The sequence below is a fragment of the Loxodonta africana genome, chromosome 4 (genome assembly GCF_030014295.1).
Source record: "Loxodonta africana isolate mLoxAfr1 chromosome 4, mLoxAfr1.hap2, whole genome shotgun sequence".
Classification (NCBI taxonomy): domain Eukaryota; kingdom Metazoa; phylum Chordata; class Mammalia; order Proboscidea; family Elephantidae; genus Loxodonta; species Loxodonta africana.
In genome coordinates this window covers 103,361,904-103,506,082 of record NC_087345.1, presented here as the reverse complement: position 1 = coordinate 103,506,082, position 144,179 = coordinate 103,361,904, and the positions used below count along the sequence as shown (strand labels likewise).

Sequence of the window (144,179 nt, the reverse complement as noted above, 5' to 3'; positions counted from 1 at the left end):
CCAGTCACCAATTCCTGTCGGTTCTTTTTCCTTAACCAAAAATACCCAAGCCGCTTGTCATCTAGTAGATTCCAACTTATAGTGACCCTGTAGAACTGACCCATCTAGTTTCCAAGGAGTGCCTGGTGGATTCGAACTGCCACCCTTTTGGTTAGCAGCTGTAGCACTTAACCATTATGTCTCCAGGGTTTCCTCTTTTTCCTTAAGTTCTCTCAAATCTCTTCACTTCTCTCCCACCCATTACCCCTTCCCTTGTTGTTGTTATTGTTGTCAGGTGCCGTCAAGTCAGTTTTGACTCATAGCAAACCTATGTACAACAGAATGTAACACTGCCCAGTCCTACACCATCCTCATGATCCTTGTTATGCTTGAACACATTGTTACAGCCACTGTGTTAATCCATGTTCTTGAGGGTCTTGCTCTTTTTTGCTGACCCTCCACTTTACTAAACATCATGTCCTTCTCCAGGGAGTGGTCCCTCCTGATAACATGTCCAAAGTATGTGAGACGAAGCCTCGTCATCCTTGCTTCTAAAGAGCATTCTGGCTGTACTTCTTCCAAGACAGATTTATTCCTTCTTTTGGCAGTCTGTGGTATGTTCAGTATCCTTCTGTAACACCACAACTCAAAGGTGTCAATTCTTCTTTGGCCTTCTTTATTTGTTGTGCAGCTTTCACATGCATATGAGGCGATTGAAAACACCATGGCTTGGGTTAGAGACACTTTAGTCCTCAAAGTGAGGACTTCACTTTTTAACACTTTACAGAGATCTTTTACTTGACTGCTGCTTTCATGGGTGTTGATTGTGGGCCCAAGTAAAATGAAATCCTTGACGACTTCAATCTTTTCTCCATTTATCATGATGTTGCTTATTGGTACAGTTGTGAGGATTTTTGCTTTCTTTTTTTTTTTATGTTGAGGTGTAATCCATACCGAAGGCTGTAGTCTTTGATCTTCATCAGTAAGTGCTTCAAGTCTTCTTCACTTTCAGCAAGCAAGGTCGTGTCATCTGCATAATGCAGGTTGTAAGTCTTCCTCCAAACCTGATGCCACATTCTTCTTCACATAGTCCAGCTTCTTGGATTATTTGCTCAGCATGCAGATTGAATAAATATGATGAAGGGATACAACCCTGATGCACACCTTTCCTGACTTTAAACCATTCAGTATCCCATTGTTCTGTTCGAACGACTGCCTCTTGATCTATGTACAGGTTCCTCATGAGCACAACTAAGTGCCACTGCCATAGGTTAGGCAATTGTCTTCTATAAGCTGGACACTGCGACCTCTGACTCATCTAACTCATCTCCTGACTCTAGTCTTGCTCCTAAAATCATTTCTCAATTCTGCAGCCAGTGTGAGCAAGACTGATCACTTCACTCCTCTTCTTACGACTATTTTCTTTTCATAAGTCCAAATTCCTTATTGTGGCACAGCATAGTATAGTATTACACTGCATGCAAGGCAGTTCATGAATTGGCCCCTTCTTCCATCTGTGGCTTCATCTGGCCTCCCTTTCCTCCTGTCTCATTAGCCTTTCTCTTTTTTCTCTTGTAGCAAATTGATTTCCTGGAGCAGTAGCTCTCTACCTGGACTACACATTAGAATCACCTGGAGAGTTTTAAAATAATCTTGTTCCCCAGCTCCTTCCCATCATGAAAATTAAATCAGATCCTCTGGGGCTAGGACCCAGACATTAATATGTTTTAAAGTTTACCAGATTATTCCAATGTATAGTCAAGTTTGTGAGCCTTTACAAATCTTTGCATATGGGCTAATTTTCTTGGATTAATGTCCATCTCCCTCCAAATTTATTTATTCTTGTACTTCCTCAACCTCAAGCTGGCTAGGTCCAACTAGTCCCACAGATCTTACCTTGCAACCCACTTGCTCTGGGAAGCCTTTATTGGCCACAGAGGATATATTATGTGAATAGATAGTTTTGAATAATGAAACTCTCACAGATCTTTGAATTCATATCTATACATTATCCTTCGAACCATTTGTTATCTTATGTAATAGATACCTGAAGACTCAATTGTGTTCGTTAAGCAAATAAAATAATTATATTCATTATTTGAGTTAACGGTCACTGTCAGGGTTTCTGAGCCCTGGTGGTATAGTGGTTAAGCACTCAGCAGCTTAACTGAAAGGCTGGCAGTTCAGACTCACTAGGTGCTCCTCAGGAGAAAGATTTGGCAGTCTGCTTCTGTAAAGACTTAAAGCTTTGGAACCCCTATGGAGCAGTTCTACTTTGTCCTATAGGGTCACTATGAGGTGCTTTATCTACACCTTCATTTAATCCTTTGAATAGTCTTCAAGAGATATTCAAATCTCATTTTACAGTTGAGAAAACCAAAGTTTAATAAACTTCGCCCAAATACATAAAGGTAAAGCATAGGTACTTTTATGGGTTGAATTGTGCCCCCCCCCAAAAAAAAAATATGTTGTATATCCTAACCTCTATGCCTGTAGTAGAAACCCTGATGGTGTAGTGGCTGAGCTATGGCTGCTAACCAAAAAGGTTGACAGTTCACCAGGTGCTCTTTGGAAACTCAATGGGGCAGTTCTACTCTGTCCTATAGGGTTGCTATGAGTCAGAATCAATTCAAGGGCAACAGGTTTGGTTTTTGGTTTGGTATGCCTGTAGTTATAATCGCATTTGGGAATGGTTGTCTTTGTTATGTTAATGAGGCAGGATTAGTATAGGGTGTGTTTTGAGCCAATCACTTTTGAGCTATAAAAGAGATTAAACAAGTAACTGAGCAAGCAGAGATGGGGAAGATTGAAGCCAAGCTACCTGGAGATCTCCAAGGAACCAGAAAACAGAAAATGAAAAGAGACGGACCTTCCCCCAGAGGCGACAGAGAGAGAAAGCCTTCCCCTAGAGCCAGCCCCCTGAATTCAGACTTCTAGCTTCCTAAACTGTGAGAAAATAAATTCCTGTTTGTTAAATTCCACTTGTAGTATTTCTGTTATAGCAGCACTGGATAACTAAGACAGTACCAGTATGAATTATTTTAAAAAATAGAATACAAAATACACACCCAGGTTTTAAAATTCAAAATACTGTAAATGAAAACCAAGAAACTTTTTTGAAATGTATTTTTAAAATTTCTGATGTTTATGGAAAAAACTGCCCAGCAGCATAGCAGGAGAATAATAAATAAAAATGTTGGAAATAACAACTAAGATTTTTTTGATATACATCAATGTTTTTGATAAGCACATAATGATTCAGATAAGACAAACTGCAAATTAGCTTATTTTGTTTTAAATTGGAAATTAGTTCCCTTACTATCCTAATGTTAAATTAAGGGGTGGATTTCAAAAGCAATAATTAGAAACAAAACCTTAAACAGAATTTCTAGAAGTTTTTAATGCTACAATGATTTCAATATCTATGACATGTTTACAGACATTAAGGTTTTAGGATCAGAATATACACCACACCCCTTTTATTCACTACCCTTCCTCTCTCCAGCCCTCCCCTTTGGTTCCCTAAACTCTCATAATCTCTTTCTATTTTTCCAGCTTGCAGTGTGTGTTCAACTTCTATTGAATTACCATAAATAATCAGCAAGATAGGACCTGTGTGGTACAGATGCCACACCTCAGTTGTGAACAACCGCTTAAACTAGTGGCAACCTAAACATTTACACACTTCTTGCCAAAATGTCCTCTGAGTATTTCATAACAGGTAACTCTCTAAAAGTACAGCAGGTGAAATATCTGAATGTTTTTCCATGGTTAATACTTGACCCAAAAGTCACCTTACTCTAAAACAAATTACAGGCTATCATTTGGAGCATTGACTGGCCCAAACGCTTGATTCTGCATGCCTGGAATGGGTGTTGACTGCAGCTTAGAATGAGTTCTTCAAATTAAAAACAAAAAACAATTGTTCTGCCCTTTGAGAACTAAGCAGGAGAAAGCAAAAAGCTTTGTTCAGCTGTGAACCATGTAAAAGCAGAGGTATGGTACCTGCTTCTGCCAAAGCTAAAGTAAAGCAAATCAGCAAGATGGCTTCAGGAGACACAAGATCCTGGAAAAATAACATTCTGGTACTTTCTTGAGCCCAATACTGGTGTGGAAGGAAAAAAAAATAGTAATAATAACCAGAGAGATTTCCAATAAATATTAAAAAAAAAAAAAAACAACCAAACCTGTTGAGTGACTCATAGCAATCCTGTAGGACACAGTAGAACTCCCATGTAGGATTTCCAAGGAGCAGCTGGGGGGTTTGAACTGCTGACCTTTTGGTTAGCAGCACAGCTCTCAGCCACTTGGCCACTAAGGCTCCAATAAATGATAAGGTAGGTGGGAAAAGCCTCCATTTAGGGCTTGTTTGGCTCATTCACTGTCTTTGCTGCACTCAAGCCTCTGTAAGCATTAATCCTCCTTCTCCTTGGCACTCTGTGAGTCTTCTTAGCTATAAGACAATTTTCCATCCCCATTCTTCACAAAGAAAATGTGAGATTATTCAGCATGCAGTAATGAGTTCCTTGTTTAGAGAGTTGCCAAACTGTTTTATTTCTCAACTACTAACACTCCCCCTCATACACACACATGGCCCCAAGATGGGCAAAACAACCAAATTATACCATTCTATGGGGCTATATAAAGCAGTCAGATCCCATAATTTAAAAGTAAAGAAATTGAGGATCAGAAAGAAAATTGGCTTGCTCAAATTCACACTAGCTTTGGCAAATCAAGAATAGGATGGCTCCCAGGATCTTATGAGTTCAAGTTAAGTATATTTTTCTTTAGAGATAATTACTTGTTTTAGTAAATTAATCATGTTTGAGATAGCTGGAGGCATCTAATTTGGTTATCACAAAATTGGGGGTGATGTCACTGCCAAAGAGAAGCATAAAAATTTAATCAACTTGAAAAAATTCAATTTTCTACTGTGTTTTATAAGCCTCACTGATACCAGATTTTTTTTTTTTTTTTAAATATATATCTGGATTGTGGCAGCACGATCTCTACTGGGTAATCTATTGCTTGTCATAGTTTTGCAATGCAATTTCAACTGTTGCATTTTCCTTTGATTTATCACTGTCATCCTTTCCAGTACGACTAACCATTGCACCCTGTATTTTCAAACAAGATGGTACAGCTTTTCTGGAGGAGCTACTGAGAAACTTAAGAAGTAAGATTACCTGCTTACCTAAGATAGTTGTCTCTTAAGTCTCTCAGCTCTTGGCCCAGGTAGTAGCTTCTGGAATAAATCAAATTGGGCCAAAAGTATTCTGATAACCTTCCTGAAAAGATCTTATATAGATTATACCAAAAAAAAAAAAAAACCAAACCCAGTGCCGTCAAGTCGATTCTGACTCATAGCGACCCTGTTGTTAGGTGCCACTGAGTCAGTTTCCACTCGTAGATATCCTGTGTACAACAGAATGAAACACTGCCTGATCCTGCATCATCCTCACAATCATTGCTATGTTTGAGCCCATTATTGTAGCCACTGTGTCCATCCATCTTGTTGATGGTCTTCCTCTCTTTTGCTGATCTTCCACTTTACAAAGCATGATGTCCTTCTCTAGGGACTGATCCTTTCTGATAATATGCCCACAGTACAGGAGATGAAATCTTGCCATCCTCGCTTCTAAGGAGAATTCTGGCTGTACTTCTTCCAAGACAAATTTGTTCATTTTTCTGGCAGTCCATGGTATATTCAATATTCTTCACCAACACCATAATTCAAAGGCATCAATTCTGTGATCTTCCTAATTCATTGTCTTAGCTTTTGTGTGCATATGAGGAGATTGAAAATACCCTGGCCTGGGTTAGACGTACCTTAGTCATCAAAGTGACATTTTAGCTTTTCCATACCTTAAAGAGGTCTTTTGCAGCAAATTTGCCTAATGCAGTGTTTGATTTCTTGACTGCTGCTTCCGTGGGCATTGATTGTGGATCCAACTAAAATGAAATCCTTGACAACCTCAGTATTTTCTCCATTTATCATGATGTTGCTTATTCGTCCAGTTGTGAGCATTTTCGTTTTCATTATGTTGGTGTAATCCATACTGAAGGCTGTAGTCTTTGATCTTCATCAGTAAGTGCTTCAAGTCCTCTTCACTTTCAGCAAGCAAGGTTGTATCATCTGCATATTGCAGGTTGTTAGGTTCTTTGTCCAAGCCTGATGCCACATTCTTCTTTGTGTAATCCAGATTCTTGAATTATTGGTCCAGCATACATATTGAGTAGGTATGGTGAAAGGATACAACTTTGACGCACACCTTTTCTGATTTTAAACCCCTCAGTATCCCGTTGTTCTGTTCAAAAGACTGCCTCTTTGTCGGTATACAGGTATTGCATGAGCACAATGATGTGTTCTGGAATTCACATTTGCCAACTGCCAACTGCCAAAATGGCATGGAAGTGGTGTCTGACCTCCTCTAACTTCACAAGGGGGAGGAGAATCAAGACCAACAGCCCAAGGCTGATTCTTACGAGGTAGAGGTCAGACATGCCTTGGTAAATTGGTAAAGAGGACTCTCTGCCATCTTTACCAATTCAGACATAAACCGTCCCTTCCATGGCACTCTCTACTTCTCTGCTGGGTTCAATAATTCATTGCAATGGTCACACAGAACTCACAGACAATACTCACAATAATGGAGTTTACTGGGGAAGTAACAGGTTACAATTTAGGTTCAGGAACACTCAAGATACAGTTCTTCCATCAAGACAGCCATAGACATGCCTCTCTCTGGCCTCTTGGCCTCTGCCCTGCTGGGGCAAGTGTTAAAAAACTCTTTTAGCTCTGCTGATAACTAGCCAAAGGCACCTTACTTTACTAGTAAGGATCCTGCCAAAGGAACTCCGTTTTCTTGCTCACTGATCCGGGAAGCCCACCATGCCTTCTCCTGCTGCCAGTCTATGCTGTTGACATTTCTCTGCCACCACTTCTCACCATCTTCAGTGCTACCACTCTCTCTTGATCTCCTGGTTCCAGGAGCTTCTCAGCACAAGGATCCCAGGTCCAAAGGACATGCTCTGCTCTTGGCTGTTCCCTCTTGATGGTCTTGGGATGCTCTCTCCTCTCCTCCTCTGGCATAGTTCATTTCAAGTCCAGCATGACAGCAAAACTGATCAATCCCTTGGTGAGCCACAATTACACTATCACACAGTCCTGCCCAATCACTTGGGTAGGAGTTACAAAACTGTGTCTAGAAAGGCCACACAAAAGTAATCCATTGCACCACACCATTTGTCCCAATGTTATCCATAGTTTGTTACGATCCACACCGCTGAGTACCTTTGCCTAGTCAATAAAACACAGGGAAACATCTTTCTGGTGTTCTCTGCTTTTAGCCAAGATTCATTTGACAACAGCGATGATATCCCATGTTTTACATCTTCTTCTGAATCTGGCTTGAATTTCGGGGAGTTCCCTGTTGATATGCTGCTGCAACTGTTTTTGAATAATCTTCAGCAAAATTTCATTTGTGTGTGATACTAATGATATTGATAGATAATTTCTGTGTTGTGTTGGCTCATCTTTCTTTGGAGTGGACGTGAACAATGATCCCTTCTAGTCAGTTGGCCAAGTAGCTGTCTTCCAAATTTCTTGGCATATATGAGTGAGCACTTCCAGTGCTGCATCCATTGTTGAAATAGCTCTACTGGTATTCATTTGTCAAACATCAAATAAATTTCCTTTTCTCCTCTTGTTTGGATGCTCCAATGACCAAATGATTTAGACAGTAAACTTCATGGTGTCAAGGGATAAATGTGCTCCCACTTGGCACAATAACATATCCATGACATACCATTAAGTGCTAACTCTGTAGGCACATATGATGAGTATATTTCAAATGCAATTTCACAATCTCTTGTGTCCAAGGCAGCCAACAAGCCTCCCAGGTACCATAAGGTGTTACTTAGCTTGGACTGTCATTTGGCCAAGGATGTTACTTCTTCAATCCCAATTTGAGGTTTATATTTCAAAGTACCCCACTTAGAAACCATATCTACCATTTCCCCACTTCTAACTTTAGATATAACTAGAAATATTGTATACCCATTTTTCAGCCTGCGAGTTCCTTTAGGTCTATTGAAAGAGATCCTTTCAATGACTATGAAATATTTAACTTTGACTTCCCAGTGAATAATGGCCTGATTCTTTATGGCTAATAAATAAATGTTGAGTCAATAAAAGAATAAATAAATACTTAAGAAATGAATGAACGTGACACAAATTGCTCCCATACAAAGACAAATGCTGTTGACACTATAATTAAGCCCACATTTTTCTCTTCTGTAATAATTGTTTTCTTACCCTTTCCCCAACTGCAGCTCCCTTTACTCATCTCTGTTCCACAAGAAACCATGCCTTTACTGCTGTGTTCCAGCATTATAGAAAATCGCAAAGTTTGTGGAAGACGCCGGTTTCATGTATGAAAGTAACAGAGCACCTAGTGGGCATGCGCCGATTAATTATTAGACATTTATCTGGGACAATGATTGGAATTTCAACTTGCAAGCAAAGATGAAAGTTGACACAGTCCATTTGAGAGATTACCAGAGATCTGAATTGAAAGGGGACATACTATTTCAGAGTTGGGGAGGTTAGAACAGAATTCAGTGAGGCAATGAGCTAGAAGAAGCATAAAACCAGTTACTGTCCAGTCAGTTCTAACTCATGGCAACTCCACATGTGCAGAGCAGAGCTGCACTCCTTAGAGTTTTCAAGGCTGTGAGCTTCTGAAAGCAGATCACCAGGTCTTTCTTCTAGGGCACATCAGGCAGGGTTTGAACCACCAGCCTTTATGGTTAACAGTTGAGTGCTTAACCATTTGTGCCACCCAGGGATGGAAGAAGAATACCCAAAACCCAGATGCTAAAACTGACGTGAGCTTCTAAATGCAACCACAGAGGCAGCTCTAGTTTTCTCACACTCCCTCCCGAACCCAGGCAAGGAGCACCGGATTGTTGATGGTTGCTCAGCAACACACTCTCTTGCACAAATCCATCTCAGTTGTTTGTCAAGGGTTTGTGACTTCTCACTGTCTTTTATCCTTTGGAGCTACCTTTGGTATTCATTTATTAATGACATTTTGAATGTCAGCAAATTTTGAAATCTGTCCTGAAATCTGAAACCTACTCAAGATGTTCAGCTGCTAAGGAGAGTTTTGTGTCACTGACTCCACAGACTCAATCATAACAGCTAAGGTAGAATATTTTATATATGTAGCTCCTTCACACACACACACCTACCCAGTTCTGCTTCTGGGATTTTAATCCAAAGAAATATTTAGAAACATGCCAATATTGATCCTTTCATTATTGATAATAGCAAAAAACCTGGAAACCTTAAAGTTATACACTAGGGATTGGTTAGGTAAATGATACATCCATATAGTGGACTAACCTCAAATGGAAATTAGGTTGTGGTGGAACATTACCATTATTATTATTACCATGGAGATATGCTTCTAATACAGTCTTTAAAAATGCATGCTGTTTAAGCTATTTTTTATTACACATGTAAATATTTGCGTAAGAGAAAAACTAGCAGAATAAAACAACAAAATATTAACAGTGGTTATCTTTGGGTAGTCAGATTACAAGTAAATTTTGTTTCTTAACTTTGTAGTTTGTGAATATTTTTCTAAATTTTTTATTTAAAAATATATTACTTTTGTAATTGAAAGTATTAATAAAAAATAGAAGAGGTGAAGAAGGTTCCCCCCCCCACAAAAAAAACAAATTTGCTGGGAATTTGGGATCAGTAAAATGTCTATCCTGCCCTCAAAAATATCATTGCAGTGAGCTGGTTGATGCCTAAAATTTCACAATTACAGATGTGTTTTTGTGATATAAGTCTTTATCTTTTGTTAAAATGAAAAATACCTAAAATAGAACATATTACTTTTACTAAGCATTTATACCGTAGGGCAGTAATTTCCAAAGTACAAGTTGTGAAATCAGTTTAGTGGGTGTTGGCTTGAATACAAAATAAATGAATTAGAATAGAATGGAAAATATCCAAGTTCAACCCTCCTAGTAAGGGAAGGTATTATTTCATGTTGTATTTCAGTCATATATGTACATACTGGGACATGAGATGAAATGTATTCTTTCAGAAGGTCGTGGTTAAAACCTGGTTTAAAAAGTCGATACCGTAGCAGCACATAGATTAGATCTTCTCCTGAAATGTATTTTTTATTGAGGTGGAGATATTTGTGGAAGGGCACGGATGTTTGAGATGGATAAAAGGAAAATTTCTGGAATTTTTTTTTAAATGATTTTCATTGCACTTTAAGTGAAAGTTTACAAATCAAGTCAGTCTCTCACACAAAAACCCATATACACCTTGCTACCCACCCAAACCCAGTGCCACTGAGTCGATTCCGACTCATAGCGACCCTATAGGACAGAGTAGAACACCTTGCTACACACTCCCAATTACTCTCCCCCTAGTTTTTTCTTTTTTTTTAATGAGACAGCCTGCTCCCTCCCTCCACTCTCTCTTTTCGTGTCCATTTCACCAGCTTCTAACCCCTTCCACCCTCTCATCTTCCCTCCAGGCAGGAGATGCCAACATAGTGAAAATTTCTGGAATTTAAGGATTCAGAAACAAGGAAGATAGCATCAAAGGGCCCACTTTTTTCGTGTGGTTATCCTTGACTCTCCTGGTTCTCCTAGGGAAACTAAACTGTTGCACAGAACCCCATTTAGGGTTCCCAAGAAAAATTTCTATCCCCTCCAACTGGGATAGTAGCAGAGTCTCCATTTTTCTTGGGAACCCTAAATAGGGTTCTGTGTAACAGTTCATCTCATGTCCCAGTATATACATATATGCCTGAAATATAACATGAAATAATACCTTCCCTTAATAGGAGGGTTGGCTTTAACAAAGAGAAATTTATTCTCTCACAGTCTAGGAGGCTAGAAGTCTGAATTCAGGGTGCCAGCTCCAGGGGAAGGCTTTCTCTCTCTGTTGGCTCCGGAGGAAGGTCCTTTCTATCAATCTTCTCCTGGTCTCGGAGCTTCTCAGTGCAGGTACCCCAGCTCCAAAGGATGTGCTAAGTGCCTGACAATTCTTTCTTGGTGGTATGAGGTCCCTCTCCTCTCTACTCATTTCTCCTTTTATATCTCAGAAAAAAATTGACTCAAGGTACGACCTAATCATATAGATTTGAGTCCTGCCTCATTAGCATAACTGCCTCTAATCCTGCCTGATTAACATCATAGAGATTAGGATTTACAACACATAGGATAATCACATTAGATCACAAATGGAAGACAACCACACAGTACTGGGAATCATGGCCTAGACAAGTTGACACACATTTTGTGGGGACACAATTCAATCCATAACAGTTACATACAAATCTGATTCTCTGACCATCATTGAGATTTTGTGCCCTTTCTAATATGTGTTAATAGATTTCTTTTCTGTTTAAATTAGAAAAAAATCTTTTGTTTGTGACTAAGAACCTCTATTAATACTTAATCTTTCCTTCTTCAAATCATACAGTGCAGATAAAAGTGGGCAGACTATGGGGCAATCATCTAGTAATAATGTCAGAGAGTTCTTGCTTATGTGTAATCAAATGCCTGCCTAGGTATATATTTTCTTTTCAAGAAACCCAGAAATCATCTGATGAAAATTTATTATTCAATTTTTTAGTTACTTGAATAAATGATACTTAGTTTGAAGTCTTACAGGTGAAAATATTTAAGACTAGGATGGAGGCCTGGACATGTAACACCCTTCTTTTGCCATCTGCTGAAATGACTACTTTTTTCACCCTTTGTTCTATCAAGCTGAGATTTTATTATGGATTTGCACTAATTAATGAATTCAGTTCCTGTATACAAGAATAGTGTGAGACAGTTATAAAGTAGATAAATAGGTAGAAAAATTAAAACATGACATCCCTTTATGCTTTAGCTATAGTCTAACATTAAAAGCAAAATAAAAATTACAAACTTAAGAGTTCTCTTTTTATTGACCTACTTTGTTTAATAAATAATACAAAAGCAGGATTTAATGCAACACTTGGCACACAGAGATCAATAAATACTTTTTAACTAAATGAATAAATGGCTTAGTAAGGAGAGCTCAGGGTCATGAAAGCCAGAATGGAAAGAATGTCTTCCTGACTAGAAAAAATTTTAATTGACTGAATGGGTCTTGCTATCTCAGCAGTCAAACTTGCTGCGTCATTGTTTCAAGAATTCTGTCGAACTCATATATTGGAGAAGCCACAATGAGAAACAAACATTCCAGTCATTAAAACCATACACAGCAAAAACAATTTTTAAGTTTTCATTCCATGTGCACTAGTATGTGTGTGATTATGTGTATTTCCTTATTTTAAAAGCTGAAGCCAGTATTTTAACTTTTAATTCTGAAAGGTGAAGTAAAAAAATTTAAGAATTATCATATTATCTTTTGCTCATAATATCATTTATTAAGTGGAGAGTTTTTAAGATAGCTTAAACTTTCCAAAGCCCAATACAGCAGATTTGTAAATATCCATAATTAACATTTGGACATTTATCATGATCATAAGAGTTTAACAAAAGTTTTTATTAGCCATTTTTGCTATAACCCCCACTAAAAAAAATCTGCGCCTTAGTGCCGCTTACGTACAAAAATGTTTTATTTTGGTTCAACATCACAACACACAGAATGAAATCATTATGTGTGTCATGAGACTTTCTAGATATATGTTGGATTAGTGCAATAATTATTTAAAAACAGAAAAATGGGAATAAAAAATGCATAGACAACTCTGACTTGGAATGGGCTAACAATAAAAATAAAGAAATAAGTAAAATAAATCTTGTCAACATGTCAGTGTTTTCAAGGTTTGGTGAACAGCTTTATGGGGCAGAGGGCATTTTTGAAATTGCTTTCAATGAATTTTTTTTTAACTGTTTGCAAACTGTTTTCAAAAGCTAAGCTAGTGTTTCCAAAGAACGGACCTGGAAGAAAAAGAAGAGGCTGCCGAAATAAAAGCTTTTGTACAGAGTACAGTAGGCGTAAAGTCAAGTGGCGTTAAAGAGCGAGAGCTCTGGAGTCAGATCAAGTTTTGGATCTTTTCTCCACTGTTTGGTTGATTTGTTATTTATTTAATGTCTTTATTCCTCGGTTTCCTCATTGTCAAATAGATAAAATATCTACCCTTAAGGATTTTAAGTATAGTACAAACAGCGTTTTGCATAGTGCATGGCATATTATAACCATTCAGTAAGTGGTAGCAATGATGATGGTCGTGGTGGTAATGATGAAAATGGTGATGTGAGCCTTTTGAGGAGAGGATAGAAGGAGTAGGGCAGTGTTTCTAAAACTGGCTTATCAGTTCCTAGCTACAATCTAGACCTACTAAAGCAGAACTCCATGGCATGGAACATAAACCAAACCCAACCCACTTGAATCGATTCCTACTGACAGTAACCCTATAGGACAGAGTAGAGAACTGCCCCACAGGGTTTTCAAGGCTGGAATCTTTTACAGAAGCAGACTACCACATTTGCCTCCCAAGGAGTAGCTGGTGTGTTCCAAACGCCAGCCTTCCAGTTAGTAGCCAAGTGCTTTAACCACTATGCCACCAGGGCTTTTCTGGGATGAAACATAGAAACATATATTTTTTTAAATCCCTGGGTAAGTGTGTTAATACACTCATTTTGAGAACCACTGGAATTTAGCAAAGGTTGCTGGCATCTTACTGACTTTTGTGTTGTGAAGGCAAAGCACAACCTCCTAGGGTCTGAAAATAACCAAGCAATGAGCTGTGAGTGAATCACTAAGTTAGCTTGCATCCTTATTTATACTTGTGTGAAGATCTAGAGTTGATGTGGGGCTACCCTCCAGATACATGCAAAAGGCAGTGTGCTTAGTTTGAATAATCTCTTCAATTAAAAAATAAAATAAGCAAACAGATATTAGGATTCTCTGTAAAACTGACCAAACCAAAACCCAGTGCCATCGAGTCAATTCCGACTCATAACTGACAAGCATACGTAAAAAGCAATAGCTAAGCCTGTGTTGATCCATAAATAATGTCTGTAACTTCTGGAGACATTACCAAGCTGTGGACTAATTGGGACTCATGAGAGACATGAGACAAAGCTTTCAAACCCACTTGCTTTCATGTTCCCATTAGTGGTCCTCTAATCCTATTCTGGTGCCTAGGGGGCGAAAGTGGTTTGCTCTCAGCTACTAGCCTAAAGGCTGTTGGCTTGAACACACCCAGCGGTGCCTCAGAAGAAAGGCCTGGTGACTTCCTAAATATTTCCATTGCCATTGAGTTGATTCTGACTCATAGTGACCCTATAAGGACAAAGTAAATCTGCCCCCAGTGCGATTGGTTTGGTTTTAGTTTTCCAAATGCTATCTTACATTCTGAGTTTTGAGAAATTTTTATTTCATGTAGTGTGATTTCTATAATAAAAAATAAAAAAGAGCAGCACTAAGGAATTACTTGCTTAAACATACACAGGCAGTAACTGTTTGAGTTGGATCCCTAGTTCCAATGCACCATCCGCTAAATGATGTTTATGATTTCAGGACTAGCATTTTCACTGCAAAAAATGAATTTGATCACAATTTACATGTAGTAAAGAAATATTCAAATCCTCAGCAGCTTTACAGGAGAAAGACTAGGTGATCTCCTCCCATAAAAATTACAGCCTAGAAACTCCCTATGGGGCAGCTCTACTCTGTCACATGGGATCGTTATGAGTTGAAATCAACTTGATGGCAGCCAACAACAACAAAGAAATATTAGTTCATTGCCATCTTTAGTGTTGATTCTAAAAATAAGTGTGATAGTTCTTTTACAGAAGGTATTACTGAATTGAATGAAGGAGGTAATTGATGGAGGCCCCAAGAAGGAAAGGAATCCTATCACAGAGCTCAGTGTTTCAGCAATCCTTTCCTCAATAGGTTGTTACAAAATGAAAATGACCATATTTAACATGTACACAGAGACCACATTGCAGTTTCTTTCATGAGGAATAAGGAAGTGGGAAGCTTTATGCAAAATCTTCAGCCATAATTAAAGGGTGATATTAAAATTCTCACTGAGTTACATAAGTTGAGACTCAGGTCCAATAATAATTACATAGTGTGCTTTAATATCACTCTACAATCACTAATTAGATAGTCCAAACATCTTGCCTATAAGGTTTGTAATGTTTGTTAGGTGCTGTCGAGTTGGTTCCAACTCATGGAGACCCTATATACAACAGAAAAAAACACTGCCTGGTCCTGCACTGTCCTCAAAATCGTTGTTATCCTTGAGCCCATTGTTGCAGCCACTGTGTCAATCTATCTCATTGAGGGTCTTCCTCTTTTTTGCTGACCCTCTACTTTACCAAGCACAATATCCTTCTCCAGGGACTGGTCCCTCCTGATAGCATTTCCAAAGCAAGTGAGACAAAGTTTCACTATCCTCACTTCTAAGGAGCTTCTGGCTGCACTTCTTTCAAGACAGATTTGTTTGGTCTTCTGGCAGTCCATGGTATATTCAATATTCTTCACCAACACCATAATTCAAATGCATTAATTCTCTTGATAAATCAAATGTGTCAATTCTTCCTCAGGCTTCCTTATTCATTGTCCAGCCTTCACATGCATATGAGATGATTGAAAACACCATGGCTTCTCTCAGGTGCACCTTAGTCTTCAAGGTGACATCTTTGTTTTTTTTAACACTTTAGGTCTTTTGCAGTAAATTGGCTCAATGCAATGCATCCTTTGATTTCTTGACTGCGGCTTCCATGAGTGTTGATTGCGGGTCCAAGTAAAATGAAATTGTTGACAACTTCAATCTTTTCTCTGTTTATCATGATGTTGCTTTATTGGTCCAGTTGTGAGGATTTTTGTTTTCTTTATGTTGAGGTATAATCCATATTGAAGGCTGTAGTCTTTGATCTTCATCAATAAGCGCTTCAAGTCCTCTTCACTTTCAGCAAGCAAGGTTGTGTCATCTGCATATTGCAGGTTTTTAATGAGTCTTCCTCCAATTCTGATGCTGTGTTCTTCTCTACATAATACAGTTTCTCGGATTATTTGCTCAGCATACAGATTGAATAAGTACGGTGAAAGGATACAACCCCAAGGTACACCTTTCTTGAATTTAAGCCACTCAGTATTTCCTTGTTTTGTTCAAATGACTGCCTCTTGGTCTATATGTAGGTTTCTCAGGAGCACAATGAAGTGTTACTGGAATTTCCATTCTTCACAATGTTACCTGTAATTTGTTATGACCCACACAGTTGAATGCCTTTGCATAGTCAATAAAACATAGTATTATTGGCATTCTCTGCTTTCAGCCAAGATCCATCTGACATCAGCAATGACATCCCTTATTCCACGTCCTTTTCTGAATTTGGCTTGAATTTTTGGGAGTTCCCTGTTGATGTACTACTGCAACCATTTTTTAATTATCTTCAGCAAAATTTTACTTGCATGTGATATTAACAATACTGTTTGATAATTTCTGCATTCTGTTGGCTCACCTTTCTTTGGAATGGGCAGGAATATGGATCTCTCCCAGTCGGTTGACCAGATATCTACCTTCCAAATTCTTATCATAGACGAGTGAGTGTGACCTTCTGAAATGGTTGAGCATCAACAAATTGTTTTTGATACAGTGGCTCTGTGTGTTCCTCCTATTTTCTTTTGATGCATCCTTCATTATTCAATTTTCTGCCCATAGAATCCTTCAATATTCTCCTATGGGGTAGGGTTTTTTTTTTTTTGCCTATGAGGAAATAAAAATGTACAGTGGTTTCAAAACTTACTCGAATTCATACAGGTGAGTGAGTCATGGTAGAGCTGAGATTAGAACCCACAGCTCTGATTTCTGTTATTCCTAGAACTTCCTGTTGTTTTTCCGCAGTTTTTCTCTAAAAACTTGTTCCTATGGTTCACAAATGTTATCATTTTTGATTAAATGTGTTTATTAAAATCAAGGCATCACATTGCATTTATGCTTGATTTCTTCCGGCTAATTTAAGAAACTTGGTAGACATTCACTAGACAGTCTGCCATTCATCTGTGGCCCTATGTCCGTCTTCCAGAAGGTATGTAGGGGAATAAAGGCAATGACAGGAGAGTCCTAAAGAAAATAATGAGATTTATGTTCTAGGATATGCATACATATACAAATATGTGTATGTGTGTGTGTACTTCTATCCTAGATTGTGAACACATACATAAATACACACGTAAACACGCGCATACTCTGAATTACCTATAAAGTCTCTCAGAATATACTAATGACCATAATTTTAAATTAAAATTTTGGGAGGCTGAAACAGAGGCACCCATAAATATTTGTGGAAATAAACTAGAGAGGTGCTAGCAGCTACCTCATCCTGAACTAGATACAACAGAAAAGCAATTTTCACTTGGGTTTCATTGCTGGCACACTCCTTTAGTCTCAGCAATTTTTCTGATAATGGGACCAACCAAAGAAGGCAGCACTGTTTATTTCAAGAGCATGCTTTCATAGTCAAAAGGGCTCGTATTTAAAGCCCAGCTCCTCCATGTAACCTTGGGGAAGCTCCTTAACCATTCATTTTCCTCAGGTGTAAAATTAAGTGGGCTGGGAGCACCAACAAGATCTGTCCAGTTAAAAGTCTTCACAGAGGATTTGTACTGATATGTAACCCATATGTTTGGCACCTGGGACCTCTACTGAACCCTGAGCCTATCCATTTATGCAACTCCCCCAATCCTTCATCGACCCAGCACCTACCCTGCTTACCTCAGCAGGTTATGTGAGAGTCAAATAGGATAAAGCGCAAGAATTCTTTATAACCTAAATGTGTGTGTGTGTGTGTGTGTGTGTGTAGGGGATGGGGTGGGGTAATTTTTTGTTGTTACCAAAAGTGAAAGAAAAAATGTAAAATCATGCCCATAATAGTTGAATAGAAACCAGGATGCAATTGCTGCAACTCCCAAAGCTTCTAAGGTGGAGCTTGAATGTATTAAACTTGAATGTAAATTACTTGGAATATTCACTGAGTCACAAGTAGAAATGTTTATCTTCTAGATGCAAGACACAAACAATTTTTCTTAATTTTTACAATCTCGTTATCCAAACCAAAACCCACTGCCGTCGAGTCAATTCTGACTCATAGTGACCCTATAGGACAGAGTAGAACTGCTCCATAGAGTTTCCAAGGAGCACCGGGCGGATTAGAACGGCTGATCTTTTGGATAGCAGCCATAGCACTTAACCATTACGCCACCAGGGTTTCCAATCTCATTATACCTTGTTTAAAATCAATGCAAAATAGACTTTTGAGTTCCTCATCAGTGGGAAACCCTGGTGGCGTAGTGGTTAAGATCTACAGCTGCTAGCCAAATGGTGGGCAGTTCAAATCCACCAGGTGCTCGCTGGAAACATTATGGGGCAGTTCTACTCTGTCCCCTAGTGTTGCTATGAGTCAGAGTCAACTTGATTTTTTTTTGTTCTTCAATGGGTACAAAATTTCCTTCTGGAGATTTTAACTTCTATCTTCAATTATGAGAGTGAGTAGAGAAAATTCATATTATATAGCATTTCCTTTCTTAATATTTCTTAAGTCATGAGAGATTTTGAACTTATAGGAAGTAATAATAATAGCAAATACTCATACCAATGGTAGTGTGCCACTTTTTTTTAAAGCATTTTAAATAGATTGAGTTATTAGATTTTCACAGTAGTCCTTTGAGATAAATATACCTATTTTCTCCATTATACTTGGTGAGGAAAATGAGGCCCAAGGTTACACACCTAACAAGTGACAGAACTGGATTTGAATGCAGGTGTTTGGCACCAGAGTCTGAGCTCTTAACCTCTTTGCTATCACTTAGCTTTGTACCAAGAGAACAAAACCCCACAAATGTGCAAATATTAATATTTTACTGTATTTTCTCCAGTTTCCTTTTTTCTTTGGTTGGTGGTGGGGAAAAGATAAACAGAGAAGAGAGAACTGAACCTCATTCTATTCCCTTTCTTGAGGTCACTCCTTTCCACAGGAAATTTCCAAAAGTTTTTCTAATGAGAGTTTACAATAATCTCAGGAAACTTTTAGTTTCTTCATCTGTGGCACAGCATGTCTTTGAGAATTCATGTTTGAAAATGCCAAAATTATATTAGAAAATCTTGTTTTAAAAAGTTTAACTCTTGGACAGATACTAAAAATCATATAGTTACAAGCAAATTTTGGAGGACAATTTATTCTTCACCAGAGATGTTCACCTTCAATTGCAGGAGAAAAAAGTAGAAAGCTTTGTATGAGAATTCAGAACTAATTCAGCTTAATTTTATCACAATCCATGTCATTATAATAAACTTTTTGATTTAATCATCTTCTTTTCAGGGTGTGCATTCTCTTATGGACTTTGCAGCAGTACTCAACAGCAAGAATATTGTTGTCAGTGTTTTATAATTTAGATTGTAGGTTTAAGAGTTAAGACTAGCAATGTTGGTTTCAGGAGTGGCTCACACTTCTGTATAGCACTCTTTTCCTGCATTAGAGAAAAATCCACATTTTTCTTATTATCCATTTCCTCCTTTAGAATAGGATTTTCATGATTTATTGATTTGAAGTCCTTAATTTTCCATCTTCTCTTAATTCTTTTAAAAAAGTCTGTTCACCCACTGGACTAATGGCCCACATGAACCACAGCCTCCTCTAACCTAAAAGCAGAAGAACTAGATGGTGCCCGGCTATCACTACTGACCGCTCTGACCAGGGACACAATAGAAGGTCCTGGTTAGAATGGGAGAAAAACATAGAACAGAGCCCAAATTCATAAAAAAGACCACACTTACTTGACTGATAGAGAGAGGAACCTCCAAGACTATTGCCCTAAGACATTCTTTTAACCTGGAACTAAATCCACTCCCAGAGGTCACCTTTCAGCCAAAAAATAGATTGGCTTATAAAATAAGCAATAACATCCATGAGGAGTGTAAGCCTTAGAACAGTCAACTATATGAGACCAAACAGGCAACATTTGCCAGAAAGCAAAGATGAGAAGGCAAAGAGAGGCAGGGACCCTGGACAATGGAAACCAGGAAGGCATGGTGGAAATGGCGAAAGTGCTGATGTATTGCGGGCATAGCAACCAATCTTACAGAACAATTTGTATATGAGTTGTTGAATAAGAAACTACTTTGCTGTGTAAACTTTCACCTAAAACACAATTAGACATTAAAAAAAAAAAAATCTGTTCAAAGTATTGTTAGCCCTGCGAAGAGCTGAAGCCGTTTTATTGAGCTGTTTAGCGGTCAGCTCACCATCTACAATTCAGTGCCTTCTGAATGTGAGCTGAAGACTTTCTTTTGCAATAGATATATTTAAGCAGCCATTTAAAACACATATATCATTAAATCATATTATTTAATATTAATAATTTAATATTAAATTAAATTAATTTGATAATATTTATCAAGTCCCAGTTCCAGGCACTGTTCCGGATATAGGGATATTGCTGAACAAAAACTCCTGCCCTTTTGGAGCTTATATTTTAGTGGGAGGAGGGGTTGTATTTTACTGGATTTCTATATATCGGGAGAGTCATCAGCTCTGTCTTAGATGCCCAAGAAAAGTGGGTTACTTTCGTATATTAAAATATATATAATATAGTGTTATTTACACATGTATTGAGAAGTATCAAAGAGTGTGACTTTCAAAATAGCCTTTTAGCTATTTTTGTGTTATATTAGCCAGATCTTCAAAGCCAAAGTTATGTGAAAAGTGAGAAATACTTTTGTGTTCAACTGAAAAGCCAAATAACCAAGTCATTCAGATATGGTGTTTTACCTTCATTATCCAGAAAGTTGCTCTACTCTTTACTGACAGACTCACATTTATATGCGCTAAGTTAGTTTCGTATTTTAAAAAAATACTGGCATGAGTCAATAATTAAATTAATATCTGGAACGTTTTACTCATCGGCTGAAACAAAAGATTTAGTGTAACTGCGTCAGGTCACAAACACCCTCATAAAAGCTGCCCAGTAGCGCAATAGTTTAAGACAACTTACATGCTCAATTTTATAATAAATGGTGCTTCAAATCATGGCTTATATTAATATTCTTTGTGTTAACATGCATAAAGTTTAGTACAAAATAACCAGATTTACTCATTTCATTGTTATAGTCTTATATGTCAACTTAGCTAGGCTGTATAACCAGTTTCTTAAGCAACCTAATCTATGTGCTGCTGTGAAGGTATTTTGTAGATGTGGCTAATATCTGCAATCAGTTGCCTTTAAGTAAAGGAGATTACCCATCATAATGTGGGCAGAACTCATCCAATCAGTTGAAGGCTTTAAGAGCAAAACCTGAGGCTTCCTAGAGAACAAGAAATTTTGCCTCAAGACTGTAAAATAGAAATCCTGCCTGAGTTTCTAAATATATATGCATAGATATATTTACACAGGATATGTTTCATATGTATGTAAATATATAAAATAAACAAATGTGTATATATATATTACATATATATAAAATCTATTCTGTTTCTCTGGAGAACCCTAACTGATACACTGACATTGTTACAAAAGTATGTGTTGTGGCTAGAATAGTATACCTATTTTTTAAGGTCCCTGTATTTGGCCACACACTTGATATAATATACTAATTTGGTAACAATAGTTATACAAGAACCTTTCCAGAAAAGATTTTAAGTATTCTAAGACCTCATCCAAGGGCTAAATAATCAGAAGGCCTTGTGTTTTGTTTTTTATTTCACAACAAAATGTACAGAGAATAAATTGCTTTTTAACTTAACTTTAAACAGGACTTCTGTTTCGAAACATAAAAGACCTAAATTGGGGCTTTGATTATTTTGGTTGGTAAATGTATCTGACCTTGCTGCTTTTTGTTGAATCTCTAAATGAAGCAGTTAGTTTCCATTAGAGGAAAACTGATTCTTAACAACAGATTAGTTACGAGAGTACTAATAAGAGAGTACTAGTAGACAGTGCATCTTTCTGAACATCGAAATCTTCCACATTTAAATTCTCCTGTTCTTTTCCTTGTCAAAAAGCATGGCTGGAGAAAAATGAACACCCCCCCGCCACCAAAAAAAAATTAATGACTATTTTAAAAAGAAACTCCTTCCCATGATTCTTCATCCTAAAAACTATTTTAGCTTTTGACTTTTTTCTTTTTGATTACATCTATACATCTTAAACAAAATTTTTTATTTCTAACTACAAAATTTTTTATTTCTTCATGGCAAATAACCTTTTTTCAGTAACATAAGCAGCGACTCTACATGCATACCTTGCCAGTTGGAATACACAGGAATCAAATCAACTACATCTGTGGAGATGATGAGAAAGCTCAATATCATCAGTCAGAACAAGACCAGAACAACTGCTCATATGTAAGTTCAAGTTGAAGGTGAAGAAAATTAGAACAAGTACAGAAAAGCTAAAGTATGACCTTGAATATGTCCCATCTGAATTTAGAGACCATCTCAAGAACAGATTTGACGCATTGAACACTAATGACAGGAGACCAGACGAGTTGTGGGATGAAATCAAGGACATCATACGTGAAGAAAGCAAGAGGTCATTAAAGAGACAGGAAAGAAAGAAAAGATCAAAATGGTTGTTAGAAGAGACTCTGAAACTTGCTCTTGAACATCCAATAGCTAAAGCAAATGGAAGAAAGGATGAAGTAAAGGAGTTGAACAGAAGATCTCAAAGGGCCACTCCAGAAGACAAAGTATTATGACATGTGGGAAGACCTGGAGTTAGAAAACCAAAAGGGAAGAACATGCTTGGCATTTCTCAAGCAGAAAGAACTGAAGGAAAAAATTCAATCTTCGAGTTGCAATATTGAAGAATTCTATGGGCAAAATACTGAACAATGAAGGAAGTGTAAAAAAAGAAGATGGAAGGAATACACAGAGACACTGTACCAAAAAGAATTTGGTTGACATTCAACTATTTCAGGAGGTAGCATATGATCAAGAAACAATGGTACTGAAGGAGGAAGTTCAAGCTGCACTGAAGACATTGGCGAAAAACAAAGCTCAAGGAATTGACGGAATATCTACTGAGATGTTTCAACAAATAGGTGCAGTGCTGGAAGTGCTCACTTGTCTGTGACAAGAAATTTGGAAGATAGCTACCTGGCCAACAGACTGGAAGAATCCATATTTATCCCTATTCCAAAGAAAGGTGATCCAACAGAATGTGGAAATTATCAAACAATATCATTAATATCACACACAAGTAAAATTTTGCTAAAGATCATTCAAAAGCAGCTGCAGCACTACAGGAACAGAGAACTGCCAGAAATTCAAGCCAGATTCAGAAATAGACACAGAACTAGGGATATCATTGCTGATGTCAGATGGATCCTGGCTGAAAGCAGAGAATACCAGAAAGATGTTTACCTGTGTTTTCTTGACAATGCAAAGGCATTCATCTGTGTGGATCATAACAAATCATGGATGACATTGCAAAGAATGGTAATTTTCAGAACACTTCACTGTGCTCATGAGGAACCTGTACATAGACCAAGAGGCAATTATTTGAACAGGACAATGGTATATTTCACGGTTTAAAGTAAGGAAAGTTGTACATCAGGGTTGTATCTTTTCACCATACTTATTCAATCTGTATGCTGAGCAAATAATCTGTGAAGCTGGACTGTATGAAGAAGAACGCTGCATAGGGATTGAGAGGATGACTCATTAACAACCTGCGTTATGCAGATGATACAAACTTGCTTGCTGTAAGGTAAGAGGACTTGAAGCATTTGCTGATGAACATCAAAGACTATAGCCTTCAGTATGGATTAACCTCAACATAAAGAAAACAAAAATCCTCACAACTGGACAAATAAGCAACATGATGAGAAACAGAGAAAAGATTGGAGTTGTTAAGGATTTCATTTTACTTGGATCCACAGTCAATACCCATGGAAGCAGCAGTGAATAAATCAAAAGATGCATTGCATTGGGCAAATCTGCTGCAAAAGACCTCTTTAAAGTGTTAAAAAGCAAAGATGTCACTTTAAGGACTAAGGTGCACTTGCTCCAAGCCATAGTGTTTTCAATCTCCTCATATGCATGTGAAAGCTAGGCAATGATTAAAGAAGACCAAAGAGGAACTGGCGCCTTTGAATTATGGTGTTGGCAAAGAATATTGACTATACCACAGACTGCCAAAAGAACGAACAAATCTGTCTTGGAAGATGTATAGCCAGGATGTTCCTTAGAAGAAAGGATGGCGAAACTTCATCTCACATACTTTGAATGTGTTATCAGCAGGGATCGGTCCCTGGAGAAGGACATCAAGCTCAGTAAAGTAGAAGGTCAGTGAAAAAGAGGAAGACCCTTAACAAGATGAATTGACATGGTGGCTGCAACGATGGGTTCAAGCATAAAAATGATTGTGAAGATGGCACAGCACCAGGCAAGTGTATCATTCTGTTGTACACAGGGTCGCTATGAGTTGGAACTGACTTTATCGCACCTAATGATGACAACCATTTATTGAGACACTAAGGAAAATCCAAAGATGAATTTGCTGTGCGTCCATAACTCCAAGGAGTTGATCACATGGTGGCTGAATTTATGCAAAAATAAGCAGTTTTTGGTTAGTAACTGTTTCATCTGGAAAAACAATGGTGAATAAGATAGACATGGTTCCCTTCTGGACTTCACAGTCTACTGAAGCGCTGATGCAGTGAATATGCATATAATAAAGAAAAGAGTTACAAAAAAAAAAAAAAATTTTTTTTTTTTGCTTATGATAATTGCTGAAGAGGAAATGAATAGGGTGCTGTAAAAGAAATAGAGGGGTTATGTTTTAGAAGATATAGTCAAGGCACAGTGCTCAGTCCTAGGGGATATAGACCCAAAGATGAGAAAAAGGAGCCCCTTATCTCCAGGAGTTTATTATCTAGTAAAAGGCATAAGACCCATACAAGTAATTACATATGACAGGATCAAATAAAAACCATAAAAGAGATAAAAGCCATATGATATAGAAATGAATAAGTGACTAATTCTAATTGGAGTTATTCAGGAAGTTTATGGACAAAGTAATCCTTAAGTTGGGTCTTGAAGGATACACACACTTTTGCTAAATAGTGAGTTAATAATATGACAGAACAGTGAGTAATAATATGACAGAATAACATGACACAAGGCACAGAAGGGTAAAATGACACTCCTAATCCAGGAAATGGTGAATTATTCATATGTACATTGAGAAGACTCTGGATGATGACAGACTTGAGATGAAGAAGAAATTGTGTTTGATAATGGAGCTTAAAAAAGGGAAACTCGACCTTTGATATTGGAAATGACATTCAACATTAATAGTAGGAAAATACAAATTAAAAAATAATCCAATACTATTTTTTATCAATCAGTTTAGCAAACATTAAAAATAAATACTCTTCAATATTAGGGACTCAGTAGTGATACACTCTTATACATCCCTATAGGGAATGCTACCATCTTCTTGGAAAGTACTCAGGCAATATCTATTAATTCTTCCATCCCACTTTTGAGAAGATATTCTGTGGAAACCAAAATAACGGTATGGAAGGCCATATGCATAAGACTATTTATTGTAGTCTTGTTAGTAGTGTTAAAAAACTGGAAACAATTAAAATGTCTACCAGTAGAAGAACAGTGCATCCACCGTATGGAATGATATACCCTACTAAGAGGAACAAGTATGAAATAAATGTTTTCAGTGCAAATGTCTGTTATAATACATTAAGTAAATTTTTTAAATTACCGAAGTATATGTGGAATATACAATAAGAAGGAAATAAATCTTATATACATTGGAATGAAAATAGAGAAAGGTATGGAAGGATACCATCATGGGTTGAATTTTTTTACCCCCAAAAGATCTGTCAACTTAGCTGGGCCATGATTCTCAGTATTGTGTGATTGTCCACCATTTTATGTGATTTTCCTATATGCTGTAAATACCATCACTATGTTGTAATAAAATGGATTAATGGCAGTTATATTGATGAAGTCTACAAGATTAGGTAGTGTCTTAAGCCAAATATAAAAGAGAAGTGAGCAGAGAGACTTGGGGACCTCATACCACCAAGAAAGCAGTGTCAGGAGCAGAGAGCGTAATTTGGACCTGAGTTTCCTGTGCGGAGATGCTCCCAGACTAAGGGATGACTGATGACAAGGACCTTCCTCCAGAGTTGACAGAGAGAGAAAGCCTTCTCCGGAGCTGGTGCCCTGTATTCAGACTTTCAGCCTACTGGACTGTGAGAGAATAAACTTCTCTTTGTTAAAGCCATCCTCTTGGGGTATTTCTGTTATAGCAGCACTAGATTACTAGGACAAATAGTAACCAAGCAGTTACATGGGGTAGGATCAAAGGAGAGTTTCTGAATGGGGGACAAATGGTAAACACTCTCAGCTGCTCATTGAAAGGTTGGAGGTTTGAGCATATCCAAAGGCACCGCAAAAGAAAGGCCTGGTGATCTATATACGAGAAATTAGGCATTGAAAATCCTTCGGGGCACAGTTCTACTCTGACATACATAGAGTTGCTGTGAATTGGAACTGACTTGACAGCAACTGGTATAGTACAGTACAGCATTAAAGGGTCGAGAGAGAGATTTTGAAAGCTTTCCTTATTCACTTTTTTTTTTCCTAAACTTAGTTTTAAGTATGATTTATTTTTACCATTAAAAACAAAACTACAATGAAGAGGAAAGCAAGCTACTTCCTCAAAAGAAATTACAATCTTATACAGGGAAAAGAGAAATACACAAATACTGTCAAGAGACAGAACAATTGATAGGCCTTAAAAGAGATCATAATAAATAATATATTAAGTACATAGTCTAAGGAACGAACTCCCAAAATTTTTTTCATACCTAAAGATATTTCTTAAAGAAAAATACCAACCTTTTCAATTTTTAAATTCAGATGTTCATGTAGAGGTTTTACTGTAGTCAGATCTACCTTACAGGGAATTTGTGCTAGAGTTTCATTCAAAAAAATTTTTTTTAATTTCTTTGAAAAGTAGTCATTTTTAGTTTTGTAACAATTAACAAACAGTATTTGGAATTTAACAGGCATTTCCTTGCATATGTCTTATTACATGAAAAGTATCCTTAAAACAATTCAGTGTCTCTAGATATTGCCTGGAACCAGTGTGGTGTTTTACCAAACACAGCCCATCCCTAGCCTTTGGCTATAGATACAGTATTACATGTCATGAAAATAGATAAAGAAAACTAAGAAGCAGCAGGCATATGTGAAGAATTAAGGTGATTAATTCCCTTAACCCAAGTTGATGAAGAATGCTGCATGTGGGGGTGCTCTGCAGAACCTGGGATATAGAAACCACTTCTTTAGACCAAATTTTTTTTTTTTGCTGTGTTTCTTTTCTCCACACATTTGACTTAATGCATCATGGCAGCAGCTATGAACCAGGGAGTCATCAGGCAACTCCACCCCTTACTTCCAGTTACACAAGAACGAGAAGTAGGTGGATAGGTGTGCAGTAGGGTGGTGGCTCTGTCACATCCATCATGCCCAAGCTAGTCCAGTTGTTAGAGCCAACAAGAGGTTGCAACCCTATACAGAATAAAGGACAACTTCCACCCAACCTATTTATCTTCAATGTTCCCAACTTCACTAGTTACACGATATTGTAAGGGCGTGGGCTTTGGAATCAAATCCCAGCTCTATAGTTTCTAATTGTATGATTTAGGCATGTTATTAAATCTTTTGAGACTCAGCTCCTTTGTTTGTACAATAGGGATTGTTCTCTCTTCATAGATTATTTGTGAAGATTAAGTGAGAAAGTATATGAAAAGTGCCTAGTAAAATGTCTGCTCAGAAAACATCGACCCCTTACCTCCTTCTCATTTATCTATTTCATGTTACCTAGCACTGACCTCTCATTTAATTCCCCCCCTCCCTCCCCACTGTCTAGTTCACTTGCTGTCTTTCCTGGTCCTTATTTTTTTACTGTACTTTAAGTGAAAGTTTACTGTACACATGAGTTTCTCATGCAAAAACTTATACATACATGGTTATGTGACCCTAGTTGCTCTCCCTACAATGTTACAGCACACTCCTCCTCTCCACCCCGTATTTCCCATGTCCATTCAGACAGCTCCTGTCCCCCTCTACCTTCTCATCTTGCCTCCGGACATGAGTTGCCTACTTAGTCTCATGTGTCTACTTGAGTTAAGAAGCACACTCCTCACGAATATCAGTTTATGTCTTATACACATGGACCTCGCCAGATGGAATGCACAGAAATCAAATTGACTACATCTGTGGAAAGAGACGATGGAAAAGCTCAATACCATCAGCCAGAACAAGGCCAGGGGCCGACTGTGGAACAGACCATCAATTGCTCATATGCAAGTTCAAGCTGAAACTGAAGAAAATCAGAGTAAGTCCACGAGAGCCAAAATATGACCTTGAGTATATTCCACCTGAATTTAGAGACCATCTGAAGAATAGATTTGATGCATTGAACACTAGTGACCAAAGACCAGACGAGTTGTGGAATGACATCAAGGACATCATCCATGAAGAAAGCAAGAGGTCATTGAAAAGACAGGAAAGAAAGAAAAGACCAAGGTGGATGTCAGAGGAGACTCTGAAACTTGCTCTCAAATGTCGAGCAGCTAAAGCAAAAGGAAGAATTGATGAAGTAAAAGAATTGAACAGAAGATTTCAAAGGGCCTCTCAAGAAGACAAAGTAAAGTATTATAATGACATGTGCAAAGAGCTGGAGATGGAAAACCAAAAGGGAAGAACACGCTCGGCATTTCTCAAGCTGAAAGAACTGAAGAAAAAATTCAAGCCCCAAGTTGCAATAGTGAAGGATTCCATGGGGAAAATATTAAATGATGCAGGAAGCATCAAAAGAAGATGGAAGGAATACACAGAGTCATTATACCAAAAAGAATTAGTCGATATTCAACCATTTCAAGAGGTGGCATATGATCAGGAACCGATGGTACTGAAGGAAGAAGTCCAAGCTGCTCTGAAGGCATTGGTGAAAAACAAGGCTCCAGGAATTGATGGAATATCAATTGAGATGTTTCAACAAACGGATGCAGCGCTGGAGGTGCTCACTCGTCTATGCCAAGAAATATGGAAGACCGCTTCCTGGCCAACTGACTGTAAGAGATCCAGATTTGTGCCTATTCCCAAGAAAGGTGATCCAACTGAATGTGGAAATTATAGAATAATATCATTAATATCTCATGCAAGCAAAATTTTGCTGAAGATCATTCAAAAACGGCTGCAGCAGTATATTGACAGGGAACTGCCAGAAATTCAGGCTGGTTTCAGAAGAGGACGTGGAACCAGGGATATCATTGCTGATGTCAGATAGATCCTGAATGAAAGCAGAGAATACCAGAGGATGTTTACCTGTGTTTTATTGACTATGCAGAGGTATTTGACTGTGTGGATCATAACAAACTATGGATAACATTGCGAAGAGTGGGAATTCCAGACCACTTAATTGTGCTCATGAGGAGTCTGTACATAGATCAAGAGGTGTTTGTTCAGACAGAACAAGGGGATACTGATTGGTTTCAAGTCAGGAAAGGTATGTGTCAGGGTTGTATTCTTTCACCACACCTATTCAATCTGTATGCTGAGCAAATAATCCGAGAAGCTGGACTATATGAAGAAGAACAGGGCATCAGGATTGGAGGAAGACTAACAACCTGTGTCATGCAGATGATACAACCTTGCTTGCTGAAAGTGAAGAGGATTTGAAGCACTTACTAATGAAGATCGAAGACCACAGCCTTCAGTTTAGATTACACCTCAACATAAAGAAAACAAAAATCCTCACAACTGGACCAATGAGCAACATCATGATAAATGGGAAAAGATTGAAGTTGTCAAGGATTTCATTTTACTTGGATCCACAGTCAACAGCCATGGAAGCAGCAGTCAAGAAATCAAAAGACGCATTGCATTGGGTAAATCTGCTGCAAAGGACCTCTTCAAAGTTTTGAAGAGCTAAGATATCATCTTGAAGACTAAGGTGCGCCTGACCCAAGCCATGGTATTTTCAATCACATCATATGCATGTGAAAGCTGGACAACGAATAAGGAAGACCGAGGAAGAATTGACACCTTTGAATTGTGGTGTTGGCGAAGAATATTGAATACGCCATGGACTGCCAAAAGAACAAACAAATCTGTCTCGGAAGAAGTACAACCAGAATGCTCCTTAGAAGCAAGGATGGCGAGACTGCATCTTACATACTTTGGGCATGTTGTCAAGAGGGATCAGTCCCTGGAGAAGGACATCACGCTTGGCAGAGTACAGGGTGAGTGGAAAAGAGGAAGGCCCTCAACGAGGTGGATTGATACAGTGGCTGCAACAATGAGCTCAAGCATAACAACGATTGTAAGGATGGCGCAGGACCGGGCAGTGTTTCGTTCTGTTGTGCATAGGGTCACTATGAGTTAGAACTGACTCGATGGCACCTAACAACAACAATCTATGTCTGAAGAGTTGGCTTCGGGAATGGTTTTAGTTTTGAGCTAACAGAGTCCGGGGGTCATGTCCTCTGGGGTCCCTCCAGTCTCAGTCAGACCATTAAGTCTGGTCTTTTTACTAGAATTTGAGTTCTGCACCCCACTTTTCTCTTGCTCCATCAGGGACTCTCTGTGTTCCCTGTCAGGGCGGTCATTGGTTGTAGCCAGGCACCATCTAGTTCTTCTGATCTCAGGCTAGTGGAGTCTCTGGCTTATGTGGTCCTTTCTGTCTCTTGGGCTCATATTTTCCTTGTGTCTTTAGTGTTCTTCATTCTCCTTTGCACCAGGTAGGCTGCGACCAATTGATGCATCTTAGATGGCTGCTTGCTAGCTTTTAAGACCCCTGACTCCACTCACCAAAGTGGGATGCTGAACTTTTTCTTAATAAACTTTGTTATGCCAATTGACCTAGATGTTCCCTGGAATCATGGTAACCAGATCCCCACCCCTGCTAGTCTGCCCCTCGAAGCGTTTGATTGTATTCAGGAATCTTCTTAGCTTTTGGTTTAGTCCAATTGTGCTGACTTCCCCTGTATTGTGTATTGTCCTGCCCTTCGCCTAAAATAATTCTTCTCTACTATCCCTCTGCAACCCTGTAACCATCAAAGAATGTTTTCTTATGTGATTAATTGTTTTCTTGTGTTCTTATATTTGTGGTCTCATACAATATTTGTCCTTTTGTGACTGACTAATTTCACTCAGCATAATGTCTTCCAGATTCATCCATGTTATGAGGTATTTCACAAATTCATCCTTGTTCTTTATTGTTGTGTAGTATTCCACTGTGTGAATACACCATAATTTGTTTATCCATTCATGCATTGATGGGCAACTAGGCCATTTCCACCTATTTGCTATTGTAAACAGTGCTGCAATGAGCGTGGGTGTAAGTTTTTCTAGTCGTGTGAGGGCTCTTATTTCTCTAGGATATATTCCAAGGAATGGGATTGCTGGATGGTATGGTAACTTTTTTAGGAAGCACCAAATCAATTTCCAAAGTGGTTGTACCATTTTACATTCCCGCCACTAGTGTATAAGTGTTCCAGTCTCTCCACAACCTCTCCAACATTTATTATTTTGTGTCTTTTGGATTAATACCAGCCTTGTTGGGGTGAGATGGTATCTCATTGTAGTTTCAATTTGCATTTCTCTAATGGCTAATGATTGTGAGCATTTCCTCGTGTGTCTGTTAGCCACCTGAATGTCTTGTTTGGTGAAGTGCCTGTTCATATCATTTGCTCATTTTTTAATTGTGCTGTCTTTTTGTTGTTGAGGTTTTGCAGTATCTTGTAGATTTTAGAGTTAAGATGCTGATCAGATTTGTTGTAGCCAAAAATTTTTTCCCGGTTTGCAGGTTGTCTTTTTACTGCTTTGGTGAAGTCTTTGGATAAGCAAAAGTGTTTGATTTTTTTGGAGCTCCCAGTCGTCTAGTTTCTTTTCTGTTTGTGTGTTGTTAGTAGTGTTTTGTATACTGTTTATGCCATGTATTCGGGCTCCTAGCCTTGTCCCATGGTATTTATTGTTTTAGATTTTGTATTTATGTCTTTGAGCTATTTTGAGTTTGTTTTTGTGCATAGTGTGAGGTGTGGGTCTTGTTTTATTTTTTTGCTGATGGATATCCAGTTATGCCAGCACCACTTGTTAAAGAGACTGTCTTTTTCCCAATTAACAGACTTTGGGCCTTTGTCAAATATCAGCCACTCATAGGTGGATGGATTTATTTCTGCATTCTCAATTGGTGTTCCATTGGTCTACATATCTGTTGATGTACCAGTACCAGACTGTTTTGACTACTGTGGAGATATAGTAGTTTCTAAAATCAGGGAGCGTGAGGCCTCCCACTTTGTTCTTCTTTTTCAGTAATGCTTTACTTATCTGGGGCCTCTTCCCTTTCCATATGAAGTTGGTGATTTGTTTCTTAATCTCATTAAAAATGCCATTGAAATTTGGATCAGGATTGCATTGTATCTGTAGATCGCTTTGGGTCAAATAGACATTTTCACAATGTTGAGTCTTCCTATCCATGAAAAAGGTATGTTTTTCCACTTATGTAGGTCTCTTTTGGTTTCTTGCAGTTTTCTATGTATAGGTCTTTTACATTTCTGTTTAGATTTATTCCTAAGTATTTTATCTTCTTGGAAGCTATTGTAAATGGTATTGATTTGGTGATTTCCTCCTTGATGTTGTCTTTGTTGGTATAGAGGAATTCAACCGATTTTTGTACATTTGTCTTGTATCCTGATACTCTGCTGAACACTTCTATTAGTTTCAGTAGTTTTCTTGAGGATTCTTTAGGGTTTTCTGTGTATAAGATCATATCATCTGCAAAAAGAGATACTTTTACTTCTTCCTTACCAATTTGGATGCCTTTTATTTCTTTTTCTAGCCTAATGCTCTGGCTAGGACATCCAGCACAATGTTGAATAAGAGTGGTGATAACGGGCATCGTGGCCTGGTTCCTATCTCAAGGGGAATGCTTTCAGACTCTCTCCATTTAGGATGATGTCGGCTGTTGCCTTGTATAAATGCCCTTTATTATGTTGAGGAATTTCTCTTCTATTTTGCTGAGAGTTTTTATCATGAATGTTGTTGGTCTTTGTCAAATGCCTTTTCTGCATCAATTGATAAGATCATGTGGTTCTTGTCTTTTGTTTTAGTTACGTGATGGATTACATGTTTTGCTTTTCTGATGTTGAACCAACCCTGCATACCTGGTATGAATCCTTGGTCATGGTGAATTATTTTTTTGATATGTTGTTGAATCCTATTGGCTAGAATTTTGTTGAGGATTTTTGCGTCTAAGTTTATGAGGGATATTGGTCTGTATTTTTCTTTTTTGTGTGGTGTGTTCACCTGGTTTTGGTTTCAGGGTTATGATGGCTTCATGGAATGAGTTTGGGACTATTCCATCCTTTTCTGTGCTCTGAAATACCTTTAGTAGTAGTGGTGTTCACTCTTTTCTGAAAGTTTGGTAGCATTCTCCAGTGAATCTGTCAGGGCCAGGGCTTTTTGTTGTTATTGGGAGTTTTTTAATAACCTTTTCAATCTCTTCTTTTGTTATACCCAGCACCCAGTATTTAATTGTTCTACCTCTGTGTTAGTTTAGGTAGGTAGTCTGTTTATGGAAATTTGTCCATTTCTTCTACATTTTCAAATCTGTTAGAGTACAATTTTTCATAGTATTCCGTTATGATCCTTTTAATTTCAGTTGGGTCTGTTGTGATATTACTCATTTCATTTCTTATATGGGTTATTTGCTTCCTCTCCTGTTTTTCTTCTGTCAGTTTGGACAATTGTTTATCAATTTTGTTGATCTTTTCAAAGAATCAGCTTTTGGTCTTGTTAACTCTTTTAATTGTTTTTCTATTCCATTTAATTCTGCTCTAATTTTTATTATTTGCTTTCTTCTGGTGCCCAGGGCTTCTTTTGCTGCTCTCTTTCTATTTATTTGAATTGTAGGGTTGATTCTTTGATTTTCGCCCTGTCTTCTTTTTGGATGTCTGCATTTATTGCTATAAATTGACCTCCGAGCACTGCTTTTGCTGTGTCCTACAGGCTCTGGGAGGATGCGTTTTCATTCTTATTTGATTCTATGAATTTCTTTTTTACATCCTTATTTTATTCTACAACCTAGTAGTTTTTGAGCAAGGCGTTCTTCAGTTTCCACATGTTTGTTTTTTTTTCCTTGCTTTTTCTGTTATTGTTTTCTACTTTTATGGTTTTATGATCAGAAAAGATGCTTTGTAATATTTCAGTGTTTTAGATTCTGTTAAGGTTTGCTTTATGGCCTAATGTGTGGTCTATTCTGGAGAATATTCCATGTGTGTTGGAAAAGAAAGTATGCTTGGCTGCTGTTGGGTGGAGTGTTCTGTATATGTCTATGAGGTCAAGTTGGTTGAGTGTGGTATTTAGATATTGCATGTCTTTATTGAGCTTGTTTCTGTATGTTCTGTCCTTCACTGAAAGCGGTGTGTTGAAGTCTCCTTCTATTATTGTGGAGCAGTCTATCTCTTTTTTCAATGCTGTTAGAGTTTGTTTTATGCATTTTGGAGCTGTGTTGTTGGGTGCGTAAATATTTATTACGGTTGTGTCCTCCTGGTGTGTTGGCCCTGTTATCATTATATAGTATCCTTCCCTATTGTTTGTGGTAGATTTTACTTTAAAGTCTATTTTGTCAGAAATTAATATTGCCACTGCTGCTCTTCTTTGATGGTTGTTTGATATATTTTTTCCATCCTTTGAGTTTTAGTCTGTTTGTGTCTTTAAGTCTAAGGTGTGTCTCTTATAGGCAGCATATAGATGGAATCTTTTTTTTTTTTTTTATCCATTCTCCCACTCTCTGTCTCTTTATTGGTACATTTAGTTCATTTTCATTCAACATAGTTATTGATAGTTATGAGTTTAGTGCTGTCATTTTGATGTTTTGTGTGTTGTTGACAGTTTCTTTGTCCCAGTTAATTTTCTGTGCTGAGTTGTCTTTATGTATTTTCTTTTTAACTTTTTCATTGTTTTGATTTTGTATTTGCTGAGTCTTTATGTTTTTGTTTTTTATTTTGATATGTAGGATTGTTAGCTTCCTTTGTGGTTACCTTAATATTTACCCCCATTTTTCTAAGTTTAAACCAATCTTTCATTTCTTTATATCACTTCAACTTCCTCTACTTATGAAAGATCTACAACTACATTTTTTAGTCCCTCTTTTTTTTTTCATGTTGCCATTGTTTACATAGTGATTTCTGTATTTCCCTATTTTCAGTGTTTTAGCTTTATTATTATGATTTCCCTATCTGGGTTGATATCTGGTTGCTCTGTCTTCTGTCCTAGTCTTGGGTTGTTATCTGATGTTACTGATTTTCTACCTGGAGGACTCCCTGTAGTATTTCTTGTAATTTTAGTTTGGTTTTTGCAAATTCCTTAAACTTACCTTTATCTGGAAATGTCCTAATTTTATCATCATATTTGAGAGACAAATTTGCTGGATAAATAATTCTTGGATGACAATTGTTTCCTTCAAGGCTTTATATATCTCCCATTGCTTTCTTGCCTGCATGGTTTTTGCTGAGTAGCCTGATCTTAGTCTTATTGACTCTCCTTTGTAGGTGACGTTTTGTTTATTCCTAGCTGCTCTTAAAATTCTCTGTCTTTGGTTTTGGCAAGTTTGATTATAATATGTCTTTGTGACTTTCTTTTGAGATCTACCTTATGTGGGGTTTGATGAGCATCTTGAATAGATATTTTCTCATCTTTCACGATATCAGGGAAGTTTTCTGCCAACAAATCTTCAACAATTCTCTCTTTCCTTTCTGATAACCATCTCTGCTCTGGTACTCCAATCACTTATAGGTTATTTCTCTTGAAAGAGCTCCACATGATTCTTAGGGTTTCTTCATTACTTAAAATTTTTTTATCTGCTTTTTCCTCAAATATGTTGGTGTTAACTGCTTTATCTTCAATCTCACTAATTCTGACTTCAGTTGCCTCAATTCTGCTCCTATGACTTTCTGTTGAGTTGTCTAATTTTGAAATTTTATTGTTAATCTTCTCGATTTCTGCTTGCTGTCTCTCTATGGATTCTTGCAGCCTATTAAATTTGTTATTATGCTCTTCTCTAATCGTTTTAAGTCCCTCTAATGCTTTGTCTGTGTGCTTCTTGGCTTGTTCTGGGTTTTGACTGATCTCCTTTTGATCTCTTAAAGAATTCTGTATATTAATCTTTCGTATTCTACTTCCAGTAATTCCAGGGAACTCTCTTCATCTGGAGGATTTCTTGATTCTTTACTTTGGGAGCTTGGTGAAGCCATAGTTGTCTGCCTTTTTATGTGATTTGACATTGACCATTGTCTCCGAGCCATCAATATGTTATTGCATTTATTTATTTAATGTTTCCTTACCATGTCCTAGCTTCTTGTTTTGTTTTGATAGGCCATATAGGCTGCTGGAGTGAGCTATTTTGATTATTGGTGCCTTTGAAGCTCTAGCCTCCTGTCACCAGGTGGTTAGAGGTGTTACTAGGTATGTAAGCCCAGGAGTCTGTTCACTTCTTTTGTATGGATTCAGCTCAGGTGTCCAGGTAGTCATTCACTAAGTGTGTGGTACAGGCTCTCACCTACAGTCCTAGATGAACAGGGGTGATTGGTGTAGGCACAGTTACCTAGGTACAGTAGGGGGTCACGTGCTTAGCAAGGCAGGGGGCTGATAACCACTCCTGAGTGCCTGTGAGGAAAGCATGTCCCTGTTCTCTAGAGCGCATAGGTGGGTGGGTTTTACAGCTGGACCATGGGCACCCAATGCTGTTGGCTCTAAGGACTGGGAGGTACCACTTATTCTTGGACCGCTGTCACAGGTGGCTAGGTGGGATGGGTGGAGCTACCAGTCTTCAGGCCCTTGATGTAGGTAGGTGAGGACCCTGGTTAATAGGCAGAGTGGTATCAAGTATCACAAACCTGCCTTTCCAACATATAGCTGAAACAGTTGAAGTTAGACTTAAGGTATATACTCTTGTTGTACTGTGCTAATGAGGGTGTATGCTGTTGAAGTGGGACCACACAGTCCTATGCAGGGATGAAAGGCATTCGAAGTCTGTGGACCCCTTATGCCTGTGCCTAGGCAGAAGGGCTGTTTCTGCCCTGAGTTCCCAGCTTAGGGGAGCTGGCAGATTGTTTTTTCCCTGTTTGTTAATTTGTTTCCTCTCCAAGACTGGGAGAATGGCTTGCAGCTAGTGCTTGGTCCTACTTATGGCCCAGGGAATGCAGACGGCTGGGACACAGTGCAGAGTGGGAAGGGAGCAGGTAAGTGGGAGAGAGGTTTTTCCCAAAGGGGTATTTTTTGATCTGCGTGGTAGGTTAAAAGCATGTACTTATTTTTTGTCGTTTGAGCTCTTTCAGTGATTCTGGAGGCATGAGTAGACTCTCCGTTGCCCGGTCTCTCCCGATGTGGAAAATGTGTCCCAAATGCCACTGCTTGCCTTACCGCGCTCATGCCAGTCAAACTGTCCTGCAGGTGCCGGTTCCCACTGGATCAGGTCTGGCAACTCCTCACTGCTTCTGAACCATCTCTTCCATCCCCTGCAGCTTGGTTCAACTCCTCAACTTTGCCTTTGATGTTTTGGGCTCCTAGATTGTCATGCATAAATGATTCAGTTGTTTTTGGGGCCTTTGTTGTAAGGGGTACCACAGGAATTGTCTGACTATTCCACCATCATGGCCCTGCCTCTGGTCCTTTTATTCTTCTAGATGGATTTTCTTTTCTCTCGAAAAATTGTGATTATTTTTCTTCCTTAAATATTATCCTCCTTTTAAATTCTAACCACTAGAGGGCTACCTAATAAGACACAATTCTACTCACTCTGTATTGAGATCAGAGGACAGAGTGAAAGAATCAGTGAGGAATCAAATAATCTCAGAATGCTGAGAAGACATTACAAACAATCTAATCCAATTCATAATTTTAAAGATGAGTGAACTAGATATTAAAAAAAAATACAAACAGGTTATTATATACTTTTGAAATTTCTACTCACCCCTCCCTCACAAATGTATAGTTAAAAAATAAATTTTGTTTTCTTCTGAAAATTTTCTCATGTTTGAATCATTTTTTGAAGAAAAAAGATATATCTGGGGGCAAATAAATCTCCTTTAGCAACAATGCCAGATTTGCAGTCATTTTCGTTAATTCGCCTTAACTAATTTAATGTCCATAATAAATCAACACATTCATTCAAACATGTATGATCTGTCTAATTTGAAATAGCTGAGGCAGATTTTAATTTCTGCTGTGTTTAACACTGAACAAATTGAAATTAGTTCACACTTATGCATCCAAGCAACTTCAAGCATTAATTAAAGCAACCTTCTCTGAATACCCATTCATTCCAAAATATGCACAAGATATTGAAAGTGTTCATTGGAGCCAAAATCAACACCCATGGAAGCAGCAATTAAAAAATCAAACAACACATTCCACTGGGCAAATCTTTTGCGAAGGGCCTCTTTTAAGTGTTAAAAAGCAAAGATGTCACCTTAAGGACTAAGGTGCACCTGACCCAAGCCATGGTGTTTTCAATCACCTCATACACATGTGAAAGCTGGATAGTGAATAAGGAAGACCAATGAAGAACTGATGCTTCCAAATTATGGTGTTGGTGAAGAACATTGAATATACCACGGACTGCCAAAAGACTGAACAAATCTGACTTGGAATAAGTCCATCCAGAATGCTTCTTAGAAGCACATAGTTTGGACATGTTGTCAGGAGGGATCAGGCCCTGGAAAAGGACATCATGCTTGGTAAAATACAGGTCATCAAAAAAGAGGAAGATGCTCAAGGAGATGGATTGACATAGTGGCTGCAACAATGGGCTCAAGCATAACGATGGTGAGGAAGGCACAGGACCAGGCAGTGTTTCGTTCTGTCATACACAGGGTCACTATGAGTCAGAACTGACTCCACAGCACCTAAAAGCAACAACATGATGCCATGATTGAAAAATAGCTGTAAGTAAATATCCTATGCTATCAGAAGTATAGGTTAAAAATGGGAACATTAAATAAATGAAAAACCCATGCAAATACATAATTCAAGTGATACACTCTTTATTCATTCAAATACTTTTCACACATATACCTAGAGCCCTTATGTCTGGAAAGGTTCTTTGTATTCCCTAGTTTGTTACTTAGGTTACTCTTTCATTTAAAAATTGTAGCTCTGATACTTTTGAGAATAATCTGACTCTGGAAAGTTCCACTACAGACATGCTGATGGTAGTGAGAGTTCTGTCTGTGCCTTAGACCTGTGCTGTAGAGAACTAGGCAGCTGAAAGCTCATAATTAACACTCTATATCAATATGGAAGAATTCAAATATATTCTCATGCTCAAATCATATTTTAAGAAAAAGGATTCATAAATCTGTAAATAATATGCTATTAGCAACTGGTAAAATTAAACTACCCTTTTTATATACAAATCCTGATTTTAAGTAGGTTAATGAGCATGATGACAGATTCTTGACTTTAGAAAAATGGGGAGGGGAGTTTTGATTTTTTTAAACCTATTAGAAAATGATTTAGTGACTTTAATACCAATTCTTTGATGTTGTTGTTGTTAGTTACCTTTGAGTCAGTTCTGACTCATGGTGACCCCATGTGTGCAGAGTAGGACTCCTCCATAGGGTTTTTAGGGCTGTGATTTTCAGAAGCAGATTTGCCAGGCTTGTCTTCTGAGGTGACTCTGGGTGGGTCTGAACCACCAACCTTTTGGCTAGTAGTTGAATGCTTAACCATTTGTGCCACCCAGGACTCCAATTATCAGATACTTGACCTTAATTCTTACAGGCCTTGTACATAGCAAAGAGTAGTAATTTGATTGATTCATTCATTGACACAAATATGTCTTGAGTTCTTGCTATGGGCTAGGCAAAAAGCTAGGATAAAATCTAGAGCGAAAATAAACAAAACAAAAGCAAACTCTATGACCTCATGGAACTGACAAATCTGGGGGTGGGAGTATGGGAATAGGAACAGATGCTGAGCAAAAAAAGATAAAATTTCAGCTGTGATAAATGATACGATTCTATGTGATTGCATCAAAATTAAACTAGTGAGGAATTAAGAAAAAGCTTCCCTGAGGAATTAAAGACTGAACTGAGATCTGAAAAAGGAATGAGTAAGCTAGGTGAGGAGGCAGAAGGGCAGTTATCTGGGTAGGTGGAGTAGCCCATGAAAGACTCTGTGATGAGAAGGAGCATCTCTTATTTCAGGAAAGGAAAGAAGGATCTGGGGAAGAGAAGGCATGGTTCAAGAAGAGGCTCTGGGAAGAGACAGAATCTAGATTATGCAGGGCCCCAAAGGCCAAATTAAGGATTTTAGTCTTTTTCCCAAGAGTTACTGAAAGTCATTGAGAGAAGGGGGGAAAAAAAGGGATTTGCATTTGGAAAAGGTCATTCTAAAAAAAAAATAGATGGGCCCAAGAGAAATATGTGCACATGTGCCTCATGAGACAAGTATAAAATGCTCACAGCAGTTTACTGTTCTTAGCAGCCTCAAACTAGAAAGAGAACAAATGTTCATCAAGCGTAGAGCGGAAAATAGTGGTGTAAATTTCCAGTGGATTACTATCTAAAAGTGGGAATGAACAAACTACAATTACACAAAACATGAATGAACATCACGCATACAATGAAAGAAGCCAGACACAGAAAGATACATGCAGCTTGAGCCTATCTGTGTAAAGTTAAAAGCAGGCAAAGCTAATGTAGGTTAGAAGCCAAGATAGTGGTTATATTAAAACCCACCCATTGCCATCAAATCGATTCTGACTCATAGCATCCCTATAGGACAGAGCAGAACTGCCCCAGAGAGTTTCCGTGGAGCAGCCGGTGGATTTGAACTGCTGACCTTTTGGATAGCAGCCTAGCAGCCATAGCTCACCATAACTTTTAACCACTACACCACCAGGGCTCCGGTGGTTATATTAGAAGGGGGGAAGGAGAATAGTGATTGAATGACAGCATAAGGTGAGCTTCTGCAATGCTGACAATATTGTATTTCTTAACGTGGGTAGTTGTTAAACAGGTGTTGGGTTTGTGATAATGCAGGGAGTTGTATATTTATGTTTTGTGCAGTTTTCTGTATATGTGTAAAATCACACTTAACAATTTAAAAATTAATAGCTTGGTGGAGGGATTCCATGAATACAGAGAGATCAGTTAGGAAGCGATGGTAATAGTCCAGGTGAGAGAAAAATATTGTCCCTTGAACCTTAGTAATGATGGTGAAGATGGAATATGTAGAGATATTATTTAGGAGGTAAAATGAACAGGATTTGGTGGTGGATTAGATATGGAGTATAAGGAATGAAAGGAAACCCTGGAGGCATAGTGGTTAAGAGATACCATTGCTAACCAAAAGGTCAGCAGTTGGAATCCACCAGGTACTCCTTGGAAACCCGATGGGGCAGTTCTACTCTGTCCTATAGGGTCTCTATGAGTTGGAATCAACTTGATGGCAACGGGTTTGGTTTTGTTTTTTTATGAGGAATGAGGTGGTGTCAAGGATGATTCCTAGGAGGGACTGACCTTAAGTAAAAGAGGCAGTCTTCTGTTTGTGAGAAGGGACAAAGGACAGAATGGATGAAGATCAGGGTAAATTTTCAGGTTTGGTAGCAAAAATATAAAAGGGTCAGCTGATGACGTGCTGTGAGAAAAGGGGAAGAAGGAAGGATGGGAGTTGTTCTGAGAGCAGAGAGAGTTTGAGAAAACAGTTGTGGGGAGTAGGAGAGTGAGTAAACTAAAGAAATACCGTAGGATTGCTGAGTGATGCTGAGAACTCTTTCTGAAGTTGATCCTCGTAAACTTATAGCGAACACTGCCCTGAAAAGTGACTTGCTCCAGCAGCACTCTGCTGCTCTTGTTCAGGCATGAGGAGAACTAGTGATTAGTATCACACAGGACTGGCATTTTGCCAGATGGGTGTGATCAGTATAGTTTGGGGATAATATTATAAGTCAAAATAAATCAGAGTTTGTTAAATCTCAATTTTTCATCTTCATCGTAAAGAGGACATACCTGTTCTAGAGCTCCCTGAGAATATGTAAATTCACCTGAAAGAGTGAAAGAGAAGATGGGGAAGCCAGCATGATGAAGGTCCTAACCCATCGCGACTGAGTTGATTCTGACTCGGAGCAACCCTGCAGGACAGAGTAGAACTGCTCCATAGGGTTTCCGAAGCTATAATCTTTATGCAAGCAGACTGCCACATCTTTCTCCTGTGGAGCGCCTGGTGGGTTTGAACCACTGAGTTTTTGGTTAGCAGCTGAGCACTTAACCACTGCACTGCCAGGGCTCCTTGATGAAGGTCCTAGGTCTCCAGAATTATTCTACTCTCTTCTCTAAGCAAACTTTTCATTATTGCTGCAGCCAGTTACATATTGCCATTTTGTCTTCCCTCTTCTCAGCTTCCTCTTCATTTTTCTTTTTCTCCCAGTCCCTTTCCCCTCCTTATGGCCACTTGCCTTGTGAGGATTGTATGGAAGAAACAAGCACCAAGTTGTTGTTTGTTTTGTTAGGTGCTGTCGAGTCAGTTCTGACTCATAGCAACCCTATGTACCACAGAACCAAACACTTCCCAGTCCTGCGCCATCCTTACAATCGTTGTTATGCTTGAGCCCATTGTTGCAGCCACTGTGTCAATCCATTTCGTTGAGGGTCTTCCTCTTTTCCCCGACCCTGTACTTTACCAAGCATGATGTCCTTCTCCAGGGACTGATCCCTCCTGACAACATGTCCAAAGTATGTAAGACACAGTCTCGCCATCCTTCCTTCTAAGGAGCAGTCTGGTTGTACTTCTTCCAAGACAGACTTGTTCGTTCTTTTGGCAGTCCGTGGTATACTCAATGTTCTTTGCCAACAACACAATTCAAAGGTGTCAATTCTTTGGTCTTCCTTATTCATTGTCCAGCTTTCACATGCATATGATGCAATTGAAAATACCATGGCTTGGGTCAGGTGCACCTTAGTCTTCAAGGTGACATCTTTGCTTTTCAACACTTTAAAGAGGTCCTTTGCAGCAGATTTACCCAATGCGATGCATCTTTTGATTTCTTGACTGCTGCTTCAGTGGGTGTTGATTGGATTGTGGATCCAAGTAAAATGAAATCCTTGACAACTTCAATTTTTTCTCCGTTTATCATGATGTGGCTTATTGGTCCAGTTGTGAGGATTTTTGTTTTACGTTAAGGTGTTATCCACACTGAAGGCTGTGGTCTTTGATCTTCATCAGTTAGTGCTTCAAGTCCTCTTCACTTTCAGTAAGCAAGGTTGTGTCATCTGCGTAACGCAGGTTGTTAATGAGTCTTTCTCCAATCCTAATACCCCGTTCTTCATATACTCCATCTTCCCAGATTATTTGCTCAGCATACAGATTTAACAGGTATGGTGAAAGGATACAACCCTGACGCACATCTTTTCTGATTTTAATCCAATCAATATCCCCTTGTTCTGTCCAAACAACTGCCTTTTGATCTATGTAAAGGTTCCTCATGAGCACAATTAAGTGTTCTGGAATTCCCATTCTTCTCAACGTCATCCATAATTTGGTATGATTCACATAATCGAATGCCTTTGCATAGTCAATAAAACACTGGTAAACATTCTACTGGTATTCTCTGCTTTCAACCAGGATCCATCTGACATCAGCAATGTTATCCCTAGTTCCATGTCCTCTTCTGACTCTGGCTTTAATTTCTGGCAGTTCCCTGTCAATATACTGCTACAGCCACTTTTGAACGATCTTCAGCAAAATTTTGCTTGCATGTTATATTAATGATATTGCTTGATTTGGTTGGATCACCACACAGAGTCATTATATCAAAAAGAATCAGTTGATGTTCAATCATTTCAAGGGGTAGCATATGATCAGGAACTGATAGTACTGAAGGAAGAAGTCCTAGGTGGCGAAAAACAAGGCTCCAGGAATTGAAGGATTATCAGTTGAGATGTTTCAACAAACAGATGCAGTGCTGGAAGTGCTCACTTGTCTATGCCAAGAAACTTGAAAGACAGCTACCTGGCCAACCGACTAGAAGAGATCCATATTTATGCCTATTCCCAAGAAAGGCGATCCAACCAAAAGTACCAAGTGGACACACTAAAATGATCTAGGGATGCTTGAGACTGGGGAAATTGAACTGAGGGGAAGCTTAGTGTTTCAGCTTATTTGGACACATCTGTTCACATCCAATCTCAGACTTCAGTAATCAGTGGGGCCCATTGCCAAGACAGCAAATCCATAGTTTCTGTGACATACCAAGTATTTTTTGTATCTTTAGCAAAATTGCAAAGAAAGCAGTTTTATCTTTGGTGTGAGCCTATCTCCTTTTCTCTTTCTTCTACTAACACCTCATATATTCATTCAGTCAATCATTCAGTCATTTATTCCTCAAACATGTATTTAGTAACCACTATGCACCAGGCGAATCCCCGGTGTCTCAATGGTTAAGAGCTCGGCTGCTAACCCAAAGGTTGGCAATTTGAATCCACCAGTCACTCCTTGGAAATTCTGTGGGGCAGTTCTACTCTGACCTATAGGGTCGCTATGAGTCAGAATTGTTTTGAATGCAATGGGTTTGGCTTTTTTTTTTTGGTTGTAAACGAGGCACGGAGCTAGTTGTCCTCTAGTAGCTCACACTCTAGTTCTCTCAATCCAGAAGAATCTACCCCTATAAATTGGAACTTACTCAATGGCAATGGATTTTTTTTTCTTTCTTTTCTTTCAGGACTCAACCGAAACAATCATTTCCTGAGGGATGTTAATTAGAATTTTTATTAAAAGATCTGTACCGATATATGTGCGGAGCCTTGGTGGTGTAGTGGTTAAGAGCTTGGCTGCTAACTAAAAGGTTGGCAGTTCGAATCCACCAGTTGCTCTTTGGAAACCCTATGGGGGTAGGTCTACTCTATCCTATAGGGTCGCTGTGAGTAAGAATCCACTCAATGGCAAGAGGTTTTGATATATGTGTAACTGGTAACAACAGCAATAGCTAACTATAACCACGTGCCAAGCTCTTTCCTAAATGCTTCATAAGTATTAATACATTAATCCTCCAGTGCCTATGAGGGAAGGACAATTATTATCTCCATTTTAAAAATGAGAAACCCCAAGCACTGAGAGGTTAAGCAGCTTACTCAGCAGGGAGGTGGCAGACGCAAGATTTATCCAAGCAGTGTTTCTCTGGAGTCTGTGGTCCTGATCACTGCCCAACACAACCTATACTTGAGACTTGTGGTGAGGAGAAAAGGGGCTACATTTCTAATGGGTTTTATTATTGGTTGAAATTTGCTTTCTGTTTTTATTTTTATCATCAGGAGTCTGCTGGTCATTAGGGTAGGGTTGTTCATTGTTATTGAATTTTACATAAACATTATAAAAGTCTATTCACAACTCTAATTTGAGGAAAGATGTCTTTATGGTCCTCAGGATTCATAATGAGTGTACGTTGTTGTTGTGAGTCATGGAGTCGATTCCAACTCATAGTGACCCTGTAGAGCAGAGTAGCACTGCCCCATAGGGTTTCCTAGCATTGTTTAAGTGCTCAGCTGCTAACCATAAGGTTAGCAGTTTGAACTCACCAGCCATTCCTTGTGAGAAAGATGCGGCAGTCTGCTTCCATAAAGATTTACAGCCTCGGAAACTCTATGGGGCAGTTCTACTCTGTCATACATAGTCGCAATGAGTCGGTATCGACTTGACAACGAGTTTTGGTTTATAGGGAGAGAAAACATGGAGTCAGATGGTCCAATTAGACAATTAATGTGATATCTAATTTTTATTGAATCAAGGAATTAGAAGAAATATTCATGAAACTTTTATAATCGGCATTCTGATGGGAAGATTAAAACCAGTGAATCCATATTCTTAATATACTTGGAGAAGAAGAAAGTGGATGAATCAAAGTGTGAAGTTTGCTAACTGCTCATTTCTGTTTAACAGAAAAGAAAAAAACAAAACTGCATATTTTTGTTTTAGCTGGCAGTGTGGGTTTAATATCCAAGAATATAAAGGAGACAGTGCACTTTTTGTTATATCTTTCTTGGTAATTTAATTCATTCTCATCCTTTCATTCATAAATTTCTTCTTTTGTTCTGTTTTTATTCATTCATTCACTCATTCATTTATACACTCTCCAACAAAAAAAATTTTAAGTGTTGTCCACATGCCATGAATTGTTCTAGGTGTTATGGGTACAGCAGTAAAAAAGACTAGCAAGATTCCAAAACCACAAATTTTATAGTCTAAAGAGGGCATGAGTTACAGGCAGAGAGAATCAACTAAGTGAATAAGATAAAGGGAGATAATTAAGCTACATAAAAAATGATATGATGGGTGATATGACGGAGAGAGACTGGTTAGGGGATATTCTAGGTTGAATAGTCTGAAAAAACCTCTGTCATTATTAAAAAAAAACCAGTGCCGTCGAGTCGATTCCGACAATAAATGATTGATTCAATGAATGAATGGGGAAGACAGGTATATAATTAAATAATAAAAGGTAGCATATAATAAACTGATATGTCTTCAAATAAAGTGCACTGTAAGCATTTAAGAGGAGCCCTGGTGGTGCAGTGGTTAAAGTGTTCAGTTGCTAACCAAAAGGTGGGTGGTTCCAACTCAGCAGCCACTCCCCAGGAGAAAGATGTGGCAGTCTGCTTCTGTAAAGATTTACAGCTTTGGAAACCCTATGGGGCAGTTCTGCTCTGCCCTATTGGGTCATTATGAGTTGAATCAACTTGGCAGCAGTGGGTTTGGTGTTTGGTTAAGCATAAAAGAAGAAATTATATAAAACTGAAAAGAATTAAAAAAAAAAAAAACTCCTTATAGCTAGGTAGGGTTTTGCTAGATGAAGATATTGTGGTAAGGATATTCCTGAAAATAAAATGATTAAGAGGGAAAGTAAAAGGGAGCACCTGCCATTTCCAGCCAAAGGAATAAGGAACTGGAGGAGGGAGCAAAGGGAGACAGCTGTGTGGGCGCAGAGGAAACAGATGGAGGTCACATTATGGGGGGCCTTGAATACCATGAAACAAGTATAAATTAAAAAAAAAATTACGTAAGTCCACAAAATCTTTATGTTATTTTTGTATTAAACTTCTAAGGTATTGTGTGTGTGTATTTGCATGCATGCACACCATACCAGGTTGAGTGGAGAAGTACACCTTATTAAGGGCATATTTTTGCTGCAGGAACATATATGTATCTGCTTGGATCTATATTAACCCCATTTATCTAGACCCCACCCACATGGACCTTAGAAATCCAACCTATATTGCAGTACAAACTGGTCTAAACAAGGGGCCTTTGAAACTTGCTTAATCAGTCTCTGTTACCCCGGAATTACCTGCATGTTGAAAAGGATTCCATTATATCAGCTTCCCAATAAGAGGTCATCTCATTACAGGACCTCTTTTTGCCCCTTCCCTATGTGGTGTTAGAGTTCTGAAACAATTCTTCAGTTTTATGCATTTGGATAATGTCTGGTCTCAATCAATTTTAATTATGAATTTTAATACGTCCATTCTATATAAACTATATCTTAACACAGAAAGTTGCTACCTATTTTATATGGATAAACTAACAATATAATTAAATGATAGAAACCAAAAACCAAAGCCATTGCCATCAAGTTGATTCCAACTCAAAGCGACCCTAGCTCTTAACCACTATGCCACCAGGGCTTCCATAAATGATACAGCCAAGTCAATATTAGTGTTTAATCATATTTCATTGCTGCATGATCTATTTTATAGGCATTAAAGTACACAAAGGAGCCCTGGTGGTGCAGTGGTTGAGAGCTACTGTGTGCTATGGCTGCTAACCAAAAGGTCAGCAGTTTGAATCCACCAGCTGCTCCTTGGAAACCTATGGAGCAGTTCTGCTCTGTCCTGTAGGGTTGCTATGAGTTGGCTTTAACTCGATGGCAACAGGTTTGGTTTCTTTAGATAAAGTACACAAATCACTTAAGGTGAACACTTAATTCACCTTATCTCCTACTTAGGGTAACAAGTACTGGAATAAAAAAAATATATATATATATATTTTTTAATATACCATATAATTTTAATTGTTTAGTTTTGGAAATCTTTATTCACTTTTATAATTATTTTTAACTTTCCCACTACAGTCATCTGCATTTTGTATTAACACCAGAGAGATACCTGAGAACATAAAAAACTGGTTCACTTTACATGATCTGAACTCCAGAGCCTAACTTAGCTCAGGTTTCAAGACAACATGCTAAATATTTGGGAGCACCTACTGGTGATGGACAATATTGTCCTGCAGGCGGGTTTATTGGACCAAATAATTTAGACTAAGTTGGGAGGGCATGAGGATTCTGAGACTTGTAAGTTTATAATGCTATCAGAAAATGCTTATTGCTAAAGGGTTGCAACAGAGTGGTCTAAGGCAGGAAATAAAAGAGTAGATACTATAAAACAGATATGATATGATATTTACATGACACCACAACGTCTAACAGATATTAAATTGTTTGATATTAATACATTAAAATGTTACCTAAAGTTGAGACCAGGTCTGTCATGTGTGCCACTGAATTCCTAGTACAGTAACTGGCACCTTGAATGTTTCAGTAAATTTTGCTAAATGAATAAAAAACTAATTTGGACATTTCTTCTTCAAAACATTTGAAAATTTGCCTCTTCCTTAGGGCCACATCCATAATTTATAATAAACGCATTAAAAACATATCATTTATGCTACTGTTGTAGAGCAAAATCACTTTAAGTCTCCTTAAAGTAAAAGCAAAAGAGGGATAGAGCGATTCACAAATCGAGGTAGCACATAGCATCCAGGCAGTTACGAAGTGCTCCAGTTTGCTGGAGCTGAGGACTGATATTTATACCCGGACAGCAGGAACTTCTCAGCAACACCCTGATTGGTTGACCCTCCCTGGGCTTGCCTAGGCTTGCTGACACATAGCCACATTCTTGCAAAGATTGTTTTCTTGGACCCTCCCTGGGCTTGATTGATTTGTCTATACATAGCCTGGACTTACCTAAGCATAGCCACATTGCCTGTTCAGCAAACTGCTGAAATTAGTATAAGGGTTATAGCTTTAATGCCAAAGCAGGAGTGAAAACAAAATGAAGTTTGGTTTGTCCCTGCATCAGCCATTTTAGGATATCAAGCTCCAGATTATGAAGTGCCCTTATACACTTTAAAGCAGAAATGAGGCCTGAAGAAAGATGGAGTATATAGAGCTAAGGTGACGTTCAGTTCAACTCTCAGTCAGTCATTTCTGGGTATGCTGAATGCCTCAATTTTAGAATACTCTTACACATTCAACAAAGTGGAGTTTGGCCTACCTCTTGTCTTAGCCCTCCAGAGACTGTCAAACCCCTTAGATTCTAAATACCCCTCCACACTACACCAATTTTCTTTCAGATAATAAAATGTACCCATTTGGTTAACCAGAAACCCTAAGCTAATTTAAAAAATACTTACAAATTTTGAGTTAAAAAATAGTAGTAACAATAAAGAGCCTAAACTAATTAAGAGGCAACCTGGATTGCATAGGCTTTTTGTAATCAAATATGGCCAGGTTAAAATTTCAGCTCTGTATCTTGGTAACTGTATGAGTTTGGATAAGTTACTTAACCTGCATGTGCCTCACCTTACTCCTTTGTGAAATTAGAGTTCTGTGAATATTTAATGAGCTAAAGTATATGCAGTGCTTTATGCCTACTTGGCTGAGGGTACTCATTTGTGAAGTTTCAGTTATATTTGGTACAGTGGCTATAAAGAAGATAGAGAGCAGAGTCATGGGGTTAAAGAGCACACTAGGTTCTTGGAAGGAATTCTGGTGGTGCAGTGGTTAAAGCACTCAGCTGTGAGCCAAAAGGTCTTCTCTGTGGGAAAAAAAAATACATGAGTCTGCTTCTGTAAAGACTTATAGCCTTGGAAACCCTATAGGGCAGTTTTACTCTATCCTTTAGGGTCACTATGAGTTGGAATCGACTTGATGGTGGTGGGTATAATCTTCTTAGGGCAGAGATCATATTTATTCCTAGAACTAGCATAATACCTGGCAAAGGTTAAGCATTTGATAAGTGTGTGTAGGATTAATAAATATAAATACTTAAGCAACTATTTGGTGAATATTGTGCATACTACTATATAAAGTGGTGTACCATGCAATTTGTAATTGAGGCGTATGTAGACACATACCCAACACAGTCATTTAAAGTGTAGTAGTAGAGCATTTTCCACCATTGTAATAATCAGAAATTCCTTTGATTAATCAAGAATTTTTCATGATGATTAAGGAATTCACAAGGAATACTAAGCTCAAGAAACTGCATATTGGATGGAGAACATACTGTAACACATTTACACAAAACCCAAACACAAAGCCACATTCTAAATTTAGCTACATTGTGATATTTTACCATTAAGGTCCTTTTTTTTTTTTCTCATTCACTTTCATTAACACAATCCAGTTTATAAGAAATAGATAATTGTTTTTGAAAGTTTCACAATAAAAACTGCAAAGCACTTTGTATTTGGGAATCATGAAAGGCACCAACAATGAAAAAGTGATTTATTTTTAATAAAAATATTTTACACATATACCTGAAGGTTCTTGTGTGGCAAACATTAGAATGTACAACCCCAAAACATATGCGATATACTTAAATGTATATCAGCAGACTTTAAATATCCTGGATTATGTGAAAGTAATTTACACTTTTAAATGAGAATAATTTTCACCCATAAATTAATTTTTATCAAAAGCACCTGCTATAATCAAAGATTTAATAAACTTAACCATTTTCTGCACATCTCAGAAGGGTGTACCATTTTCTGGATTTTGTTTCCAATGTGTAACAGATTTTTTCAGTATAAAAGAATAAAAAACTATTTTCAAACTGACTGTAATAGGCTAAGCCTACTGCCAAATATGAAATTACACTTGGAACAAAAGCCTAAATAAAAAACTATCTTCAATAATACCTTTACCAATAAATAAATAAATAAATAATACCTTTACTAGCAGGCCAAAATTTGACACAAAAACCAAATTACTAACAAGTGAAACCAATTCCCACTGTAAACAAGTATAAATTTGGGTTGAATTTCAAGATATATCTTTCTTCTTGAGATTATTCTAGAGGGATTTTTAGACATCACACCTACTCCTCACTTATCAACATGGTTAAGTTCCAAAGACCAGGTTGCTATGCAAAAATTAGTGTTATGCAAAAATGTAGGATGACCACATCAGATCACAAAAAGGAGGATGACCACATCATTACATAACTGTCAGATCACATAGTTACATACCTGCCAAACCACTGAGAATCATGGCCCAGCTAAGCTGACACATAACCTAACCAACACAGCCAACGTTACTCTCACCTTGCACCTTGGTATTCACTACTGCTAGATGTATGTTGTTAACGCACAAAATAGATAGCAGATTTTTACTATTGTTGTAAATGGGACATGTCGGATAATGAGATACTCAATAAGAACACACACTATTTTAGTCTCATGCTTAGCATAACACTACATGCTGTAGAAATATAATGCAACATTTTCATAGAATGCAGCTTATTTTCCAAGTTTGAGTTGGCCAAAACAAACAAAAAAATGAACATTTAAAAATCAAGTTCCATAAATTCACAGCTTTCTTTGAAAAAAAGTAATAGTCAAAATTTGGGCAAATAGGTAACATGGTAAAACCAGTCTGAGATGGAAATATCCTTCCTTTTTCCCTTTCCCTTATCTATTCCTCACTATATTCAAAAATGGTCACTTAGTTTCTCAATCTTTTTCACAAAGTAGAACTATAAAATAGTAATAGTAAAATATGATACACCCATTGGACTATTTTGCTAACAGTTGAATAGTACATAAATACAAATGAAAATCACAGAATTTTTTACCCTCTAAGTTAGAGAATAATGGTCCTGGGGAAAAAAAATCAGAAAATAAATAGGTACAAGAAAGCTCATGGAAAACATGTTCTTCTTAGAACTTTAACATTTGCATTACAGTGTGTATAGTTTGTAATACAGAATTTAAAACATCCTTGAATCCTGTACGTGACACATGATGAGTCTCACTACAGCTGATTGGCAGGGTATATAAAAAAAAAATTTTTTTTTTTTAATACCAAGTGCTTAATTATAGATTTAGCATTTGTTTTGGCATCCTTTTCATTAAAGGACCTAAAAGCTTCAAAACACAATATATCAGATCTTGTACTTTTAATCTCTTAAATTATGAAAATTATGACATGAAATTATGCATGTGTTTCAAATGAGAACTTTTCATTTTTGTTGTGTACCCTTAAAAGTTAATTCACTTGCCTGAGATTTTTTCCTCTTACAGCAGTCTTGTATAAACTGGATAGCTGCTAATATAGAAATTAAGATTAATGGATTTTTTTCAGGTTTAATACTGGTTCCATGATTTTTCTTAAACTTTTATTACCTGTCTCACTTTTTAAGTATGAAGTAGTAATAACTGAAAAAATGAATGAGTAGCTAACTAATGCTAACAGAAAAACTTGGACACATGTACTGATTATGGGTTTATATTGCTTACGTTCATATAAGACAGTTACATTTTTTGAAATGAAAAATGCCTTAGCATGGTAGAATTGAAAACATCAAAATGTCGTGATGCTTTACAATGATCATCGTGGATGATTTCCGGGCACTCTACCCCCTGAAAAAGTCTGGGAATCACTGTGTTGGCCTCTGCTATGGCTGTGCTTAAATATGCAAATAAAATCCCAAGCTACCAACAACTGATCTTTCCAATTTTTCCTTCCCTATCAACATGGTGGTATAGACAAAAACCCAGTGCCAGTATACCCAGTGGTATAGACAGCAGGAGATTAAAGTGTCAGGCTTGGCTTTTGTACTTCCAACTCCAAAGTGCAGAGAGAAAAACTATTTCATATATCCTATACAGGTTCTTCCTCATTATGATTAACAAATATTAAATTCATCCAATACAGTTAATTGCCGTTCTGATTCCTGATGCCTTAGAAGTACGTTAGTATTGAATATCGGTGTAGGGTTGCTGAAAAATCTGCCTACTTCCTTGGTTCATTTTTAGTCACAAACCAATGACCTTCCCACTTTGCACTTAATTTCTGTTTCTTATAAACAATAACCAAATAACAATAACATCAACAATACCTGATTTGTTTTTCAATATATCACCTAACTTTCTGATATGAAAGCATAGTTAGCTTTACAGGATAATAGTGGAAAAACAGCACTGAACCAGGAAGTCAGGAAACCTACATTTAATTCCTGCCTCTGCTCCTAATTGAGCTGTATGACTGGGGCAAGTCTCAGTACCAATTTTCTCGAAAGCAAACTAGCATCAATAATACCTGCCCAAAAGATTGCCATGAGGCTTAAAATGAGATGATATAAATAAGGATTGCAAATTATAACGTACTATTCCAATGTGGGTATTCCAATGTACGTTATTACTACTGCAATTTTGAAAATTCCTATTTTCTCTCACAGCACTGCAATTTAAAAAATGTGGTGGGATCTTCCTTTGGGCACAAAAACAAGCTGGGTATTTCTGGGCAGAAGTTGTGATACTGCTAAAATAACAGGCTGGGTAAAACATTGTTTGGATACTCTTTTTTTTTTTTTTACTGACAATTCTCTTCTTAAAATTTAAGAAATATGTAAGAGTCTCATTATAATCAATATGCTATGCCTGCATTAAGATGCTCAAAGTCTAAAATTAAATAATACGGCATTTTATACATGTATAGCCATGCTTCTTTCTTTCAACCACAGCCATTAAAAGAATTTTTTTTTTCATTTGGAAATTATTTATCAAACTGCTAGCTATTTTTGTAGAAGTTTAGTTGGCCACTAGCAATGATGAATATGAATTCTAGCTATAAAACCTAATATCAACCAGGAAGGTACTGAAATGTTACTCAAAAATTTAATTTTATATGCCTGGTATCAACCCAAATGCTGCCTTAAATTGTTTCCTTCCCAAAATATACCCCATGTTTGTTAAGAACTTCAGACATCACATACACATGGCAAATATCTTCTATTAATCATGATTTACTTAGAAATTCTGGTTATGCAGGTGAATTAGGCTTGCAGTAGGAATTAGTATGAGACATAATGACTAATCTTTACATAATGCATTTGTTTATTTTCTTCTAAAAATTCAGATCATATAGTTCCTTGAAGCTAAAATTTTATAAAACATTTCTTGCTGCTTTTTTTCTCTGTACTTAGTTTAACACAATGCATGCACTATAACAGAGTGTCTCTGAGTTTCTTAAAGGCTTTACCTAAAAATTAACTTGTAAAATTTGTCAAAACAAATTAGGATATCTCATCTTCATTTTTTATTGTTTTCAGCACTGAGTCTTCTCCCAAAATTTTACATAGTTCATTAAGTCTCTGCTGCATTTTGGGAACTCCAGCTAGCTGAGATTCTAGCTTTTGTTTTTCTTCACTCAATGTTAAACGGGTAGCAGTATCCAACTGTTCGAAGCGCCATCCTCCTTCACCATCAAACTGTAATAAATGAGTATGATACTTCCTGCATAAATAAAATAATATTAGCAATAATTGTGAAAAACCATTTCAGTTATGGGTTTATCATTTTAATTGACAGCTAAAGGCAAATTTTAAGTAAGTTGCCTATTTTACAGTTGATTTTTAAGGGTCCCTCAAAAGGTTAAATCTTGTAATTATTTTTTAAACTCAAAAGCCATTAATCTAATCTCTAGGAAATGCTTGTTGACTGTATCAAATTTATTTCTTATCCTGAATGTATATGAATTGCAAAGGAAGACATGATGCTACATCTATTTAATTTATTCTCATAACCCAGTATGCTCCTGAATAAATAACAAAGCATACACACAGAATGGGAATAAGGAGAAGAAGCTGAGCGAACAAAGTAAAAAGGGCATACAGAGAAAAACAAGGAAATATAACAGCAATTCATTCACACACTACCCATTGGGGGTGAGTTATTATTCTATATAAGTGAAATTTAACCAATAATTAAAGTTTTAAAACTTTTTTTTTTTTTTTAATGGACTACTTGATAGAAATCTTTTAAAGAAACTTCTATACCTTCTTACAATGTAATCTCTTTTGTCATGGTCCAGATTCCTAATTAGGAAATTCAGAGAGGTACAGAAATTATTTTATTGATGAGAAGGGAGACAATCCATCTCTTCTTAAAAGGATGCTTAGGTCACCAGTCTCTGGGATTTGTGGGGGATGTGTGGAGAGAGTGAAGGTGGCAGAGCTGGTCCCACATAGCTGGGCCGTCTACATTTTGTTACTATTCTGAACTGGCTCTTGTTCTTAGGTTTCCTCGGTTTTCCTGTCTTTCCCTTATAGTTTTTCTTCTCTCTCCCTTTCAAGCTCTCATCTATCGTTATTTACTGTGATCAGTGGGCCGATCTCTTTATCAGTTTCTACCTCATTTTTAAAATTGAGATATAATTCACGTACCATAAAATTCATCTTTTTAAAGTGTGGAATTTGGTAGATTTTATTATATTCATAAGGTTGTGCATTCATCATCACTAATTTCAGAATTTTCTTTATCCCCAAAAGAAGCCACATATCTATTAGCAGTCACTCCTTGCTCCTCTTCCCCTAGCCTCTGGCAACCACTAATATCTTCTGATTCTTATTTTTCAGGTTACGTTTTAACAGTGGCACTTTTAAATACTGATATTGATGGTATTAAGGGGAGACAAGGAGCAATTCTCCCAATGTTAAGTACACTGAATAAAACCACAGCCAAAGGCCAAGGGGGTCAACTGTGGGATAAAGAAAGCTCTTGAAAATATAGTCCAGCAATCAATGGGCCTTTGTTTTATAAAATAGCCAGGCAATACTTAAACACGTGTAAATGAGTAGAGCCTACACGGGTCCACTCTGGCAAGAGGCCTCAGGAAGGAAGGGGAGCATGATGCAGTCAATTATGTATATTCACTGGGTCATACATGTGCATTGAGCCCTAATGACTATAGGACCTTGGACCTTGAAGCTTCCTCTTTTGGAGCTTCCTGCAGTGGTGAGAATATCCATGTATGGGAGAAGGTGTCAAGTCCCTGGAGACAATGGAAGCCTTGTGCTGAGAACTCTCTCTGACCTTGCCTGATGCATTTCTTTGCTTGTATTCTTTCTGGTTATAATAAATATGTAACTCTAAGCATAGGTAATAGTGTCCCTGAAGAGCCATTATAGAGAATTAATGAACCCACAGGGGCAATGAGACTGGCTTAGTTTGGAGTGACTAATTCAGAGGAAGGCTGTCCAGGCAGTCATAAGGACAGAGTCCTAATTCATGATGACCCAGTTCTGGGTGGCTGGGTGACAGAGAAAGGCTGCATGGGCAGTTGATGAAGAAGGATAGAATCCTTCTGGCTTGTGACCTAGCCCTAGCAGGGCTGGCTAGTCTGAAGTACAGGGAGTTCTGCAGACTCCTGATCCTACAGCTAGTATTCAATGACTTGGCCCCAGGTGGCCAGGGATGTTTGGACCCGGCTTAGGGTGGCTGGGGGTGAATTCTGACCTAACTCTGGATGGTTGGGGTAAGAGAAGAAGTGCCACAGAAGTGGCTGGCAATGAGGAATGGAGATGTGGGAAGGTGAAGCCTGGGTCACTTCCAGGTGGGAATTAAATTTATGGTGATCTTTGCCATGCAGTTAGTGATAAAGGTGGGATTTGCCCACCACCTCCTTTAGTAGTGCAGTTATCAACAGCACACTAACTGTGTTTTAGGTTCTTCAGCTTTTCAAAATAACTGACCTCCCCAGAGGCGGCACCTTACCAAAACTAAATTAAAAATAATGCATTTCTATGTCAAGAAAAAAAAAAAGTAAAAATACTATAAAAATATGAGAGTTAAATAAAATACTATCAAAATAAGCAAAAGAAGGATGGTTATACAATATGAAAGGGAAATAATGGCAAAAAATTTCATTTTGTTTTATTTCATTTCAACTCTTCTTGGGCGTTCCTAGCCTGGGATCTACAACTAGGAGCAATTTTAAATGCGGTAGCTGAGATCTTGGGCGAGTTCCATTCTCAGTTTATAATGAAGATCTGGCTCATTACTCTGGTCCTACAACATTAGGGAGGAAGAAACTGTAGGTGTTCACGCCCTAAGATTCAAAGGCACGTTCTATTTTATGAGCTAAAATAATATCACAGGGTTTATTTTAGTCAGAGGAATGTAAAAGAAACTGCTATTTTAACTGAGGCTTATTGGAAATAATCTGTATACTTCCTTCACAAACAGGATAGAGCACAGGAAAATGGGAATTATAAAGCTATAATTCTATACAGAAGTCAAATAATTTAAAAAGCTTCAAAAATTTTGGCCTCTTCAGGCACTGGTATTGATTTTACTCTTTGTAATCAATCATTACCCGTTTGCTATTACAGGGAAAAACACATCTCTTTCTACTTCTGAATTTTTTTCAGGGAAAAAAAGAATTTCATCTAGGGAGGAAAGATAATCAGAGATGACAGATTTCTACAATCTAAAATCGTTAAACTATTGAAAAGCAGAAATAACTTGATTTTTAGTTTTATGGAGAGATGTACTGTGGGTAGCTATAATTAAAACATGTGTTTTTCTTGTTTCAAGAGATAAAACTACAGGTTTTGTTATTTGCTTAAAAAAATTGTTCCCTCAATTGAGAAAACAATGGCTGAATATGCTTCAAATGCCTCTTTAGGCTACTTGAGTGAGGAACTGAATGGCAGGATAGCATAATAAGTCCATTGAGAAAAGTCAGATAAATATCAGGACTAAGAGATTACTCCATTTTCTATCACTCAACATGTGACCAATTAGGAAGCATGTCTGAAAATTACAGGTCCACACCAGGAAGACTTCAAGAGTTCTTCTGGCCTGGTTCCATGTCATCCCTGGTTCAGAGGATTTATAGGCAAATATATCATAATTGTCTCAAAGATTCAGGTCCTGCTGGTCTTTTCCAGGGAAGAATCAGAGGAATCAGATTCATTGACATGGACCTAACTCATCCTGGACTAGGTCCAGATTGCCTCTGAAGAGTTTAGCAAATGAGGGTCCTATTGCTCTGGAGGCCATATAATTCTTAACAACAGACAGACAAACCACAGAGGTCACTTCATAAAATGTTTATTTTCCAGGTCAACTCTCTGAGGAAACAAAATTCTGAAAAATCTGAATGTTGGAATGGACTATGAGAATATATTATTATCCTCTCACTGGAAGCAGAATTCAAGCAGAAAAACCAAAAAGCTTTGAACAATGTAAGACTGATCTGAACTGAGTGTTCAGTTTACCTACATTTATAAGCGTTCTCTACATTTTTTTTTACAGGTATAATGTCTAAAAGGGCTTCAAAATTCAACTCAAATAAAGCATGCTACTTAGCCTAAGTTTAAAGTTATATACATGATGAGAGCTTGGGCATAGAATCTGACCAGTCACCTGACACAGAATGCTGTAACTAGAGAGAGAGGAGTCTTGCCAGACTCCTTGGGAAATAGGAGTCCAAAGCAACTAGAGCCAACTGTATTTATGAAGGTGTCAAAAGAAAACAAGATTTTGTTGACAAAATAGAATGTAAAAAGTAGAGAAAGTAGAAGGCAACGTGAATGAAAAAGTATTTTTTAGGGTTTATTCATTAGATACACTATGAGTTCCTTATAATAAATAGAGCATTATACTATAGTATAGAGTATGTGATCATGGGAAATTACTTTTCTAAATGTTCTAGTTCTCAGTTTCCTCCTAGTTAAAAACTCTAAAATGGGGAAAATTAGACTACCTATACTTCATAGCACAGGTACCTTCTTAGCGCAGTAGGCAGTGCATCGGTCTCATTACCTGAAGGTCCTGAGTTCGAGCCTCAGAGGACACAGAGGTTTCTGGAGCCCTGGTGGTGCAGTGGTTAAGAGCTCAGCTGCCAGCTAATAAGGTCAGCAGTTCAAATCCACCAGCCACTTCTTGGAAACCCTCTGGGGCAGTTCTACTCTGTCCTACAGGGTCACTATGAGTCAGAATTGACTCCATGGCAACAGGTTTGGTTTCGTTATACTTCATAAGGTTCTTGTGAGGCTTAAATAAGATAAGCCTGGAAAACAATAGGTGCTAAATCTGCATTGTTGTTGTTAGGTGCTGTCAAGTTGGTTCCCACTCATAGCGACCATATGTACAACAGGACAAAACATTACCCAGTCCTGTGTCACTCCTACAATCCTTGCTATGTTTGAGCCCATTGTTGCAGCCACTGTGTCAATCTACCTCGTCGAGGGCCCTCCCCCCTTATGCCGACCGTCTACCTTATCAAGTATGATGTCCCACTCCAGGGACTGGTCCCTCCTGATAACATGCCCAAAGTATGTGAGACAAAGTCTTGACATTCTCATTTCCAAGGAGCGCTCTGGCTGTACTTCTTCCAAGACAGACTTCTTCATTCTTATGGCAGTCCATGATATATTGAACTTTCTTTGCCAACACCTTAATTCAAAAGCATCAATTCTTCTTCGGTCTTCTTTATTCATAGTCTAGCTTTTGCATGCACATGAGGCAATTGAAAATATAATGGCTTGGTTCAGGCGTATCTTAGTCCTCAAAGTGACATCTTTGCTTTTTAACACTTTAAAGAGGTCTTTTACAGCAAATGTGCCAAATGCAAAGCATCATTTGATTTCTTGACTGTTGCTTCCCTGGGTGTTGAAATCCTTGACAACTTCAATATTTTCTCCTTTTATCATGATGTTGCTTATTGGTCCAGTTGTGAGGTTTTTTGTTTTATGTTGAGGTGCAATCCATACTAAAGGCTGCAGTCCTTGATCTTCATGAGTAAGTGCTTCAAGTCCTTTTCACTTTTAGTGAGCAAGGTTGTGTCATCTGCATATCACAGGTTGTTAATGAGTCTTGCTCCAGTCGTGATGTTGTGTTCTTCTTCATATAATCCAGCTTCTTGGATTATTTGCTCAGCATATAGACTGAATAAATGTGGTAAAAAGATACAATCCTGATGCACACCTTTCCTGATTTTAAACCACGCAGTATTCCCTTGTTCTGTTTGAATATCTGCCTCTTGGTCTATGTCAAGTTCCTCATGAGCATAATGAAGTGTTCTGGAATTCCCATTCTTCACAATGTTATCCATAATTTTTTATGATCCACACAGTCAAATGCCTTTGCATAGTCAAGAAAACACAGGTAAACATCTTTCTCATATTCTCTGCTTTTAGCCAAGATCTATCTGATATCAGCAATGATATCCGTCATTCCACAGCCTCTTTCGAATCTGGTTTGAATTTCTGGCAGTTCCCTGTCAATGTACTACAACTGTTTTTTAATCATCTTCAGCAAATTTTTACATGCACATCACATTAATGATATTGTTCAATACTTTCCGCATTCTGCTGGATCACCTTTCTTTAGAATGGGCAGAAATCTGGATCTCTTCCAGTCGACTGGTAAGTAGCTGTTTTCCATATTTCTAGACATAGGCAAGTGAGCACTTCCAGCACTGCATCCATTTGTTGAAACATCTCAATTGGTATTCTGTCAGTTCCTGGAGCCTTGTTTTTTGCAGATGCCTTCAGTGCAGGTTGGACTTCTTCCTTCATTACCTTCGGTTCTTGATCATATGCTACTTACCTGAAATGGTTGAACATTGGCCAATTCTTTTTGATACAGTGACTCTGTATTCCTTTCATCCTCTTTTGATGTTTCCTGTGTCATTCAATATTTTGTCCATAAAATCCATCAAAACTGCAACTTGAGGCTTAAAGTTTTTTCTTCAGTTCTTTTAGCTTGACAAATGTCAAGTGTGTTCCTCCCTTTTGGTTTTCTAATTTCAGGTCTTTGCACATTTCATTACAATGCTTCACTTTGTCTTCTCAAGCCACCCTCTGAAATCTCCCATTCAGCTCTCTTACTTCATCATTTCTTACATTTACTTTAGCTATTCTACATTCAAGAGCAAGTTTCCAAGTCTCTTCTGACATCCATTTTGATCTTTTCTTTCTTTCCTGTCTTTTTAATGATCTCTTCATTTCTTCATGTACAGTGTTGTTCCACAACTCGTTTGGTCTTCGGTCATTAGTGTTCAATGTGTCAAATATATTCTTGAGATGGTTTCCAAATTCAGGTGGGATATACTCAAAGTTGTATTTTGTTTCTCATAGACTTGTTTTAATTTTCTTCAGCTTCAACTTGAACTTGCATATGAGCAATTGATGGTCTGTTCTGCAGTTAGCCCCTGGCCTTGTTCTGACTGATGATATTGAACGTTTCCATTGTCTCTTTGTCTCTTTCCACAGTTGTAATCAATTTGATTCCTGTGTTTTCCATCTGATGAGGTCCGTTTATGCTGTTAAAAAAAGGTATTTGCATTGAATGAATCACTGGTCTTACAAAATTCTACCATGTGATCTCCGGCTGTATTTTCCAACTACAGATCTTTGTTTCCAACTTTTATATTCCAATCACCAGTAATTATCAATGCATCTTGACTGCATGTTTGATCAACTTCAGACTGCAGAAGTTGGTAAAAATTTCCTCAACTTTTGCATTAGTGGCAGATGTGTAAATGTGAATAACAGTCTTATTAACTGTACTTTCTTGTTGGCATATGGATATTACCCTATCACTGACAATGTTGTACTTCAGGATGGATCCTGAAATGTTCTTTTTGACTGTGAATGCAACACCATTCCTCTTCAATTTGTCATTCCCGGCATAGTAGACCATATGATTGTCTGATTCAAAATGGCCAATAACAGTCCATTTCAGTTCATGAATGCCTAGGATATTGATGTTTATGCATTCCATTTCATTTTTGATGACTTGCAATTTTCCTAGATTCATACTTCATACATGCCACATGCTGATTATTAATGGATGTTTACAGCTCTTTCTTCTCATTTTAAGTCATCCTACATCAGCAAATAAAGATCCTGAAAGCTTGACTCCATTCACATCATGAAGGTCAACTGTACTTTGAGGAGGCAGCTCTTCCCCAGTCATATCTTGAGTGCCTTCCGATCTGAGGTGCTCATCTTCCGGCACTATATCAGACAATGTTCCACTGCTATTAACAAGGCTTTCACTGGCCAATTTTTTCAGAAGTAGACTGCCAGGTCCTGTCTTAGTCTAGAAGTTCCGCTTAAACCTGTTCACCATTGGCAACCCTGCTGGCATCTGAAATACCAGTAATACAGCTTTCAATGTCACAACGGAGCCCTGGTGGCACAGTGGTTAAGAACTCGTCTGCTAACCAAAAGGCTGGCAGTTCGAATCCACCAGCCACTCCCTGGAAACCCTATGGGGCAGTTCTACTCTGTCCTATAGGGTCGCTATTAGTCAGAATCAACTTGACCGCAATGGGTACCACAACAACACGCAAGCTACCACAGTATGACAGACTGATAGGCTCACGGGGAAAATCTGCATTAGCAACTATTATTTTGATGAGGAATCAATGCGGAAAGTATAGAACTGGTAAAAATACCATCGTCATTTTTTAAAAACAGGAAATCCCATTAGATTTACAGGTTATTTATATTTTGGTTCATTTTTCCTAAAAACAAAAATTTTTTTCCCATGCTTTTTCAAACTTAATCATTCGGGGGAATAAGAAGTTATAGTATATTTTTTCTTAGATTTTAAAGAAAGGACTAAAAGAATGATGTAAAAATATATAAATATATTCTTTCCTAGTAGAGGCTATGGAATTGTTATTATGAATATTTTTGGCTAAAAAAAAAAATCACTGAATTTTTCTACTTATTTTCAGAATTAATGGAAAGTGAAGAATTTTCAAATAATACATTACCATTTTGCTATCTGGTTTGGTTATCTAGCTTACTTTTGTGTAGCTTAAGAGAAATACAGGTAGGAAACAAGTGAGATATCTTATTCTCTACAGTGGAAAGTTTAGCAAAGCTGTTCTTTAAGAAACATAAGGGAGGATTAGCTCTCCCAAAAAAGTTAGCATTGGAAATACTTACCAAAGAGAAGGCCTGTGTGTTATAGATAGCAAGGAAATTCCAGCTCCTTTCGCAGCCTGAAATATCTTTCCTTCAACATCAATGCTGACAGCACTGGTACATTCATCCAGCAATGCATATTTTGGTCTTTAGAAAAATAAGCACAGATAAATTAATGATTTTGCTGTTTGATGTATTTTTCTTTGGACAAAGTGAGTTGCAATGTTAACAACTTTAAAAGAGCAAAACAGAGTATGTCATTATTATAGGTGATAAGTCATAAAGCAAAAAAATAATTGATCATTCGCTGTTTTGGAAAAAAGTAACACATACTTCTTACACTTAAATTCCCTGAATAGATTTTCTGATATCTACTCACAGCAAAATAAACTTTATTGTTATGTAGATGAATGAATCATAAATACGAGACATAGGAAAGATGGGACAGGTCACTGAGTGCATTTTTCTGTAGAAGGCAGGTTCATTCTTGGTGACAAGGTTCTGACTAATTTCATGAAAAATACATTACAGTTGCTAATTATCAAACAGGCCGCAGCCCTGTTAGCAAAGATTTAATGACAAGATTGCTTTATTAACAAAGTGAGTTTCTAAGTACTACTAATGGAATTCCATTGCTACAAGACTGTGAGAGTGTGCCTGATCTCACAAATTTAGAGTAAGCATTTAACCTTATAACATTGAGACCATGCTTCAGAATCAAATTCTTAGAAAAAACGGGTGAATATTTACCTGACTGTACTCAACAAATTTTTCTTTAGCTTTTTTTTTTTTACTCTGGAAATTGTCTATTATCAGAGACGCCCTATCACTTGCCCCTATTTCCTTTTTCGTTATCCCTTCTTCCTTTCATCTTACTGTCCTGCTTTACCTTTTTTTTTTTTTTTTTTTTGTTCCTTTACCTTTCTTCAACCAAGCCTGTTTGGGTCTTAGGTATATTTTTGGTCCTCAGCAACCTAAGCATTCGGCTACTAAAGGGAAGGTTGGCTATTTGAACCTACACAGCAGCTCTGTGGGAGAAAGGCCTGGTGATCTTTTTCTGTTAAGATCACAGCCTAGAAAACCCTATGGGGAAGTTCTACTCTGCCACATGGGATTGCTATGAGTCAAAAATCCACTGGAAGGTACAAAACAACAACAACCCAATTTAGCTTTGCTATTGAGATCAGAAGTCAACTCCTGCACTGTCATGTAGTATTTATCTCAAGGTTAAAGATCAGTATCATATATTTGCCATGATAATTTCCTCCATGAAGATATTCTGATTTTTAAAAATGAATGACAATGCAATGAAAAAAGATTAAATCAGTAATTTCTCATTTGGCATAAATAATTACTTAGCACTATAAGTTGTTTTCCCAAGGTGGGTTTACTTATTAATGGGATCCTGTTACCTAATCTAGGGAGGGTACCAAAACACCATCAAACCGTTGCCGCAGAATCAATTCCAACTCATACCGACCCTACAGGACAGAGTAGAAATGCCTGATGGAGTTTCCAAGGAGCGCCTGGTAGATTCGAACTGCCAGCCTTTTGGTTAGCAGCCGTAGCTCTTAACCACTATGCCACCAGGGTTTCCCTAGGGTGGGTAGTCAAGGCTGATAATTATAGGAGTTAAAAGCAATTTTAACACCCATTTGACTCTAGTATCTGCTCTTTATCCAAAGAACTAAAGGAGTACCGCATGATCCCCTTAACCACATCAGGGGACATAGTTTTGCTGGCTGGTTTTTGGTTGCTTGTTCTGGTTTAAATATTAAGCATTATTTCTTCACCTCAGACTTGGTTATGGTTTTACAGATGATTTATTTTCAAGTGAAAAAGAGAACAAAAATAAGAAAGTATAATACAGAGAGGTTTAAGGTAAAATTTTCTTTTTGTGTATCGTTCTTTCCAATAACCAATACTGTATTTTGTCTTATTTTTCAGATTGCTTTGAGCTAAACTGAACAGAGATGTTGTTTCAGAATTAGAAAAAATACATCTTATACTCTGTTGTCATAGCAACCCCTAGACTAGTAGATGTAAGACAGATCACACACTTTTGTTTCCTTGGCAGGACTGGGGAGTGTGTGCGTGTGGAGGGCGGGGTGGGGGGGTGGTATTTAAATATATTAAGCAATAACTGGAATCTGAAACTGATAACTAAACAAAACATTTGATAATACTGTTTCTCCAATTTCCTTTCTCTTTTGGTATATCACTAGTAGAGTGGGCTCTGAAAAACCTAATCCATCCCCGTTAAGGCAGGAATTTTCCAATCACTCTTTAAATATTAAAATTACAAACCTCTCAAAAAGAATATCCAATTGTGATATTTAATACTCTCCACCAAAGTTCTCCATTTTAGCTACCTCAAGTCTTTCATATTACAGTTCAAATCTTTCTGTTAAATTTAATCCTTTGAGGATAACAGAAGGCAGCTTCTCATTATTATACATTTCTTTTACTAGATTTAATATTTCTAATTCCTTTTATCTTTTCTCAATAGATTCTGTTTTCCAACTACCTGCTCATCTTCACTGATTTTTCTGTGGTTCACTAAATTTTCTTTCCAATCATTTATAAAGATCTACTTTCTTATGACATCATCTTAACTCGGTTTCATTTTATATCCAAAATATTTTAGATATATAAATAACCATTTTAAGTTCCAGGTACATGGAATCTTTTTTGAGTTGTCATCTTTTATTAATGCTTCTTATTCTTTACTACAAAGTTTATTTTATTAACACAATGACACAGTGAGAAATTTATGGTCACGTTTTATATTCCACCATACTGTATTTCACCAACTATGCTGCGGATCATATTACTGAATGTTTACAGATTATAGTGGGTAACAGGTGGTCATAAATGTCAAGCTGTAAAGTTTACTCTTGAATCTGATAACAACATCTGAGAAAGGGGCATTCCAAAATACAGTTCACTAATGAGTTAACACAATTTGATTCGTTTTTTTTGTTCACCATACTCTTCAACTAACCAGGCACATTATTATAAACAACAAGTTGTTAACACAACTAATAATTTTCTGATTAAAAAATCCCAGCTAGACAAAAAATAATACATGCTATATAATTCCATTTATGTGCAGTCATTAAAAAAAGGAAAAACTAATCAACGGTGATAAAAATCAGAACAAAATTTGCCTATGTTGGGACGTGAATGGAAAGGGTATCAGGAAATTTTCTGGGGTGACAGAAACATTCTCCCTAGATTGGGGCATCAGTTACATGGAGTATACACATTTATCAAAAGTTACTGACTTGTGTACTGAAAATGTGTGCATTTGGTACATAAATTTTACTTCAATAATAATAATAAAAAAAAACCTATAATATAGAAAACGCACATAATAGTACAGATGTAAAAAGAGGGATATAAATTACAATGTATTTTGTGGAAATAGCTAAAATAAAAAATTAAGATAACAACTAACTTTGGTATACCAACAAGCCTGGGAAGAAATGATACCAAAATTTTAAAAGTTACCGTACATAAGTAATGAGATAAGAAAATGTTTTCTTCTTTGTACTTATTTACATTTACAAAGTGAACATATTTTAGTAAAATTATTTAAATAATAATTTTGTAATGATAAATATTATATGTTATATTCTTATCAAAAAAGCTGAACCTAAATCTAATCAAGCTTTTAGCTCTAATTTCCAGTTTACAAGTAAACAAATAATTTCTTTCATAAGAATCAGCACAAAGCTGCTTCCTAGGAAGAGGAGGTTAAAGATGTCACAAACGTCTAACTTTTCCAAGCTGCTGTATACCACTCCATCATCTCTAATATCAACTACTCCCTTTCCCCTCAGTACTCTCCCTCCTGTCTTTGGGATCCCTAATTTGCGGCAACGTCTCACAGAGTTCACGAATTATATAAAGGAAATAGCTCACACGGTTGTGGAGGCTGGCAAGTCCCAAATTCGTGGGTCAGGCATGGACTTCTCCCTGGCCCTCAGTCTCTGCCCAAAGGGACTCAGCTTTCTCGCTCCATGGGAAGCCCACTGCACTGTCTCCTGCAGGTCTCTCCCTCTTTGGTGGTGGCGGCCTCTCCCTCTCTGCCAGAAATTGGCTCTCTTTTAAGGTAAAACTGACCAGTCCCCTTGATAGGCCACAATTACCCTAACACACAGTCATCTGGGTAGGAGTTACAAGACCAGGGCTAGAAAGGGCCACACACAAAAGTAATTAATCGCACTGCAACAGGTTTATGGGAGATTGAGGAATAAGGTAAAGGACTCCATGAGAAAGCAGACAAATTTAGAACGAGCAACATTCTATAGGGCAAGTGAGTTGTTTTTTTAAACAAGCCAATGGCATAAAAAGCAGGAATGAGAGTAGGACGGGGAGAAGCTCTTTAGATAAAAAGAATTAAAAGATTAAGCAACTAAATGCAATATGTAAAACTTGTTTAGATCTCGATTTGAACAAATCAGCTACGATATTTTTGAGACAACCAGGGAAACTCTGAATACGAACCACATATTACATGACTTTAAAGCATTATCATTAATTTTATTAGGTACAATTATGGTTAGTTATGTAAGAAAGTGCACTAATATTTCAACGATGAGTACCAGAGTATTTAGGGATAAAATGTCATAATGTCTGGGATGCTTTAAAATATTTAAAAATACTTCAGAAATTAAAAAAAAGGATAAATCAAGTGTGGGAAAATATCAGACTTGCTGAATCTGTCTGATGGGAACATGGGGTTCATTTTATTATCTTCTCTACTTCGATGAAGTTTTCTTTTTTTTTTTTCCATAATACGAGTTGTTTAAAAAAATTGATAGCCAATTATTTGCCAAGTGTGGATCAACTAAATGCTAAATATTCAATAAGGTTTACTCTTTTTTTTCTTTATCAGCTTTTTAAATTGTTAATACTTTCACTGCAGCTCACTGGAGAGTGTGGCATCTGCCACAGCTTTGGCCCATTCATGTATCATGTGCGTAACTATTGATCCTTTTTGCCCAAGATGTAAATACTAAAAGTGAGCAACATAGTTCCTCATAACCTCTTGCTCTGCACACAACTCTGGTTCTCGTTGAGATTAAGGGGCCTAAGATGAAAAATAATAATAATAAAGTAAGAGATTACTTTTTTAGAAAAGCATTAAGACAAATAAGAGAAGAAATAAATCACAATGGCTTTAATATTTCCTTCTAGTGTCTTGTGTTTTGTATCCTTAAATTCAAAATGCTACAAAGCTAATAGTAAAGAGAAGAGAAAAACTTTATCAAGAGAAGTTATTTCCTGCATATTGATTTTTCTGAGTTCATTAAGACTTATGCTGGCTGGTTCCTTGTCCCATTGGATTGTGCCTCTCATTTTTCAAGAGGGAGAACACTAGTGTAAAAGGCTACTGACTGAGTGGTTGAAAAGTTAATTTAGTTTGAATTTAATGATTTAATTTAGAAGTGTTACTGAATGCCCACTTACTATGTTCATGCTAGTATAGTACTGGTTATGTATTCTTCACATTTTCAAATCAGCAATACATAAAAAATTCATTTAGCCTTCTCTATTTTTTTTTAATATTATCTAATGTTATTCAACATAAAAGAAATAGAAAAAAATAAAACATTTGGAGATTTCTGTCACATGAAAAAGATAACTTAAGAAATTTGAAAGTGTAAATTCTATGCATTAGTTTTTCAGTAAGATATTTTTTAACTAAAGATGGGGACATTACAATCTCATCGAAAGGTTTTTTGTTTCCAACAATAAAATAGTAGTTACCTGAGTAGAGCATACTTACTTATGATAAAACATGCGAGCCATGCCCATTCTTTGCTTTTCCCCTCCTGACAGGACATCTTTCCAGTCCATAACAGCATCCCATCCTTAAAAATGTCAAAAAATAAATCATTTAAATATTACTGTTTCTACCTTTGACAAGTGGCTCCTGACAAATTTAAATTACTAACACAAAACAAAACAAAAAACCAAACCCATTGCCACTGAGTTGATTCTAACTCATAGAGACCATATAGGACAAGTAGAATGGCCGCACAGGGTTTCCAAGGAGTGGCTGGTGGATTTGAACTGCCGACATTTTGGTTAGCAGCCATAGCTCTTAACCACTGCACCACCAGAGCTCCAGTAACACAAAGAACCTGGTATTTTAGAAAACATACGCTTGGATAAACTGGAGAGCTTTGTGTATAAGTATTTTGGTTTTAGGTTTGATATTCTCTTAATGGTAATAATTCCTTATGCTGACAAATCATTATCTAAGAATTCTAAAACTTCAGAAGAGGATGTGGAACCAGGTTTATCATTGCTGATGTCAGATGGATCCTGGCTGAAAGCAGTGAATACCAGAAGATGTTTACCTGTGTTTTATTGACTATGCAAAGGCATTCAACTTTGTGGATCATAATAAATTATGGATAACACTGAGAAGAATGGGAATTTCAGAACACTTAATTGTGCTCATGAGGAACCTTTACATAGATCAAGAGGCATTTGTTCAGACAGAACAAGGGGATACTGATTGGTTTAAAGTCAGGAAAGGTATGCGTCAGGGTTGTATTCTTTCACCGTACCTATTCAATCTGTATGCTGAGCAAATAATCCGAGAAACTGGACTATATGAAGAAGAACAGGGCATCAGGATTGGAGACTCATTAACAACCTGCATTATGCAGATGACACAACCTTGCTTGCTGAAAGTCAAGAGGATTTGAAGTACTTACTAACGAAGATCAAAGACCACAGCCTTCAGTATGGATTGCACCTCAACATAAAGAAAACAAAAATCCTCACAACTGGACCAATCAGCAACATCATGATAAATGGAGAAAAGACTGAGGTCGTCAAGGATTTCATTTTACTTGGATCCACAATCAACAGCCATGGAAGCAGCAGTCAAGAAATCAAAAGATGCACTGCATTGGGTAAATCTGCTGCAAAGGACCTCTTTAAGGTATTGAAGAGCAAAGATGTCATCTTGAAGACTAAGGTGCGCCTGACCCAAGCCATGGTATTTTCAATCCCATTATATGCATGTGAAAGCTGGACAATGAATAAGGAAGACCGAAGAAGAATTGAAGCCTTTAACTGTGGTGTTGGCGAAGAATATTGAGTATGCCATGGACTGCCAAAAGAACAAACAAATCTGTCTTGGAAGAAGTACAGCCAGAATGCTCCTTAGAAGCAAGGATGGCGAGACTGCGTCTTACATACTTTGGGCATGTTGTCAGGAGGGATCAGTCCCTGGAGAAAGACATCATGCTTGGCAGAGTACAGGGTCAGCAGAAAAGGGGAAGACCCTCAAGGAGGTAGACTGACACAGCGGCTGCAACAATGAGCCCAAGCATAACAACGATTTTAAGGATGGCTCAGGACAGGGCAGTGTTTCGTTCTGTTGTGCATAGGGTTGCTATGAGTCAGAACCAACTCAACGGCACCTAACAACAACAACAAGAATTCTAAACACTGACACTGGGAAAATGTCTGGGATTTGCTTTAAAATACTTTAGAAACAGAAGAGATAAATCAAGTATGGCAAAATGTCAGACTTGTAGGATCAGTGTAATGAGAATAACTTTTTTTCAGCTGTCTCCAAAGGGTAGGTACAAAAAAAAGTAGGTAGGTGGGAGAAAAACCCCAACAAATTTACACAGGTCAACTGCAAGGACTACATAAGACCCGAACTAACTCTAAATGGCTCCCAGGTGTGCTTGGCTCTTTACCTGTGTTTTTTCATTATATATTTCACAGCCTTATGAGGCAGACACTATTACTTGCATTTTACCAGTAAGTAAACTGAAATACATGGAGTGACTGACATGTTTAAGTTTATACAGCTGGGATTTACACCTAGGCCTATCTGATGCTTTTATAATTTATCTATGTCATCTCCTATAACAACCTAACTACTGACTTTTTGCTGGATATTTATTCAAAAAGCAAGGCTTCTATTTTAAAAAATGGGTTGGATCTATATACACCAACATGAAAATGTGGCCAAGAAATTTTTACATGAAAAACCAAGTTGCAGAACTGTATGTGTATTACGATTGCATTTCTATAAATAAACACACACACGGGGTGGAATTATCAGACTCTTACTTTATACGTTACATGTTTTTATAATGTTTGAAAGTTTTTATGACAAGTAGATCTTTTGTAATTAGGAAAAAAAAAGTTTATGTAAAAGCAAAACCATAGGACCAATTAGAAAGAAGGCCATACCAAATATTTTTGTGAGGTGGGAAAATAGGAGACGAAGCAAAGCCTGATTTTCTTTTTTTTTTTAATTTTAATTTTTACTGTGCTTTAAGTGAAAGCTTACAAGTCAGACTATCATACAAAAATTTATATACACCTTGCTATATACTCCTAGTTGCTCTCTCCCCAAAGAGACAGAACTCCTAGTTGCTCTCCCCCTAAAGAGACAGAACAGTCCTTCCCTCCACTCTCTATTTTCGTGTCCATTCGGCCAGCTTCTGAAGCCCTCTGCTCTCTCATCTTCCCTCCAGACAGGAGATCCCCACATAGTCTCATGTGTCTATTTGATCCAAGAAGCTCATTCTTCACCAGTATCATTTTCTATCCTATTGTCCAGTCCAATCCCTGTCTGAAGACTTGGGCAAAGCCTGATTTTTAAAGAGGAAAATGACTTCCAAAACATGACAGGCACTTAGGGCAGCATTTCCAAATTTTAAGTATTTTGCACATAGCGCCCCACTTGGGACAAGTCCAGGCTCTCTGCCCTCTTCTTTTCTCCTCAGCTAAATTTTCACCATGATTAAAACTTTTAAATAAACTTGGTTAAAGGGAAAGAAAATAGGAAATAGGGTCTTCATGGTTCATGTGCACTGGATATCTGAAAAGTCAAATTAACAAATTATTTGATTCTTTTGCTGGTCAGATGGAAAGTGTGATTTTTTTCTTCTGACAACCGAAAGTCCAGAGCAAAAGTGTGTGCCTCTTGATAGAATAATACATGCTAATTATTAAACATAAAATGTATGCTTCTCATCATCTTCTTTAAAAATTATCATTACAAAATACATTGCACAAAAAAAAATCTAAAAGGAAAACAATAACTAAAAACAGTGGTTATTATTGAGGGGTAGTCTATAACTGGATAGGAGGAAATAAAAACAGTAAGGAAACTTTTTTTTTCAGAATTAAAAAAATAGTTTCTATTTATAAATTAAGTGAAAGTGTTACCTATTCCAAAAATTAAATAAGAAATACAGTGAAAGTAATACAACACACCAATGAGCTATACAAAAAAATCGAGTGAAAAGAAAACTCCCCTTAGTTCCCATTAACATCTCCAATCCCATTCCCCAGAGGAGACCACTGTTATTATTTCTGGGCAAACTTCCAGGAATTTTCTATCTATATAAAGACATATCCTTATAATATTTTATTTGCAGAAAAACTCAAAATGCCATCTGCTTTAATGTTTTTGCTTCTAGGTAAACTGTTGAAATAAAATTTTCTCTGCGGCTGAATTTTGTGGCATTTACAAAGTATACGCAAGGATTTTAAAAACAGGTTCAGATTGCTAAATAGTGAAGAAATATTCTTGGCTTAAATTTTTTTTTTCTTGTCCACTGAGAACAAGACACAAGAGAAGATTATTTGGTCAAAGGAAACTTTACAATATTATATTTTAATAAATCATGTCCTTTTTAATACTAAACCCAAAGGTTTTTAGTGGGCAATGCTGCATGATCACAGAACACATAAATCAACTCTGAGTCATAATATTGCTTCTGATGCTGATTTAGTGAGAGTAAGTTGGCTAGGAAGGGAGTTATTTTCCTACTTCTGAGAGATGCATGGATTGTTTTAGTTTGGTAACCTTTCTTACTCCTTTCTGTTCTGTAGCCTGTTTGCTGGAATGGCAATGTAGTTTTTAATTTCATCTTTGACTAACAAAGCATTTCACCAAGCCAAGCACTAACCCACTGCCATCAAGCGGATTCTGACTCACAGAGACCCTACAGAACAGCGTAAGACTGCCCCACAGGGTTCCCAAGGAGCGCCTGTTGGATTCGAACTGCTGACCTTTTGGTTAGCAGCTGTAGCACTTAACCACTACACCACCAGGGTTTAGACAGGCTAAACAATTTCAGCAGGCTTCTTCCAAAGTTAGTTAGCCACTTGCAGATTTAAATGCTTTTCTACTTCACTTAAATATTCCATGTTTTAAGGATTAAGTAAAATGGGTTTCCTTGGGATTTTTTAATATGTAGCAGTTATTATCAGTATCTAGAATCTAGGAGATAGCACAGCACAGTGGCATGGCATAACACAGATCACTAGCTTTCGAGTCAGATCTGTTTTTGAATCCCTGTTACACCACTTGCTGTAGGACCCTGGGTAAGTCACTAAACTTCTGCATTTCATCTGCAAAATGGGGACAGTAATATCATTGGACTGTTCTGAGTATTAAACTAGATGATATTTATAAGTGTATTAATATGGTATATTCTTTATAGTAAGGACTCAATAAACCCTAACAATTTACTATTATAATATAAGGTTGAAACATTCTTAAAAACAGTTCTACAACTTCTTAATGACTCACAAAAAGAATTTTCTAGTTGGTTATAAATTTCTATTTGGATTATTGGATTTCAAACCCAAAATACTTTACCCAACATAAACATGTAACATTTACTCTGTCAGTGTTTTGCAACTGGGAAGGAGCTGACCATATGGCACAAAAAGACAACCTGTTTTCTGTATTTAGTAGAAATTACAAACATCATTAATACAAATACAATAACTCGTCTGCCTCATTTGCTTATTGTAAGGATCAAGTGAAATAATGTATGTGAAATTGCTATGTAAATATCAAGTACCATCACAAAAAGTATCACTATAAGAACTATCACTAAGGCCATTAGCTACTAATTCCTGTGTATTCACTAATTCTTGTGCCACGGTGTTAACTGCTTTTCATAGTCTTACTCAATCTTCACAAAAACCTTAAAAGGTAGAAATTTATCTCCATTTTATAGATGAAGATACAAAGAGTAGTGTTATGATACAATTCCAGTCCTCTCTGACTCTAAAGCCCACAATCTCGAACATGTGGGCTTCTTCCAATAATGCCATTGGCATGGGAAATAGAACATAAAATTCATGCAAAATTAATCCTGGAATTCTAGCTTGATATTTCAGTAGTTTTTCTAGGCTATCAAGTTGCATGAGTTATCGAATTATTTGCATGTGTGACTATCAGAAGATAAATTATTTTTTGAAAGCTCAAATGTATAAACATTATTGCCACTCTTTCAAAAATGTCTTATGCCAAAAAAACCACAATGCAGAAGTTTCTGCACTTCATCTAATTCTCTATGAGCTACCCGGGAAACGGGAAAAAAAATGTACTGGTAAAATTATACATCTGAAAAAAGAAAAGTTCTGCAATAATTACCATGTTTAATGTAAGCTGTGAGCTTGACAGATAAATATTTCTGTCAAAAGCTTATATACGTCTAGGTTGACAATGTCCTCAAAGGACAATTGTACATTCAAATATGAAAAAAAATAAACTTTCCTTTTTTCGAATGTTAGTTGTAGTGAGATGGGGACTTGATAAAAGCCTAGTGTGCGGTATGAAATATGAAACAAGTAGAAAAGAGAGTATCAATAATGGAAAATAAAACTCATAAACAAACCCACTGCCGTTAAGCTGATTCTCACTGATAGTGACCCCACTAGGTTTCCAAGGCTGTAAATCTCTACGGAAGCAGGCTGCCACATCTTTCTCCCATGGAGTTGATGGTGGCTTCAAACCACCCACCTTTTGGTTAGGAGTCAAGTGCTTTAAGCGTAACACTACCAGGACTCCTCTTTTATGCTTACAGGGCACTTTGTTTGAAGCCCTATGTTCACATGTATTAATACCACCTTTTATTATTTATTTATATATTTATCTTCCTCATTCATTCAATCATTTATTTATTTGTCACATAATCACAGAGGTCTTAGACTTAGAATACCCTATAGGACCCTATAGAGGGTAGAACTACCCCATAGGGTTTTTAAGGCTGTAAATCTTTAGGGAAGCAGACTGCCACATATTTCTCCCATGGGGCAGCTGATAGGTTCCAACTACCAACCTTTTGGATAGCAGCCAAGCACTTTAAGCACTGCGGCACCAGGGCACCTAAACACATAAACTCTATCTTTACTTGCTGGTTTATATTCTAATAATAGAATATTTTCACTGCCCAAATATTTACCCAAATTATTTTTTTAAGAGAAGTTAAAGGTACAATAAAAGAATGATAGGCTTTACCTCCTTCTCTTTGAACTATGTGATAGAGGTGGACATTGTGCAGAATACATTCTAGATCTTGGTCTGTATAGCCTTTATCGTGCATTTCATCCACTGAATCAGGATAAATGACTTGATCCCGAAGACTTCCAAGAGACATGTATGGCCTGTAAAACGACATGTACACAAGAATCCTCGTGCAAAGTTATTGTCACTTGCTCAGCGTGACAACCTAGTAGTTCGAAAACTTCAGAGAAGACTTTAAACACCATATTTCTAGAATATTTGTTACCTGGTGATGAGTATGTCTTTCTCAGGCACTGTAGGATAACACTCTGTTGTGTTATGTAAAAATTTATTGAGACACAGCCACAGGCAATGTTTCTACAAGAAATAGTTTTGCATTCTCAGCAGAGAAATGCATACTTTCTTTCACTGTATTTGCTACACATTGTTTTTGTACTTTATTTGAAATTATTTGGGTTAAATAGTCTAAAGTTTGGGATTTGACTGAGCAATGTAAACAAACAAAACAAAAATGTCATTTATAAAAAGAGAAATGCAAATTAAAACTATACTGAGTTTCTTATCAGATGGGTAAAAATTCAAAAGCTTTTAACTCACTCAGCGAACAGGCCTATGGGGAAACACGTGCTCCCATAAAATGATGAAAATGCAAAATAGTACAACCCATTCAGGGATTTGAAAAAACAATATATCATTTACCCTTTGATGCCCTTCTAGGAATTTACCCTGAAGATATACTTATAAAAATATATATAAGCTTCCATCGCAGCATTATTTGTAAGTGCAAAATATTGAAAACAACCTAAATGCTCATACACAGGAGAGTGACTGAACAAACTATGGTACATTCACTATGCAGCTGTAAAAAAGAAGGAAGGCAATCTCTATGAATTGATTCGGAATGGTTTCCATAACATGTTGTTAAGCTCAAAGGCAAAGTGCAAACATAGATGTATAGCACAATTTCCCAACAGTGGCACTATTGACATACTGAGCTTAATAATTCTTTGTTGTCAACGGCTATCCTGTGGATTGTAGGATGGTTAGCAGCATCCCTGGTCTCTGTCCACTAGATGCCAGTAGCACCCCCTCCAGCAGTGACAACCAAAACTATGTCCGCATATTGCCAAATGTCATGCGGGAGACAAAATCATACCCAGTTGAGAACCACTGATACACAGTATACTACCTTCTGTGTAAAAATGTAACGAAATAAGAAAATATACACTGATCTGCTTATATTTACAAATGGAAACACAGGAAGGAAGGGTAAGCTAGGAACTAATTAAACTGGTTACCTCCAGGATGTAGAAGGAACAAAGTGGAATGGATGGGGAGGGACCTATCCATTAGACAAAAAAACTAAATATCCTTTCTTGTACAGTTTTTACTTACAAAATTCATACTGAAGTATTTACATATTAAAAAATAAAATTAGTCCAACAGGATAAAGGAAGAGACTCTGAAATACAAACAAAAACAAATGAACTAAATGGTATAGCAAATGAATAACATAATACAATGAGATAAAAAACCCGCTGCCACTGAGTCGATTCCAACTCATAGTGACCCTATAGGACAGAGCAGAACTGCCCCATAGGGTTTCCAAGGAGTGCCTGGTAGATTAGAACTGCTGACCTTTTGGTTAGTGGTGGCAGCTCTTAACCAGATAACCAGACAGAAGGTGGGGGGGAAGAGAGAGAGAGAAATAACCTAAGTAATTAAGAACACAATACTTTGGCTACATAATTTCAGTCTGAAAACAAAAGAACCACAAAGAAATCTTGAATCTTACTTTGTTAGTTTGTTGTTGGCAATGATACATGTGTAGCATTTCTGAAACTATTTTATATATAGTGTACGGTTGGCAATACAAGTACATATTTTGGTATTTTTAGGAGCCAGTTCTCAGTGTGGGAGAAGAGAGATATAAATATGAAACATGGGAAAACAAGAAAAAAATAAAAACAACAAAAAACCTGAATGATATTAAATTTAAATGAGAGAACGGTATGAATGCATGATATTAAAAAGAGTCCAGAAGCAATAATACCTGGCATTCACATCATGGTCTCTAAATATCATTCCTTTCTAAAAGGAACCAGGACTTCTTTGGAAAATTACAACAGTAATAATTGATGCAGGCAAGAATCATCAATGGACACAAAAACCACAAAGAAAAGATGTTAGAGAACAGGATATTTACACATTTTCAGAGTATCTCCTCACAGATTATTTATTTAGTGCAAAGAAGAAAAAGGTACTTTTATAGTGCAGAAATCTGGGGGACAGCACATTAACCATGTGATCAAAGTTACTGTTATTAATAATGGGACAAATCGACATCTGGTACATCCTTACAATATTCTATGATAAGGATATAACATCATTTAAGTGTATTCTTGCAAAACGTGCACAACCTGAATCATCCCATGAAGAAACTATCACATGAAGCCAAATTGAGGGACTTCGTAAAACAAAAACAAAAACTTGTACTCTGCAAAAATATCAATGCCATGGAAAACAAAGAAAGGATGAAGAACTCTTCCATATTAAAGGAAACTAAAAAGACATGACAACTGAACACAATACGTGGTATTGGATTTGGAAAACAAGTTACTATAAGGAATCAAACCAAAATCAAACCCACTGCTGTTGAGTCAATTCTGACTCATAATGACCCTGCAGAACTGTTCCATAGGGTTTCCGAGGCTGTAATCTTTATGGAACAGGAATCGTGGTGGCTCATTGGTTAAGTATTGGCTGCTAACCAAAAGATCAGCAGTTGGAATCCACCACCTACTCCCTGGAACCCCTATGGGGCAGTTCTACTCTGTCCTATAGGGTTAGTATGAGTCAGAATTGACTTGACAGCAGCGGGTTTTTGTTGTTGGTGATGTTAATCTTCATGGAAACAGATTACCACATCTCCCTCCTGGAGTGCCTTGTGGGTTCAAACCACTGACCTTTTGGTTAGCAGCCTACTGTTTAACCACTGCATCACCAGGGTTCCTTACTATAAAGAACAGTATTGGGGAAATTGGCAAAATTTTAATATGGAGTGTATAGATAACAGCATTATATCAATGTTAAATTTCCTGAATTTGAACATTGTACTTCGGTGATGTTACAGAATATACTTGTTCTTTGGAAATACATCGTAAAGTATTTAAGGGTGAAGATTTATGATTACTGCAACTGGAAAAACAAACAAAAAAAGGTGTATCGTGGACTGCCAGAGGGACAATTTGTCTTGGAAGTACAGCCAGAATGCTCCTTAGAAGTGAGGATTGTGGAGTTTCATTTCACTTACTTTGGACATGTTATCAGGAGGGACCAGTCCCTGAAGAAGGACTTCATGCTAGGTAAAGTAGAGGATCAGTGAAAAAGAGGAAGACCCTCAATGAAATGGATCGACACAGTGGCTGCAACAATAGGCTCACGCATAGCAACAATTATGAAGATGGCACAGGACCAGGCAATGTTTCATTCTGTTGTACACAGGGTTGCTGTGAGTCAGAACTGACTTGACAGCACCTAAAAACAACACATTATTTATATGTGTGTGTGTGTGTATATATATATATATACATACACAGAAACACAAACCAAACCTGTTGCCGCCAAGTCAATTTCGACTCATAGCAGTCCTACAGGGCACAGAACTGTCCCATAGGGTTTCCAAGGAGCTGATGATGGATTCAAACTGCTAACCTTTCAGTTAGCAGCCTTAGCTCTTAATAATTGTGCCACCAGGGCTCCATCTATATATATATATATGTGTGTGTGTGTGTATATATATATACACATATACACAAATACATATATATGTATATATGTATGTATATGTATGTGTGTTTGTGGGTATATATGATTCCTATTGGAGACAGAGATATAGAAAGTGACGGGTCTCGTTTGCTTAAAAAAAAAAAACATGCTTTTATACAAAATGCATTTTGTAGATCAGCTGCCTACCTATTTTTGCATAGTATGCAGACCATTTATTTGGAAAACATACAATAAAAGGTTTATAACAGACCTAACTATGATTTGAAAAGCAAAATGCTTACATTTCAGCTATAGACAAATAAGATTTTTCAGTGTGGTATTTCACACATGTAAGGAATCTTTTTGGTCAAATTTCTTTTTTTTAAATACATAAATAATTCACATATAAAATTCCCCCTTTTAAAGTGTATATATAATTCAGTGGTTTTTAGTATATTCACAGAGTTGTATCATCATCACCACTATATAATCCCAAAATATTTTTATCATCCAAAAAGAAATCCTGTACCATTAGCAGTCACTCCCCATTCCTCCTCCCCTGAGCCCCTGGCAAGCGCTAATCTGCTTTCTGTCTCTATGGAATTGCCTATTCTGGACATCTCATATAAATGGAATCATACAATACATGGTCTTTCATGACTGGCTTCTTTCATTTAGCAATGTTTCCAAGGATTATCCATGTTGTAACATGCATCAGTACTTTTTTCCTTCTAATAGCTGAATAATATCCATAGTATGGATATCCCATATTTTGCTTATCCATTAATCAGGTTATGGACATTTGGCTATTATGATTATTGGTACTATGAACATTCCTGTACAAGTTTTTGTATGAACATGATCTTTCAATTCTCTTTGGCACATTCCTAGGAGTAGAATTGCTGGGTCATATGATAATTCTATGTTTAACTTAAAAAAACAAAACAAGCCAAAACAAACCAAAAAACTACCAGACTGTTTTCAAAAGCAGCTGCACCATTTCTAGTTACTTTTTTTTTTTTTTTAATATTATCTGTTTTTGCCTTCCTGTCCTGCCCTCTTCTTTATCTTTCCCTTCCAGTCTCATAGAAAAGAAATAATTAGGGCACAAAGTTATCTGTTTATATACATCATCTTAAGCATTTACTTAAAGTAACAGCATCTTAAATTAATACCTAATAAAAAAAATTTTTTTTTTTTTAATAATAATAATGTCCCACTGCTATTCATAAGGTTTTCACTGGCTAATGCTTTTCAGAAGTAGACTGCTGGGTCCTTCCTAGTCTGTCTTAGTCTGGAAGCTCAGCTGAAACCTGTCTGCCATGGGTGACCCTGCTGGTATCTGAATACCGGTGGCATAGCTTCAAGCATCACAGCAACATGCAAGCCCCCACAGTACGACAAACTGACAGACAACATCATGATAAACAGAGAAAAGACTGAAGTTGTCAAGGATTTCATTTTACTTGGATCCACAATCAACAGCCATGGAAGCAGCAGTCAAGAAATCAAAAGATACATTGCATTGGGTAAATCTGCTGCAAAGGACCTCTTCAAAGTGTTGAGGAGCAAAGATGTCACCTTGAAGACTAAGGTGTGCCTGACCCAAGCCATGGTATTTTCAATCCCATCATATGCATGTGAAAGCTGGACAATGAATAAGGAAGACCGAAGAAGAACTGATACCTTTGAATTGTGCTGCTGGCAAAGAATATTGAATATACCATGGACTGCCAAAAGAACAAACAAATCTGTCTTAGAACTACAACGAGAATGCTCCTTAGAGGCAAGGATGGCGAGACTGCACCTTACATACTTTGGACATGTTGTCAGGAGGGATCAGTCCCTGGAGAAGGACATCATGCTTGGCAGAGTACAGGGTCAGCAGAAAAGGCGAAGACCCTCAACGAGGTGGATTGACACAGTGGCTGCAACAATGAGCTCAAGCATAAGAACAATTTTAAGGATGGCTCAGGACAGGGCAGTGTTTCGTTCTGCTGTGCATAGGGTCGCTGTGAGTCGGAACTGTCTCGACGGCACCTAACAACAATGCAATAATAATAATAGCATAAAATAGATATTGGTCACCAGGACCAATGTGCAATTCTTCAACAGGTACTCTGAGATTACTCAGAAAAAGAAACAGATGGAAATCTTAGGAGACAGTACTTTTACCACCTTCCAAAGTGGAGCCAGTTCCAACTTAATGTAAATCAGAAGAAAGATATCCTACAACCTTAGCATTAAACCCAGATATAATAAGATCCACGGAGTAGCCGTGATACAATACACTACTGGGAATACAATGATTAAAATAGATCCGAATATTCATTTCACAAGTGTTTCTACAGCATTCTGCCAAAAGAACCCGATTAACTTCTAATCATGGATGAAATCATATTATATATCTATATTTCAAGGGAGAGAATATAGAGTCATAGTTGGTGAAACCAGCTTTGGAGAGAAAATTCTGGGTTGGAATCTTGATCTCACCTTTACTAGTAACGTGACAAAAATTCTGAACTAGAGGGATCTCATTTATAAAGTACTTTCTTTGTTATGAGGATTAAAAAAAGCAGTAGGTTTTTCTGACACTAAGTACAGCAATGTAGTCAAGAGTACCTAGTACAGTACAGGCACACAATAGGCATTCAATAAATGATCATTTTGGAAACAAAAAAGTTCATTTCTATTTAGCCTTTAGTTCTCTACTTATGAGGAGACAATGTATTAAAAAAGAACACCTGCAAAACAATTTCTATTTTGCTAGATAAGAGATACATGTTTTTATATTCCATAGTAAATTTTCATTATTCTTAACATGATTAATAAATAAGTTCTTAGTTATATAGATTTTAGAGATTATATTCTCTTATACACCCAAGAGAGTACTTTCAGCTTAACTAGAAGTATTCCTTTTAGTAACTGGAGCACCACCTAGCTTAATGGAGCAATTTATGGGGTCTCAAAGGCATTAAAATGCATGGTGCTTCCAAATACTTTCTTTATAAGAGGAATTTGAAGAAGCAAAACTTACTAACATCTGTAAAGGGCTAATTTAATGTTATGATTCCTTTAGCCTCTTTTGAAATCTCCTAAGTCTCTTTGGAATAGATATGGAACTTTATCACCTAAGGATTCTTAATTATAAGGCAAAAAAAATTATTAAATTATGGTTTTGCAACATTTACTCTTGTTGAGTTTATGGAAGTCGAAGAATATCTAACAAAGTCTTGAATATGCACTCTTGAAATAAACAAAGAAAAAACAAGTTTAGCTACTAAGTTTTTTTTTTTAATATCACCATTTCTTTTTTTTAATTTTCATTGTGCTTTAAGTGAAAGTTTGCAAATCAAGTCAGTTTCTCACACAAAAATTTATATACTCTGTGCGATATACTCCTAATTGCTCTCCCCTTAATGGGACAGCACACTCCTTCCCTCCACTCTCATTTTCGTGTCCAATCGGCCAGCTTCTGAAGCCCTCTGCTCTCTCATCTCCCCTCCAGACAGGAGGAGCCAGCATAGTCTCATGTGTCTACTTGATCCAAGAAGCTCACTCTTCACCAGTATCATTTTCCATCTCATATTCCAGTCCAACCCCTGTCTGAAGAGTTGGCTTTGGGAAAGTCTCCTGTCTTGGGCTAACAGACGCTCTGGGGACCACGGCCTCCGGGGTCCGTTTAGTCTCAGACCATTAAGTTTGGTCTTTTTACGAGAATTTGGGTCTGCATCCCACTGCTCACCTGCTCCCTCAGGGGCTCTCCGTTGCGCTTCCTGTGAGGGCAGTCGTCGGTTGTAGCTGAGCACCATCTAGCTCTTCTGGTCTCAGGCCAATGCAGTCTCTGGTTTATGTGGCCCTCTCTGTCTCTTGGGCTCATAATCACCTTGTCTTTGTTCTTCATTCTTTACTCAAGGTGGGTTGAGACCCATTGATGCATCTTAGATGACCGTTTGCTAGCGTTTAAGACCCCAGAAGCCACTATCCAAAGTGGGATGCTGACTGTTTTCTTAATAGATTTGATTATGCCAATTGACTTAGATGTCCCCTGAAACCATGGTCCCCAAACCCTCGCCCCTGCTACGCTGGCCTTTGAAGCATTCAGTTTATTCAGGAAACTGCTTTTAATTTAGTCCAGTTGTGCTGACCTTGCCTGTATTGTGTGTTGTCTTTGCCTTCACCTAAAATAATTCTTATCTCCTATCTAATTAGTGAAAACCCTTCACCCTCCTTCCCTCCCTCCTTCACTCCCCCCCTCATAACCATCAAAGAATATTTTTTTCTCTGTTTAAACTATTTCTCCCAGTTATTACAACAGTGGTCTTATACAATACTTGTCCTTTTGCAATTGACTAATTTCACTCAGCATAATGCCTTCCAGGTTCCTCCATGTTATGAAATGTTTCACAGATCCATCATTCCTCTTTATGGATATGTAGTATATTCCATTGTGTGAATATACCATAATTTATTTATCCATTCATCTGTTGACGGGCATCCTGGTTGCTTCCATATTTTTGCTATTGTAAACAGTGCTACAATGAACATGGGTGTGCATATATCTGTTCATGTAAAGGCTCTTTATTCTCTAGGATATATTCCAAGGAGTGGGATTGCTGGATCATATGGTAATTCTATTTCTAGTTTTTTTAAGGAAGCGCCAAATTGATTTCCAAAGTGGTTGTACCATTTTACATTCTCACCAGCAGTGTATAAGTGTTCCAGTCTCTCCATAACCTCTCCAACATTTATTATTTTATGTTTTTTGGGTTAATGCCACCCTTGTTGGAGTGACATGGAATCTCATTGTAGTTTTGATTTGCATTTCTCTAATGGCTAATGCTTGTGAGCATTTCCTCATGTATTTGTTAGCTACCTGAATGTCTTCTTTACTGAAGTTCCTGTTCATATCCTTTGCCCATTTTTTAATTGGGTTGTCTTTTTGTAGTTCAGTTTTTGCAGTATCATATAGATTTTAGAGATCAGATGCTGATCGGAAATATCATAGCTAAAAACTTTTTCCTGGTCTGTAGGCAATCTTTTTACTCTTTTGGTGAAGTCTTTGGATGAGCATAGGTGTTTGACTTTTAGGAGCTCCCAGTTATCTAGTTTCTCTTCTGCATTGTTAGTAATGTTTGTATATGGTTTATGCCATGTATTACAGCTTCTAGCATTGTCCCTATTTTTTCTTCCATGATCTTTATTGTTTTAGATTTTATATTTAGTTCTTTGATCCATTTTGAGTTAGTTTTGTGCATGGTGTGAGGTATGAGTCTTGTTTCATTTTTTTTGCAGATGGATATCTAGTTATGCCAGCACCATTTGTTAAACAACCTATCTTTTCCCCATTTAACTGACTTTGGGCCTTTGTCAAATATCAGCTGCTCGTATGTGGATGGATTTATATCTGGATTCTCAATTCTGTTCCATTGGTCCATGTATCTGTTGTCATACCAGTACCAGGCTGGTCTCACTACTGTGGTGGTATACAGGTTCTAAAATCAGGTAGAGTGAGACCTCTGACTTTGTTCTTCTTTTTCAGTAATTCTTTACTCATCCAGGGTCTCTTTCCCTTCCATATGAAGTGGATTTGTTTGCCCATCTCATTAAAAAATGTAGTTGGAATTTGAATCAGAATTGCACTGTATCTATAGATCACTTATGAGAGAAAAGACATTTTTACAATGTTAAGTCTTCCTATCCATGAGCAAGGTATGTTTTTCCACTTTTGTAGGTCTCTTTTGGAAACCCTGGTGGCGTAGTGGTTAAGTACTACAGCTGCTAACCAAGAGGTCGGCAGTTCAAATCTGCCAGGCGCTACTTGGAAACTCTATGGGGCAGTTCTACTCTGTCCTGTAGGGTCACTATGAGTCGGAATCGACTCGACAGCAGTGGTTTTAGGTCTCTTTTGGTTTCCTGCAGTAGTGTTTTGTAGTTTTCTTTATATAGGTCTTTTACATCTCTGGTAAGATTTATTTCTAGTGTTTTATTTTCTTGGGGGCCACTGTAAATGGTATTGATTTGGTGATTTTCTCCTCGATGTTCTTTTTGTTGGTGTAGAGGAATCCAACTGATTTTTGTATGTTTATCTTGTATCTTGATACTCTGCTGAATTCTTCTACTAGTTTCAGTAGTTTTCTTGAGGATTCTTTAGGGTTTTCTGTGTATAAGATCATGTCTTCTGCAAATCGAGATACTTTTACTTCTGTCTTACCAATCTGGATGCCCTTTATTTCTTCATCTAGCCTAATTGCTCTGGTCAGGACCTCCAGCACAATGTTGAATAAGAGTGGTGATAAAGGGCATCCTTGTGTGGTTCCTGATCTCAAGGGGAATGTTTTCAGACTCTCTCCATTTAGGATGATGTTGGGTGTTGGCTTTGTATAAATGTCCTTTATTATGTTGAGGAATTTTCCTTCTATTCCTATGTTGCTGAGAGTTTTTATCATGAATGGGTGCTGACCTTTGTCAAATGCCTTTTCTGCATCAATTGATAAAATCAATTGTCTTTGTTTTATTTATATGATGGATTACATTAATTGTTTTTCTAATGTTGAACCATCCCTGCATACCTGGTATGAATCCCACGTAAAAAAAAAAGTAGTCGTGGTGAATTATTTTTTTGATATGTTGTTGTATTCTATTGGCTAGAATTTTGTTGAGGATTTTTGCATCTACGTTCATGAGGGATATAGGTCTGTAAGTTTGTTTTTTTGTGGAGTCTTTACCTAATTTGGTATCACAGATATGCTGGCTTCATAGAATGAGTTTGGGAGTATTCCATCCTTTTCTATGCTCTGAAATACCTTTAGTAGTAGTGGTGTTAACTCTTCCCTGAAAGTTTGGTAGAACTCTGCAGTGAAGCTGTTTGGGCCAGTGCTTTTTTTTTGTTGGGAGTTTTTTGATTACCTTTTCAACCTCTTCTTTTGTTATGGGTCTATTGTTCTACCTCTCTGTTAGTTTAGGTAGGTAGTGTGTTTCTAGGAATTCATCCATTTCTTCTAGTTTTCAAATTTGTTACAGTACAATTTTTCATAACAATCTGATATGATTCTTTTAATTTCAGTTGGGTCTGCTGTAATATCGCCCATCTCATCTCTTATTCAGGTTATTCGCTTCCTCTCCTGTTTTTCTTCTGTCAGTTTGGCCAATGGTTTATCAATTTTGTTAATTTTTTCAAAGAATCAGCTTTTGGTCTCAACTCTTTCAATTGTTTTTCTGTTTTCTATTTCATTTAATTCTGCTCTAATTTTTATTATTTGCTTTCTTCTGCTGCCTAAGGGTTTCTTTTGTTGCTCTCTATTTGTCCAAGTTGTAGGGATAATTCTTTGATTTTGGTCCTTTCTCCTTTTTATCTGTGTGCATTTATTGATATAAATTGATCTCTGAGCACTACTTTCGCTGTGTCCCAAAGGTTCTGATAGGAAGTGTTTTCATTCTCATTGGATTCTATGAATTTTTTATTCCACCCTTAATGTCTTCTATAATTCAGTCTTTTCTGAGCAGGGTACTGTTCAGTTTCCAAGTGTTTGATTTCTTTTCCCTGCTTTTTCTGTTACTGATTTCTACTTTTACAGACTTATGGTCAGAGACGATGCTTTGTAATATTTTGATATTTCAGATTCTGATAAGGCTTGCTTTATGACCTAATATGTGGTTTATTCTAGAGAATGTTCCATGTGCACTAGAAAACAAAGTATACTTGGCTGCTGGTGGGCGGAGTGCTCCACATATGTCTACGAGGTCAAGTTGGTTGACTGTGGTATTTAGATCTTTTGTGTCTTTATTGAGCTTCTTTCTGGATGTCCTGTGCTTCATCGAAAGGGGCGTGTAGAAGTCTCCTACTATAATCGTGGAGCTGTCTATCTCACTTTTCAATGCTTTTAGAGTTTATGTATCTTGCAGCCCTGTCACTGGGTGCATAAATATTTAATATGATTATAAATATTGTCCCTTTAATCATTATATAGTGCCCTTCCTTGTCCTTTGTGGTAGATTTAAAGTCTATTTTGTCAGAAATTAATACTGCCACTCCTGCTCTTTTTTGATTGTTGTTTGCTTGATATATTTTTTTCCATCCTTTGAGTTTTAGTTTATTTCTAAGTCTAAGGTGTGTCTCTTATAGGCAGCTTATAGACAGATCGTGTTTTTTAATCCATTCTGCCACTCTCTGTCTCTTTATTGGTGCATTTAGCCCATTTACATTCAGCATAATTATGGATAGGTAGGAGTTTAGTACTGTCATTTTGATGTCTTTTTTAATGTATTGTTGACAGTGTCTTTTTCCCACTTAATTTTTTGTGCTGAGTAGTTTATATACTGTCTTTTCCTGATATTCTTTGTTGTTGATTTTGTTTCTGCTGAGTCTCTATTCTTTTCTTGTATTTTATTTTGATGTGTAAGATAGTTTGTCTCCTTTGTGGTTACCTTAATATTTACCCCTAGTTTTCTAAATTTGAACCTTTGATTTCTTTGTAATGCCTTGTCTTCCTCTCCATATGAAAGATCTATGACTACATTTCTTAGTCCCTCTTTGTTTTAATGTTGTTTTCTTTTATGTGACAACATCGCTGTTTCCCTGTTTTGAGCGTTTTTTTAATCTTGATTTATTTTTGTGATTTCCCTGTCTGGGTTGACATGATTGCTCTATCCAGTGTTCTAGTCTTGGGTTGATGCCTGATATTATTGATTTTCTAACCAAAGAACTCCCTTTAGTATTTCTTGTAGTTTTGGTTTGGTTTTTACAAATTCCCTAAACTTCTGTTTATCTGGAAATGTCCTAATTTCACCTTCATATCTGAGAGATGGTTTTGCTGGATATATGACTCTTGGACAGCATTTTTTTTCCATCAATGCTTTATGTAAGTCATCCCATTGCTTTCTTGCCTGCATGGTTTCTGCCAAGTAGTCCGAGCTTATTCTTATTGACTCTCCTTTGTAGGTGACTTTTTGTTTATCCCTAGCTGCTCTTAAAATTCTCTCTTTATCTTTGGTTTTGGCAAGCTTGATTATGTCTATTGACTTTGTTTTAACATCTACCAGATGTGGAGTTCAATGAGCATCTTGGATAGATATCTTCTCATCTTTCATGATATCAGGGAAGTTTTCTGCCAACAAATCTTCAACAATTCTGTATGTATTTTCTGTTATCCTTCCCTGTTCCGGTACTCCAATCACTTGTAGGTTATTTCTCTTCATAGAGTCCCACATGCTTCTTAAGGTTTCTTCATTTAAAAAATTTTTTTTATCTGATTTTTCTTCAAATGTATTGGTTCCAAGTACTTTATCTTCAAGTTCACAAATTCTGCCTTCCACTTGCTCAATTCTGCTCCTCTGACTTTCCATTGAGTTGTCTAATTCTGTAATTTTAGTGTTAATCTTCTGAATTTCTGATTGCTGTCTGTCTATGGATTGTCCCAACTTATTAAATTTTTCATTATATTCCTGAATAACCTTTTTAATTTCTTCAACTGCTTTATCTGTGTGTTACTTGGCTTGTTCTGCGTATTGCCTCATTTCCTTCCTGATGTCTTGAAGGGTTCTGTACATTAATCTTTTGTATTCTGCATCTGGTAATTCCCGGAAGGCACTTTGTTCTAGAATATCCCTTGATTCTTTGTTTTGAGAGCCCATTGAGGCAATCACAGATATGACTTGATACTGACTGTTGTCTCCGAGGCATCTGTAAGTTACTGTATTAGTTTATTTTATGTTTGCTTACTGTATCCTGGCTTCTTGCTTTGTTTGGTTTTGATATGCCCAAACGGGTTGCTTGAGTGAGCTAGCTTGATCATTTTCGCCTTTGAAGCTCTGATGTCCTGTCACCAGATGGCTAGAGCTGTTATCAGGTATGTCAGTCCAGAAGTCCATTCACTTTTCTTGTATAAATTCAGCTCAAGTGTCCAGGTATCTGATCATCAAGTGTGTGGTACAGGCTCTGTCCTACAGTCTTAGAGGGGCAGGGGTGATTGATGTAGGTACTGGTATCTGGTTATAGCAGGGGGTCACACTCTGAACAAGGCAGGGGGCTGAGAACCCTCCCGTGAGTGTCTGTGAGGAAAGCGTGTCCTTGTTCCCTAGAGCTACCAGTGGGTGGGTTCTGCAGATGGACAATAGGCACCCAGTGCTTTTGGTTGTAAGGACTGGGAGGTACCAATTATCCTTGGACCCCTGTCACGGGTGGCTGGGTAACCTGAGTGGAGCCACGTGTCATTACACCCCTGATGTGGGTAGGTGAGTACCCTGTTTAACAGGCAAAGCGATGTCAAATATCAAAACCCACCTCTTCACCGCACAGCTGAAACAGTTACACTCTGCCAACAAGGGCCTATTCTCCTGAAATAGGCCCGCACAGGTCCATGCAGAGGGGAAAGGTATTTAAAGTCCATGGACCATTTATGCCTGGACAGGAGGAGTCACTTCTGTCCTGAGCTCGCCTGGTGGGTAGAGCTGGAAAATTATTTTTTCCCCCAATTGTGAATTTATTCCTACTTCACGGCCAGGAGGATGGCTCAGAGAGCTAAATAGGTCCTCTCTCAGGCCCAGGGAAATCAACAGTCACTGAAGCCAGCTTGGGGGCTGGGGGCGTGTTAAAATATATGCAAGTACTTAGCTTTTACTGAGAATGCCGTTATTCTCAGGTTCCGGAGGTGTGAGTAGGCTGTGTGGCTGGCTGTTTCTCTCTGAGGAAACTGCGGCTGAATGCTACTACCAGCCTGCCGCAGCTGCTCCCGGTAATGGTGCCTGAGGGATCCCGATGATTCAGGTCCAGCAACTCCTCTCCACTTCTGAACTGTCTCTCCCTCCCTCTGCCGCTCAGTCTGTTTTCTAACTTTGCCTTTAATGTTCAGGGCACCTAGCTTGTCATAAATATAATCGTTTCACTTGTTTTTTTGGGTCTTTGTTGCAAGAGGGATCGCAGGAAGCATCTGGCAATTCTGCCATCTTGGCCCCACCCCTATATCCCTACTAAGTTTTTCTATTAAATTAGTATTAGATCATTAACTTCTTTGATGCTAAAGAAACTGCAAAAATGCCCACACAATTTATCTGAGCTGTTCTTACTCAAAATGATATAGTATGAAAATTGCTCACTTTGAAAACTGATCTGAATGGGGATGTTGATGAAAATATATTTCATAAAATTACATATGCATTAAAAACTCACTAAATACTGCTTTATTAACTTTTTCCTGTCAATTATTGTTTTATGATCAAGCGAAATGGTAAAAAACAACATATATTCTATATGTATCTAATGAGATATATAGCAACCAAGGAAATTTCATTAGATTTTATTAATATAATGATTTTAATATGTTATTATGAAGTTAAAGTCATTACTGAATTCTCTAGAAACACTATGCCAAGAAAATTTGGGATGATGTGAAATCATTTAGAGAGTAGAAGGAAATGGAGGGCTCTATATCTAATATTTATAATTTATTTGCATGTGATTCTCTTTCCAGCTCAATGGCCTAGAATTTAACATTTTAAGCTAGCTCAAGTTTCTCTGCTTCTACCACGGTTATACATAATTGATAAGCACTTAAAGTACCCTTTACTAAACTTTCCTTTCCAGCTATATAGACCTATTCAGATTATCATCTAAATATTTCAGGTAGATCAATTACAACGTCAGAATGTTATTAGCTTACTTGTGCTGGCTCATCAGAAAGATCATGCAACATGTTTAGTACATGCAGAAAAGGAAATAGATTACTCATAAGTAGTAGCTACCAGAAAAGGAATATTTGTTAGTTTTATTAAAACCTAGACACACCCCTGTATGTATTAGGAGAAACCCATACATATAACAGTATAATTTAACTATTTTTCACTAAAAAATACATTGCCATCAAGTTAATTCCGACTCATAGTGACCCTACAGGACAGAGTAGAACTGCCGCATAGAGTTTCCAAGGGGCACCTGGTAGATTCAAACTGCCGACTTTTTTTGGTTAGTAGTCACAGCACTTAACCACTATGCCATCAGGGTTTCCTAATTTTCACTAGTGCATTATTATCATAATTATTTATTGCTGGAATCTGGAATTCTTTTAAATGCATCTATCTTTAAAACTATTAATTACAATATTAAAAGTAAAGTAAAATTATATTCATTCCCACTGACTGCGGGTTTTTAAAGTTATGCTATATTTCAAATATCTCAAGGTACTTGCATAATTTGTATTATACTCCCTATTTTTTTATGTTAACATTTAAATATTTGACAACTTATGATATTGTGGGTAAAATGTATTGAAGTTTGTTAGGGCTTATACTCTTATATTTCTATATTATTCTCTACTGTTCTCTTTAATAGAGACAAAGATAGAAGGAGAGAGAACACTGAGAAGTGTTATCTCTGTCTTTGTGACTAGAGTCTCTGGAATGATCACCCCAAATGCCAAATATTTCATAAGTTGAGAACAAATAAGACAACTCAAACTCCAAGAAAAAATGTAACATGACAGGACTATATGGAGAGAAAATGTTTTCTCTCATAATATTTTTTTAGTATTTCACAGTAATCTAGAATTTAATTGGGAACGATGTTGATAAAAATTTCACAGCAATATTAAATATACTAAAGGCATGAGATGTGTTAAGTTTAAGAATGATGCACAACAAAGTACTGTTGTCATAGTAATAAGAAGTTTGCATTTTGAAATCTATAAAATCTAGTTATTAATAATTTATATAAATGTACATGTTGAGACCAATCATGTCATCAGATTTTTTCATTTATGGTAAGAACTAGATTTGAGTCCTGAATGCATAATAAATAAGTTCTTGATATTCTTAAAATAAATATGTAATAAAAATAAGAAATATCCAACTGAAAAGAATTATTATACTAAAATTACACTTTTGGGATAACATATTTTTAGATATTAGTGGAAGAATCAAAGTACTGCCAAGCTGATAAGAATGTAACCTTCTCTAAAAGTCACTTGCTATGCATATTTATCAGTATATTACATTGCCATATAAAAAGCCTGATATTTCACCTTTTGATCTATAAAAATGGCAATTTCATATGGTTTAATCTAATAATTGGCCTATAAAATGATGACAGGGGCCCCGGTAGCACAGTGGTTAATAGCTTGGCTGCTAACCAAAAGGTCAGCAATTCAAATTCACCACCGCTCACTGTAAAACCTATAGGGCAGTTCTCCTTTGTCCTATACGGTGTCTGTGCGTTGGAATCGACTTGACAGCATTAGGTAAAATGAGGATAACTTTTGGATAAAAAGGAGTATTTTTTCCATTATTATTTGTATAAATTAGTCCATAGAAGAGTTAAATATGAAAAAAAGAATGTGTTCTTATCATTACTCCAAGCAACAGAAAGTTATAAAAAATCATGTCTATGAGTACATTTGTATATTCTTTTATGCTAAAAAGTAATTTTTAAAAAACTGGGCTATAATAATTATTACAAAGGTGATGTCGAATATACAATTTATAATTCTGTCAGCCAAATGCCTGAAGATATTTCTATAAAGTTTACTTGCTTTGATTCAATTAATCAGAAAGAAAAAAAAAAAGTCAATAAGATGCAGCAATGCTACCAAGTCTTCTTCATGGCCAAAATAATTTCCCCTCTCAAAAAGGGACATGTTATATGACATATATTGATCCCTAACAGAAAGGGGATCAAGGAACATATATAGCACAAGTAATAAAATCGTCAGACTGCTTATAATTAGCATGAGTTAGAAGCCAGACTGGTTTGGTAGTAGAAACCAAATCTTTGAAGATGTCCATTCAGTCACTCATTAATTATGTATTGAAGAGTTACAATATGCTAACCGACACTCTATAGATATACTGGGAATACCAACAGTGCTAGACAGAGACATATGGATGCCCTTTCTAGCTTATATCCTATAAAGCTTTAGTCATGGTGACTCAGCATGGGCAAAGTCAGCTCAAGTAACAACTCCCTCTCCCCACGCCCAAGGCTCCCCTGGATTCTTGCTGATATAACATAAAACCAGAGGTCCCCTATTCCTCCAAAAAGGAGTCCTTGGGTGCTACAAACAATTTAAGCACTGAACTACTAACCAAAAAGTTGGTGATTTGAACCCACTTGGAGATTTTCATCTGGCACACATTTATTTGGCACACATCTGAGTGTGCAGTGCAGTTGTGTCAATGTTGGTATAAGTGACATTTAAGAAATGTTCTGTCCATTCTGATGAACTTCTGTTACAAAACACAGTTTTTGCTCTGTTGCAAAAGACTATCTCTTCTTCTGACAACAAACAGCGTAAACAATGACGTTTTTATGCCATAATATACTGTGAAAATTAAGATCTGCTTCTTTTATACCTCTGCAAGAAGTCTGATTTAAAACTAAGGGGACATTTTTGAGAGATTATTTAAAGCTTTACAGAGAAGTGGATTTTAGAAAAAACATGAAAGAGTAGATATAATTTGAAAGTGAACTTGAAAACAAAAGGAATTTCACTTATGTATAAGAACATAGCTTCATTCACATTAACATATGTGAATGACAGCCAGTACCTGTGCTAAACTTAACTTCGGCGTGAATTTTTTCTCCCCACGATTTTAAGGGCCTTCACACCCAAATAATAGCTTGATATTAGTGCAGATTGAGTATACTAAGCAATAACTTTAGTAGATGAGACTCATTTGCAAGGCCAGAGGTATCTCCATTGCTGCTAGCAATAATCAAGACAAAGTGACTTCAAGGTCACACTTATCTGAGTTCAAATGCTGGCTCCAACTTTCTCAGCTGGGTGACTTTTAAGTTTTTTCATCTATTGTTGTTGTGTACTGTCAACCCTATGGGACTGAGAACAGAACTGCCCCATAGAGTTTCCTAGGCTGAAATCTTCATGGGAGCAGATGGTTAGGTCTTTTCTCCTGTGGAGCGGCTGGTGGGTTTGAACCACCGATCTTTTGGTTAACAGCTCAGCGCTTAACCACTATGGCACCAGGGCTCCATTTCTCATCTACAACATAGGGATATTAATACCAACCTTACAGGTGGTCATAAAGAAAAACATGAAAAACTTATATAATATGTATAGATAGGGACTAGCACATTGCTTGCCGTATCATAAATATTTTTTTAAAATTTATAATAGGCCAGCAATGCTTAGCCCTTGTTCAAGATGCCCTAGGATACATTACTGCAAAAGGTCACAACATTCTCCAAATAAAATTAATTTTAATTCATTTTATTTTAAAGATACATGAGCTATATAATTAAAGGGCACAAGGGGAATGCCATAAAAAAGAAGCATAGATTAAATACTGGAAGTTTTAAAAGCTGAAATTTAATGTCACAGGTTCTTTTTACTAAGAAAAAGTTGACGCTTACAGAAATTTTTGAAAAGTGGATGGCAATGATAAGAATGATTTTTTTTTTTTTAACTTCCTAGAAATTAGGACAATGCTAGAAGCTTTAATTACTATTATTACCTGAGAAAATACTTAAGGTGAAAGAGCATATTTTTCCATCATAAAAAAAAAAAAAAACCCAAACCTGTTGTCCTCAAGTCGATTCCAACTCATAGCGACCCTACAGGACAGGGTAGAACTGCCCCATAGGGTTTCTAAGGAGCGCCTGGTGGATTCAAACTGCTGACTTTTTGGTTAGCAGCTGTAGCTCTTAACCACTACGCCACTAGGGTTTCCCTTTTCCATCATACATAGGGAGTTATTTTTAATATGATGATGTTATTATTCTGAAAATGAGAGGCAGTGAATACAGGAGGCCTGTATCAAAAGGCTCGGGGAACTCTAACCCTTGCTCTGAACTGCTGTATAACTCTAAGCCTCTAATTCCTTCTGAATTCCAATTCAATTATTTAATATATTCTATTTTTTTTAATTTAGCATAACTTATGTAGCTCATAATCTATATGTACAGCTCACAGACAAGGAGACAGAGTCAGAAATAATTACATTTAAATTTGCTATACAGTCTAATTAGTAATGATACCATTCTTGCTTACAACCAAACTCAGGATTTTTTTTATGTTGAATTTAATTTTAAAATGTGATTTATAACTACTTCATTTATTAAGTGGTATTAATATTTAGTCTAGGAAATTAAGTAACATGGTACTTGAAGATACCACTAGTCAGTAAACAAATACTGAGCTGGTAAATAAAATGTTATGTACAATTTCAGAATATCTTCTGACAAAAATGAGTGAAGGAAATAATGAGTATTATGCACATCAGCTAAGGTCATCTTTTTTGTGTGTGTGTGTTTTAGGTGAAGGTTTATAGAGAAAATGAGTTTTTCATTAAAGAAATTCTATACAAAAAATTGTTTTACAATATTAGTTGCAATTCCTGCAATGTGACAGCACTCTCCCCCCTTCCCTTTCCATCCTAGGTTCTCTGTGCCCATTCATTCAGTTTTCCTGTTCCTTCCTGCCTCCTCTCTTTGCTTTCGGGCAGGTGCTGCCCATTTGGTCTTGTATACGTGATTGAATTAAGAAGCACATTCCTCACATGTATGGCTGTTTCTTTTATAGGCCTGTCTAATCTTTAGCTTGAAGGTGGGGTTCCTGAGTGGTTTCAGTTCTGAGTTAGCAGGGTGTCTGGGGGCTATAGTCTTGGGGTTCCTCCAGTCACCAACAGACTTGTAAGTTTTTTTTTTTTTTTTGTAAATTTGAATTTTCTTCTACAATTTTCTCCCGCTCTGCCCAGGACCCTCTATTTTGATCCCTGTCAGAGAGGTAGGTTGTGGTAGCCAGGCACCATCTAGTTCTTCTGGGTTGAGGCTGGTAGAGGCTGTGGTTCTTTAGTCCTCTCCACTAATATTTTCCTTGTGTCTTTGGTTTTCTTTATTCTCCTTTGCTCCGAACATGCTGGGACCAACAGATGTTCTTAGATGGCTGCTCACAAGCTTTTAGGATCCCAGACTCTACTCAGCAAGGTAGGATGTAGAACATTTTCATTAAGAACTATTTTATGCCAATTGACCTAGATATCCCCCAAGACCATTGTCCCCAACCCTCAGCCCAAACAGTCCCTCAAGGTGTTTGGATATGTCTAGGAAGCTTCTATGACTTTGCCTTGGTCAAGTTGTGCTGACTTTCCCTATATTGTGTGTTGTCTTTCCCTTTACCAAAGGGAAGTGATTGCCCCTCCCTAATCTTCCCCTCCCTCATAACCATCAAAGAGTTTTTTTCTGTGTATAAATCTTGGATTTTTATAATAGTGGTGTCATACAATACTGGTCCTTTTGTGATTGACTTATTTCACTCAGCATAATGCCCTCCAGATTCATTCATGTTATGAGATGTTTTGCTAATTCTCATTGTTTTTTTTTTTTAATCACCGTGTAGTATTCCATTGTGTTTATGTACCATAATTTGTTTATTCATTCATCTATTTATGGGCACTTAGGTTGTTTCCATCTTTTTGCAATTGTGAATAATGCTGCAAACATTATGGGTATGCATGTGTCTATTTGTGTGACAGATCTTATTTCTCTAGGATATATTCCCAGGAGTGGTATTGCCAGATCATATGGTATTTCTATTTCTAGCTTTTTAAGATGGTGCCATATTTTTTTCCACAGAGGTTGTATCATTTTATATTCCCACCAGCAGTGCATAAGAGTTCCAATCTCCCTGCAACCTCTCCAGCATTTGTTATTTTTTTTTTTTTTCTTTAATTCATGCCAGTAATGGTGGACTGAAATGGTATCTCATTATAGTTTTGATCTGTATTTCTCTAATGGCTAATGATCTCAAGCATTTCCTCATGTGTCTGTTGGCCACCTGAATGTCTTCATTGGTGAAGTGTCTGTTCATATCCTTTGCCCATTTTTTAACTGGATTATTTGTCTTTTTGTTGTATTCAGAGGTGTTGACGTATTCTACAGATTTTAGAGATTAGACCCTTGATGGATATGTCATGGCCAAAATTTTCTTCCCAGTCTATAGGTTCTCTTTCTACTCTTCTGGTGAAGTTTTTAATTTTTAGGAGTTCCCAGTTATCTAGTTCCTTTTCTGGTGTTTGTGCATTGTTAATTATGGATTGGATTCTATTTATGCAATGTCCTGGGGCCCCTAGTGTTGTCCCTATTTTTTTTTCCATGATCTTTATCATTTTAGGTTTTATATTTAGATCTCTGATCGATTTTGAGTTAGTTTTTGTGTACGGTGTAAGGTATGGGTCCCATTTCATTTTTTTACAGATGGGCTTCCACTTTTGCCAGCACCATTTGTTAAAAAGACTGTCTTTTCTCCATTAATGGACTTTGGTCCTTTATCAAAGATCAGCTGCTCATAGGTGGATGAATTTACATCTGGATTCTGTTCCATTGGTCTATGTGTCTGTCATTTTAACAGTATCAGGCTGTTTTGACTATCGTGCCTGTGCAGTGCGTTCTGAGATCGGGTAGTGTGAAGTGTCCAATTTTGTTCTTTTTCTTCAACAATGCTTTACTTATTCGGTGCCTTTTTCCTTTCTATATAAAGTTGGTGATTAGTTTTCCCATCTCAATAAAGAATGCTGTTGATATCTGGATCAGAAATCCATTATATCTTTAAATTGCTTTGGGTAGAACTGACATTTTCACAGTGTTGAGTCTACCGATCCATTAGCTATGTTCTTCCTTTTGTGTAGGTTTCTTTTGGTTTCTTGTAGTAGTGTTTTGTAGTTTTCTTTGTATAGGTTTTTATGTCCCTAGTTAAGATTTTTTCCTGAGAATTTTAACTTTTCAGAGGTGATAATAAATGGTATTGTTTTCCTGACTTCCTTTTTGAAGCTCTCTTTGTTGGTGTATAGGAATCCAACTGAATTTTGTACATTGATCTTGTATCATGCTACTCTGCTGAATCTTTCTATTAGTTCCAGTAGTTTTCTTGTGGAATCTTTGGGGTTTACCAAGTATAGGATTATATCATCTGTGAATAGGGAAAGTTTTACTTCTTCCATTCCAATTTGGATGCCCTTTCTTTTTCTTGCCTTATTGCTCTAGCTAGGAATTCCAGCACAACATTAAACAGGAGAGATGATAAAGCGCATCCTTTTCATGTTCCCATTCTAGGATCATCTTTTGTTATGCTTTTTAAAGAAGTACTAACAGATTGTAAAGTTCAATATATAAGAACGGTCATTTTCCAATAAAGGAGAAATAAGTTTCTTAGGTGGAGACCGTGGAAATGTCAGACTCCTGCAGCTCACTGTTGTTGTTAGGTACCGTCAAGTCATTTCTGACTCATAGCAAACCTGTGCACAACAGAAAACATTGCCTGGTCATGTGTCACTCTCACAATCCCTGCTATGTTTGAGCCCACCGTTGTAGCCACTGTGTAAAACCATCTCACTGAGGGTCTTCCTCTTTTTTGCTGACCCTTTACTTTACCAAACATGATGTCCTTATCCAGGGACTGCTCCCTCCTGATAGCATGTCCAAAGTAAGCAAGACAAAGCCTCACTATCCTTTCTAAGGGGCATTCTGGCTACACTTCTTCCAAAATATATTTGTTCATTCTTCTGGCAGTCCATGGTATATTCAGAATTCTTTGCCAACACCATAATTCAAACCCATCAATTCTTTTTTGGTCTTCCTTATTCATTGTTTAGATTTCTCATCCATATGGAGCAATTGAAAATACCATGGCTTAAGTCAGGTGTACTTCAGCCCTCAAGGTGACATCTTTGCTTTTTAATACTTTATAGATCTTTTGCAGAAGATTTGCCCAATGTAATGTGTTCTTTGATTTCTTCACTGCTGCTTCCATGGCTGTTGATTGTGGATCCAAGTAAAATAAAATCCTTGAAAACTTCGATATCTTCTCTATTTATTATGATGCTGTTTATTGGTCCGGTTGTGAAGATTTTTGTTTTATGTTAAGGTATAATTCACACTGAAGACTGTAGTCTTTGATCTTCATTAGTAAGCCCTTCAAGTTCTCTTCACTGTCAGCAAGCAAGGGTGTGTTGTCTGCATATCACAGGTTGTTAATGAGTCTTCTTCAAATCCTGATGCTGTGTTCCTTACCACAGAGTCCAGCTTCTCAAATTATTTGCTCAGAATACAGACTGAATAAGTATGGTGAAAAAATACAACCCTGACACATACCTTTCCTCATTTTACACCCTGCAGTAGCCCCTCATTCTGTTCGAATGATTGCATCTTGGTCTATATCTTAGTCATCTCGTGCTGCCATAACAGAAATAACACAAGCGGACAGCTTTAACAAAGACAAAGTTATTCTCTCATCGTCTAGTAGGCTACAAGTCCAAATTCAGGGCACTGGCTCCAGGGGAAGGCTTTCTCTCTCTGTTGGCTCTGGAGGAAGGTCCTTGTCATGCATCAGTCTTCCCTTGGTTTGGGAGCATCTCAGAGCAGGAACTTCAGGTTTAAAGTATGCGCTCTGCTCCTGGCACTGCTTTCTTGGTGTTATGAGGTTTCCCCACTCTGTGCTTGCTTCCCTTTCGTTTTATCTCTTGTAAGATAAACAGTGGTGCAGGCCATACCCCAGGGAAACTCCCTTTATACTGGATTAGGGATGTGACCTGGTAAAGTTGTTAAAATCTCACCCTAATCCTCCTTAACATAAATTTACAATCACAAAATGGAGGACAACCAGAGAATACTGGGAATCATGGCCTAACCAAATTGATATACACATTTTTTGAGGGGGACATAATTCAACCCATGACAGTCTGTATGCAGGTTCTGCCTGAGCACAAGGAAGGGTTCTGCAATTCCCATTCTTTGCAATGTTACCCATAATTCATTACGATCTACACAGTCGAATGCCTTTGCGGAGGCAATAAAACACAGTGAAACATCTTTCCAGTATTCTCTGTTTTAGCCAAGATCCATCTGATATCAGCAATGATATCCCTGACTCCCTGTCCTCTTCTGAATCTGGCTTGAATTTCTGGCAATTTCCTGTGGATGTATTGCTGCAGCCATTTTTTAATTATCTTCAGAAAATTTTACTTGTGTGTGATATTATTAATATTGTTTGACAATTTGTGCGTCCTGTTGGATCACCTTTCTTTGGAATGGGCACAAATATGGATCTTTTCCAGTCAGTTAGCCAGGCAGCTGTCTTCCAAACTTCTTGGCATAGGTGAGTGAGCGCTTCTGTGTTGCATCTGTTTACTGAAACATTTCAGTTGGTATTCCATCAATTCCTGAAGGCTTGTTTTCCACCAATGCCTTCAGTGCAGCTTGGACTTTTTCTTCAGTACCACCGGTTCTTGATCATATGCTTCCTCCTGAAATGGCTGAACATCGACCAATTCTTTTTGGTATAGTGACTCTGTGTATTCCTTTCATCTTCTTTTGATGCTTCCTGTGTCATTCAATTTTTTGTCCATAAAATCCTTGAATGTTACAACTTAAAGCTTGAATTTTTTCTTCAGTTCTTTCAGCTTGAGAAATGTCAAGTGTGTTCTTTCCTTTTGGTTTTCTACCTCCAGGTCTTTGCACATTTCATTATAATACTTTAGCTTGTCTTCTTGAGTTACATTTTAAAATCTTCTGTTTAGCATTTTTACTTCATCATTTCTTCTATTCGCTTTAGCTACTTTACATTCAAGAGCAAGTTTCAGAGTCTCTTCTGACACCAATTTTGGTTTTTTCTTGTCTTTTTAATAACCTTTTTTTAAAAAATAATTTTTATTGTGCTTTAAGTGAAAGTTTACAAATCAAGTCAGTCTCACACAAAAACCCATATACACCTTGCTACACACTCCCAATTACTCTCCCCCTAAAGGGACAGCCCGCTCTCTCCCTCCACTCTCTCTTTTCGTGTCCATTTCGCCAGCTTCTAACCCCCTCCACCCTCTCATCTCCCCACCAGGCAGGAGATGCCAACATAGTCTCAAGTGTCCACCTGATCCAAGAAGCTCACTCCTCACCAGTATCCCTCTCCAACCCATTGTCCAGTCCAATCCATGTCTGATGAGTTGGCTTTGGGAATGGTTCCCGTCCTGGGCCAACAGAATGTCTGGGGGCCATGACCACTGGGGTCCTTCTAGTCTCAGTCAGACCATTAAGTCTGGTCTTTTTATGAGAATTTGGAGCTGCATCCCACTGTTCTCCTGCTCCCTCAGGGGTTCTCTGTTGCGGTCCCTGTCAGGGCAGTAATTGGTTGTAGCCGGGCACCATCTAGTTCTTCTGGTCTCAGGCTGATGTAGTCTCTGGTTCATGTGTCCCTTTCTGTCTCTTGAGCTTGTAATCACCTTGTGTCCTTGGTGTTCTTCATTCTCCTTTGCTCCAGGTGGGTTGTGACCCATTGATGCATCTTAGATGGCCACTTGCTAGCGTTTAAGACCCAGACGCCACTCTTCAAAGTGGGATGCAGACTGTTTTCTTAATAGATTTCATTATGCCAACTGACTTAGATGTCCCCTGAAACCATGGTCCCCAGACCCCTGCCCCTGCTACTCTGGCCTTCAAAGCATTCAGTTTATTCAGGAAACTGCTTTTGGTTTAGTCCAATTGTGCTGACCTCCCCTGTATTGTGTGCTGTCTTTCCCTTCACCTAAAGTAGTTCTTATCTGCTATCTAATTAGTGAATGCCCCCTCCAACCCTCCCTCCCATAACCACAAAAGAATGTTTTCTTCTCAGTTTGAACTATTTCTCAACCACTTATAATAGTGGTCTTATACAATATTTGTCCTTTCGCAACTAATTTCACTCAGCATAATGCCTTCTAGGCTCCTCCATGTTGTGAAATGTTTCACAGATTCCTCACTGTTCTTTATCAATGTGTAGTATTCCACTGTGTGAATATACCATAATTTATTCATCCATTCATCTGTTGATGGGCACCTTGGTTGCTTCCATCTTTTTTACTATTGTAAACAGTGCTGCAATAAACATGGGTGTGCATGTATCTGTTCGTGTAAAGGTTCTTATTTCTCTAGAATATATTCCAAGGAGTGAGATTCCTGGTAGTTCTATTTCTAGCTTTTTAAGGAAGCGCCAAATCAATTTCCAAAGTGGCTGTACTATTTGACATTCTCACCAGCAGTGTAAAAGTGTTCCAGTCTCTCCACAGCCTCTCCGACATTTATTATTTTGTGTGTTTCATCTCCAGCCTTGCTGGAGATGAAATCTCATTGTAGTTTTGATCTGCATTTCTCTAATGGCTAATGGTCGTGAACATTTCCTCATATATCTGTTAGCTACCTGAATGTCTTCTTTAGTGAAGTGTCCATTCATATCTTTTGCCCATTTCTTAATTGGGTTATTTGTCTTTTTGCAGTTGAGTTTTTGCAGTATCATGTAGATTTTAGAGATCAGGCGCTGATCAGAAATGTCATAGCTAAAAACTTTTTCCTAGTCTGTAGGTAGTCTTTATACTCTTTCGGTGAATTCTTTGGATGAACATAGGTGTTTGATTTTTAGGAGCTCCCAGTTATCTAGTTTTTCTTCTGCATTCTTTATAATGTTTTGTATACTTTTTATGCCATGTATTAGGGCTCCTAACGTTGTCCCTATTTTTTCTTCCATGATCCTTATCGTTTTAGATTTTATATTTAGGTCTTTGATCCATTTTGAGTTAGTTTTTGTGCATGGAGTGAGGTATGGGTCTTGCTTCATTTTTTTGCAGATGGATATCCAGTTATGTCAGCACCATTTGTTAAAAACTGTCTTTTCCCCATTTAACTGTTTTGGGGCCTTTGTCAAATATCAACAGCTCCTATGTGGATGGATGTATGTCTGGATTCTCAATTCTGTTCCACTGGTCCATGTATCTGTTGTTGTACCAGTACCAGGCTCTTTTGACTACTATAGCAATATAATAGGTTCTAAAATCAGGTAAAGTAAGGCCTCCCACTTTGTTCTTCCTTTTCAGTAATGCCTTATTTATCCGGGCCCTCTTTCCCTTCCATATTAAACTTTTCATTATGTTCCTGAATAATCTTTCTAATTTCTTCAGTTGCTTTATCTGTGTGTTCCTTGGCTTGTTCTGCATATTGCCTCATTTCCTTCCTGATGTCTTGAAGGATTCTGTATATTAAACTTTTGTATTCTGCAGCTGGTAATTCTAGGAATGCACTTTCATCTAGAAAATTCCTGGATTCTTTGTTTTGAGAGCCTGTTGAGGTGATCATGGTCTGTTTCTTTATGCGACTTGATATTGACTGTTGTCTCCAAGCCATCTAGAAGTTATTGTGTTAGTTTATGCTTGCTTACTGTGTTGTAGCTGCTTGCTTTGTTTTGTTTTGGTATACCCCTATGGGTTGCTTGAGTGAGCTAGCTTGATTATTTTTGCCTTTGGAGCTCTGGTGTCCTGTCCCCAGCTGGCTAGAGCTGTCCTCAGGTATATCAGTCTAGGAGTCCATTCAGTTTTCTTGCCCGAATTCAGCTCAGGTTTCCAGGTAGCTGATATCAAGTGTGTGTACAGGCTCTGACCTACGGTCTTAGAGGGGTTAGTGGTGATTTGCGTATATACCAGTATCTGATTGCAGCAGGGGGTCACGCTCTGAACAAGGCAGGGGGCTGAGAACCAACCCCCAAGTGTCTCTGAGGAAAACATGTCTCTGTTCCCTAGAGCATGCTGGAGGGTGGGTTCTGCAGAGGGACCATGAGCACCCAAAGTTTTTGGTTGTAAGGACTGGGAGGTACCAGTTATCTTTGGACCCCTGTCGCGGGTGGCTGGGTGACCTGAATGGAGCTACCAGTCCTTAGGTCCCTGTTGTGGGTAGGTGAGGACCTTGTTTAATAGGCAAAGCAACGTCAAACGTCAAACACCCACCACTCCACTGCACAGCTGAAATGGTTGGAGTTTGCCAACAAGGGCCTATTCTCCTGAAATAGACCCACACAGGTCCATGCAGAAGGGAAAGGTGCTCAAGGTCCACGGATGTTTTATGCCTGGACAGGAGCCGCTTCTGTCCTGAGCTCCCCCATTTAATAGAGCTAGCAAATTATCTTTTCCCCCCAGTTGCAAATTTTTTCCTTCCCCAAGGCCGGTAGGATGGCTCTAGGTGCTCACCAGGGTCTACCACAGGCCTAGGGATTCAGCCACTGAAGCCGACTTGGGGACTGGGGGGGGCGCGGTAAAATATACGCAAGTACTGAGCTTTTGCCGAGAGTGTTGTTTGCCTCAGGTTCCGGAGGCGTGAGCGGGCTGTGTGGCTGGCTGCTTCTCCCTGAGGAAACTGTGGCCGAAGGCTAGGACCAGCCTGCCGCTACTGCTGCTGCTGCAGCCGCCGCCGCTCCAGGAATGGTGCCTGAGTGCTCCCCACGATTCAGGTCCCGTAACTCCTCTCCACTTCTGAACGGCCTCTTCTTCCCCCTACCCCTCAGTTCGTTGCCTGAGCTTGCCTTTGATGCTCAAGGCTCCCAGCTTGTCACAAATGTACTTCTTTCACTTGTTTTTTGGGTCTTTGTTGTAAAGAGGGTTCGACGGAAGTGTCTGTCCATTCTGCCATCTTGGCTCCACTCCTCCTTTTTAATAACCTTTAGCTTTGTTCATGTATGATGTAATCACATAACTCATCTGGTCTTCAGTCATTAGTCTTCGGTGAGTCAAATCTATTATCGAAACGGTCTCTAAATTTAGGTGGGATATACTCAAGTTTATATTTTGTCTCTTGTGGACTTGTTTCAATTTTCTTCAGCTTCAACTTGAATCTGCACACGAGCTATTGGTCTGTTTCGCTATTAGCCTCTGGCTTTGTTCTGACTGATGATACGAAGCTTCTCCACTGTCTCTTTTCACAGATGTAGTCAATTTGATTCCTGTGTATTCCATTTGACAAGATCCATTGTATAGTCACATGATTTTTGTTGTTGAAAAAATGTATTTGCAATGAATAAGTGATTTGTCTTGCATAATTATATCATGCAATCTTTGGTGTCATTTCTACCACCAACGGTATATTTTCCAACTACAGATCCTCCGTCTTTGTTTCCAGCTTTTGCACTCCAATCACCAGTAATCATCAATGCAACCTGATTGCACGTTTGATGGATTGCAGACTGCGGAAGTTGGTAAAATCTTAAATTTCATCTTTGGCCTTAGGGGTTGGTGCATAAATTTCTATAATAGTTGTATTATCTGGTCTTCTTTATAGACATGTAGATATTATCCTATCACTGACGGTGTTGCACTTCAGGATAGACCTTGAAATGTTCTTTTTGATGATAAATGTAATGCCATTCCTCATTAATTTGTCATTCCCAGCATAGTAGACCATATGATTGTCTGATTTAAAATGGCCAATACCAGTCCATTTTAGCCTATTAATGCTTAGGATAGAGCCCTAGTGTCAAAGTGGTTAAGACCCAGGCTGCTAACCAAAAAGGTGGCAATTCAAGTCCACCATGGAAACTCTATGGGGCAGTTCTACTCAGTCCTATAGGGTTGCTATGCATCATAACAGACTTCATGGCACACAACAACAACAACAATGCTTAGGATATCGATTTTTATGTGTTCCATTTTATTTTTGACAACTTCCAGTTTTCCTAGATTTATACTTCATACATTTCACCTTCTGATTACTAATTGAGGTTTGCTGCTGTTTCTTGTCATTTTAAGTCACACCACACCAGCAAAAAAAGGTCATGAAAGTTTGACTCTGTCCACATCATTAAGGTCCTTGTCTTAGTTAAGTAGTAGTGCTCTAACAAATACCACAAGTGGATGGCTTTAACAAAGAGGAATTTATTTCTTCACAGCAAAGTAGGCTAAGTATCTAAACTCAGGGCAACAGCTCCAGGGGAAGGCTTTCTTTCTCTGTCAGCATTCTCATCAATCTTCCCCCAAACTAAGAGCTTCTCAGGCACAGGGACCCCAGCTCAAAGGATGCGTTCTACTCCCGGCACTGCCTTCTTGGTGGTATGAGGTCCCCAATCTCTGCTTGCTTCCCTTTTATCTCTTGTAAGATAAAGGTGGTACAGTCCACGCCCCAGGGAAACTCCCTTTACACTGGATCAGGGATGTGACCTTAGTAAGGATGCTCAAATTCCACTCTAGTCCTCTTTAACATAAAATTACAATCGCAAAATGGAGGGCAACCACACAATACTAGAAACCAAGCCCCAGTCAAATTGATACATACATTTTTGGGGGGACATAATTCAATCTATGACAGTCATCTCTACTTTGAGGAGGCAGCTCTTCCTCAGTTGTATTCTGAGTGCCTTCCAAATGGAGGTACTCATTTTCTGACACTATCTCAGACAATATTCCATTGCTATCCATAGGTTTTCACTGGCCAACTTTTTTCAGAAGTGGATCACCAAGTCTTTCTTCCCAGTCTGTCTTAGTGTGGAACCTATACTGAAATTTGACCACCACTGGTGACCCTGCTGGTATTTGAAATACCGGTGGCATAGCTTCCAGCATCACAGCAACACTCAAGTGATCACAGCAACATGCAAGCCACCACAGCACAACAAACTGACAAGTGGTGGGCAGCACACTAAAATCAAAAACCAAACCTTTTGCTATCAAGTCAATTCTGACCCATAGCAACTGCAAAGGACAGAGTAAAACTGCCCTATAGGGTTTTCAAGGCTGTAGTATTTATACTAGCAGACTGCCAAATCTTTGTCTCCTAGAGCAGCTGGTAGGCTCGAACCACCCACTTTTCAATTAGCATTTCCTTGTATAACCACTGCACGACTGGGGCTCCTTGGGCAGCATATTAGAGAACCTTAAAAAAGTAAATAGAAAAGCTCCGGCTAAAAGCAACATTTAAGTAATGCTTAAGGACCTAAGGGGATGGTCTCTACTATTTCTAGTATTATGAATGCATAATATTTAGTATTAGTTGAAATGAGTGTAACAAATGTTTGCTTTTTCTCAGCTTAGCATGCTAGGGAGAGGGTAGGATATGATATAACTTTGCTTAGAATTGTCCAAAAAAACAGGAAAAAAACTTGTGGTTACTTGCATCTGTGGCATTTTTGACCTATCTAGACATTGGAGAAACTTATGCAATACATGCCAACTGTTAAAATCCTAACTAACTTTCAAAGCCCAGGTCAAATGACAAACTGATCTAACTTATTTCTCCTCACTTTGAACATCTATAGCATTTCTTCTATTTCTTAAGGACCTTATTATGGCTTTTATTATAGATAATTGCATGTTTTTGTTTATAACCAAATTAGATGTAAGCACCATAAAGAAAGTGACTGTGTCTTACTCATCTGTCTATTTTCCATAGTACCTTACAGCAAGGCTCCAACAAACCTTGGTAACAATGAAAAGAAACACCAGTTTAAGTAAATGTGTATTGACAGATAATAAAGTACAACAATTTTCCTGATGTGAAGTACAACACTGCATTTGCCCCTTTTTTTTCCTTTTTGGAATTTTTTTTAAAATCAAATTTAAATCTATCCTTATAATACACTCTTTCCTTCATTTTCCTAATTTTTCACTTCTGAGACACCAAAATCATAAATGGACAGAAATTTGTTCAAGTGAATCTTTCATACATAAAAAAAAGTTATGGGAAATTTGAATCTATTTTGGATCTAGAAACCCTGGTGGTGTAGTGGTTAAGTGCTACAGCTGCTAATCTAAGGGTGGGAAGTTCAAATCCACCTTGAAAACTCTATGGGACAGTTCTGCTCTGTCCTATAGGGTTGCTATGCGTCGGAATAGACTCAATGGCATTAAGTTTGGTTTTTTTTATTTTTTTTTATTTTGGATCTAGTGAACAAAGAAAAACCTTAGCCTAAGGAGCCCTGCTGGCATAATCGCTAACCATTAGGCTGCTAACCAAAAGACTGGCAGTTAGAACCCACCCAGTGGCACTGCAGGAGAAAGACACTGCGATCTGCTCCTATAAAGATTACAGCCTAGAAAACCCTATGGGGCAGTTCTACTCTGTCACATGGGGTGGCTCTGAGTTGGAATCGACTCAGCAGCATCCAACAATAAGTATTTGAGCATGTGGGTTTGAGTAGTAAGAGACGATGGTTAAAATTTCTGTCCCAAGATGTTTCTTCCAAGGAAGGGTGGTGAGAGCAGGAGCCTTGGGAACAGAATTACATAATTTGTTGGCACTCAACTGGAGATTGTTGCTGAGGAGAGATTTAATGTGGTGTATACAAATGATCCCTGAAGAAAAATATAAAAGTACAAGGGACAGAAGATTTTGCTACTTTTTGGCATTAGACATTTGCTATCATCTGTCTTCCTATTCATTCACCCCTTTCAGTTCCTCCCTTCTTTCTTTCCCTCTTTCCTTCACTCCTTCCTCTCTTCTTCTCTTCCTTCCCTTCCCTCCCTTTACCTCCTCCTTCACTCCTCCTTCCCTTTTCTTTCTCTCTCTCTTTTCCCCCAACCATCATCAAGTGTTCCGTATAGTGAATATTGTTATTGTTATTCTTACATGCTGTGGAGTTGGCTCTGACTCATCGTGACCCTATGTACAACAGAACAAAACACTGCCCGGTCCTATGCCATCCTCATGATTGTTACTTTGAGCCCATTTTTGCAGCCACTGTGTCAATCCATCTCGTTGAGGATCTTCTTCTTTTTTGCTGACCCTCTACTTTACTAAGCATGATGTTCTTCTCTAGCGACTGGATCCTCCTGACAACATGGTGAGTGTTAGCATATATAATATTTTTTTAGCAGGTGAGCTAGCTAAATAAATAAAAGACTGGGCTTTCAGGACATCAATGGCTGAAGACAGAAACTCACCAGGGGATCAGTAATTGACTTACGGGCCATAAAACCAAAAACCAAACCCAATGCCACTAAGTAGATTTTGACTCATAGTGACCCTATATGACAGAGTAGAACTGCCCCATAGGGTTTCCAAAGCTGCAAATCTTCCTCTTTTTTTAATGACAGCTTTGCTACTATTGTTGTTAGGTGCCATTGAGTCAGTTCTGACTCACAGTGACCCTATGCAATAACAGAACTAAACACTGCCCAGTCCTGCACCATGCCTACAATCATTGTTATGTTTCAGCCCACTGTTGCAGCCACTGTGTCAATCCATCTCGTTAAGGGTCTTCCTCTTTTCTGCTGACCCTGTACTTTACCAAGCATGATGTTCTTCTACAGGGACTGATCTCTCCTGACAACATCTCCAAAGAACGTAAGGCGCAGTCTCGCCATCGTTGCTTCTAAGGAGCATTCTGGTTATACTTCCTCCAAGACAGATTTGTTCTTTCTTTTGGTACTCCACAGTATATTTGATATTCTTTGCCAACACCACAATTCAAAGGCATCGATTCTTTTTCAGTTTTCCTTATTCATTGTCCAGCTTTCCCATGCATATGATGCAACTGAAAATACTATGGTGAGATGCACCTTAGTCTTCAAGGCGACACCCTTGATTTTCAACACTTTAAAGCAGTCCTTTGCAGCAGATTTACCCAATGCAATGCATCTTTCAATTTCTTGACTGCTGCTTCCGTGGGTGTTGATTGTAGATTCAAGTGATATGAAATCCTTGACAACTTCAATCTTTTCTCTGTTTATCATGATGTTGCTTATTAGTTCAGTCATGAGGTTTTTTGTTTTCTTTATGTTGAGGTGCAATCCATACTGAAGGATGTGGTCTTTGATCTTCATCAGCAAGAGCTTCAAGTCTTCTTCATTTTAAGCAAGCAAGGTTATGTCATCTGCATATCTCCGGCTGTTAATGAGTCTTCCTCCAATCCTGATGTTGCGTTCTTCTTCATATAGTCCAGGTTCTTGGATTATTTGCTCAGCATACAGATTGAATAGGTATGGGGAAAGAATACAACCCTGACTCACACCTTTCTTGACTTTAAATCACGCAGTATCCCCTGGTTCTGTCCAAACAGCTACCTCTTGATCTATGTACAGGCTCCTCATGAGCACAATTAAGTGTTTGGGAATTCCCATTCTTTGCAATGTTATCCATAGTTTGTTATGATCCACACAGCCAAATGCCTTTGCATAGTCAATAAAACACAGGTAAACTTCCTTCTGGTATTCTCTGCTTTCACACAGGATCCATCTGACATCAGAAATGATATCCCTGGTTCCATGTCCTCTTCTGAATCTGGCCTGAATTTCTGACAGTTCCCTGCTGATATACTGCTGCAGACACTTTTGAATGATCGTTAGCAAAATTTTGCTTGCTGTGATATTAATGATATTGTTTGTTAATTTCTGTTTCTTGGGAATACGCATAAACATGGATTTCTTCCAGTCTGTTGGCCAGGTAGCTGTCTTGCAAATTCCTGGGCATAGACGAGTAAGTGCTTCCAGTGCTGCATCCATTTGTCCGTTGAGATACCTGCCAATTCCTGGAGCCTTATTTTTTGTCAATGCCTTCAGTGCAGCTTGGACTTCTTCCTTCAGTACCATAGTTCCTGATCATATGCTACCTCTTGAAATGGTTGAGTGTCAACCAATTCTTTTTGGTATAATGACTCTGTGTATTCCTTCCATCTTCTTTTGATGCTTTCTGCTTCATTTACTATTTTTCCCATAGAATCCTTCACTATTACAACTTGAGGCTTGAATTTTTTCTTCAGTTCTTTCAGCTTGAGAAATGCCGAGCATGTTCTTCTCTTTTGGTTTTCCATCTCCAGCTCTTTTTACATGTCATTATAATACTTCGTCTTCTTAAGCTACCTTTGAAATCTTCTGTTTAGCTCTTTTACATCATCATTTCTTCCTTTTGCTTTAGCTGTCTGACGTTGATGAGCAAGTTTCAGAGTCTCTTCTGACATCCATTTTGGTCTTTTCTTTCTTTACTATATATATATATATATTTTTTTTTTCTGTTAAATACAATCAAGTTTATTCAAGGAATGGACATGTGTGTTCCTCATCCTTCCCACTGTTCTTCTCTCTTCCCGCCACCAGAGGTGGCATTGAGGGCCCCATGGGTGGGGGGAGGAGAGGAGGTCATTAAGTCCCTGGGGCTGGACTCTAAATACCATATGCAGCAGCCAGCCGAGTGTGCAAGGCTCAGGCGGTGGGAGCCCCTGTCCGTGTGGGTGTCCTGATGACGCGTTTCCTTCACTGCTCAGCTCGCCCTCTGCCTACCAGCCCCCTGCAGGAACCCAGGAGCTGGGCTTCCGTCCGACCTGCTCAGCCACTGGCTCAGCCACTGCAGCAAACCGGGGACCAGGCTCAGTGTGGCAGCCAGGGCCAAAGCTCAGCAGTATGGATGGACCCTGAAACAGGAGTTCAAAGGGCCAAACCTGGGGGCTCTCACGTCCTACAAGAATGGGAAGAGCCGCTTCTTCACGATGTAGAGGACGGTAGCAAGAAAGAGGGCCAGAGCAAGGAAAATGAGGAGTTTGTCTGTCAACTCCCGGCGATTGTATTTTGTGATGAGCTTCCGTCCCAGCTGGATGGTTCCCGACATGGACTTAAACTCTTCATTTGCATCCCGGATAGTTCGTGAAGAATTGACTAGGGTCTGCATGGCTTCCTTCCTCTGTTGGACCTGCTGGGACATCATCCTGCTGATCCCCATGAGGCTCTCTGTGATGGTGCTGGACGTCTGGGCCAGGCTCTCTTTGGTGGTTTTCCTCTACCTTAAAAGCTCTCCTCCCTGGAGAAGCTCCGCTGTCTCTAGATTGTCGATGGCAATTTTGCAAGTGAGATTTGCTTTCCTCCATAAGGTCTGATTGCTGAGCATCTGCTTCTTACGATTCTCCACTTCCTGGAGCAGAGCTTGCTTCTCTCTGTCTTGCTCTTTAGCCGACTGCTCGAACTCCTGTATCCTGTGCTGTAACTGCTAAAACTTCTCTTTCACTTTAGCGTTCAGTTCAGTAAGTGCACTTAATGGTCCTGAGCAATGGCGAATATCCTGGATAAGGGCCTTCACCTCCAGATCGAATTTGACAATCTCTTGGTTACAGATCCGGACACGGACATCTTGGGGTGCCGCCATGTTGGGAACGCCTACTACGGACAGCGGCGGTGCCCAAAGTTCAAACGTGTTTTTGCACCTCCTTCTTTCCCTCCCCGCCTTGTCTTGCAGCAGCGCCACCTTAAGACCCGTTTGAGTGCGGTGGGAGCGGGAGGTCGGCACTGAAACTTCTAATGCAGGCTCTTGATAGTTATTTGCAAAGGTTTCCTAATAACTAGGCATTCTGGCGGCGAAGTGGATGAGAGCTCAGTCTGTTAACCAAAAGGTGGACAACTCGAATCTACCAGCCGCTCCTTGGAAACCCTATGGGGCAGTTCTACCCTGTCCACAGGGTCGCAGTGAGTCGGAATCAGCTCTACGGCACAGAACAACCCCGACACATGGGGAAAATCAGCCTCGCCCCTTGGTTTTACTGTTATAAAACCAGGCCGAAGAGAATATCAAAAACGGCTGACAGTGGCCTTTCCCCGTCTTCCGCCAATCACTCTAATGACTTTTTAAATAGAAGAGAAAAAAAGACTAGAAGAAAAATGTTAATTGGGATGTCTCTTAGCGGGTTCTGGTAAGTGGAATTAACAATTTTTTAAATATTCCTTTAAACTTTTTCACACTTTCTAGAGTGAGTATAAATTGTGGAGTAAAGGAGAAAATGGTAAACATACATATATATATATATTTTAACGTATGGAATTCAAGGCAAGTGGCTTGAGCACCTCCTGTCACCTCATCTCACTGTCCGGATATTTCTAGAACCCAGAATTAGGTCACCTCCCTGCTTACACCCCTTCCATAGCTCCTGGTGGTTCTCCTTTGTGTACAGTTGAATTTATTAATTCTACCTCACTGGAGTAGTTTTGATGTATTAAGTAAAAGAATATAAAAGCAGGCCCTCAACAAATGGTGGCTCTTTTATTTTTATTATTGAACAGCTGGTTTCTTAGCTGGTCCTCAAGATCATGGGGCACCTTTCTGGATTCCTAAAGCTATTTTTTTTTTTAAATAATTTTTATGGTGCTTTAAGTGAAAGTTTACAAATCAAGTCAGTCTGTCACATATAACCTTATATACACCTTATTCTATACTCCCACTTACTCTCCCCCTAATGAGTCAGCCCACTCCCTCCTTCCAGTCTCTCCTTTCGTGAAGATTTTGCCAGTTTCTAACCCTCTCTACCCTCCTATCTCCCCTCCAGACAGGAGATGACAACACAGTCTCAAGTGTCCACCTGATACAAGTAGCTCACTCTTCGTCAGCATCTCTCTCCCACCCATTGTCCAGTCCCTTCCATGTCTGATGAGTTGTCTTTGGGAATGGTTCCTGTCCTGGGCCAACAGAAGGTTTGGGGTCCATGACCACCGGGATTCCTCTAGTTTCAGCCAGACCATTAAGTCTGGTCTTTTAATGAGAATTTGGGGTCTGCATCCCACTGTTCTCCTGCTCCCTCAGGGATTCTCTGTTGTGCTCCATGTCATCCGTTGTGGCCAGTCTTTCCTGTCTTTTTAATGACCTCTTGCTTTCTTTGTGTATGATGTCCTTGCACAACTTGTCTGGTCTTTGGTCATTAGTGTTCAACACATCAAATCTGTTCTTGAGATGATCTCTAAATACAGGTGAGATATACTCAAGGTCATAATAACAATTTTAGTGAGATACAATTTACATACCATACAATTCACTCATCTAAAGCATGTAATAAAATGGTTTGTAGTTTGCTTACACGGTTATGCAATCATCACCACAATCAATTTTAGAACATTTATATCACCCCCAAAAGAAACCTGTACCTTTTAGCTATCATTCCCCCTTGATATCCCTATTCACCTTAGCCACAGTCAACCACGAATCTAGATTCTGTCTCTATATAGCAAGGCTGTAAATCTTTACAAAAGCAGACTGCCACATCTTTCTCCTGCTCAGCAGCTGGTAGATTTGAACTGCCAACCTTTTGCTTAGTAGCTGAGCACTTAATCACTACACCAACACAGCTCCTCATGGGCCAGAGATTAATGAATTAATGAAAGCAAGAGTTTAAGTAGTTGGGAAAACAGATACTCTGTACCAAGAACTGACAAAAAGACATTCAAGATCTGTATCCAAGCGAAAACTTCCTGAGAGTATGGCTAACCAAGCAGGTTTCAATGAGTTTTAATTATCTGTTTAAGGAATACAGTCACACTGCTCAAAAAATTCAATCTCGAAACAGCCTAAAATTGGCCAGATATTTTTAAAAGTACTACCTGAGCAAAACAAAACATTTTACCATGCTGCATCCCACAGGTTTATAATGGATAATCTACATTTTAAGTGAAATGTTTCTTTGTTAAAACTTATCAAATGTGCCAATAATTATCATATCCTATTATTAATGAAAATGGGGTGAGAGGAAGCTGTATTAGAAACTAACTTATCCTGCAAAAGTCTTTATTTGTATTTTTGAGAAATAGGGTCCAGATTTTCTTTTATCTGGCTCTCATTATTAGCACTGCTTACATATTAGAAGACAATAACTGAGAACACATTGAGGTGATTTCACAATTTCTTCAGAATTCAGGATTCTCAGCTTGCAAACTGAGCCATAACGGCATTCTTTATGAAGGTTTCACTAAAAATAAGTGGCCCAGGACTTTATTAACAAAGCGAAAAGACAGCCTACAGATTTGGAGAAGTTTTTAAAGAAACCCGCTAAAAACCAAACCCACTGCCGCTGAGTCGATTCCGACTCATAGTGACCCTATAGGACAGAGCAGAACTGCACCACAGAGTTTCCAAGGAACGCCTGGTGGATTCAAACTGCCGACCTCTTGGTTAGCAGCCATAGCACTTAACCACTACGCCATAGAATCATATATCAAATAAGGGCCTAATATTCAAACTATATCTAAAACTTCTAAAATTTAACAACAAAACAATAAATAACCCACCCCCCGCCCAAAAAAGGCAAAGGACTTGAATGCATAGTTGAAAAGATGATATTCAATTGGCTAACAAGCACATGAAAAGATGTTTAACATCCTTAGACCTTAAACCAAAACCCCAAGCCCACTGCTGTCAATTCCGACTCATAGAGCTCCTATAACCCATTGCCATCGAGTCGAATCCGACTCATAGCGACACTACAGGACAGAGTAGAACGGCCCCATAGAGTTTCCAAGGAGCGCCTGGAGGGAGACGCAAATCAAAATCACAATCACCTCCATTAGAATGGTAATAATCAAAAAAACTGACAAACAACAGGTGTTGGTGAGGTTGTGGAGAAACTGGAACCTCCATCTATTGCTTGTGGGAATATAAAAGTACAGTCACTGTGGAAAAGTTTGTTGGCTCCTCAAAAGTTGAACATAGAACTACCATATAACCCAGCAATCCCTATCCTAGGTATATAGCCAGAAGTGAAAACAGGAATGCAAACAGAAACCTGTACAGGAATGTTCATTGCAGCACTTTTCACAATAGTTAAAAGGTTGAAACAAACAAAAGGCCCATCAACAGACGAATGGATAAACAAAATGTGGTATGTACATACAATAGAATATTATGCAGCCGTTCAGAGAAATGAAGTCCTGATGCATTCCACAACATGGATGAACTTTGGAAGCATTCTGCTAAGCAATATAAGTAGGTTGCAGAGGAGAAAACAGTGTATGATCTCACTTATAGAGAATTAGCAAATACACAGAAAACAAAGATTATTAATGATTACCAGAGATGGGAGGGAGGGAGAAAAGGAAAGTTTTTGTTGGGGGTATTGAGTTTATGTTAATGGTGGTAGGAAATTTTAGAAAAGGATAGTGATGATGATGGCACAACATGAAAAATATAATCAATGTCATTGAATTGTAAATACGGAAGCTGATGTATTGGCGAATGTTTTGGTGTGTATATTTTCACCACAGTAAAAAATAATAATAATAATAAAAGTGACCTAGTAAGTTTAATTAGAATTTTTTCTCAATAGTTCACTTATTTTCTTGTGTACATTGACTTCATTAGAAATCCACTTTAACAAAACCCATTCTATTTTTCCCCATGAAAATAACAATTAATGTACATTGATTGATGCATGCAAAGATCTATCCTCTAACAAGAAGTCTCTTAATCATAAAAGTACATATAGTGGATTATTGTAAAGGTCTCTGTGACTTGAAATTCACTTTCACTATATAAGTCTCAATTCTATATTGAAATTTCAGCTTTTTCTGCCAAACTAGTACTAAAAAAATTCTACTGCTAGATATTAATGCAATAAAATATTAGATTATAATATTCATTAATGGAAATATCCTAAGAAGAAATGCTTACAATTACCTAAAAACAAATATTTTGAAAGGGTGAATGAGTTTTCTTTTAAAATGTAAACACAAGATTATTTTCTAATTTACTTGGAAAAAATCTGGCTAGCAGATTTTAGAATGTAAGAAATGAATACTACATTTAGGCTTTTTGTTTACATATATTTAAGTAAAGTCTATCCTTTTTGTAAGAAAAAATGGTACTATAAAATTTGAATATAAATTTTCATGTTTATAGAACCTATATAATTATGGTAAAAAATACTTTTACCCATGATTATTGAAAACATTTTTAGCCTCAAAAAACAGACTTCTCTCATTCTCATTTTTCTCCTTACTTAAATAAGGCTGTAGTAACAGTAAATATCACAACTAAGGAAAGGTTTCCCAGTGATCTGTTTGTTCAAAATAACATAGTTAGGTCTCTCTGAGAGCAAAGGCTAAAATTTCTTTGCTCTCAAAGAGACCTGTTATTTTCCCCTGGAAAGAACTTATATTGCTTAGATGACAGTTATATTAAAAATTATATCCTTCATGTTGTATTCTATTGGGTTGCTATGAGTTGGAAATGACTTGATGGCAAGAGGTTTGGATTTTTTTTTTCATATTATATATGAAATCTTAAACAGCTAAAATATATAATTTACTTTTCTTTGCATTAGGACAATAGAATTATGTGGTATAACACTGAATATTTTCCTCATGATTCCACATATTTTAACCTAAATAAAAAATTAAAATCAAGTTCTACTTGGAAAATTTGTATTCTGAAATTTAGCTTTCAGAATCGAAAGGTTTCCCAAAAGACTTTAAAGCATAGACAAAAAGAGAAGTCATTCTGGTGTCACAAGATGTCATCTATTTTGTTTAAACACAAGCATCCATGCCAGTGCTCACGTACGTCATTTTCTTACAACTGCTATTGCAGGACTTCATCTTCCTACGTTCCAGGTAGTTTTCTACTACTGCAATAGGTCTTACTTTAAAGAAAGAAGTCCACAAAACCTTATCTGCCTAACAACAGCATGTGGCCTAAAAATTAAACTAGTGGACATGATGGTACAAGTACTGAAAGGAAAAGGGGCATGTGACAGTATCACACTCAAAGTAACTTTCACATTTGCTTTAGGTGCTTCTAGCCTAGATGGGAGTACTCTGTGATGTCTAACCCATGGTGATGACAGATGGAAGAATTACTGGGCCAGATGAGCCTGTTCTCTTCTTCAAACTTCATTTTCTCTCTTCCATAATGAATATTCCAGATTCTCAAACGCACAACTTTGTGTTTCAAAATTTCTAAATTGTTATGGGGGAAGATGGTTAAAGACTTCAGAAGAGACAATTTTCTTTTTAAATATTTTTATGTCCACTTTAAACTCATTCTTAGCATAAAACAATTTTAATTTAGTTTTAAATCATTAATTAATCAGATGGCATAACTCTAATAAAGACTAAAATACAAAGAATCTTACTTAGGAATAAATCTAACCAGGGAGGTAAAAGATCTACACAAAGAAAACTACAAACGACTACTGCAGAAACCAAGAGAGACCTACAAAATGGAAAAACATACCATGCTCCCGGATAGGTAAATTTAACATTGTGAAAATGTCAATTCTACCCAAAGCAATCTACAAATGCAATGCAATCCCATCCAAATACCAAGAGCATTTTTTAAAGAGATGGAAAAACTAATTATTAATTTTATATGAAAAGGGAAGAGGCCCTGGATAAGTAAAGCTCTACTGAAGAAGAAGCATAAAGTAGGAGGACTGGCACTACCTGATCTTAGAACCTACTATACAGCTACAGTAGTCAAAACAGCCTGGTACTGGTATAATGGCAGACACATTGACCAATGGAACAGAACTGAGAACCCATATGTAAAGCCATCCACCTATGGTCACCTGATCTTTGACAAAGGCCCAAAGTCCATCAAATAGGGAAAAGACAGTCTGTTTAACAAATTGTGCTGGCAAAACTGGATGCTTATCTACAAAAGAAAATGAAACAGAACCTATACCTCACACCACACATAAAAACTAATTCAAAATGGATCAAAGACCTAAATAGAAAACGAAAAACCATAAAGATCATGGAAGAAAAAATAGGGTCGATGCTAGAGGCCCTAATATATGGCATTAACAGGATACAAACAAAAAATAACAACACACAAACTTGAGAAGATACGCTAGATAACTTGGATCTTCTAAAAATTAAACACTTATGCTCATCGAAAGACTTCATCAAAAGAGTAAAAAGAGAACTTACAGACTGGGAAAAAAAATTTTGGCTATGACAAATCTAACAAAGGTCTAATCTCTAAAATCTACAGGAAAATCCAATATCTCTACAACAAAAAGACAAATAATCCAATCAAAAATGGGCAGAGGATATGAACAGACACTTCACCAAAGAAGACATTAAAGTGGCTAAGAAACACATGAGGAAATGCTTGTCATAACTAGTAATTAGAGAAATGCAAATCAAAACTACAATGAAATACCATCTCACCCCGATATTACTGGCAAGAATCGAAAAAACAGGAAATAACAAATGATGGAGAGGCTGCAGGGAGACTGGAATTCTTATACACTGCTGGTGGGAATATAACATGATACAACCATTTAAGAAAATGATATGGTGCTTCCTTAAAAAGCTAGAAATAGAAATACCATATGATCCAGCAATCCCACTCCTAGGAATATATCCTAGAAAAATAAGAGTCATCACATGAATAGACATGTGCCCACCCATGTTCACTGCAGCACTGTTCACAGCAGCAAAAAGGCAGAAACAACCTAGGGGCCTATCAACAGATGAATGGATAGCCAAAGTATGGTACGTATACACAATGGAATACTACGCAATGATAAAAAACAGTGATGAATCTGTGAAACATCTCACAACATGGAAGAATTTGAAGGGGATTATGCTGAATGAAATAAGTCAATCACAAAAGGACAAATATTGTTTGAGACCACTACTATAAAAACTCATGAAAAGGTTTACACAGGAAAAGAAACAATCTTTGATGATTACAAGGGAGGGTAGGGGTGGGAGGAAAAACCTAAATAGACAAACGGCAACTTTGGTGAAGGGTAAGGCAGTATACAATATCGGGGAAGCCAGCAGAACTTGTCCAAGACAAGGTCATGGAAGCTCCATAGACACACCCAAACTCCCTGAGGAACCAAATTCCTGGGCTGAGGGATGTGGGGACCATTGTTTCAGGGAATATTTAGCTCAACTGGCATAACACAGCTTATAAAGAAAATTTCTACATTGTTCTTTGATGAGTAATGTCTGGGGTCTTAAAAGCCTGTAAGTGGCCATCTAAGACACCCCTTTGGGAGGAAGGGAAAATGAAGAAAACCAGAGATACAAGGGAAAGATTAGTCCGAAGGACTAATGGACCACAACTACCACTGCCTCCATCAGACTGAGTCCAGCACAACCGGATAGTGCCCGGCTACCAACACTGACTGCTCTGACAGGGATCACAACACAGGGTCCCGGAAAAAGCTGGAGAAAAATGTAGAACAAAACTTTAACTCACACACACACCAAAAAAAAGACCAGACTCACTAGTCTCAGAGACTGGAGAAACCCAGAAAATACGGCCCCCGGTCACGCTTAGGGCTCAGTGATGAAGTCACTCCTCAGGTTCAGCCAAAGATTAAACAGGCTTATAAAACAAAACTAGACTAAATGGGCACACCAGCCTAGGGGCAAGGACAAGAAAGCAGGAGGGGACAGGAAAGCTGGTAATGGGGAACCCAAGGTAGAGAAGCAGAGAGTGTTGATAGGTCATGGGGTTGGCAACCAACATCACAAAACAATATGTGTATTAATTTTTTAATGAGAAATTGGGCTGCTTTGCAAACCTTCATCTAAAGTACAATAAAAATAAAATAAATACAATAAAATAAAATACAGAGAATTTTAAACATAAATATACAATTTCAGAGCATATGAATGTATGTAGCATGATTTCGTGATCAGTATACATCTAAGGACAAGTATTTCTCTGAAAAGAGATAATCTGACATCTAAGGCAAAATAATTATTCTTTGGAATAGCCTGCAATTACAGAGACTAACAGTTGTAGTCTTTGAGTATTTTTTGTATCTAGAAGGACATGAAAATGAAAGGTGGTATTGTCTTGGACACTATTATAATCAAAGCAAGTAATAAAACTTTTTGGAATAATTGAATTTTTATTTCCTTCATAGCTTCTCTCAAGGAAAACACCCCATAAAAATGCATAAACTGAAGAGCCTAAGGAATCAAGAAAATACAAGAGCAAGAGGAAATTGGTTTTTGTGGTGTAAAAAATTACATACCTTTGTGGAATATAGAACATATGCTGAGGAGGTGGTTTATAGAGGACTCCTTCATACACAGGCCACAGTCCACTTAAAATTCTAAAGAGAGAACTTTTCCCACAACCATTGGGACCAGTTATTAAAAGATGCATTCCTTCTTGTACCTAAAGTAAGAAATAAAATTATAAACTGCAGTTTTTAAGAATTATTTTACTTGTCAGCATTTAAAAGTGATTTGTTAAAAAAAAAACAAACACAACTTTCAAACACATGACAATCTAGGATGGGTAAGGAATCAAAGAAAAATATATTAGGGCTAAGAACATCAAGTTTGGCTTTGGCTACGCTCAGAAGCTAAAAGCACCAAAAAATATTTTAATTCCCAAAAAAATAGATTTCCTTGGAATAAGCACTAGGTTTCCAAAATTATAATTGATGTCTTGTTATCGGACACTTTAGACATTTTAAGAACTATAAACACACGGGAAGTAAGACAAACCATAAAAATTTAAATTAAAATATATTAAATCTTACATTATTTATATTAATATTTGATTAAATTTATACTGAATTCAAATACAATTTAAGTCAACTGAAGTTATCAGCTATAAAGCACGAGAATCCTGAGTTAGTCAGATTGTGTAATTTTGTATTTTAGCAGTCTAAAATGTCACAGAAATTATAAAAGCCCAGAATCAGAGAGAGAGAAACCAAAAAACCAAACCCATTGCCATGGAGTCAATTCCAACTCATAGAGAGATAAGATGATTCTAATTCTGTGTTATTCACAGATGGAGAAATTTACAAACCAACACAGACGAAAGCAAGAGGACTGTAATTCAGTTTTATGGCTAGGGATAAATTAAAATACATATGCATTCATTCTAAAAAGCTAAGGTTATTTACCCGTTATCTAGCAGATGCTTCTCTTTAGAATCTTCTACCTTATTTATCTTTTAAACAGTTAAATTTATGAGTTCCCAATTCTACTCAATAAAATTGAGACACTCTTAGGGTATCTCCAGTGTACCATGAAGAACAATAACTGGGAACACCATTAAAAAATTTGAATTGCTCCCACTGATCTCACATATTTTAAAATCAAACATAAAAAATGAACATAATGTGAAAGTATGGGAGGCAGAAATCTACAGGATGTCTGAAGGTATAGCTCTGAATAGTGTGAATACAAATATCCAAGTATCAAAGATGTTGAATACATCATACTGAAAACTTTATATTACTAGCATTTTATCACTATTAAGGTACCAGTTCCATGTCTATCCTTCATGATTCCTGTGCTGCATATGACACGAGCTCAAATTCTTTTGTAGAATAAAGGGAGGGAGGAAGGGAAGGACGAAGGAAGAAAGAAAGGAGAGTTGGGATGGAGGCTAGGTAAAAGAACTGGGAATGTGTATAATAAGCTAGAAACCCTGCTGGTGTAGTGGTTAAGTGGTATGGCTGCTAACCAAAGGGTCGGCAGTTTGAATCTACCAGGTGCTCCTTTGATGCTCTATGCGGCAGTTCTACTCTGTCCTGTAGGGTCTCTATGAGTCGGAATGGACTCCACAGCACTGGGTTTTGTTTTTGTTTTTATGTAAAGGCAAAATGCGGTTCAAATTCATATTCTGTCTAAATAATCAGACATTTCCTCAGCAAACACTGACTGAATATCTACCATGTGCCTGACAGTCTTCTAGGCACTGGGGATAGAGTGTTGCCCAAGACAAGGACCCTCTTCTATGGAATTTACATTCCAATGGGAGAGACAGCAAAAAACACTTGAACAAAAAATTGGGTAATGATAAATGCTATTAGTGAAACAGCAAAGCAGGAAGATGTGTTAGGGAAAGTTGATGGGGTTACGAGGTTGTGGGGCTTCCTTGAATTTCCTGGTTACAAGAAGTCCTTTTTGAGGAGGTGGCATTTCAGCTAAGGCATGAGCGACAAGCAGCAGCCTGTAAAGTTCTGCACAAGAGCGTTCCAGGCAGTGATGACAGTTATGACAAAGAACATAAGAGCGAACTTGAGTCTATAAAATCTGATCACAGATATTTTTCTTCTAAAACATAGCCAAACTGAAATTCTATTTTGAGAGAATAAAGATAAAAGAAAATTCTGGGAAGAACCTAGAAAGAACTAATTTTACGATTTGCTTGTGCTCTTTGACTATAGAGTGGATTCCACCACCCACTCACTGCCGCTCAGTCAATTTTGACTCACAGCAACCCTAAAGGACAGAGCAGAACTGCCCCATAGGGTTCCCAAGGCTGTGTAAATCTCTACGAAAGCAGACTGCCACATCTTTCTCCTGTGGAGCAGCTAGTGGGTTTGAACTCCTGACCTTTTGGTTAGCAGCCAGTCTCTTAACCACTGAACCACCAGGGCTCCATAGAGAGAATTAGGACATTTTATTTAGTAGGAGCATAAATGTTTTCCAAATGTCCTTTTTAATTCCAAAGCATCAACAAAAGAGTGAGAACATTTGCCTCTAAAAACCTGTTTAGTTTTCAATCAATGTAGATGAAACAGAAATTATTATTATATTCTTGGGGACCTAAGAATTTAAATGTAAGTCCCTACCTGAGTCAGAAATAATGATTATAAAAAACAATGTACTATAATAACGTATCTTTGTAGCACTTCAAAATTTGATACTTTCACTAGATAAAGAATTATTTTATTAATTTTATATAAAAAGAAAACTGAATTCTGAATGGGTAATTAAAAAAAAAAGGTGTGATATATCTACAATACTATAGCTAAACAGGTTGCACAATGCAAGACTCTAATAAATGGAACAAGAATTAATTTTGACAAAAAAACTTGACACAAAAACTCTACAAAAAGCCCAACCTGAGAAAAACTCTACAAGAAGCCGTAAATTACAAATTGCTAGCCTATTAATAAATAATTAAATGTTCCATGTAGCATTCCTGAATTAGTTTTATTTGAATCTACTAAGATTATGACGCATCGCTAATACCTAACTGGTACTCATGTTCAGATCCTAATAATCAAACCACCATCTAAGATCTATATGTTAGTTCTCTAGGTCTACAAATGAAAAAATTAAAAGGCCTGACCAATTGTAGTTAAAACACAATTTCTATTAAATTTATTAACACAGGATTCCCTGTTCAGTGCTTCTCATCTCCTTTAATTTGCTAGCACCCTTAGTCCTTTGCAAATACATTTTAATGATTATGGACTAAGATCCATCCTAAAATCATTAGTACATACACTGTCAGGTTTGGAATTCTTATTATCCAGTCCAATCATGTCTTTGAACTAAGCTCAACTGCCTTCATTACAGTCATTAATACTTGTCAGCAAATTATTTTGTGTTTGAATTCTAAAATGTATGATCGAATTTTACAATGCTTTAAATCCGTGCCTCAGGTTTATTAGTTTCACATCTTAGTTTTTGCAATCAAGATGTAGAATATTAAATATAAATAACTTTTATTCTCAACAGAATTAAAAACTAAACTCTCATTCATGAATCTTCTGAATATTTTTTCCTAATATTAGATGTTATTAGGTGCCATCGAGTTGATTCTGGCTCATAGTAACCCCACACACAACAGAACGAAACACTGCCTGGTGTTGCACCATCCTTACAATTGTTGCTATGCTTGAGCCCACTGTTGCAGTCACTGTGTCAATCCATCTCGTTGAGGGTTTTCTTCTTTTGCTGACCCTCTACTTTACCAAGCATGATGTTCTTCTCTAGGGACTGGTCCCTCCTGAAAACATGTCCAAAGTATGTGAGATCAAGTGTTGCCATCCTCGCTCCTAAGAAGCATTCTGGCTGTACTTCTTCCTAGATAGATTTGTTCATTCTTCCGGCAGTGAATGGTATAGTCAACATTCTTTGCCAACACCACAATTCAAAGGCATCAATTCTTCTTTGATCTTCCTTATTCATTGCCCAGCTTTCTCATGCATATGAGGTGATTGAAATACCGTTGCTTGGCCCAGGCACACCTTACTCTTCAAAGTGACATCTTTGCCTTTTAACACTTTAAAGAGATCATTTGCAGCAGGTTTGCCCAACGCAATATCTTTTTGATTTCCTGACTGCTGCTCCCATGGGCATTGATTATGGATCCAAGTAAACTGAAACCCCTGACAACTTCAGTATTTTCTCTATTTTTGTTGATGTTGCTTATTGGTCCAGTTGTGAGGATTTTTGTTTTCTTTATGTTGAGGTGGAATTCACACTGGAGGCTGCAGTCTTTGATCTTCATCAGTAAGTGCTTCGAGTTCTCTTCACTTTCAGCAAGCAAGGTTGTGTCATCTACATGTCGCAGGTTGTTAATGAGTCTTCTTCCAATCCTGATGCTGCATTCCTCTGCATGTAGTCCTGCTTCTCAGATTATCTGGTCAGCATACAGGTCGAATAAGTTTGGTGAAAGATACACACCTTTCCTGATTTTAAACCACTCAGTATCCCTTTGTTCTGTTCGAACGACTGCCTCTTAGTCTATGTACAGTTTCTGCATGAGCACAATTAAGTGTTCTGAAATTTCCATTCTTCACAATTTTTATTCATAATTTGTTATGAGCCACACAGTCAAATGCATTTGGATAGTCAATAAAATACAGGTAACCATCTTTATGGTATTCTCTGCTTTTAGACAAGATTCATCTAACATCAGCAATGATATCGCTCGTTCAACATCCTCTTTTGAATCCTTTTATGAATCCGGCTTGAATTTCTGAAAGTTCCCTGTCCATGCACTGCTGCAACCACTTTTGAATGATCTTCAGCAAAATTTTACTCCCATGTGATATATTAATATTAGATATGATTATTTCAAATGTAGACTAAAGATAGAGAATGTGTATTAATAGAAGTAAATTTGCTAATAACCTCTATCCTAATATTTTAGTAAATATTTTACATTAGGCTTGTATATTTTGAATAATTCCTTTAAGAAAAATACTAATAAAATTTATTTCCAGATATTAATTTCTGAGGAAATTTCCTATTTTCTCAAAAGTTACCTTGTATAGACTGTCAGTGCACTCACTGTAACTCTGATTTTCAACCTGGCAAAAAAGCAGTAGAAATCAAATTTCTCTTTCTCTTTGCTTTCTGAGGAAGTAACTGCTTCTATAATTGAGCCACTGTGCATACCTTTCTTGATTTCCCCTCCTTTCCATATGCTCCTCCAAGTATTTAACATAAGGTACATGAATTCTGAGTTGTTTTGTATTAGTGTGATGGCAACAACCAGAAGATTCTCGAATATCATCTTACTTTGAAGTTTAGCCTGGAAGCCACCACTTCTCCCGTTGGTGTAATTATGGGAACATTTTCACAAACAATTCCATGATCCACATCGATAACTTTTCCTACAAGAAATAGTTTAAGTTATAAAAGCTATCACATATTATTATTAAACAACTTAAAATACAATATAATGTAGCATAACAGATAAATTCATTATAGACATGAGTTCACAGTAATGAATCATAGAAACAAATGTAAATATATCTATATCTGAAGCAAACTTCAATGTAAATTTGGACATTCTGGCATATCTATTTGGAAAATCTTTCGCAGAAACACTATTTTATAATAATATAATGTCAACAACATAATGAGAGTAAACCTAAACTTTACCTGATACAATTCAGCATGCTTATTATAGCTATTTCTCTAAATCAACCTTTCCTACAAAAAACCTAGTGCTTTAAAAAAGAGAATTAAAACTTAGAATAACAGCATTTTGTAAAATGTGATAATCATACTTATGTTTTAAAATACAGGATATGAAGAACCAGGTAGGATTATATCTAATTTGTTAGTCATTTTTTAAAAGCAAACAACTCATCTGCCGTATATGCAGTTTCCGAAAATAATGCTAAAAATTTTATCCTAAATAAAAATAACATATATTGCTATCTTATGATTCTGCTGATAAACACTTAAATTGAGGATAAATGGAAAACACTTGAGTTTAATACCTTTGATTGGCAAGGTGTCACTGAGGGGTAATTCTATGCTAGCTCCATTCTTACTATGGTTTTCTGGCTCTTGAACAACAACAGTTCTCTTATAAATGCCTCTTTTCACTTCATCAAAGACTGAAAACATATTGTACACTCGAGCAGTATAGCCTGCTAATTCAGTGATCTAAAAAAAAACACAGAGAAACAGACTCTTACCCAAGACAGGCTATTAAACATGTAATCATGTAAGTTTCTAGATGTGACTTTAAGGATTCTATTTAATTTTACATGAGAAACAGATATCTGACACCAAAACAAGGTAGTAAAAAGCTTACCAAAGTGGCAATATAGCACAATGTCAATGTAGGTTTGATTAGAATTATAAAAAACATTAAAAAATTACTCATGTCAGAGTTCAAAATGAAATGTAAATATATCAGAGTATTAGTGAGACTTAAGGGTCTTTCAGTTAAATTTCTGATTTGGTACCAATTACATGAAAAAGTTTACTCCCAGACAATTAAAATTTTTGCGAAAGCTTAAGTTCATTCAGTGAAGCAATGAACCTCAATCTTTGGTAACTTTTTTCTATTTCATAAAAGTACACTTTTCCTTATTGTGAAATGAGTGTTCCGGGCTAAATTGATTGTCAAAATATCCCTGTTAGAAGATACTATATTGAGAGGGAGCTCAGTGAAAAGCTTCAAATCCTTTTCAGTCCAAATCCCACAATCCAGCTTTTTTTCAAGCCAAACATGATTTACATGCCCAAAGAAAACATGAAATATGAAAATTTTTTTCCTAGAAGAGATCATAGGATGAAATGAGATAAAGTTCTGCATTAGTCCATAAAGGTCAACCGAATGGTGTTCGCTCCTATCCTGCCAGCTGTCTAGTTTGGGCTGAGTCTCCTACCGTTTTTCTATTAATGAAAACACCTTGTTATCAGGGGACTGTGAAAGGTGACTTATCTATCAAAACTAGCCTTCTAAGTGAAAAGGAAACCACGAAGACCACTCCCTTATAGAAATATTTACTAGGAAATTGGTACCAATAAGCAAGGCAGGCTTCGAATAAATACCTTTTAAGTAATGAAGTATAGAATAATACAACAACGCTGACACTCAGGTTTTCATGTGTGCAAAAATAAGCAGTAAATAAAAAAAAAAATTTTTTTTTTTTTTAAATGAGTAGGCATTATTTTTTAAAGCCTTCTATAATATGTCTCTACTGAGTGAGTGGTCTGTAATTATGCTAGTATTTCACTTCTACATGTTATTGTTATGGCCATTTAAAGGCTAATTTCTAAAATGCTATCTAGAAGAACTTCCTGAGTTCCCAAGGAGAGGAGACTATAGCTAACAATTAACAAAATCCAGGTTAAATAGAAACCTGGGTAAATATATTTGCATAGGAAAAAAAAAAAAAAAAAACTACACATTCTAAAACCAAAAGTAGAGGTCAAATAAAGAAAAGACAGGCAGCGATGAGTTAGTGGAATGAGATTGGGGGCCAGGGAGGGAAGGGGTGCCTGAAAAAAACTGAGAATATGCCTGTGGACAGATTACTTTGGGATACAAGACAGGGAATTTTCCCTGGGACCTTAACTCTAAAAAGGAACCTTGGTCCCTCTGGAGCTAGTGGAGAAGGCATGATACTTTCATGTACTATCACAGCAGTAATAAGATTCTTTAGAAATAAACATTCTATGATTCAAAGTACATTCAGGCAAAACAAAGGAAAACACAATCATTTGTTGAATTGGAGACAATCTGGAAAAACTAATTCATGCAAAGTATTTAAATGTGAGACAACAAACTCTTGATTTGTCATTTAATCTTAACAATTTATTACATCAAAAAACCTATCCCAAAGACTATATCTCCAAGCTATCAAAACTATTATTTGAAAAGTTTCTAAAAATGTAGCTGTTTTCACTATATGGTCCTAAATAATTGGTTTTATTTAAAAAAAAACAAAAAACAAAAAACTTGATTCAATAAATCAGTTGTTATGGACTGAAAAGTTCTGTCAACAAATCATAAAATTTCTAACTTTTTTATATGGTTTATTCACAGTTGACTTAACAGGCAGCTAAATTTATCACAGTGCTCCAGCAATTTATACTGATATAAATGCCACAACAGTAATTAATATTGGTGAGAATGACTGTCCATGGGAATATTATACAATATCTGGATTGAAAAAAGTGACTTTCAAGCTTAAACCTGAGATATCTACAGATTTTAACAGAATTCTTTCAATAAATGCTTACTGACTATATACTATATTCCAAGCATTAACATGGATATTGGGAATATAAAGATGAGTAAGACAGTCCCTGATTTCAACGAGCTTAGGGTTAGGTGCAGAAGATAGAGAATTATAATGCGGCAAAGTACCCCATGTACTGTGAACACAGGGAAGGAACACCCAAAACTCCTCAGGGAAGGTGACAGGAGGGTAGAATAGCAAGATTTTGTATGCAGTTGATAAGGCTTGAATTGTCATGAAGATAAGTACAAGTTTACAAGTATGTTACTAACAATATTCCAACCCGTTGCCGTCAAGTGGACTCCAATTCATATAGACCCTATAAGACAGAGCAGAACTGCCCCATACAATTTCTACAGCTGCAGTCTTTGCAGAAGCAGGCTGCCACATCTTTCTCCCGTTGAGCAGCTGGTGGGCTCAAACCACTAACCTTTAGGTTAGTAGACGAGCACTTAACCACTATGCCACTGGTGTTCCTTACTAATTAGCTAACATTTATTGTGCTTAATGTGTACTAAGCATTCTATGTGTATTTACTTTCAACAGGTCTACAAAGTCATTGCTATCATTATCCCCACTTTACAGATGATGAAACACAGACACAAACACTTTAAGGCACTCGATCACGGACATGTAATTTGTAAATACTGCAACAAGAAATCTTGGCACTTTTTGGTTCCACAGTTCACAACTAAGGAAGATTTTATTTAAATTTTTAAGTTAAAAACAGACAAAAACGAATAACTAATAGTGTAAAAATTCAAGGGTATTAGCAGCAAAATATTTGGAAGTTGTTGCCTTTAATCTTGAAGACATTCTTTGCAATTGTTACTAAAGAAATGTTTGCAAAATCCTAAGTATATTTGGTAATTTACATTTTGCCTGATTTTGTATAAATTATTTTGATCAAATTGACAAAAAATACAAATACCTCTTTGTATGAAGACATAATTCTTTCAATAGCATCAGCTCCAGAGGCCAATAAATTTCGAGCAGTGGTAAAGGCTTCTGTCCGTTCACTAACCATAGCTTGTTTCTGGCCATCCTCTAAATCTAAAAGCAATTACAAAACAATTGAGTTTTTTCAAGTAGCCAAATGCTTAATTTTATACAAATTAAATCGTGGCTAAAACAATCACATATTACCTTCTAATTAGTATCAGCAACCTCCTAAAAATATAATGTTATTAAAAATACACTTCATGTGCCAGATCTTCTTTAAAGCTTTCTTTGATTACTTTTCTAGAAGATTTAGAACAATTAAATCTATAGGAAGGAGACTATTTTCATTTAGCATTCTTTCAATGCATTCCATATCCAACTTCTTGCCATTATTATAGCTGATCTGAACAACAAAATACTTTAACTTGAGTTTAAGCAAACATTGCCGGTGTAGTTTCTTTAAAAGAAATGGAAATTGCTCACCCTTATAATCTAAACTTGGTCCACCTGTCTCGACAAACCATTACCCTACAGTCCAAGATCAAGAAGGAATTTGAAGAAGGAGATAATAATACAGCTTCTTCTGAAAATTCATGTCTCTTCCGAAAGACTAAATTCCCTGAGGGTCAAGACTGTGAGTTTTATTCTTTATTTCCAGTACTTAGCATAGCATCTAGCACATAGTACTCCTTAGCATGTATTGAATGGATGGACGGATGGTTGGATGAATGGATGGATGGATTGGTGGGTAGATGTATAGATAAAAATTCTAAATTACTGTCAATGCAGAATTATGACTAAAAGTTAGGAGTCAACATCAGCCTGCAACTGGCAGAACTAGATGGTGTCTGGCTACCATCAATGACTGCTCTGAGAAGAAACAGAACAAAGAATCCCTAATGGAGTGGGAGAACAGCGGGACGCAGACTTCAAATTCTCATAAAAAGACCAGCCTTAATGGTCTGACTGAGACTGGAGGGACCCCAGAGGCCATGGCCCCCAGGCCCTCTCTAAGCCCAAGACTGAAACCATTCCCAAAGCCAACTCTTCAGGCTGTAAGACAGAAAATGATACTGGTGAGGCGTGAGCTTCTTGGCCCAAGTAGACACATGAGACTATGTGGGCAGTCTGTGTTTGGAGGGGAGATGAGAAGGCAGGGGGGAAAGGAGCTGGTTGAGTGGACACGGGGAATACAGCATGGAGAGGAGGAATGTGCTGTCACATTAGGGGGAGAGCAGCTAGGGTTACATAGCAAGGTGTGTATGTGTTTTTGTATGAGAGACTGATTTGATTCGTAAGCTTTCACTTAAAGCCCAATAAATAAACAAACAAAAAAAAATTTAGGAGTCAGACTAAGTTTGAATCCAGACTCTACTACCCACTGGTTATGTGACCTAGGGTAAACCATTTATCCTCTCTAAAACTATTTTCTCATCTGTTAGATGAGGGAAATAACAGTGCTATCTCAAACAACCCTGCCTAAAAGGGCTGTTGTGAGGCTTAAAGGTGAAATACAAATGAAGTATTAGCGCATTACATGGTCCATGGTAAGTGCTCTAAATGTCAGCTATTATTATTTTCTTTAGTAATTACTGCTATTATTGTATACATAAGCAAATTTAGTGTTGTTCTTCAAAATTATTTTCTCCAGGCCATGACTTTAACCTTTCCATCAAATTGATTCTCTACCCATTCCTTCTATAAATTATCTCCAAAGTAATAAATTAAATGTTGTAAATTAATAAAGAAATTAGCAACAAAATAAGATAGCAGTAGGTCCATTTTGGTATTTCTCCCTGATTTATCTCAATGTAAAGGTTTTTTTCCCCCTATAACAATGCAAATACATAACTTGTGTCCTGATATGACTACAAGATATGTTCAGATTGAATTACTTATAGGCAGCTCAGCTAGATTTTTTTAAAGGGATTCATGTATCACATAAGGTAAAATCCACCTAACGTATTTACTGAGCACCTATCTGGATGTGCTGTGGCAAGGAACTATGGTACATACAGCAACAAATGTGACTCAGACTCTTCCATTAGGAGGCTTACAGTCCGGTAGGAGAGAGAAGACAAGTTCCCAAACAACTAAACAGGGCAGCCTATATGATGACAGGCTTTGAGGGAAGCCATGGTGACCACATACAATTTTGATAGGTCACAAGTGTAGCACGGCACAGAGAAGGGAAATTTCAACCAATGTTTGAACACTAAACAGGCTACATAGTATGGGTTGGTGTCAGGCACTGATTTCATTGAGTATCAAAATCACCATAAGTTCATGGTTACCTTTTATAATATGACCCACCCACTCTTAGCCCTATTAACAATCACTGTTCTATGGAACTGCCATTAGGATGCGTGCACTGAAGAAGGAAAAAGAAAAGGCTGATGAGCACTCGTGTAAGTGAGGAGCAAAAGATACGATTAGATACGTAGACTGGAACCAGAATGTAGGTAACTTTAATATGTGATGAAATTTAGGTAAACACAAAAAAAGTACCATGGAACCATTGTCTCAGGGAACATCTAGCTCAATTGACATAACATAGTTTATAAAGAAAATGCTCTACATTCTACTTTGGTGAGTAGCATCTGGGGTCTTAAAAGCCTGTGAGCAGCCATCTAAGATACTCCACTGGTCTCACCTCTTCAGGAGCAAGGAAGAATGAAGAAAACTAAACATACAAGGTAAAGATTCGTCCAAATGACTAATGGACCACATCTACTACTATGGCCTCCACCAGGCTGAGTCCAGTACAGCTAGATGGTGCCCAGTTACCACCATGGATTGCTGTGACAGAGATCACAACAGAGTGTCCCAGAAAGGGCTGGAGAAAAATGTAGAATAAAAATTATAACTCACAAAAAAAGACCAGACTTACTGGCCTGACAGAGACTGGAGAAACCCTGAGAGTTGACCCCCAGACACCCTTTTGGCTCAGTAATGAAGTCACTCCCGAGGTTCACCCTTCAGTCAAAGATTAGATAGGCTCATAAAACAAAATAAGACTAAAGGGGCACACCAGCTCAGGGGCAAAGACTAGAAGGCAAGAGGGGACAAAAAGCTGGTAATAGGAAACCCAAGGTCTAGAACGGAGAGTGCAGACATGTTGTGGGGTTATTAACCAGTGTTATAAAACAATACATGTGCTAACCATTTAAAGAGAAACTAGTTTGTCCTGTAAACCTTCATCTAAAGTACAATTAAAAAACAAAAGTGCCATGGACTTCTCAGCATGCTACCAAAATAGTGAACTGGAATCAGTTAAAGCACCCCAAATAATTTTGGCTCATAGAAAATCTGGCTAATAACTAAAATAGTTATGGAATTTTATGAATTGAAGTCAAAAAAGGTTTGGAAAGTAATTTTCATTGACAGCCTCTGTTAAGAAGAAAAAACACTAGTGCGGAATGACTGGTGTTTGATATGGCACGGTAATTTCCATGTCACTGTGGCATGTTAAGGCCTATTAGATTTTTGTCACGCTTTTAACAATAAAAAAATGAAGCGCTCCCACAGATTTCATGTGACTTTTATTCTACTGGTTGTGCTTTGGCAGGTACCGTGAGAGCAGTGCCAGTAATATTTTGTCATGCATACGACAGCCAACTGCCTGACCTCCAGGACAAGGCCAGATTCCTTGGTGTCAGAGATATAAATCCATGACCTAAAATACTCACGTACTTTGCAATTTGGGTCAACACATTTTACTTTCCTCACCAAATGTTTAAAACGATATTTTGTCAAAAGGTCTTCATTGAAGGATTTAACCCTTATCATTATAGCTGTTCACTTTACTGCTACATGTGACCTGTGATAAAAATGTAAGTATATGCTGAAACACAGTCACATCTGCTGCTATTTGACTGAAAAGGTGAGAAAGAATTTAAAAACCAAGACTATTCCTTTGTACTTTTTTCCTCTGGTATTACAACCTAAGTTTATTTCTTATACTTATATTTTTATATCTGTCACTTTCACATCTCAGCAAAAACATATGTCCTTATCTACCTCACACCAAATACAAAAACCAATTCTAGATGGATTTAAGATCTGAATGTGAAATGAAAAACCAGTAAGATTTCTAGAAGACAAAATAGGAGAATATCTTTATGACCCTGGGTTAGGCAAATATTTCTTAAAAAAACACAGGACATAAAATCACTAACCAAAAAGACAAAGGCTGATAGATTGATAAACTAGAATATATTAAACTTACAAACTTCTCTTAGACACCATTATGAGAGTGAAAAGGCAAGATACAGTGGGAAAAGATGTTTTTATATGTGTATGTGTGTGTGTGTGTATGTACATATATACATACGTGTGTATAGGAAGCTCTGGTGGTGTAGAGCTTAAGAGCCATGGCTGCTAATCAAAAGTCTGGCAGTTTGAATCCACTAGGCGCTCCTTGGAAACCCTATGAGGCAGTTCTACTCTGTCCTGTAGGGTCACTGTGCATTGGAATTGACTTGATGGTAATGGTAACAGGATGTGTGCCTATGCATATATATATACATACACACACGTATATATATATACACACACACACACACCCTGACAAAAGACCCATACTAGAACACATAAGAACACTTACAAATCAACAGGAAAAATCAAATAATCCAATTTAAACAAGAGCAAAAGATTCAACGCCATATCACAACAAAGGATATTCAAATGGCCAACTAGCAAATGAAAAATGCTTAATTTCATTAGTTATCAGTTTTTGGGTTATCAGAGAAATGCAAATTAAAACCACAATGAAGTACCATTCACACTTATACGAGAATTGCTAAAATGAAAAAAGACTGACAAGATTAAATATTGACAAGAACATGGGGGCAACTAGAACTTTAATACACTGCTTGTGGGAATATAAATTGGTAGAACGTCTTTGGAAAACTGTTTTACAACATCTACTAAAGCTGACCATATGCATACCCTATGATCTAGTAGTCCTACTCCTAAGTAAATATCCACAGAAAGGCCTATATGCACCAAAAGGTATGTACAAAAATGTTCACAGCAGCACTATTTCTAATACCTCCCCCCCAAATGGATACAATGCAAATGTTTAAACTGAATAAACTGCTGTAGTCATACAATGGAATACTACATAGCAATAAATGAACGAGAAACACACCCTATAATACAAATGGATCTCAGAAGCATAATGTTGACTGAAAGAAGCCAGTCACAAGAGAGTAAACTAGCTACTGTTGAGTTGATCCTGACTCATGATGACCCCATGTGTCTCTTGTGTGTTAGAGCAGAACTGTACTTCATAGGATTTTCAATGGCTGATTTTTAGGAAGTAGATGACTAGGACTTTCTTCTTAAGCACCTCTGGGCAGATTCTAACCTCCCACCTTTTGGTTAGTAGCCAAGGGTGTTTACTCTTTGCACCACCCAGGGACTTCCACAAAAGAGTACATATGGTGTAATACCACTTATATAAAGTTAAAAAACCAGAAACTACAAATTGATGGTGAGAGGGTCAGTGTAACAATTACCTTTATTGTGGAGGAAGGAGATAAGACGGAGACAAACAATAGAGCCTTCTGGGGTGCTGGTAAGGTTCTGTTTCTTAGGAGAAGTCATTAAGTGGATGTGTTAACTCTGTGACACATCACTGAGAGGTACACTAGTAATTGTTCCTTGCTGGCACATGTGCTTTACTTCAAAAAGTATAGCTATTTAAATGCACAGCTAATTACAGCTTAGAAAGTATACCTTTGATATGTATTATGACTTCTATATTAATTGGCCAACCAAAACCAAACCCATTGACATCAAATTGATTCTGACTCATTGTGACCCTATAGGACAGGGTAAAAACTGCCCCATAGGGTTTCCAAGAAGCAGGTGGTGGGTTTGAACTGCTGACCTTTTGGTTAGCAGCTGAGCTCTTAATCACTATACTACCAGGGCTCCATTAATTGGCTAAGAGAAGGGTAATTATATCCAAATTGACCCACAATGTAATATACTTCAATAATTTGGTATTGGAATATGAGGTATAATAATATAGCAGGACCTATAGATATAATCTCATTGGAAGAACATCTTACTAGGGTGCAGGCAGGGCTTCATTCCAGTCCACTAGTAACATCTCTCAGTTGTTACTTTGATGCTCCACCTCACAATCACAGATCACCAACATGCAGACACTATCGGCAGTGCTAGTAGCTTAGATGCACTCTGTCCTACCTGCTAGGTGACATCTCTGAGTAGTGCAAACTGTTAAGTCCTAGACTACTAGCTGAAAGGTTGGTGGTTCGAACCCATGCAGAGATCCCTTGGAAGACAGGCCTGGTGATCCTGGTGATTTGCTTCTGAAAGGTCACAGCCTTGTAAACCCTATGGAGTAGGGTTCATGCATACATGGTGTCTTAGTTATCTAGTGTTGCTATAGCACAAATATCACAACTGGATGGCTTTAACAAACAGAAATTTATACTCTCACATTCTAGGAGGCTAGAAGTCTGAATTCCGGGTGCTGGCTCCAGGGGAAGGCTTTCTCTCTTTCTGCCATCTCTGGGCAAATGTCTTTGTCATCAATCTTCCCCTGATCTAGGAGCTTCTCAGCACAGGGACCCTGGGTCCAAGGGACACGCTCCCTCCTGGTTCTTCATTCTTGACGGCACGAGGTCCCCCTGTCTGCCTGCTCGCTTCTCTCTCTTGTATCTCAAAAGAGACTGACTCAAGACACACCTAGTCTTGTGGATTGAGTACTGTCTCATTAACATAACTGCCTCTAATCCTGCCTCATTAACATCATAGAGGTAGGGTTTTCAACACATAGGAAAACCACATCAGATGATAAAATGGTGAACAATCACACAATACTAGGAATCATGACCTAGCCAAGTTGACACACATTTTGAGGGGACATAATTCAATCCATAATACATGGGGTCACCATGAATCACAATTGACTCCATGGCAACTAACAGCAGGTGGCTGTGATAGGTATGGCAGGAGGGACCTATAAGTAGCTTTGCCTGGCCTTGCCAGAGCTGTTCCTGATATAAAGAGAAAAAATGTGGGCTGCTAATAGTAACAATAGAGATTATAGCTGTCAGGTAACTATTTTCTTCACATAATTTGTTCTTCTCTTAATACAAAGCAAGAAAAAAAAGAGGAGGGAGCAATATCTTTTAAAAAATGACATTAATATATACATATTAACTATTTCAATGTCTCTTTTTCAACCATTTGGTACCAGTAATTACCTAGTCTCAAACTAACTTATGTTCCTTATAGAATCAGTTCCAATATAGTTAACATGGAGGCAGTTTATGGTACAGTAGAAAAAAAGCAGTGCACTAGGAGTGAGATAGTGTATCTTCCATTCTTGGTACTTCCACTAATCAACTACGTGACTTAAGACAAAACTTTAGACCTGCCTGGGCCTCTAGAGAAGCACTGATGGCGCAGTAGTTAAGAACTATGGATGCTAATCAGAAGGTCAGCAGTTGGAATCCACCAGCTGTTCCTTGGAAACCCTACGGGGCAGTTCTACTCTGTCCTAAAGGGTCTCTCTGAGTTGGGATGACTTGAAGCTTCTCTTCTGATGTGAAAATGGCATGATTCCATATGCAATTCTTAATGTGAACTTGAATATAAACATAGCCCTGTCCTTACCTAAGATTTCCTTTGGTGTTGCAGGTGGATGGTACAGTAAATCTACTATAGAAATATTTTTCTTTTCCCCTCCTCCCCCCAAAATTATACAGTTTCTTCCTCCTATCTGCATTTTCACCTCGACTTCCGAACCACTTTCAAATGCCTTGCTCCTTTCACAAGAACAACAATAACCATATCAGCAAACATCGATTGAGTATTTCCTGTAAACCAGTCGTAAGTTAGTACGCAGAGAGCCAGCACTTGAAGCCAGGTAATCTGACTTCATAGCTCACGCGGTAAGAATACAATAAATATACACAATTGCTTCTACCTAAGTATTTGCCAAGTACTGTGTCAAAGCACATTAAACATATCTAGTTTCATAACCAAACTTAGAAAGATATATAATATCATCACTGTATTTAAGATAAGGAAACTGAAGCATATAGTTTATGTAATTTTCCCAAGGATAAACCAAACCAAACCAAACCTGTTGCCAAAGCTGATTCCCACTCATGGCAATCCCGTATTTAAAAACAGAATAAAACTGCACTCCGTAGGATGTTCACAGCCATAAACTTTTGGAAGCAAATCGCCAGGCCTTTCTTACAAGGCACCTCTGCGTAGGTTAAAACCTCTAACATTTTGGCTGGGAGTTGAACACTTAACCATTTGCACCACCCAGGGACTGTATTATTAAGTAGCAGAGCCATGATTTGGCTCTTTATTCTTTTCCTTTCCTCTATGCTACGTTTTCCCTGATTTTTCTTCGCTAGTCCTCTCTTGTTTACCCATTTTTCCACTTCTTTTTGCTTTAAAATATTATAGTATTAGGCACTTAATTCATTTCTAACATAAGGGACACTCAGGGGATAATGTAAATTAAGAATTAAGTCAAGGTTAGAATATATGCAATGTAATTCCAAGACCTAATTTTGAAGATACATAATTTCCTGAAAATTAAAATGAAATTATTTTGTCTGAGTAAATTGGTAACTCAGAATTTTCATGCATTAAGTCATTACAGGTCATATATATTTAGTAAATATATACATATGCATACATACAAACATATGCAGGAACCTTAGAAATAATAATGTTGAGGCATACTTTCAAAATAATGTTCTATCATCTCAATTCATTTTTTGTTCTATGAAATTCTTATATTGCTTTTTTTGTATCAAAATTTTCTTTTGAAAAGAAGCTTTAAGACATTCAAAGTTTTACTTGCATCAATTTGATTATTATAATTTCAATCTAAAATTTTAATGTTTAATATTTTTCAGAATTTGTATGATTTATTTTTATACATCTTATTGCATCATCTACAGAAGTAAGTTTGTTAGATTCTTTGCATATATTGTTTACTTCTTACTGGTCTCTGTAGAGTTAATTTGTCACCATTAATAGCTGTATTTTCTCTGTTTTATGTTGAATACTCCAGGGTATTCTAATAAGATCAGTTGCTTGTAAGCACTGACTAAGAAAACTACACCCTAATCTTGTCATTTGGGTTGCCTCATTATATTTTATAAAAGAAACTTTTAAAATATCCACGTGCTTAAGAGGGATTCAATTTGGCCACATTTCTTAGTAAAACTAATCTTAAATCCATAGGCTTTTAAGTGCCTTTTTAAAAATACTTTTAAAAAAGTAGTTTCTTTTATTATCAAAGGATTAAGTCTAAAAATACTAAAATTACTAAAACACTAAATTACCAAAAATGCTTTTTCAATGTAAATGTTTTAAAAGTAAGTTTTAAAGTATATTGATTTGACTTTTCAATGGTCTAAATACACTGTCCATTCAACAGTTGAGTTTTAAGGTACTTACCACAAAGACTGATAAATATTAATGAACTAAATTCAATCATTTTAGGTTATGAATGACTAAAATTTGACAAGTATTTTTTGTAAGAATTGATTAAAGCAGTGATGTCTCAAAATATCAAAGCATATTGTATTTTTTACTTGTTTTATTAGATCACTTCAAACAACTATTAACCCTTAATTCTATACCAAAAATAACTGTAAAATAGTGTGAATTCCATTACATTATTGCTAATGTTGCCTTTTGTTTTCCAGGTAATACATTGTCACCATGAATCAAGAACATACTCTGTGCTTTATAAACACCATTCTATTTAATCATCACAACAACCCTCTGAAGTAGCCATTCTGTTTCCATTTTACAGATCAGGGAACTGAGGCTTACAGAGTTTAATTAACATGACTAAAAGGATACAGGTAGTCAGTGAGGGAGCCAAAATTTGAACCAAGCTCTGTCTCACTATAAAGCCCATGCTTTTGTCTAGTCATTCAGCAATAAGGCCAATTTTGGTCAAGTGGTTTTTAAGGAGAGACAGAAAGAGAGGTTTTATTTGGGGGTAACAGATGAAAATGCTGCTTTTTCAATTAACTCCTTTCTGTCCTTGTCAATTAAGACCCTTAACTCTCACCTCAAGTTTTACACAATCTTTTAACATTGTCCTTTTCAACTCTTTTTCTTAGTTATCCCAAAGGATGAAAAATATTGGTAAAAACTCTTCAAACACTGACAGGATCATATTAAATGCCTGCAATTTAACAATCCCCACCCCAACACCACCATAAAATCATACTATACAGGCAATTACCTGCATTACCTATAAGTAAACAAGACCTTGCTTCATGACACCGAGCACTCCCTGAAACAACAGTCATGGTTTCCTAGTGTCATCAACCAACTCTTGAAATCACACACCAGGGCAAATTCAGTTACAGAATATTTATAGACTAAATGCCTGCGATGTGCAGAACGGAAGTGTTTGGTTGTTTATGACACATAGGAAGAGGTTATGTTATATTCTTTCTGAAGGTATTAATTTGTTTTGAGTTTAAGTATAAACTAGAGAATCTTTCTATATTAAGCAATATAATTAAAACTGCTCAAAGTCAACTCCCAGAAACACTGCATCAGGGATCTGTGAAATATCTCTGAACTGGAAAGATCATTTGAGCTACTTGTCTCCTTCCTTCATATTACTGGTCTTATTAACTGGACTTTTAACTGGGCTTTGCAAAGTTTGCCATTGTTTCTGACCATTAAGAACTACAGACTAATGGCTATATACACAGTTTCATTTACACAAAACTAGCAGCACATCTTCAAGAGAAACAATCTTAAACATATTTTTAAGATTGAACATAAATGTCCTTACCACCATCTGCAAAGCCAGTTGCAGTGATAATAGGTACAGCCACCATAATTAGTCCACTGCTGCTCCAAACATACTTCATCAAAAACTGCTCTATCATCACATACCACAAACGTTTGGATAAAATGAGGTTCATCTGATCCGCTAAAGCTTTGTAACTTTTCTGGAGTTGCTTCATTTCTACCTATAGAGGGAAAAGAAGATAAGAATTAACCCAGCACAAGTTATAGATATTGTGTGTGTGAGGGCTTCCTTTAAAGAGATGTATATATTATTTCATTTTTCTTAATATATTGAGTATTATCTATGATTCTATCAATAAATACAGATTACTATCAGAATTATGCATTATTATTTTCATCACATCTGTGTAACTAAAAACAACTTTTGCCACTTACCAAATATATTGTTAAACATAAAACACATATGTGTTTTATAATTAATTTCAAAATTATAAGAATTATAAGGCATTAAAATTAAATCATACACTATAAGATATGAGTAAACAATGTTAGAACCTTATCCTTCTTGAACACACCAAAAATGTCTGAAAACAGACACTTGACACATACATATGTAATTTGATGCCACTTTTGAACTGACTCAATTTACTGGATTTTTGTGTTTTATGCAAGAAGCCTATAGTACACTATAATTTACATTGCTGAGTGCAGTGATTCAAGAAAAATAACAAATCAATACGATTACTATAATATCTGAGGTCAATTTTAAAGTAGGGATTCTAAATGTGCTTTGATTTTTCTTCAGGTTGGTACTGTTATAAAAAAAACTTTGACAATTACTGATCCTTCAAAAATTATTCTCTTTGGTGATCAAAATACTATCCTTAATTTTAGAATACCTTAACATTTTATTTGCTAATTCATTTGTATTATTTCAGGTGCATCACCTTTACGATTTCTGTCATATTTAATATTCATAAGTTACCTTTGCACACTAGTAGTTTATGTAATTGGGTTAACTATTTTAGGAACCTACTTAATGTTGAAAATCTTTAATATTTAAAAACAATATTCTGAAAGTCCTTTTATCCCTCTCCCCGTTTATTCTCTAACCTCAGCTTTTCCCTCAAAAAACAGAGTATTTGTGTCAAAATATGGTGCTGAACGTGAACCAAGAGTAATGTAAATACCATTTTGTGGATGACCTCCTGCGCTTCTTAGCGCTGAAGACACTCCATCATTGACTAGTTGTGCAAAATCTGTCAAAACTGTCTTCTATGCTTTTTCCCCCTCTTGAAAAACAAAGGAATGACAACAACAAACACTACTCTAAATTTTTCATTTGAATCGAACAGGGCTTACTCTGCGTTTCTAAATATATTTTTTCTTCTAACGCTTTAGGACTACCTACTAAATTAGGATTTAAGTTTTAAGAAAACGCTTTAGAGGGAATTCTGAGTCTATCTGGGTAACTGAGGCTAAGCAGGCTGATTTTTAGAGTCATGAAACTTTAGAAAAATTTACACTGTATAATTCTTTAACAGCTTGTGATTAAAAAGGGTAATGAAGCATATAGTTTAATACAAGCTTAAATGTCATAGAAATCTACAACGAAAAAGAAGTGGGTCCATCAACAGTACAACAGATGGTATCTAGCACTGCAGTGGCAGCTTGAACAGTTTCATATTTCACTCATTACCTTAATTTCTAGCTTACCTTATGTCCTCTGTAAAAGGCAATTTCTTCCACATTGGCTATAATTCTGGAGTGTACATACCGCAAATAACCTTTCCTATGAGCTTCTTCGGCCACCAATTTACCAAATTTGGGAGAGCAGGCTTTCAACACTTTGGCAGTGGCATACACCACAAGCCCTGCTAATAGGGTGGGCCCAATTGGGCTTGCTCCTCTCGATGTAGCAGTCTGGATGAGTGTATAGGAGGTCAGGATTACATCTAAAATGGGTTTGGTCAGATTGGAATACAAGTGAGCCACAGACTGGGCGAACATCATAATATCCTCCGTAAGAGACTGGTCAGGGTTTGCCAGTCTCCCATCCATATTGATAACCTTATAATAAGTCTGATTGGTAAAATAGGTTTCATAGGCATGGTCTACTAGGCGAGTTCTGAAGGCCAAAGCCAGTTTGCACTCCAGGTATCTTATCGCACTGTTGACGAAAGTGGCAGGGATGGCAATCATAAGCCACTTGATTAGTTTGATGATGAAAGTCCAAGGCTTCTTTTCCACAATGCTTTTCACGATTTTTCCATCCAGACGAGCCACATATATAGATAGAAAGGTTCTTGAGATAAGAGCCACTGAGTGGAGGCAGAGCCACCCTGTTTCAGTGGTCACAACTTTTGGAAAGAGAATTTTTCTAAGTTCTAGTAGCTGTTTAAAAAAATCTGCATTCACTCCAGGCGAAGGTGTTTTACAAGTGGTCTCGGTGCAATGCAGTGTTTGTCTGTTCTCTGCAGCTGGATAAGCTTCTTTTTTCTTCCTGTGGCTGGGTTGCTTTAAACGCTTGCCAATGATAGGATAGAGGGTTTTCAGAGCATATGCCGCAGCCAGCAGGCAGGCAGCCCTCTTAGCAGCAGTCGATCTGGTGGTCCATTTGACCCGATCAGCTGCTGCATTTAGCATATGTGTCATTTTCCCAGCTACGCAAATCGGCTTCAAAAAGAATTGGTTTTAAAAGATCATGCTCCTCGGGAATTCTCAGCAAATGTTTCAGAAAGTCCTACAGTGTTCCACAGTCTGCAGCATCTCTCCTCTTCTGTTTTTTATTTTGTTCTGCTGTGGCAGATGCAGCAGGACTCAGACTCCAGTGCATTTACTGGGGATGATTCCCTCAGAAGCTCGAACTGCACCAAGCCGCCCCAAGCTCCTCCCTCCCAGGCTCTTCATTGGCTGTGAGGGCGGTGGGACCTTGAAATCCTCGCTGTTTCCCTTTGAACCTTGAAAATAAGGAAAGAGAAAAACGAGTTACAGCCTTAAACACGAGTTCGGAGAGTTAAATGGCTATTTTTGGAGAGGTCGATTCAGGGCGCTGGTGTCGAACAAAACCTGCCCTAGCTACTGAGCATGCTCAGCGTCACTTAAAATCCTCGCAAAGTTTCAGAATATACATCACTTCTCTAAGGTTTTAGAAGATACCACAAGGGGAACAGCAAACAAAAAGGGAGGTTTCCAAGAGCTATACTGAGATAGGCAGAAGGGAGAGAGGAAGAAGGAGAAGGGACCAGGGAATCAACATAAAATGGATATGAAAAGGGAACGGAATGAATCAGAAATGGGTCAGAGAAGAAAGTGACAAGCGGGAGGAGCACTGGGGAAAACAAAGTATCAAACATTCAGATCTGTCTTTTGTGCCCCCCCCCCCACTTTTTTTTGTCTGTAGTTTCACAAAAGGTCCCAGACCCTTTCACACAAATTGCAATTGAAGATACTCTTTGTAAATAAATAGAAAAAAGGTCTTCTGTATTAGAGAAAATAATTCTTTGCTATCCCTCCACCCCTCCTCCCTTTTCCCACCACACCCCTAGGTTTGCTTGTCCTTATAATAAAAAACTTCCAGCCCCATAG

General features: G+C 37.5%; 1 protein-coding gene and 1 pseudogene across 4 annotated transcripts; both read right to left on the bottom strand.

Annotated features, from left to right (window-relative positions):
• Positions 1–54,254: 54,254 nt before the first annotated feature.
• ABCD2 (ATP binding cassette subfamily D member 2) lies at positions 54,255–143,246 on the bottom strand. Of its 4 annotated transcripts, XM_023555334.2 has the most exons (11): positions 142,308–143,246; positions 140,632–140,812; positions 135,127–135,149; positions 129,784–129,897; positions 126,594–126,762; positions 125,884–125,978; positions 120,630–120,775; positions 75,397–75,542; positions 68,878–68,962; positions 63,102–63,227; positions 54,255–54,645 (listed from the first exon to the last, which is right to left on the bottom strand). In XM_023555334.2, exons 1-11 carry the CDS (start codon positions 143,244–143,246, stop codon positions 54,426–54,428), a joined length of 2,244 nt encoding a protein of 747 aa, XP_023411102.1. In that variant the 3' UTR covers positions 54,255–54,425. The 4 variants fall into 4 exon arrangements, with proteins under 4 accessions (XP_023411102.1, XP_064140460.1, XP_003405427.1 ...); XM_064284390.1 differs by lacking the exon at positions 135,127–135,149 and having other exon boundaries at positions 129,784–129,905; XM_003405379.4 differs by lacking the exon at positions 135,127–135,149 and having other exon boundaries at positions 129,784–129,899.
• LOC100668608 (vesicle transport protein SEC20-like) lies at positions 110,826–112,364 on the bottom strand (annotated as a pseudogene).
• Positions 143,247–144,179: the final 933 nt, after the last annotated feature.

Coding starts and splice junctions, on each gene's coding strand:
- ABCD2 (XM_023555334.2), bottom strand. CDS start 143,246: ATGACACATATGCTAAATGCAGCAGCTGATCGGGTCAAATGGACCACC. Junction 129,898..135,126: donor TGCTTAAGAAGAAAGTCCTA/GTCATCTACTTC, acceptor TTAGATTTAGAG/GATGGCCAGAAACAAGCTAT. Junction 125,979..126,593: donor TGACACCTTGCCAATCAAAG/GTATTAAACTCA, acceptor TATTTCTTGTAG/GAAAAGTTATCGATGTGGAT.